The 123701-nt window shown below is 44.4% G+C and overlaps 4 protein-coding genes across 8 annotated transcripts; 1 reads left to right on the forward strand and 3 right to left on the reverse strand.

Moving 5' to 3' along the window:
* Positions 1–32941: 32941 nt before the first annotated feature.
* Positions 32942–56234, forward strand: DAPP1 (dual adaptor of phosphotyrosine and 3-phosphoinositides 1). 2 transcript variants are annotated; one of them, XM_065633303.1, is made up of 9 exons: positions 32942–33131; positions 40943–41065; positions 44210–44343; positions 48330–48460; positions 49953–50000; positions 50233–50295; positions 52124–52209; positions 52779–52866; positions 53299–56234. In XM_065633303.1, exons 1-9 carry the CDS (start codon positions 33076–33078, stop codon positions 53347–53349), a joined length of 780 nt encoding a protein of 259 aa, XP_065489375.1. In that variant the 5' UTR covers positions 32942–33075; the 3' UTR covers positions 53350–56234. The 2 variants fall into 2 exon arrangements, with proteins under 2 accessions (XP_065489375.1, XP_065489376.1); XM_065633304.1 differs by lacking the exon at positions 49953–50000.
* Positions 55829–60925, reverse strand: LAMTOR3 (late endosomal/lysosomal adaptor, MAPK and MTOR activator 3). Its single transcript, XM_065633305.1, has 7 exons — positions 60892–60925; positions 60693–60740; positions 60532–60566; positions 59959–60017; positions 58944–59077; positions 57820–57883; positions 55829–56684 (listed from the first exon to the last, which is right to left on the reverse strand). The coding sequence occupies exons 2-7, from the start codon at positions 60699–60701 to the stop codon at positions 56611–56613; spliced, it is 375 nt and encodes a 124-aa protein (XP_065489377.1). The 5' UTR covers positions 60702–60740; positions 60892–60925; the 3' UTR covers positions 55829–56610.
* Positions 60926–62898: 1973 nt separating this feature from the next.
* DNAJB14 (DnaJ heat shock protein family (Hsp40) member B14) lies at positions 62899–89868 on the reverse strand. Of its 4 annotated transcripts, XM_065634499.1 has the most exons (9): positions 89559–89648; positions 83549–83723; positions 76182–76260; positions 72431–72576; positions 69816–70001; positions 69328–69422; positions 68558–68667; positions 67109–67281; positions 62899–64892 (listed from the first exon to the last, which is right to left on the reverse strand). In XM_065634499.1, the coding sequence occupies exons 2-9, from the start codon at positions 83697–83699 to the stop codon at positions 64768–64770; spliced, it is 1065 nt and encodes a 354-aa protein (XP_065490571.1). In that variant the 5' UTR covers positions 83700–83723; positions 89559–89648; the 3' UTR covers positions 62899–64767. The 4 variants fall into 4 exon arrangements, with proteins under 4 accessions (XP_065490571.1, XP_065490572.1, XP_065490570.1 ...); XM_065634500.1 differs by lacking the exon at positions 83549–83723 and having other exon boundaries at positions 89559–89868; XM_065634498.1 differs by lacking the exon at positions 76182–76260 and having other exon boundaries at positions 89559–89868.
* A 1774-nt stretch (positions 89869–91642) lies between these two features.
* LOC135987970 (histone H2A.Z) lies at positions 91643–94326 on the reverse strand. Its single transcript, XM_065633408.1, has 5 exons — positions 94170–94326; positions 93700–93777; positions 92699–92812; positions 92129–92258; positions 91643–91982 (listed from the first exon to the last, which is right to left on the reverse strand). The coding sequence occupies exons 1-5, from the start codon at positions 94170–94172 to the stop codon at positions 91921–91923; spliced, it is 387 nt and encodes a 128-aa protein (XP_065489480.1). The 5' UTR covers positions 94173–94326; the 3' UTR covers positions 91643–91920.
* Between the last annotated feature and the right edge of the window lie 29375 nt (positions 94327–123701).

Genomic DNA, 123701 nt, shown 5'->3' on the forward strand with positions numbered 1-123701 from the left:
GCTCACGAAACCTGCACAATTAAATGTTGTGCTTTTTTTTTTTTTAAAGCTGTAACAGTTGTTCACATATTCCTGCCAAGATCTCCAGACAAGATCCCCACCAAAACGAACATTGAAACTTAACTCTTTACTTATTTCCACAATCTAATTTCCAGCTATACTCTGGAGATGTTTTTTCTCTTTTCCTTGGAAGCACTCGTACATGTATGTTTATATCATATCTGTATCCTCACCACAGGGAATTTATGCTCATGGTGAAAATAATACATACAGAAAATCACACCTCTTCTTCTCCACTTCCAGTTACAGCTGGCCCCAGAGGCCTGCCTGCCTTAGGCAGTCACATCAGCGTATTTCCCATGGCACTAAGATGTCACCACGGTGCACAGAGCCACCCAAATCCTAACGCCCATTGAAAACAGTGAACCTGGAATATCCAGCTTAAGTGCTCTAATAATCACCGCATGCATGTTGGAGGAGGGGGAAAAAAATGAGACGGATTTCCTCCTCTTTTTTTAATCAGAAATTTCTGCCCTGACGTGGTGCCAGCCTGTCAGAGATGCTTTGCTCTGAGTCTGGCCCAGAGCGAAGTGTAAAATTCCACCAGGGTTTAGCCTTAATTCCTTCTCCTCAGCCTTTCCTCTTAGCTACCTCAGTGTCAGCTTTTGTTGAGCCTGTTTCAGAGGTGCCTAATAACCCCCATATGTCGTATTCAAAGCTCGAGCTGCCCGCGATGGAGCAAAGTTCTCCAACAGCTTTGCAAAGGTGTGGATGTTTCTTTTTTTAAAAAAGTTTTTCTACATCTATTACTGTTGCCAGACAAACTCTACAGCAAGCAAAAGTAGTGACAGACCTGTTTGCTCCCAAGCAAAAGTACACAGGAAAACTGTGGCTTCATCACACATTCTTGAAAATAGCAATTTCTTGCTCTACTCTAGCAAAGCATCTCTGTTGATTAATAATCAGATCAATATCATTTTACTTAATAATGCTGGAAATCGGTAACAAATGCATGTCATCCTTATGCTCCTAGTAATATTCCACTGAGGCATTCATTAACAGCTGTTACTTTTTTGTGTTTTCCACTTTTAAATCTCTCTCACTCACTAAAGCTAATGATGTCTACAATTTCTGCATTCAAATCTGTCAGAAAGTGTTACTGAAGCTGTCCTGACAACCGTATAAAATCTGTATGTTGAATACCTTTCATAATATAACAGGGGCTCTACTTGTAAGCTCTTACTGTTAAAAATGACAACACACTGTTGAACCACGTTCTTGTCTTTTGCTAACATAAGGTTAGATCAGACAGGTAAAGGTGATGGGAAAAATTCAGACAGACTGCATTATCTGTGCACCTTAAAATACATCACTCAAAGGAAGCAGCAGGGAAGTGGGATATAAAAGGGATTTGAGAAGAAGGGCTTAAAAGCAGAATAAAGACCTTAAGGATGAGGTTAAGGAGACTGTAACTATAGTCTGCATAGGAAACCACGCAGAAGGTGGCATAGGAGTTTTTTCCTTTACCTAGGACATGGACAGAAAAGTCAGTAGCTGGTAGAGGAATATCAGGAGGGAAAGGATTCAGTCGAGCTTTCTCTGACTAGTGAAAGGGAAATTATTAATTTGTTAATTAACGTTAAGAAACATTAGCACCACGATACACATTGCAGTTCTTACGGTGTTAGGTCATAGTTTTTAAACACTGAAGTTGGAATAAAAATCACAAAGAAGTTAATAAAATCAGGCCAATACAGAAGGAAAATTGAAATATTATTTGCACAGAGAAGACAGACATAGTTCCAATAACTAAAATGGGCTGCTGGAGACATTAGGCTTCTTGCATGGAAAGAAATGATGACTTTTGCAGAAAATAAGGAAACAGCAGAAGGATTCTGCTGCATTCTGTGCACACAGCAAAAGACTTTATTTTGCTATAGGTTCAGAGAGAGATGAAGACTGATACAGTCATAGGAAGAAGCTTTAATTTTGGCCAGTTAGTCTCTTTTGAATAATATTTGAATACTGCTGGATTCAGTTTCTCTCTCAGTAGTTTTCTGATAATATGCATTGTCAAAGTGAGCTTTGTGGTAGACATTGTCTTTCTTGTCTTTGAAATCAAAGCAAATAAATACTTGGCAAGAGTTTAGATGTGTGTGTTAAGGAGAAATGAAAATCATAACCAGCACCCTGATTTGCTCTCAGGAATAGTGCTTGAGAAGGGGGAGCAAAAGCCACTTTGGTAAAGGACAATAGGACTCGTGGTTTAGCAATAAACAGCGAAGCCCAGCACACATTATAAATCTCTGAGTGCTACCAGACATATTGAAAGAGAATATAATACCCACGAATGCACTATGGTATGAAAACTTTCTAACGAACCCAAGTAGAAATAAAATGAGGCTTTCAGAGGTTGCACTAACCCAGTATCTCTTCTGGGATTTAGCAAGGGCCTGGCTGACAAAGTCCTAAGTGAAACCCAACACCTGGAGGGGTCAATCCCTCCCCGCACAGAGAAGACTACGCCAGCCAAGGGGATCTTTCCTTTTCCACCCTGAGCCTGCTGGGGAGGTTGAGGGGCTCTTCTAAACACTCAACCTGCAAATGTAAACCATATGTGGGCTCCTTCTTGGCAGACCTCTCCATTTTGGTGCAAGTCAGACCTTTCAAAGGAAAGAAACTCTGGAGTTGGGTGGATTTCAGGACCTTAACCTGAGTGTTTGAGCTTGCCGGAGTCAAAGGCCTTGGCGCAGCCCTCCAAATGGGAGGCCACTTTTCCTTACAGAATGAGATGGGATCATGTTCTGGCCATTGCCTTATGCTCCTGTGTAACTGAGCCCCTGTGAGAATCAGTGGCTCAAGCGCTTGTTAAATGACAAAAAAAAAAAAAAAAAAGCCCTGCAGCTCCCTCTGGCCCTGCTATAAGCAGCTCCCGCTGGATGCCTTACAAGGTCTGCAGAAGATGCATATATTTTTAAAACAGATCCTCCCCCTCGCTACCCATCCTTCTCTTGCAGACCCCAAAATTTCATGCCAAAACAAACAGGCGTGAATGTAATCCCAGAACGAGCTTAGATTTCTTTGGTACTTTTCAGTCGTGCTGTAAATACAGTCTAAATATGAGTTAGTGTATTTATATGGGGAGTCTGCTACTCAGACAAAATACATTAAATACTTGCTGAATTTTGCATATGTCAGGTTAAACAGTGCCTACAATGTCATTGATACAAGAGAATATTCTGGTGGCTATTACACGTAGACAGCAATAGCACATGCAAACTGCAGGAACATGCTGAATAAGACTTATTTATAAACACTTTATTGCCTTCATGAACATCCTGGCAGGTGCCTGTCCAGCCTGTCCCGACAAATGTCTGCTTGCAGAGACTTCACAGGTTCCCCAGGCCACCTCCCCGGTACCTAGTTATCCATATACCATTAGAAGAGTCTTTCTCAGGTCTTTTCGAGTCCTCCTTGCTGTAAAGCCATTATTTCTGCCACAGATGGAAGAAGAGATTATTCCCGCTCTCCGTGCTGCAAGTTCTTGCATATTTAAGGATGACTAATGTATTTCCCCTCACTCTCCATCTTTTCATTAGGTGTAATAGCCATAATTCACTTTACCTGTGGGACATACCTGCTAGATCTCCCATCACTGCTCCTCAGACTTTCTTTGGCAAATCTCTGTGTGTGGCACAAAGCAGTGACCACAAGACACAAGGTGGAACCTCACCCCTGGTGAGAAGAGGGGAGGGATGACTGTGTCCTGCTCATACACCCCTGAGTAACATCTGCTGTTGTTGGCATGACCATGTCCTTCGGCTCCGGCCCTACTGTAAGCACGTTTTCCATTCATCCTCCAGTTCCTAAAGAAAATACTGAACGAAAGCAGCTGTGTTGACCGCCATGAATTCACTACAAATACCGTTGCCTTCTTTTAGAAGAAAGTTAGAGGGACTTGTCAAGAACAAACTCCATCAAACTCACATTGCCTGTTATTTATATTTTATCTTTTAAGGGCCTACAGATTGCACGTTTACGCCAGTATTTCCCCAGGAACTGAAGTTAGGCCAACCGATCTCAACTTTGCTGCTGCTGCCCCAGGTCTCTTGAGGTCCCTCTTGGCCAGGACCACCTTCTCCCAGGTCACTGGGTCTGCTCAAGTCTCCCATGACGGGCCTGCCTTTGGAAATGAACTTTCTGCAGTGACCCCATTCTTTGTACAGTATTATCAGGTAACCTGAGAACTGCAGATGTATCTGATTATTGGAACCGTGGAGATGATTGCCACAAAACCCGAAACCATGACCTTTCCTTGAGGTGTTATCAGCCAAGCTGGTGGGGGGACAAGAGAGCTGATTTATGACCATTCATGAAAATTACATGAAACTGATTATTTATAGAGGTAGACTTGAGCTGAAAGGTTCAGGCTCAAAACCTGTCATCTTCATAGTTCAGGGTAGTTGGACATGAAAAAAAAAAGGAACCATCTCTTCAAGTAATGTGGATATGACTGGATTATATTTTGTTATATTTTTATTATGTTTTGTATTATACTTTAAAATAGATTTTATTATTTATATATAATAATTTCAATTATTTTTCCCATATTTTATTCTTTTATTACTGTATTATTTTTATTAATAGATTTCATGAAATTATTTTTATTATTTTAATCTTTTTTTTTTTTTTTAAAATCTATTTTTAACTGTGCAGGGGCCATCACATTAAAACATAAAGTGGTACCATTGTTTTTCACTTACTTTAGAATTAGAAACGCAAACAGCCAGGCTGGGTTTTATATTGGATAATGCCATCTCCTTATGCAATCACCTGCTTCGTAGAGGGGTTTTGAATTCTGGCAACAATTTATTGACGTAGAAATTCTCCTACAGGTGAACGCGCGCCCAAGCAGTAAATTGCAAATCTGGTACGGCGAGGCTGTCAGGTGAAATCGCCGTGCCCTGGAGAGCAGCCAGCGCTGGATTGGGATTAATTTGCTCGCGGCGTTCGATAAGTAACGCTGAGAGGGCCCCGTGAAAAGCGATCCCCGCTGGTTATGTGCATCCCCCCGCCACGGGGCCTATGTTTGGTCACCCAGAGGTTCCTGCAGCAGACGTCTTGGGGGTATTTCTCCCCGGGCTTACAGTAAAAGCCAGCTGAAGTGCCTCCCACCGCATGGCGATGAAAAGGAGGATCAAACAGCCCTCGGAGCAAAGCCTCTCTCAGCCTGGAGTTTCTATATATAGGGGAGCTCAATAAACACCATTATGAACCACAAGCGGTCCGCCTGCCCAGAATTAAGGTCACATACATACTTTCGTATATGTTTCTTGCTTAGCTTACAAATTAAACAATTCCAGGTGAGAAGCTGGCTACATTATGAGGAGTTATAAATCCAGGCAGCCCCCATCTGACAAACCCCTTTAGTCTGTACAAGAGGCAACTACAGGGGCAAGTAAGAATGAGATTTTTACACCAGGTGTAAAATCCATTGCAAAGGTCAGGTTTATAAGGAGACCATCCCAAAACGCTAATGACATGACAGTTTTATGAGGTTGGAAGATGATAGCTCAGCTGAAGCCGAGTAATACTAGAGCAAGGGATTTATTTAAATTGGCCTTTTTTTTTTTTTTTTAATTTTGTCCTTGATCCTGCCAAATCTCACTGAGATGAGAAATCCTTACTTGTGTAAGCAGCCTCCCACATTCAGCTGAACAACCGAGGTAAGAAAAGGTTATTTATGTGAGGCATTATTCTGTAATCTTATCTTCCAAAGTTTTTACATATTTTTCTGCAGTATACATAATTGAAAGATTATATGAATTTTCAGTGTCTATACTTTGCAAAAAATTAACAAATCATCAACTCTTAATAGATAGCCTCAGAAACAGAAATAGCAAGGGTGGTTACACAAATTTTAACTCAGTTTTAACTTATAGAAACTGCATTTCTCTGTTGCAGTACAAGAGGACAGCCTGTTCAAAAGGGTTTATAGTCAAATGTACGCTTTTAACAGAGATGCATACAAACATAGCCTGCACAACTTCAGCTGTGCACACTAAGGACAGGCGCTTGTGTATCTAACCAGAGCAAAAGTACTTTTTCATTTGCAACGGAAAAATCTTTCTCATCTTAATACTGTTTTTTCAAAAAACAGTGTCAACGTCCAGTCTGGGTTCTTTTTGACTTTGTCCTAATCTTTGTGCAATGTTAATTCAGCCTCTAGAGGATTGTAAGAAGCCCTTGGACACATCCTTCATCAGCCAGGCAGTTCTTGTCACGCCAAAGCATAATGCAATTTTCATTAAACTGCAGTTCCAAGCTTCAGCTTCAAAACATACAGTAGCTATGTTTTACACAGCTATAGATACGTTATAGCATAGTATCTATCTATAGCTGTGTAAAACATACATATGTTATAGCATAGTATCTATCTATAGCTGTGTAGAACATACATATATCGATAGCTATGCTAGGGTTTTGCTTATATAGTTCTATGTTTCCTACAGTTCCTTTAATCAGCAGTGATTTAGGAATAATAGGAATATTTTAAACGTAAAAATTGTCTGTTCTCTTTTCTCCAAGAAGTCACGGGTTCTCTGACTAGGTCTACTATTTCCCTTTGCCGCGGCACATGGAAAGCGCGGGTGGTGTTTCAGCTGGGTTTAGTAGGGCTCTCTGCACCGAGCCCGCGGGCCGGGTCCCGCGAGGTGTTGAGCGCTTCCCGGGAAGCGATGAGCTCTCTGAAATCCCTGCGATTCAGATCCCCAGCTCTCTGAATTCCCTGCGATTCAGATCCCCGCGCCAGGCAGACGCTCACCACATCTCCCCGTCTTCCTACCCCTCCACCCACACTAGCACACTCTGCCCAAGGAATCAAGCAACTGAGCGTGGATGGTCTTCTGCTTTGGGCAAGTCTCTACGTTGAGAGAAATCAGAGGGAAAGGCTTCCCCCTCCTGCCTGTGAATAGTTTCCAAGCCTCCCCGTGAACTGAGATTGAGAAAACAAATCCAAAAAACCATCAGTTTTAGAAGATTTAAACACTAACCACTTTTTATCCTCCTCTTTTTCCAACTTAAACTGTTTGCTGAACTTAACCCAAATGAATAAATAGGTCTGAAACCTTCAATAAACAAGCAACCAGCTGGAAATTTTATTTGGCCACACTGTAGTATAATTGTTTTCTTTCCTATACTATTAGTACAAGCCTAGATGACACCAAAGATTGCTAAGCAGTGACATGAGTAACAACTATACTAGCTTGAGGCTGGCTGCAGGGTACCACGTAGCACAGAGATACTTGAGCTAGCTTTAAATTAGCTAGCTGGGATACTGGCCATTCATTCACCTGCAAAAGCAGAGAGGTTAATTTGGGCTGGGACATCTCACCTTTAGGTACCTTTGTGTGTGCTCTTTTGTCTCATTACCACATTGCAGACCCTTCTGCAACAGCGAAGACCCTCAAGGGTCAAACCCAAGAACATCCTCCTTGTCAGAGTGCTTTTATTTGTTTGTTTTAGCATTTGTGATATGAAAAAGACCTGGGGGGGGGAAAAAAAAAGTGCCTAGATTTTTTTCACAGCACCTGTTTCTCCCCACTGCTCTATGTTTTAGAAGACTGGAAAGCTGAAACATTTTCTGAGTTTTATCCCTTTACAATTACTGTGCGTATTTTCATGGGAGATGAGAGAAAATGCTTCTAGCATAGAGCTCTTCCCCAAAACTCAAAGAACAGAAAACAAAGACAAAACCAACAACCACCTCTCCAACCCCTAAATCCAAAACCCACCTGATTCAGAACAAACAGGTATCATGCCCTAAGAGATCTCCCAGCCTAATTTTTAAGGCTGAAAAGACTCCAGGGAGACTCCTCTACTTTAGTGCCCCTCTGGCCAAAGGTTCAGGTTCACTGGTCTGTAATTCATCTCACTTCACACCAGGAACTCAGTCAGGCTGCTCAGACTGGGAGCACAGGCTCCTTGTAGAGCCAGCAAAGGGGGAATCCAACCCACCAAAAGTCCCAGTCGCTCTGTCATCAGCCTACAGTAATTAGCTTCTTACTTCAGACGAGTCACTTTGGTTCATAAAGGCTTGTATTATAGCTCAAACTTCCCCACCTGGCCATAACAGAGCTGCCTTGCTTCCCATTTACGAGGAAAAGCAAGCGGGGTTTCCAGAGGGACCGCTACCCCAAGTCTTTTTTAGGGACTCAGAGAGGTACGTGATGTACTAGAAACCCACTGCTGGGTTTCAGTAAAAAGATCTGGGAGGTGAGTAGCTCCACCTGAACTGGGATCAGTGGTCTTGCTGAGCCTACCTGGTTAAAGGGAAAGCAAATGAAAACCAGGTTGTGCTTTGGGCTGGTTTTGTGAAGGGTAGCAAACCATTCAAGTGAGTTTGTATGGAAAAATAATCTATATATAAGCTTAGTGCCTGACACCTTGAACAGCACTGCAATGATATATTTAGCTTGAATGAACTCCTGAGCCCTGGTTCGAATGTGTTCAACTAGTGCATGTTCATTTCCGTGCTGGAAAAAGAGGAGTCCATGAAGGTCTTATTTTGGTACACCAGCAGTCCAAGCCACTCGATTTTCCATGCAGTAAATCATATGGAGTGAATATAAAGCAGGCAGAGAACACAGAGCAATTATTTTCTATTGCTGGCTGACAAAGGGAAGCACACGCTGATCTTTTTGGACAAATGACTGCTCTCAGCTGAAACCTCCATACCTCCTGCTGTGAATATGTTGAAGAGGGTGGGCACTTAAAGCGACCCAGGCTAAAGTCAAGCACCACTTGACAATAAAGCCCTAGTTAACACATATCCCGTTTGGGCTACACAGTTGTTTTTAGTGGTCAGATATAGCAAAAAGCAGTTACAGGGATATGGTGGCAACCCGAGAAGATCTGTGCGGTGATGGAGAGAGTACAGCCCATAGATCGAGCTGAGCAGACCAAAGCCAATCCCTAATGTACGTGGCCAGGCTCTCAAGTTACACGATTTAGTCTGTTGCTTACCAGGAGCGATATAACTAATCACACATGTTTAGGGGAAAGGCACGATTTATCAGATCCTAACCCAGAGGTTCATGTTCTCTCTCTTTACCTAGAAAAGATGGTCATCCAAGGTTACGGGAGAAGTAGCTGAGAGATCAGCATGCAAAAACTTTCATGGCAGCTGCCTTCGTCTGTTAGGCAGGCTTTTCCATCCCAGAGCAGATGGCTTTGAAGTTGGCACAAAAGCCAAACAGACAAGACATAGATACACGTACAAAATCTTTCTCGCCCCCACATGCATTAATGTCCTCTGAAGACGAGTCACACCGGGTTTTTGCAGAGAGCTGGGTCTCCGAGTACAAGTGTGGAGGAAGTTCATACATTCTCATTTTTAACAAATTAATCTGGTTCCCAAGCTTTGTTACTCAGGAAATGGTTGGGTAGCTGAAAATTCAATAATGTCACAGTACCCTGCGGCAAGAGATGAAGACATATTTGTCCTCTACTACATTCTGCATATGTTTTATTTTCAGGTATCACATTTATAAATTTAAGTAGTAGAAGTAGTGAACAAACTCTTAGTAAGATCATATTAAAAATGCACCTGTGTTAAATGAGCATGTCAAAAAGGAAAACACTGAAATTTCAAGAAATAGCTTTTAGTTTTGTGCTTATCAGAGGATGATATAGGATATGACTCAAGTTGAATACTGTGGGTTTGTTTAAGGGGGAACACCCCACTGCCATTAGCAATAAGAAAGTCAGCAGAGCTATTAATATTCCTCATAATGCTTTACAATTTTTTCTGCAATTGTATAACCTTGCTGCTGTTCATGGGCAGCGTGTTTCCCTGGATATGAATACCAATAACGCCTGAGAGAATGAGGCTGTACTTTCCTGACCAATCAGCTGAGCCACCAGAATACAGATTATCTGATCTTCTTTAACACAAAGTGGTTGTCAGTACTTTATGGCTGTAACGGCTGGTCAGCGAGGCAGAACAAGATAGCAGACTTGTTAGTAAAAATTAACGTTTAAAATAACACGCAATTGGTTGAGCATTTAGAAGTAAAACACACAGAGAAGAGGCAATGTCCTTTTGACAAAAACTTTGCCCAATTTTTTTATTTGCAAAACTAGAGAAACAAAACCAGGTCCTGGGCTCATATCTGGTCACTTCCCATTGACTGGGCGCCCCTGACACATCCGTACAAGGTGAACCTTCTCCCATTTTGATCAGGGGAGCAGCTGGCCTGTTGACTTTACAGCATATCTCCGGATTTACACCCGCATGAAAGCAGAATCAAAGGCTCGCTCTACCTGCGGAACAACCTACAGCGCTGCTCCAGCACCTTCACCAGGCACAGGATGGAGATTTCGTCCCAGATGGACATTATCTGGCCCCCCAAGAGCAGAAGAGGATTTCAAGTTTCTAAACAAAAGAGCACGGCAACATGCCAGGCTGGGTTTGTATTGATCAAGCACATTAACACCTTTCCTCAGCCTAATTTTAAGTGCAGTGCACTGAAGCAATAATCCCCGTCATCCCTCGTCAACTGGACAGGACTACAATGCGTCTTGGCAGGAGACAGAAAGGTGAAGTCAGTCAGCTGAATTTTTCTGCCTTAGGAACCTGATATCATCCACAGACACTATTTTTTGTCACATTAATGCTGACATAAGCATTAAGATGAGGATGCAATAGCTGTGCCGGCCATTTATAGAGGCAGTATATAAAGATCAATGGATGTTTTCAAAACAGCCGTCTAGTTCAATGGTTACTTGCGAAAAATTCCGCTAGAGAAGTCAGAGCATTAGAAAAAACTATAATGCAGGAACTCAAAAATAAAAGCCCTGAATTGTTGAGGTTTTCTACAGGATCCACCAATCCTAAGGCTAGTTGCTGTTTAAGTCCAAATGCAGTGGGCAGCTTCTGTCTTGGGTCAGGATCAATCTAAAACATCCAAGTGTGGTAAAAGCAGCCAAAGGTCATAAAGCTGTCAGTAATTCGTAACAACACGGTACATGTTAAATTATCGGCACTAGATTGAACAGTAATCGTATTGCCAATCCCAAGCACTGAAAATTAAAAATTAATCAGATTTTTTAAAACAGTGTAGATAGATGTACTGATTTGGAGTCTCTGGGTTCACTCTCAGATTCTATTAAATCAGAGGTAATTTTTTGAATAAAAGCTGAAACTGAAAAATAACCCATAAACTGAAATACAACACTGATTCACTGCAAAGTTAAAATGCAGCTGTGGGGTTTTGCTAAAATACACACCAAGTACAAAATACAAAGTATCCCTTTGAAAATAAGGCACATTTCAGTGAGCATCTGACTGCAAAATACTCCCAAGGCAAGTTTCAGCTAAGTCAGTATAAAAGTGAGATTATTTGCTTTATCTTTGAGGTTGGATTTATTTTACCCAGACCTGTTTACAGGTGCTACAGACGCTTGCCTAATTTCCAGGGTGAACTGCATAAGCAGTAAGTTATTTCAGAGAGCTTTAATCCTCAGGATAAGTATATGCACCATGTTTGCACGCAGGTGTAAGTAGCGCAGGCTGAGCGGTCGTCAGGCATCTACAGGGTCGAGGGTTTCTCATAGTGACTGGGAGCAACGAGTGAAAATGAACATAATTATCACCGCTAACGAAGGATGAAGAGTTCAAGCTAGCCATGCGGCAGAGCCATCAGCAGGAAGGATGTCAAAAATTGGCTAATACAATCTAGTAAGTGTGAAGTTCAGGTGACCTTTCCACGTGGAAAGGGAGCTCTCCATAGAGAGCATGATCTCAGAGCTGCCAGATGGGAGGAAATATCTGCTACAATACCTTTGCCGCTCTCAGTTTAGCACATGGAGCAGAACAGAGCCTGTGCTTTCACTTATCTCTCATTACATCTGGCGAAGCAGCACAGATAACCACCAAGAAGAATATTCCGACTGTCGTTAGACAGGGTCCAAATAGCTCTGAGTTTTGTGATGCCTAAAATGCAGACTTGGCATTTTGCAAAACACCGTCTACGATTTTCTGTTCCTTTTTGTCCATGCCTGTTGCAAGTCATTAGCCTGAATGGCAGCGCACCAAATTCATGTAGTATCTCTGCACATTAGATGAGCAACTGGCAAGTTAGCAGACCTCTGAAATTAAGCATCTTAGCTGTTTCAAGCAGAACGGGTGCTCTGCTGTAAGTTGTCCTTGCCCATAGCGTGGTCCTTGCCAGAGGCTCTGTTCAGGACAGGGTCTCAGCCAGGCTCGGTGCTGTTAAACCGGAGTCCAAACCTCACAGAAGAGCTCCAGAAAATGCTCTGAGGGGCTGAAATGGAGGCGGTGAGGAGAGAAAGTGATCGGAATCAACCCGGCAAATGTCCTGCTAGACTGCAGGCATCAAACAGGCAGCTCTGAGGACATTTTGGTTTAAATTTGGCTTTAATCTGCCTGACCCAGTTCCTCCCTTTGTAATTTTCAATTAAGCCTATAAGAAAAAAAAAAAAGAAACATAATTTTGTTTAAACCACTCGAAGAAAATAAGCTTTTTCTGCTGGTTTGAGCAGCAGGCTGCAATAGCGTATGTTGCGTTCGGGCAAAATACAATTTTCTCAGATACTGAAGCTTCCTGCACATCAATAATTTCATCCAGAAAGACTCATCTGCATCTGTAAACAGTAGCAGCACCTGTTCTGGTGCTTAGCATAACTACTCCTGGTTTTGTGTTCCAAGGCTGTGAGCGCGGCTGGGCTTGCTCTCCCACCTGAACGTGGCCAGGCCACGCTTGGGTCCTTCGTGTGGTCACAGAAGATGAAATTCACAGGATGGTGGAGGTCACAGGAGATGAAATGTCTCCATCTAGGAGGTCCCAGTGAGGCTTCAGCAGCCTTCATCAGCCGGTCACAACCCTTCTGCAGTGCTGGCCCTAAATTAGAGTCCTTCGCTCAGTTACGTTAACACTTTCCATACAGTACAAAGAGACAGAAGGCACCGCATCTCACTGAGGGATTAGAAGTGACCTCTGCCCAAAAGCTTGGCTACCTTTGGCAAAGCCAGGCTCCTTTCGCTGGGTGAGGATGGCAACTTGCTGTATTTGAACTTTTTCAAACTGGTCTGATACCCTTATGGGGAACTCCTGGAGAAATTCAGGTTGTTGCAGATTTCTCCAACACCTTCTTGTCTCCCAGCTGTACCTTACGGCTGATGTTCGGTTTAGGTGTTCGCCTTTTACAGGCAAGCGCTTGCAATGCCACATGGTGCAACGACACTTTAAACAAGATAATGCCTAATTGTGTAGTTTTAGTACTTCTCTAAGACAGGGCCAATGTCTTGCAGGGACCTTGCAGAGTCCCTTGCTGCCATACAGAGATGCACTTAGGGGCACCTAAGGGGCAGATTGGCACCTGTGGGATAGAAGAGACATCTGCTGTGCCCATGTTTTAGCAGCACTAATCCACGTCAGGAAGAGCAGGTTCGAAGCCCTCAGGGTTTAAGTCAATCATATTGAAATGCCGCGCACAAGAGGATCGGGGGTGGTAGATGTCTAATCAAGGTCTAGATGGGTCACATTCATTCGAGGCAGAAGACATTTGGGAATTTTAAGGAGAGCTAAACCCTTGCCAGCCGTGCCTCGCTGCCGTAGGTGGCAAAGGGGAAGAGAGATGAGCTGCAGCTGTCTGTCTCGGTGCAGGAGCACAAGGTGTGTGCACGGCTCTTGGGGGGCTGTTTGAGAAGCTCCAGCGTTGGACACAAGAACAGCGTGCATAACGAGACATATGCGAGGACACCCAGAACATGCCCACACCGTGCAAGGCAGGGCAGGATGAGACCAACCCCTTGATCCTTACAGATACCTACACCTCCCACACGGACAGCATCACAGACCCCAGAAGCAAGGACCGTATCAGGCTGTAACCACCCGCATCTCGGCCAAGGCAGCCACCTCCAGCACAGGGCTTTGGTGTGGTGGCCATATCGCTTCTGACTCCAGAATTAGCTTATCTGGTGTTAACTTTAGTATCTCGACACCCTGCTCCCTTGCACGTGTGCTCTTCACTCACAGGACACCTGGAATTTAATGCCAGTGCAAACAGCCAAGGACAGGCACACAAGCATGTGGAATTTATGCAGCTTTTCTCCCCACAGCCTGGGAAACCATGCCACATCATGACTTGCCTTCCACTCCCTTTCCTAAGGAACTCATAGTGCCAGTATATTTCTTAACATGCCCCTTGTTCAGCAGGCTAGCCTAGCTGAATAAATGCTACTGCAATAACATTTAGCGCCTCCTGTACAGCATTGTTCACATCAAAGGGCATTTAGGCGTATTAAGTTTCTGTAGCCCTGAGTTAGAGACATTTATGATGCTTACAGCTCTATGTTGTAAACAGTTTTTAAAGACGGTGAAATGCATGCAGAAATAATTAAAGACCAGATTATGGCTGTAAAGCCACTGGCAGTTTGGAGAATAATGTAACACATACACGTCCTCTGAAGGTAACAAGACAGAAGAGCCTTTGCCACATTTTTTATAAGAAAAGCTTACATGTCTTTGTACAGAAATATCCTTTCACTGCTCTTTCAGATCATGGATGTGATCATGTTTCATTCATTTCCTCCACAGACCACAGGGTGGCAAAGATTGCTTGGCGAGATGACAAGCTGGGAAGCTGTGCCCTCAGCACCCAGACGGGTAGAGCCGTATGAAGCTCCCACTGCCCTTCAGCGAACAGAAACCACAACCACTGCAGCACGCGCTCCATCATTTGGATATACAGATTATATTCCCTTCCCATGGGAGGGACATAGGGCGAGGAACAGAACAAAGATTCAGATGCTACAGCAGAAGATGGGCTTCCAGGTGGAGTCCATAAAAGGCCAGCCCTTCGTGCATCCTGGGTCTCCAGAGCCTAACATGGACCGATGGCACTTCAAGGCCTCGCTGATGATTCACGCTGCAAATAAACTTCAGAAGGCAGCAGGTGCTGGCGCTCGTCAGAGGACGAAGCGCAATTGTTTTCTAGTGAACAGAGTAATTTGAAAAGTATTTGTGCCATCTTGCCAAAAACACAAACTGTGCCATGTTTAATTTTAGATCCAGATATCCCTCTGGGAAGAAACCACACCGGTTATGTCACACACAAATCAGAGCTACCTGCTGGTACCATCACAGAGCTCACTACAGTGCTTTCTCAAATGGCTAGCTACCCCAACCTGAGGCTATATTTTTCCTTGCCACGTGGTGAGCTAGGATGTGTTATTAGGTATCCAAAATTTAATTTACATCTCTAACTACCTGCTTTCTCAGGGAGCAAAATGCTCACTGGGCAGGGAAGAGAGAATATGGGAGAGCGGGGCTGCAGCCCTTTCCTCCTCAGGACATTTTCAGGCTGCACTTTCAGCTCCCCAGGAGTACTTTGTGCTCCCTGCTAGAGTACGATTTTTTTTTTTTTTTTTTTTTTAACATTTCTCCTGTTGGGTGAATAGTGCTGTGCAGAAGGGAAGGGGATTGATGTGCTGAACCTCAGGGCTATTAAAACACATAATGCAACAGAAGGCATTCAGGAGTACTGGGAATTTAGGTGGACGGATGCTCGATCCTGCCACGGCACTTCTGGGTAGTTGTGCAGCAGGCAGCTCTCATTAACCTCTGTAATGGATTAGCCACTGGAGGGGCACAAAGGTCTGCACTGGGTTGTCTGAATTACATCTGGTTGTGGCTCAGGTTATTTTTTTTTCCTAGGCTTTTTTTTTTTCCCCAATCTGCTCTCAGAACCACACCGTGCTGAGCTCCCTTCTGCTGCAGCTGCTGGGCTCTGGCTTGTCACTGCACTGACATCTGCATTAAACTGAGCGACATTATTCACCCCGGATCATTAAAAAACCCCCGACTTTTCCTATATCAGCAACAAAGCTTGTACTACTCAGCAAACACAGGAGTCTTAGCAAAGGATGTGTGAATGAATGTGTATAAAACCAGAGAAGGGTTATGCTGAAAGAAATAAGTTTCTGCAAGACTTCCTTAATAATGGTTTCTCCTTCTTCTTGTGTCATATGCGATGGACAGTACTGGTTATCCATTGTCTCACATTTCCTGTCTTAAAAGGCTGTTTGGTCCTCAGTTCTTTCCAAAAATAATCATGTTATTCATGGTGCAAGGTTGTGCAATTATGCTTTCACTATTCTCACACATCAAAAAAAAAAGTGCAGCATTTTTCCACATCCTCTTCACTATTTGGGAAAATAAGGTCTGCAAATCCAGTATGATCAAGCACTACTTAACTCATTAAGGTAATACGCTTTCTGAGTACATAGCTAGTTTTGAATATATAATGTATTTTGAATACTTAGTCAAAAGATTAGATGTAAACCCGCACATATCAGTGGCTGGCATTAAGCGTTCAAAGTCGTGGTTTAACTCAAGTGTTTCTGGGGATGAAGAGTTTAGAGCTCTAACGTAATTTTGTCTTCTCATTCCTCCCAATTTTTATCATCATCCTTGCTTTTTATACCTACATAATGAGATAATTACGATGCAATTACTGCGCTGACAAAAACTGTTTTGAAAAACTCATACAAGAGCCCTTGTTAGCTGCACAGATGTTTGGCAGCAGCCTTATGGATGAAATTTGGACTAGGTGATCTCCAGAGACCCCTTCGGACTTCAGCTTTCTTAGGATGTTTTAACACATACACACTTATCTGCCAGCACTTAATATTACCCTTCTGCACGTCAGTTCATGCAAACAGAAATACCCCCACGGGGCAGACAGGCCTTGGAGGCTGAAATTCCTCTGCTAGATCACCTCCTGCGCCTTGCCAGACCGAGCTCCGAGGAAAGGCGATACGCTGCTCTCTAAATATCACACGAGCCCCATCCTTGGGGACCTCAGCGGCGGGGGCATCTGGGAGGATGGACGCACAGACCCAGCAGCTGTTGGGTTGGAATGACCCTCAGAGAGAGGTGGTTCCTCCAAACACCGAGCCTCACTTTCTCCTTGCAGGGCAAGGACCTCTGCGGTTCTGCTGCTGTGCATCCTCACGCCCACCCGCGGGGGAATTCTCCAGCACGGGGGGATGCTCAGCGTACCGAGTGCTGAGGAGGGTCTCACCAGCTTCCTTCGCCCCCTCCTGTTGTTCACCTCTTGTGTCCGCCCTTTGGCTCCCCAACACCGTGGCTGTCAGTGGCCTCCACGCCACCCTTCTGATAGAGCCTGAGCATCTCCGGCCCCTTCACGTTTCTGAAATCCTTCACCCTTTTGCTCCAGCCCTTAAAACAACAGACAGAAGCCATTTGCACTTCGGCTCTTGAGAAAAACAAGAGGGTCACTTCTGTCTGCTAAAAGTGACCGTTCCTCCCAGATTGGCCCTTCTGCAGCGTGACACAGAGAATAGATGGGCACTGGTTTTGTGTTGCGTTAAGCTAATGCCATCCTTGTCCTGCTTCCCAACTGTGCAAGCAATAAAGCTTTGTGTGGTCCCTGTGTTTTCCAAGGCACGGTCTGTTTGGAGCACACAGACTCTAAAAGCAGCACGTTCCAAACATGCACCAGCTTACTACCTGCCCAGCAGCCAGGCAACACCTTGCAGCCAGGCAGATATGCCTGTAGGTACCTCAAACAGCTTCCCACCGCCCCTGCCTGCCGGTGTTTTCCTTCTCTTGGATGCAAGTACACACACACACCAACACGGGGACTTCTTTGCTGTCCAACATCATTCTGTCAGCTACGAATTTGCAGCGGAGGCCAAGTTTCTCTACTGCAGGTTGTATACTGCTCCAGAGATGCTTAGTGTTACGATTAAAGAGCTATATCATCTTAATTAAGCCTAAAATGAAGATTTTTATTCTCAATCTAATGAAAATATATAATCCCTACTGCCATTCTGGAAATGGTATTGACTAATCCCTACTCAAAACCAGAAGCAAATCCATCTGATTTTCTTAACATATAGGTTGCATTAGGAAACCCCAGATTGACACGTGTCTAGAAATTCCCATTTTATTTTTCTCTCAATGACATTAACCTTGAGGAGGAGCAGATGTTTATACCATGACCCACGGATACTGAAAGCTATTTAAATCTAGCAAGTACTTTGTCTGAACTATGACTACAACTAGGCTCTGGACTTTTGTTTTCGCTCTCTGCCTCTCGCCTCTCCACTCTAGGTTTTTAGTTTCTTCCATCATTCCTTCTTCAGCACTTTTACTTCCTGTCTACCCTGTAATTACTCTTTTACTAGCTCATCTGGCTCCTGCTCATTTGCTTGCGAGTTTGACAGTGCGTGTACTATGCTGGAAGAAAATACCCAAGCTTTCCCTTGCTCTGACGTGCACCCCCAGCTCACAACCCGCTTCCAGCACCGCAGCCCCTGGGCCAGCTGGTGCATTGCTGCAGTACCTGGGGCTGCTCTTGTTTGTCTTTGCTCTGTTGGCGTTACAGAAACACATCTCCAGAGCATCATTTCTCCCCCTCACCTCAGAAAGATTTTTTCCCAGTGGTATCTAAAAGCACAAATCAATCACACATAATTTTTCTACCCAACGGTTTCAGAATTAGATATATTTTATCTACTCTAATGTAGCAAGGAACAAAGTACTTTTCTGATGCCTAGTTAAAAAAAAAAAAAAAAAGTATGCCATTTGCATTTTTCTTTCAGCAACAATTTTTCTCCTTCACTACTACTTCAAGTGGAGGTGGTAAAAACATTTAAAATACAGAGAAAGGATCAATTAAGAAGCTAAAAAAGAAAAAGGAGTGTGTTTGGAAGAGTATTTTCTGCCCTCACCTCCTTCACTTCCTCTGACGTGACTACTATGTTCTTAGTGCCACGGAAATACTCAAAGGCTTTTATTTTGTTTTCTTATGCTGTGAATCCACACAAGCGGTGGAGAACACCTTACGCTTGGCTCCAAAAGACCTGGGCTCTGCTAGGAGTTCAAAACACGGCTGGTTTTTAAGTTAGTGGCCCCACCTGCAAGCCAGTGAGGCTGGAGATGTTTGCAGGGTCTTAGCGAGGTGTGAGCCTGCAGGGAAAGCAACAGAACCAGTAGGTAGACATTTGGAAGAAAATACTTCAACGTGAAAAAAAATGTCTCCATGTTTTTCAGTTAGGTGAAAAGACTGATTTTTGAAACTAAAATTAGAAGCTAGAAGAGGTAAAAAACATTACCAACTTAAAAAAAAACCCCAAAAACCAAAAGTATTCTACTGTAAAACTGTGACTGAGCTGAAAAGTCTTTTGATTCCAATTCCTCCTGCTCTTTCTCTCCAAACACGTCCTCCTTCAGCCAACTTGACCCTGCGGGGCTGCAGAGTGGAACCTCCTGTAGATGCCAACCTGTGCGACCTTTACCGGGGAGCAAGGCGAAGAGAGAGGCTCCTGCAAGCCCTGCTGACCAGCGGGGCGCAATGGGGAAAATCCCACCCTGGCGCCCATTCGCTGCTCTTGAAGCACCTGCCAGGTAGTTTCTTCTAAGAAAATTTATGTGCGAGAGCAAGAGAGTAACATATTTCCCCTTCCTCAGCAAAGCTGGTGCCTTATGGTGGCTTGACCCAAAAGGGACGCTTTATCCTGCCTTCAGGGAGAAGGCAGGGGCGCAGCCTGGTGCAAACAGGGCTGCTCACCCTTCGTTAGAAAGGCAAACCAGAAGTCCCTGGCTAATCCCCAAGACATGGATGCGACACCCTGAACGTCTCATTCTTTCCGCTCACCTCCCGCAGCCTGAAGAAAAGGCAGCTCGGAGGTCTGGATGCAAAGTCATGAACGGCATCAGCCACATTCCATATGCTCGGTCTGCGGTACACGTCCTTTATTTTCTCTTCCTGCTCATAAGGTGCTGGGATGAGGCGGAGATGCTGCAATATGACAGCTGCACAAAGAGCACAACTGCTAGCTGAAATCCCATCTGTGTTTCTCTCCTTATTAAGAAATAAAACAAACAAAAAAAAACCCCAACAGACTAGGTGATGAGAAAAACTGGGAAACTCCATAGCTGTCAGACAAAGCCCTGTCAAGAAGGATAATTCATTTTTCCACTCTTCTGGATCGAGATATCCTGCGTTAACCCCACCGGTAGAAATTTCAATCTGTTCCTTAAATCCAGGTGACAGGCCGCCTTCATGGCTCATCTGGGCAGCTGCAAGGTGACCCCAAGTGGAAAGGAGGGAGTTCAGAGCAATCGCTTAGTAGGTGAGACTTTAGGTATTGCCTGTAAGAGCTTCAGGTCTCTTTCATACCATCCACAGAAATTACAAACTGTCATTGCTACCTCTACCCTCTGTCTGCTCCCTTTAGACTTATTTTATTCCGTCTAACTATATTAAAATTATATTCAGGATTACTCACAAAATAGCGTCTTCATTTGTGCATGCAGTATTTACCTTTGTGATTAAAGCCCCCAAAAAGGAGCTCAGAGAGCAGAAATTAAAATACCATACTCCAACTTGCCACCACAGATGCCTCAGTGCAAAACCAAATGGATTATTTACCCCTGCGCTTTTGCATTTGGCTTAATAATTGAAGCACCAGAAGAAATTTTAGCTTCTTCAACAAATAATTATCCTCACTAAAAATAGCCTCCATTTCTTGCTTGTACTGTGTAATTGCCCAATTAAATTAACAGAACCAATCGAAGAAACTTAGTGATATTGGAGGGGAGAGTGTCAGACCTTTAGTTAATGAAGGAAGAACCAACACCCTGAATTCTTGTGTTTGACAGGTCTGATGTTGAAACTTTCCTCCAAAATAAAACCAGTGGTTTATATTCACTTCCCTTGGGGACACTTCTGGAGATTTAAAGCAGAACCCTGTATTACTACTTTTCCTCTAACTATGTTATAAGTTTTACATGTTTTCCTATGTAGAGACTCCTAAAGTAGCCCAAGCATTTTGAAAAAGCTATTCCAAGTCCTGCACATATATCATAATGGAAAAAGATGGTGGGTTTTTTTCCTGGAAAATGAAACCAAATAAGATGAGAAGCTCAGCACATGTGCAGTGTGCACCTTAGACTTATTTAAACTTTCCTGTGCTACCAATCCCTCCATACCCTGAAGCTGCCAAGTGTGAAAACCAGTGGCTCTGCAGCTAGAAGCAGGGTACCCTCTGCTGAACCCCCTCGTCCTGACCATGACCACCACCACCACCCCTCCAGCAGCCTGTTGTCAGTAAGAGAAGCGGTTTGCCACAAGTTTTTCCCAGCTCCTCTCAATGTACGTGCAGGCATGAAGTCCCAAAGAAGGAGCTCCGCGATGGAAGGAGTCACGGTGTCAGAAAGCAGCCCCAAACCTTCCCTTCCACCACAGAAACCCATTGCTAAATCGTATTCTTGCCGCAGTCAGACCTCTCAGTGACAAGAGTGATATATAGCTGTCTAGCAGTATTTATACCACGGCGACCACTGCAGTATCTGGGGAGCGCAGTATAAATACAGACCGAGCCATAGCCAGGGAAGCCCGAAGGGTGGGCGAGGAGGGCGAGTGGCCAAAGCAGCTGAGGGACGTGCTGATTCAGTGCATCTCCTTCAGCTGTCCTCAGCACCGGCTTGCTGCAGAACGGAGGTCGGGGAGGTTAAAAGAACCAATTTTTCTTCCCCTCCCGCCACCTTGCCCCTTTTACAGCCTGTTTCTCGTGCTTTCCTTGAGCCCACAAGGGTCTTCATTTGAGCATCCGATCACTGCATTTTGCGTTATTATATAAAGTATAATAAACGCGTGAGTATTTCTTCTGAAGTGCCTGTCAGTCTGCAGCACTCAGCAGATGAGGTTGGCGTTGTCGCCCCTGTCTTACGGATGGGGAAACGCTGCGCACAGGGAAACTGCCCTGCCCCGGCAGCCCTGGGGCTGGGACAGAAATAAGGGAGAGATCCATGTTCTCACCCCAAAATCCACCCACGGGGCTTTTAAGGTGGCATCTCGATACATATTCCTGTTTAAATGCGAGAGAAATGGAAATGGTTGTTTCAGAAAAACCCCTGGATGTGCATCTCTCAGCTGCATGTTTAGTACTTTCAGCTGACTGAACAGGGACTTTCAGCAGTGAAATCAGTGAGAATTTGAAATCTAAGCTTTGCATGTTGACTTCTTTCTTCTCTATAGATAAATTACAATTCTCTATTCCCAAATGAAACCTTTCAAATAAAATCCAAGCAGGGAAGAAACTCTCGTGCAAACAGGGGTTTTGCAAGCACGTAGCTGGTTTAGGAGAGCTTCCTACCATCTGGTCTGGCAACACTTGAGCACCTCTCCTTGCTAGAGAAGAAAGGCTACTTAGTTCTATTTCTTCCGCTCAGGATACTGTATTTTTTCAGAAGAAACGTGGGGACACAGCAGCCTACCTACTTGCTACAATTCCCACAAGCACAGTTTCGTTTCCTGACTCCACCACTCTGCAGGGAGCTGGACTTCTCAGCAGCACCCCAGCAGGCAGGTTAAATACTCGGCAACTGCTTTTTGTCACACGGTCCAGAGCCCCTCGCACAGCTGGAGAGGCTGGAGTGAGCTGTTTCTCAAGGGTGAGATGGGATTTGGAAAGGTAAGATCAGATTTGGGAGCCCCTTTGCGCCCGCGGCGGTGGAAACGGAGGAGCGCGTGGTACTGCGCTTACAGTGCAAAACTTACCTGTGGTTTACAGAATTATCATCATTTGACTAATTTGGGCTGTTTCTGCTCTTACAAAAGAAACATTCAGTCGGGGTGCTGCTGGAAAGCACCATAATTACTACCCATCTCTGCACAGCCGCTCATTCAGAAGGGCACATGGACACTGCTGGTGAGCAGCATTTTTCAAGCTGTGCCTCCTGGCTTGATTCACACAAGGGTCTGGCAAAGGACACCCTCTCCCTGCTAATTTGGTACTCCAAGCTCTTTAGAAGATCACCAAGGTAGGCAAAATCAAGTCCAGCTTTATATGAGGCCCTTGTTTCTCTGCGTACGAACGATTCCCTTATGGTCAGTAAGCTGCCACAGCACCAGCTTGCTTTGCCCTGGTTTCATCGCAATGCGTGCTCAGTAATACTCCGCAAGTACAGGTTATCTTTCAAAAATATCTCAGTTCTAGTCATCTTCTCCCCATTTTTGCAGCAGGCTTCAAAGGCAGTTTTCACAGCAACTTTGCTCTGGGCTATTTCTTCACAAGGAAAAAAAGTGCAATAAGAAAAAACTATCAGCCTGGCAATACAGGGCTTCCTGAACCCACGCATCCTGAACGATGTGATGCAGCCTTTACTTTCCTCGCAGTTTTCCCTGTCTACAGTCCTGTAGATAAGGCTCTGCTCTGTTTCAGTTTGAAGGACCTGACAGTACCCACTGTAACAGGAATGTGCCAGCTGCTGGATGAGATTTCCTCTTTCCTCCCCTACTGCTGTTGTTCACCAACAGTGTATGTGTTTGTGCTTGGACATCTCCGAGACAGCTCTGCTTCCACGTGTTGTACTTCTATACATTTCTAATGTTAAAGAAAAAATGGAATTTAAGAGCAGGACAGAAAAATGAAGTGTTTTCTGGTGTCGGGCTGTTTAATTTGCAAAGAGGACAGTTTGTACTCCCTGTACTTCAAACCCTAAAGGAAGCTGGTAGCACAGAGCAGCCAGTCGAGCCTGCTCCCCGCAGTGCAGAGCAGCACAAAAATGTGAGCAGAACCTATCACGTGTAACCCCAAAAAGCAGTTTTCACCTTGAATCCCAAACAAGCAAAAGCTTGTTTTTCAAAGTGCTAACCAGCTGCTGCTGCTGAGGTTATTTCTTGTAACCATGATAGCAGACAAAGAATCAAAGTGACATTTTCCTTCTTGGCATCAACAAAACTGCCCCCACCTCCGCCCCCACATCTGACTCCACAGGTTTTTTTCTGGAGATGCTGAGTGTGATCCCTATTTGTGCACTGCTGAGACATCTCCAAGGTATGCTGGATGTGCAGCTCTCCCTTGACAAACGTGATCATGAACATGCATCTGTTATTAAAATGGATTTTTATCACTTGCAAAATATGCCACAGATTAAATGCTGTCCAGCTTCTTGCGGCTACCCTTTTTGTTACACTCAGATTGACTTGCTATGATTTCTTTCTCTGCAGCTTTGCCAGGAACACTCTGACATGACTTGCAACCAATACAGAAGTCAAAATAATTCTCACTACCTGAAGCAGATAAATATCTCGCTCTATTCTGTAATGTCTACATTGATTCTGCGTTTTTTATTCAGAATTGTTTTGTTCAATGGACTTTTCATGTACAGAGCTTCAATTTATTTCTGTCAGCTTCAGGACTGCTATTAAACCTGCACTAAAACAACTATGAATTTCAGGAACATTTCCTAAACAACTGACCTTAACTTTTGCAGTTTAAAAATAGTTTCATTCTCATTAATACTTACCATTACCACACCATTTCCTTCCAAGAAGCCAGCAATTTGCTTGGCTTCGCCAAACCATGCAGCTCATCCAGATTTCTGACTGTGTGTCTTCAATATTTGGTGCGATTTTGTGTGCAGTTTTGAACCCCGCCACAAGCTGGCAGATCCCTGTGTAACCCTCGGGCTGGCACATTTCTGGGTCTGTCAAGTAAAACACACCATTTATGTGGCTATGGACCCCTGCAGCTCTGGAGTAAGACTATTTCTCTTCTGCCTAAATTTGTTGCTTATATTAGAGCGTGACTTGTATCCGGCTCTCAGGACTGCAAGGATGATTCCCATGGGCAGGATCCTATGGTCCCTACAAAAATATGGCAGGGAAGTCTTCTGCTTAGTACACGAAGCTCTCATGTTTTTGCTAGTAACTTATACATGTGCAATATATATTTTTTACACTATTTAGTAAAATGCTTTCTATGGGTATAGCATATTTACTATGGCCAGCACTGGCTGAAGTGACAATCTGTGGGTTTTTTAAGGCTGCAAAGATCTGGGTTATTATAGACAAGACATGTAGTTTCAATAAGGAAAAGTTCCTGGATATAGAGGTTTTTTGCCTTTATGCATGATTACACTTTTCAGTAGATTACAGACCATGGGTTTTTGTTTTTATTGCACCTCTGGCAAAGAGACTCCTGAACTGTCAAATGCTTTCAAAGCAAGGAAGTTAATTAAATTTTAACATTCATGAAAATAGTGATGCCGAGAGCTAGCACCTCAAGAACTTCTTATCTCAAACTTAGGATTTCCTGGGAGCACCCACATATTCCACTCCCCCTCTAATTTGTGCCATAGACTAAGTGCAAAAATTGGAGAAATGCCAGGAAAAAAAGGTGGCCAACAAGAGGTCCCAAATTCTGATTCCAGGTATGATGATCTTAGAGTCCGTCAGGACTGAGAAAGCTAGCAGACTTGTTGGTTGAATACATGTGCAAACTGAATTTCTGAGTTCAAAAGAGGAGATTTTTAACTTCCTGAAATCAAACTAGGCCCCAACAACACCACAATCCCCACGTTTCTAAGAGTCTCCTCCATTTTCTGTACAGTATCAGGTCCCTGTCTCAAATCTCAATTTTCTTGATGCTTTCTCTTCAACCAGAAAAATCCTCACTGGTTTATTCTCAGGCCACAGGCAAATTCTCTCTTTGTTCAATTACAGCTTATGTTTCAGTCATCTGTCTTGTGGCATACAACTGTCTTTTAATTGGTTTTGCCTGTCTGCAATGAAATTAGATCAGTGGCTACACTTGGAGCACATCCACAGCATTGACAAGGTCTGAGCTATACCAGCTTTGCAAGAGATAAACAGGAGTGAGACCTGTGCTGCTGTAATGTAACGTAATCAAATACGACAAGCACTACTCTGCAAATATGCCACATGATATTCCTTTATTGCACAGCTAATTGTCTTCAGTTTAACCAAGGGGGTAAGATTTTTTTGCTGCAAAGTGAAATCACTACACGAAAGTTGTATTTCCTTCAAAACAGGGCTGGACCACTACGCCAAAGTTGTGCTGGCAAGGACACATCAAGCCCAAACTCCTCAGCTCCTCACTACCTTACTTGTTTATGTCAATCACTTAGGGAGATTTTTAACATTTGAGTTATGTTTATCTGAACTGCTTTTCAAGGTCTAATTATAACATGTGAAGCAGGGTGAGATTGCTGCTATGAAAGTCGCAATATAAATAAGAGGACTTGACGAGCTGACTGATATGTTGGCACAGACCAGACATGTATGTCACGTGGGGGCCCAGCGCAGCTGTTGTAGTTCGTGGTACAATAAATAGCTATGGGGAAGCGGCGCGGTCATGCAGGATTTTTTAATACCACCTACTGTGCCACTTGGCCGAATGCACTTGCCTTGCAAAAAAAAAAAAAAAAAAAAAAAAAAAAAAAGCAACGGGCAGTATCTGCAGTTTAAACGCAGCAAAAACAACAGAACAAGGCTGGTGCATTTCGAGGGCTCTGCAGGAAGACACGGCGTGGTTGTCCGCCTCCCCTGCCTCGTCCTCCTTTCACACAGTCCTCCAATGATGACCCGAGCACGACCTCCCGCTCGGCAAAACCAACCGAGCACGTGCTCTCGCCTCTTTGAGCTGGGAGAGCGCGCCGTGCACGATAGCGTTGCAGAAGAGATCCACCGCGACCGCCCGGCCACGGGCACGCAAGGGTCGCGCCTGGCGGCGCGTGCAGATGGGTGTCCCAGGTAAGACCGGGCTTCTGCAGAGGATCCCTATTTATAACCCAGACCTCGGTAGGTGGCCGGTCCTGGGTGTTAATGTGACAAAGTGTTGGTTTTTAGAGTCGCTGAAATGCCTCAACACAAGTGGAAGATGAAACCGTAGCTGGCTTGCAGATGGTCATTCATACCATGTGCTGGTAAGAGAAGAAGCCATCAATACCAGGCATTTAAAGCGCAGTGGACACCGATTAAACCAATTAAGGCCCATTAAATATTAATTATAAAGCACCTGCGCCCTTTCTAAGGTTAGGTTCTTATCCTTTTTAGAAAAAATTGTCCTGCCATGGGGCATATATAGCTTTAAAGCAGCAACTGACAACGAACTGACAAGGCTCTGGAAAATGCTTGGCATCCATAATTCCAGCAAGATGCCTTCTGGGTCTCTGTTACACAGATGTGAGCAGCACATTAACCCATGTTTCCCCAGCGAGGAAAAGGCACTACGATTGCAATAATTGTCCTCAGAATGTAATTTACAACCCCTTTTTGACCTAGATCCTCAGTATCCTGCTTTTGCAGCAACAGTGCCATAAAACACAAAATGTTGCAACATTGAAAGGTTTTTGGAGCTACTGACATAACATTATTTTACTGGAGTAAAATAATTTTTTCTCCCTAGCTCCTTTCTGCTCGGTTCTCAGTGTTACTCGTAAAGTTTATCCCTGTATCCATAAATAGTTGCATAAAGTGACAGGGCTATCAAATTTGATGGTGCATGCATACATTTCAGATGCTATTTGAACCTAGACTTTGAAGCTACAGAAAGCCAAGGTGGCAAATTTCCAAATGAAAAGAAAAAAAAAAAAGGAAAATAAAAAACTTTAGTAAATGAGCTATATTAAGATCACAAGAGAAACCAAGTTTCACAAAACAGCAAGTAGAATTATTCTCAGCTGTTTTTCCTAACCTCCTTTCTAGGTTAAACAGTTTCATTCTGTATTTTAAGATGCTTTTATCTAAGCCTAAAAGCATACGCTGTATCTCTATCAATTCTATCACATATCGTTGGACACCGACACTGGTGTTCAATTATGCTCTGGATGCACTAGCAGTCTCTAGTGTGAGCATCTCACATAGGTACTGTAATCCCAAAGTGTGATCTGAACCCCAGTCTGTGGGCAACAAGACCCATTCTCCTCCATCTCCCCTCACGTGCTGCAGCTAACAGCCACTGAAACTCATGTATTTTAATTCAAAGATAATTCCTAGATGTTCGGATTTATTTCTTGAGGTTGGGCTGGATAGAAAAAGCATTTGCAACACACACCGTCTATTTAGAGACAACAACGTTGGTCTAAGGTGGGAAGTTTTAAAGAGACTTTGTCTGTGTCTGAGGAGACCTGAAAAACTTGAAGGCTTTGAGCACATCCATGCGTTAAACAGTGGATTGAGAAAGTTTTCCTCGTAGAACTAAACCAGGGAATGCGTAATCTTCATGTCGTTATCCACATTATTAAATCGGCGAAAACCAAACCAGGTGAAACAACGCAGGTGTCCTAACTAGAAGCATTTAATCTCCCACTATCATCTCAAAATATACATGCTCCAGCTCTTGGTTATGTACACAGCATGCAAGAACTAGAAAAAATGAACAAGGACCAAGGGAGACTTCCTGTACTGATTTCCTTTTCCCTGTTTAAGCTTACAAATCAGAAAAAAAATCCTCTTTTATTTACCCCTAAAGGGGTAGCTGAATTTCCTAGGGCTGAACAAACGAGGAGAAAGTGTTACGTGGCTAGAAATGTTAACTGTATTTGGTCCCAAATGTCACATCTTTAAGAGTCAGGGGAATATGAGGTTTTCTACTAAGAGCAGGGTTAAGAGACTTTAAAAGCTGAATTCTTAAATAAATATCTCTAGGATCCCACACGTAATTGTATTTGCACGTGGCATGGCTGTGCCCATCCTGCTTGGCAGGAAACCCTACAAAGGTTTGGGAGGACACGGCCGTTGCATCTCTTGCCGTACCTCGGTGAAGATGCGGTCCTCACCCAAGGCTGGGGAACAGGAGCAACACAACCACAGCAGCCTCCGGGTACGGAGGCACTGCCCAGCCCAAACCAGAGGAGAAAATGTGGGAGGAACAACCCTTCCTTTTGCCCAACTTGTCTCCAAGCTGCTTTTCCAACACCACCTGGGTAATTTCACATCCCTTTTCTCACCTCCGTTCTGTGTTTCCTGTCTGAATAGATTGCAGGCAACGCAGGGTTAGCTGGCGTGCTTTCAAAGTGCGTCGACCACAGAGATTTGGAGTACACCAAATAAACACGCCTCACGCACCTCAAAATCTGCAAAGAAAACTTATAGCTTTCAGCCTAGTGCTGATACCCAGCGTGTCAAGTGTTTTCCAACCAAAAAAAAATTGTTTTCAGTAAACACTCCAAGACAATCCGTGACACATTCAGAAGTGATGAATAAGGTTTTAATTGCAGAAGATAATATTAGTGTCTATACCGTGTGTGAACACAGTGGAAGGATTTCTGTAGTTGTTTTAGTGGGTTTCGTGGTATCCCCTTGGATCACACCTGAGTGTAACAGGGATTAGACCTGTTTCGTTTGGATGAAACCACTCCCTTTAGGTTTGGTTTGGGTGGTTCGCAGCTACCTATAATCTATTCAGACTATCAAAAGGTGAGGTGAAACTGGAAAAAGAAAGAAATGAAAGTTTCAGTTTTTTCCTGCCAAGTAACTGGAGTTATTTAATCACGTTTTTGAAGCAATTGTGCCTCTTTACCAGCTTTATTAGCCACACAGCTATCTAAGCCAAATTCTCCCTTATTACATTAGCATATCTTGAAACCCAAGTACAAAATTACACCTGCCTGAAAAAACTGAATCTTTCAAATAGTTTTAAGCGATTGCTCTGTAAAAACTTGAAAATCTGAAGGAACCATTGTGATCCTGGGACAGGACCACTTGCAGGACACATGTGATATGACCTCGCCTAGCGATCCCACAATTTCTACCCAAAGACAAGCACATCATCTCCAAATCACTGTCCTAAAAGAAAATACCTGCTAGTCTGAGGGACCTGGTGGCTGCAAGGTAAAGCATTTATCAGAGTTTAAAGTCTGCTGGTAATTACAGCATTCTGTAATAGCCTCGCATGACACAAAGGGATAATTACATATGTATTGATCATCATTTGCCTTCCCCTCCCCTTTTTGATGGTCCTTCTGTTTATTAATGATCCGTGATGTTAAAACAAAAGGGTTTGGTGTTTGATTTTGTTTTGTTTTTCATGAGATAGGGCAGTTATTCCAGCAAGACTTCAAGGCTTTCTTTTTTTTTTTTTTTTGTCAAATCACACTTTAGTTCATAATGACTGACAGATGTGAGGAGATGAGCAGAAACCCCAACTATCCACTGATTCTCAAAAAGGCACCTTATTCTGCTGTTTCCTTCTGTGCTGCTTTGTGCGCAGCAGCGCTGGGGGCCGAGCGGCAAGCGCAAGAGCACTGCTGCTATCTACAGGTCTGCTCCGCACAGCGCTCAACCCAGACGCGAAACCGGGTCCTGAGATGGGGATGCTCGCTCTTGGAAAAGCGAAACGGAGAAAGAAACTTAACAGCAGAGTCGATTATACTGCTAAGTGGTATTTTTTTATTGGCAGCGCTGGGGAACACTGGGGATCATCTTCCATCAGTGCTCCAAAGACTGGATGCTCTTGCATTGCTTATATTCACATAATTATTACACATGCATTAAAATGTTTGAAAATTTTGACATACAATACATCTATACTAAGAAATAATTGATGATGTTAGTTACAATTGTTTAGTTCCTTACAATACATCTATTAATTATTAGTTAAATATAAACTAAGCGCTCTGCTTCTAAACAATGTATGACAATCTTTTATCTCCCTCTTGCCATGCAGAAGGATCTAAAACTTGAAAAATATTCCCTCGTTTTGCAGGTGGTCAGAAAGCATTTTTCATGTCAACTGGTTAACGATGGGTACGTCTTTTGTAACTTAGTCACAGCGTCCATTAATTTAGCAGCTTCTCTTCAAAAGGAACCAAAACCCTGACACTAAAGTATGTTTGGTTTGGGGAAATGCAAGCTGGAAATCTGCAGCCTCTCTGTCCTGTGGTTAATGTAGGTAAAAAAAAACAAACAAAAAACCCCCCAAAAATGCACAAAATCAAGCAGACTGCGTCAGAAGGAAGGCTGATCTGTGCTGCACGAGAGTACCATTTCTGCTTTTTTTTTTTTTTCCTGCGAACGAAGAGGAAACGTCGTGCTCCCAGGTGCAGAGTAAGAGGAACTGGGAACCCTCCCACTGCAACACACTGGTGCACAAAACACGGTGCGGTACCCGAGGGCTGGAAACCCCCTTTGAGCCTGCAATGCCGAGCATTTAAAACAATTTGTGATGTCATTAAGATTCACTAAAATTTAGTTGTGGCTATTCAGTGTTTGGAATTTGCTTAGTTTTTCTTTCTCTGCTTTTTCCTCTGTAACCCAGAAATGTCGATAACCACTTTTCTGTGTCTTTCGATAAAACAGACAAACCTGGAATAGGTTCAGCACTGCTGAAAACAAACAAAGCAGCTTTCAGAAGAGGAGAACAATAATATATAAATCTATCCAGCAAATACAAGCAAACCGTGGAGATGTCAAAAGCACCTATTTAACCAAAGATTGTGGATTTGGGGATCAGGTTACCAAAGACAGTATGAGACCACACGCTTTCAGTAAGCAGCAGAGGAAGATACAAATTCAGAAAGAAGATTTTGTTTTTCCTAATAAAAAACAAATTTTTTTTTTGAGATGAACAGCCAAGTACAGGAGCAGAGCACCTGGCATTTGGGGAGAGCACAATTAGAAGCTAAACCAGTAGGACAGTCTGATGTGACATATGGAAACTCTGCGCAGCTTTTCCCATTTCGGAGGTTAGAAAAGCTCTTCCAAAATTGATTCCCTGAGAGCACCAGGAACAGCAGGCTTTTCATGAGACTCTTCCAAGTTACTCTTAGCTCCACATTGAGCCTGCTGTTCATATGATTGCTTATGAGAAAATAATAGCTGTTCTGGTCTCTTTAAATATCAATTATTCTGGAAACAACTTATTTCCAGTACTGGATACCTGGTGAAAACTTCAGTGTCACTGAAAACCACAATTCTGCCATTTATTTCTATTCTACATTGGAGTTTTGTCTTTTTGTCAAAGAAGTTTAGTAAAGAATTTGCCAGACCTATAATAATTACTGCCCATGAAGTACTGGGGAATACAAATAACCTCTAGTATGCTGCAGGTTGTTTAAGCATTTGGATAGACAGGCACCTGCCAATGCTCAGAAATTTCTCATCCACGGAGCTCACTCCTCTGATGCAACTTCATTCCCAGTTTGGTAGCACCTTTTCAGCAATCTTTTACATTATGTTCCTATTCCTGTTTCTGGAAGATGGTGTTTAAAGTCATGCACGGAGAGGGATGACGATCACCACAGAAATCGGTCAGCCGGGATGCCAGGTGCAAGGCAGGGCCAGTGGCTTCCATGGCGAAGCTGTGCCCAGCGACGGTGCCACACCTGGGAGACCCGCACTGCAAACCCCACGGGTTGCTCGGGGTTGGGCGCGTGCAGTATTTAACACCTGACACTCACACACTAAATACAGATTTCACATAGACGAGGTCCTTAGGGACATGGTTTAGTGCTAAAGTTAAGTTGTGGTTGGACTCAATGATCTTGAGGATCTCTCCCAAGCAAAATGATTCGGTGATTCACCTTAATCCAGAAACCTCCACAGATTTCCTCAGTGAGTACTCTGGCCGACACAGAAGGGTTGAGGCGCACCCATTGCAAGAGAAAAAGGAATGTATGTGAAATGCTGCAGAATATGAACTTCTGGGATGTACAGGTTAAAGTAATAGGAAATATTTGTGCCAGGAGAGGTTTAGATTGGATATTAGGAAAAGATTCTTCCCGGAAAGGGTTGTCGGGCATTGGAACAGGCTGCCCAGGGCAGTGGGGGAGTCACCATCCCTGGAGGGGTTTAAAAGGCGTTTAGACGAGGTTCTCAGGGACATGGTTTAGTGCTGGAGCTCGGTTGGGTTATGGTTGGACTCGATGACCCTGAGGGTCTCTTCCAACCAAAATGATTCTATGATTAATTGTTCAGGGAATAAAGCGTTTCCAGTATGGGAGACACACACGGCACACACCGGGCACCCCCAGCTTCCCCAGGGGGGCTCTGGCCGGCGCCGCTGAGGGGCCCCGACGAGCCCCCGGGACGGTTCCCTTCCTGCCCCCCCGGCGGCGACGCGGGGCGGCCCCTGCCCGGGGAGGTGCGGTCGGTGCCGCCGCCGCCGCCCCGTCCGCTCGCTCGCTCCCTCACTTCCCCAGCGGCCCGCGGGGGCGGCCGCCGGCGTTCCCTCGGCGGGGCGGGGGCCGGGAGGAGACCCGCGGGGGGACCATGAGCCGGGAGCCGCGTCCCGCCGCGCCGCCGGGAGAGGAGCTGGAGGCGCTCGGGTGAGCGGCGGTCGGGACAGCGGGGGTGCCAACCCCGGGTGGGGGGCTGAGGGGCGCGGGGAGGTCCCTGTGCGAAATAGCCGGGCTGCCCGACGGGAGCTGACAGGGCCGGAGCTGCTAGGTCTTGATGGTTCTTTGGTAATGAAACGAGGTGTAAGATTAACTGGGGTTTGTTCTAACGAGGCCACTGAAGGGGCTCTGTGAGCCCGGGAGGGGGTGCAGCCCAGCGACTCACCCCTGGGGTGTGTTTGAGAGGCCGGCAGGCTCCTGCGCACAGACGGTGCTGCAGATGAGTGGGAGAAATAAATTCTCGCCAGAAAGGGCTGTCGGGCATTGGAACAGGCTGCCCAGGGCACCGGTGGAGTCACCATCCCCGGAGGGGTTTAAAAGGCGTTTAGACGAGGTTCTCAGGGACATGGTTTAGTGCTGGAGCTCGGCTGGGTTGTGGTTGGACTCAATGATCTTGAGGGTCTCTTCCAACTAAACTGACTCTGTGACTATGAAATTAGAGCTTGGGCAGGCGTTTCAAATGTAGCGGACAGTTAGAGGCAGAGGGCTACAGCTTTCCCCCAGAGAAGCTCTGCCATGTTGAAACCTCCTCAGCTGCGTGGCCCGGGTTGTGCCACGTTGTTTACCTGCCTCTCAAGGGATCACCAAACCCAGAGCTTGTCCTCTGAGCCGCCCGGCTGCAGAGCTGCACTGTGCCCTTGGCCATCTCCCCACCGAGATCTCCCACATCCCAGCTGTGATGAGGGTATCGCCCTCACTCAAAAGCAAAACCCAAGGAGCGAAAGAAGGAAGGCCGACGGTTACAACAGACCTTGTTCCCCGTCCAGTGTGACTCGTGCATTGCCTGCCAGTTAGTTTTGGTTTTTACAGGAGGAAGGTTTGGGTTGCGTTCTCACCAGCAGCATTGCTGTGGGTGAGGAGAAACATGGGCTGGAGGAGCAGCAGAGGTGGCGCTGGGAGGCCAGGGAGGGAAGGGTTGGTGGCAGCCAAGTGAAGAGTAAGAAAGGACAAAGAAGATACTGAAAAAGCAAAACGTCTCTGATGTAATTTCTGCATTCAAAAAGAATAAATACAAAATTAAATGTTTATTGGTTCCTGAGTACTTACAGATAAGGACCAAACCATGGGGGGGGTGTCATTAGTTCACTTAGTGAAGAAATTGGAGTGTAACAAAGAGACTTGGAATTAGTATCTGCGCACCGCTGATATTTTCCCGTATTTAGAAGAACCTGTTATTTAAGTGTCTGTTTCTGAAGCATCTAACAAATATGAAATAGAAGTAATTTTGCAATGGTACCCAGTGGCCATTATATACTTTTCTTTTACATCTGTAAGATAACACTCATCCTAAAAAAGTATCTACAGGGGGGAAAAAAAAGGAAAAAAAAAAAAGAGTTGCAGCTTCTGTAAGAAGCATGATTCCCAATTGCCAGACTTTTATTCATTTAGACTATAGAGCCTGAGTTGATTTATGCCAGTAACCTGTGCTTATGAACAGCCTCCCTGGTTGGCAAGAAGTTCAACCTCAGAGATGATCTCGTAGGACTGCAGCTTGACGTGGTGCCTGGTGTGGTACCAATATGAATGAGAAGGCTACAAACATGCATTTTTAAAGCTGTAGCTTCTTTATTTTAATTACACTTGAATTGAAAACCCAGACTTTTCACCCTGCCACAAAATACTAAGCATCTCCATCAGTTGAGTTAAACGCACTAAAGAAGAATAAGCAATGCAAAGCACAGATTCCCTTCAGATCATTAAACAAACAAATTTTTTTGGCTAATACTAAAGCCACTTTTTTTTTTTCTAAATAGAAGAAGTCCTCACACACCAAACATTCTGGTAGCAGAGTCTAAGAGATCTCTTAATGCGAATACTTCCTTGGCTGTGACAAGTCAGCGTGTCACTCTCCTGACCATAACATTAAATTCTTAGCCACTGCAATGTGGTGTGGTTTTTGTTTTTTTTTTTATTTTTTTACCCTAAACTTAGTCCTTGGTGCTATCACAGTGCTGGGTTCCCCTTACACCTGACACAGTATCTAGCACAACTGAGACCAATTCTGGTGAGGAATTTATGTCACTGCCATACTAAAGACCAACAGACAAGGATCGTTCAAATGAGGAGCAGCTTTGACATTGACATTCCTTTGGAGAGGAATCTGAAACAGGTTTAGAGCTTCTGCTTTACTGTTCAAAAATTAAAATAGCTAAAGGTTTGAAGAAGTGTAAAATGGGAAGGGCTTCTTTACTTCTAAGAGAAAGGAGAGTGGGTACCAGGATATCCTTGTAGTTGACTCAGAAAACTGGCCATCAAAATGGAAAATTGACAGCAATGTAGATGGGTGTAGAGCGTAAAAAACTGTTTAACTCCCTGCTAGGTTTGGAGGACCTGGTATTTGCTGGGCTGTTCTAGATTAATACTTCTATAATTAGACTGAGACTATCAGAGCTGGAGGAAGGGAGAAGAGGGAAAAAAGTCAATAGATACAAACTGCACATTTATTTTACCCCTGCTCTAGAGATATCCCATGTGTCACAGGAAAAAAAAAAAAAAAAATCAAGAAATGAAATTTAAGAATCCCACTTGTCATTGGGATTACACAGTCACTGAAAGATCTAGACATATCTACAGCTGTTTCTCAGATTGGATTGTTTTTCTCCAGAGCCTCAGTATTTGTAAGGATGAACTTTTTGACCTTTCACATCACAACAAAAGAAATCAAGAGTGATGGGTTTGGCATTGCTTAAAAAAAAACTCCAACGAAACACAGAAAACAAACCAAAAACAAACCAAACAAAAACCAAACCAAACAAACAACAAAAACCTGACCCAAGCAAACCAAAAACCAAACTAAACCACACAACAACAAAAACTCCAAACTGTTTTGTTCAGTCTGAAGAGGCTTATATTTATTTGGAGAGTTTGGGTGGTCAATCAAGAGTTCAAAGTGGAAGTTCAGATTCTCTCAGCTTCCTTGTCAATGTGTTTATAGGTGGAACTAATGCCTAGCAAAAAGCTAGATCAGAATCAGAACACGTTGTTAAAAGCACGTTACCTCATTCATTAACTTCTTCCCTAAATCTACCAAAATACTTAAAAACGGAGCACTGAAGTTTCTCAAAAGAGACACAAGCATCTTAGCCTAAAGGAAAAGGACACTGTGAATCATCTTTGAGGGTCTCCCTGGCTATTTCTGAGGCCAATTATTTTTCCAGTCGCATTTATTGCTGTTGCTGCTCTAAGGACACCCTGCCCACCGCGGCGTGAACTCCTGTGGCCGATCACGTATAACCTGAGTTTGGGGAATTCCACACTGCAATTCACTCTGTTTGCACAAGAGACGAGAATGCGGAATATCCCGTCATACGAGTGGTTACGGGCTGGTCTGGTAACACGGCTTCTGTCCCAACACTGGTGATGCTGTTTGTCTTTTAGAGGTGAGAGCAATGGGGCAAAAGGAAACAAGTTTTTGTAACCTTCTCCCTTTTGCAGTCAGAGTGTTTTTTGTCATCCCTTGCAGCACAGCTTTTACCTTCCTCCAGCTCCAGGTTTGACAATACGGTGACAGATGGTATTTGGTAAGACTGAATGATAACACATTATGCTTAGTTTTAGTAAGAGAGGAGAAATTAGACCTTAGGCCTAGACCAGATGATGATAAAATTGGAGAACTGAGGAACTCATGTGACTGGGACAGGGCAAACTGTCGTAAGAATTTATTTCTTTCATCTATATTTCTCATGTAAACAAGGGCAAAATTACAACAGCTAGAAAGCAGGCAAAAGAAACGGGTAAAAATCAGAACAAAGACAGTTGAGAGAAGACAGCTGAGTGAGAAAATGGAAGCGAAAAGCAGAAGCTGAACTAGTGAAAGCCTACAGTTAGAAGACATGAACTTTAAGACTGGATATACCGATGTTACTTCCTCATAGTTCTATTTTTAAATTATTTTTCCTGTGAAATGACACCCTTGTATTCCAACAAAGTACTTTGCATAGGTGTGTGCTTAAGCGTTTCAGTGTGACACATTGAACGGATGTCTGATAAACACCAGTTTTGGTTGCATGCCACCTTTAGCTTCTATCTTGGCATTCTCACCCTTTTGTTGGTTCTCTCGACCTCTGTCAAGTTGTGTGCCATTAAAAATGTTGCCAAAACTTCATTTTTACTAATGAAAGAGAGCCCTTCGTGACTTTCAGATGATAGGTAACACTTCCAGGGTTTGATATTAGGAAAAATGTCAAAATAAAATTAAAAACAAACAAACCACCCACCCACCAGAAACCTTGAGAGATCTGATCCGAGATCCAGCATGCTGAGAATAGAGAACGAGTGAGGCTATTTTGTAGAGTCGGTTTTGAAATAAAGCACATGAAAATCATTGTGTCCAGCCAAACAAAATAAGTCAGTGCTTTGTTGGTCACTCCAAACAGTGCAGTGTACTTCTCCTTCAAATTAAGAAGGGGAATACATCTTTGAGGCTCAGTGTTATTCAGAGCAGTTATTTACCCTGGGTGGTTTTCTTATGGTGGTAGATGTTGGCAGGTTTTGCATCTTTTTTAATATTAAAGAAATACCTTCTACCACAATTAGTTTAATTTTCTTACACTTTGAAACTGTATAACACTCAACATTCATCCTTGGGTTAACCATAGATGAGTGTTTGTGTTCCTTGTGCATTCTGATACTTTTAAAAAGTTAATCCACCTGATGCCAGCTGCGGGTCTATTCACCAGCTCCTATTTACATAGGCAGAAACGTTTCGCAAAATATCCGTATGGTTTCTTTGTCAACAGCATTATCAGAAACAACAGTTGCCATACCTGTCTCATCTGCAGGGGACATGGAAATGAAGCTTCATTAACATTTTTCTTTGAAACATCTTGGGTTGTTAAAGAACAAATGAACACTCTAAAAAGCAGGAAAAATAGCATGGTCCTTCCACAACACGCACCGACAACACGAACACGCTTACGAGCATGGGACAGAGATCTAATGTAATTTAGGACAAAGTTAAAGTGACAAGAATGGATGACAATTATAAACTCTGAAACTGAGATTGCTAGCCAAATCAGCTATAAGGAACTCCCAAAAAGGGGAGCATGCAGGATTTTTTTATGGGAGAAATGAAATAATAAGAAAAACCTCCCAGAAGTGTGTATGTGTTCAAGACAGGAGGGTGTGCAAGGCCAAGGGCACCCAGCAGAAGCGGCTCTGAAGCAGGGAAGGACTCTCCTCTTTCTCCTTGTGTTTCTTCAGAGAAATCTGAATCAGGAGCCCCAGGCAATTTCTACACTACTGGTGATTTTCAGTCTGGCGACTGTCAAAGTACAGGGCATACTTCTGAATTTTTTTTTGTAATGAATACAAGACTCTGTGAGTTGGGTCAAAGAAAGTTGACTTTTGGAAGGACCTTCAGAAAGATATGCAAGATACGCACCGTGGTTCAAAATGAAAGAGTTAAGACAATTCAGCTTTTTGAAGGACTTGCTAGGGCCTTCAAACAGATGGGTGTTTGTAACGCCTTTTGATTTTATTAATTTCTTGTTTTAAGAAGGCAAGATACATACAGTATGATGTTTTCTATCAACAGTTTCCTCCACCTCCACGCAGAAGATAACCAAAGCTAAAGGTGCCGGCCCTTTACAGCATCGCGCTGAATGAGCCATGTCTCCCACCTTGATTTGCCTGCAAAATTCAAAGAACTGCCTAAAAGATTTTTTCTAAACAAGATAAATAGAGATAACCCCTCTGGCAAATACTTAAATTCAACTGAAGCGTATGGAATAGCGTTCTAGTCGGTTTCTTTTTAGTCCTGTTTACTTCTATTTGTGCCATCAGGCAGGCTTGATTGGGAGAGCAGACTGTTTGCGTATTTATTTACCTTCCTGGTAGTCTGTGTGCAAATGCTATATTTTCCAAGACATTTTAAAATTACCTGTGTTCATGCAATTGGAACAAAGTTTGAGGGACCATTTTCGCAGTGGAATACCCAAGTAACCTGTTACTGATTGAACCATCTGTGACAGTCAGGAGGAGAATTAAATAGCTATATATAACACAGTGACTTTGGCACCAAGATCTGTATTATTGTCTCACATCCACTTCTACTTTTAAGGCTGAGCAAGAGGAACACGGTAAAATTTGAGGCATTTTTGTCCAAGACAACATATTTAGGCAAGAAGAATGGTACAGCCTCGCCAGCAAAGATTTAAAACTGCACTTTAAAATGTTATTCTCCCAATTAAGTGGGTGTGATTTTTCTTTTTGTACAGTGGTAAAATTTTTTACACATAAAATGCCAGTGACTGATAAGAGTAGATTTAAACACAATGCTTTTTAATTGACTTCTATTTTAAAATCTCAATAAAAGGCTTTTTGGAAATAAGGTAACAGCACACTCAACTGCAACCTCAAACTACACACGCCTCCTTTATGAAAAGGACCACTTACAGATTTTCTCCATGTATTTTTCTTTTGCATGGAAGCGAGAGGTACAGTGTTATGAAATTCCACCCAAAACACGGCGTTGTCTTCTCTGGCCAAGCGCGTGTGCCGATACGATCCTCATCGCATCAGGACACATCTGACCTTTGGCTGTTACTTATTTGGGCAGTTAATCCCAAAGCGGATTTTGGCTGACAGGTGTTTCAGAGGATGACACTTTGATCTTTAAATATTCATTATTTTATTCTACTGTGTAGATGGTCCCTGGAGCACGTCCTAGAGCCAAAGCAGCAACACCCTGCCCGTATTGAGTTTCACGTGGGGCTTGTCTTCCATAGGGTTAACAGCCTGGAGTCTTATAAAGCAATTTATCAGCCAGCTGGCCTTTCAGATAGGCAGCCGTCTAAATCCAGAGTTAAAACTTTGTGGGAGATGCCAAGTTTAGTGGCAACTTGCAATGAACAGATAAGGAGAAAGAGTGTACAATTGCACCTCCTTGCAGTTTGGAGATTGTCACGATACAAAGGGCAGAAAGAGCTGCGGTCACACTTCTGCTTTCGGTCAAACAGCGTCTCCTCCTCCTTCTGCACCAGAGCTTCTGGTGCATGTATATAATTATCCTTAATATCTGCACTGTTTTCCATATTAAAAAAAATAAGCGAAGTTAGTTTTAACTGAAGTTAAATGAAGCAGGTGTATAGAAGTTCCCCTGCATTGTTCAGACCACGTATAGCCGACTGGGAACAATGGCAAGATTTCCTAAATTTTCACTTCAAATTCTGTCAGTTAAACTTCCTCTATTCCTTCTTGCAAAGAGATTATTCCGCAAATGAAATTTTTAAGCCTAGGCAAATGCGTTTAACTGCAGGTCTTAGCAGCGCACATGAACTGAGTTCAGGAAATACAGAGTTTGGGAGGAGTTTGCCCCAAAAGAGGAAACGTAGCAAAGCGTGCAGATGTGTCAGGAAGTACAGATTCTGAAAATAGGCAAAAGATCCTGCATACCCCCCCAAATTGCTTTCACCTTGTCAGCAGAGACCTGGGTAAATTGTTGCTTCTGCGAGGAGAATTTGCAGCGTTTTTTTTTTTTAGATTCAGCAAAATGTCAGCTGTTTGCACACAACTTTGTAGTTAAAAAAATAATAATAAATTTCTGAGCTTGTCGAAAGGAGGCTGCTGAAAGGGGTAGGGTTCTGCGCAACCTGCATCTGCCTGGGAGAAGGATAGCAACTCAAAATCGTAGCAGCGTTATCCGCAGTCCGCCCTCTTTCTCTAACTTGGCTGCATAAAGCAGCAGAAACCGCTGGTCAAGAGCTGAGCTAACGATGCTTTAACACCTTGTGTCTTCCCAGGTGGTATCATGATAACCTCACTCGACATGCAGCAGAAGCTCTGCTGCTTTCCAATGGGCAGGATGGAAGCTATCTCTTGAGGAAGAGTAATGAAAGAGAAGATTTGTACTCCCTCTCTGTCAGGTATGGTGCGGACAGAAGTGAGCTTAGCTAATGCCACGTAGCTAGCCGGTTTAAAATCTCAACTTACTCCCATGTTAGTTTGTATCGTGCATCGAGATGACCTGCAGATTTCTTCCTAGCGCTTGAACTATTTTAAGACATATTCCTAACAGTGTAACACAGCTGAATGATTTTTTTGTCAGAAGGAGGAAAAAAAAAAGGATTTGGAAATTGCTCCCATTTTTGCAAACTGAGTTAATCTTATTGGCAAAAACCATAATTCAGTGGGTCTCCTGTAGATGTTCAGTCTGCATGGTAAAAACCTGTACATCAGTTACAGGAGTTTAAGAAACAGCTGATGGGAATAGAGAAGTTTTATGATGAGTGTTGTAGTAAATATACCAGTTAATAGGCACAAACTTCACCAGTTTCTGGATCACTCTATAGGAACTGTCAGAGGGACAATACAATGTTTTCAGTGTTTTCCTGGATTATTTTACTCCTCAGTTCCGAGCTAAGACTCAGTTTTAACCAGTAACGCACAACTAGTTCAGACAACATTTCCTCAGATATCAGGCCCGTGAAGTCATCAGAATTACAGCAATTTGCATCTGATCAGGATGCAGATATTTCAGAGCACAGGTAGCCTATAGGCATGGGTATTCACCAGTCGATCACATTCAAGGAATCTCCCAAGCAGCCACAATATTTTAGAGAGGCCATACGAAAGGTGCTTGCATTAGACACACAAGGTAGTTGCTGCACGTCAGCTGAATTGAGGTAACCAGCCCTAAATAAATTTTTAGCCTTCGGTGACTGTATGAGATATTAAGCCCCTTCAATGAAAGTTAAAGCTAGTGCCTTTAAGCTCATTTCTGCCTCGGTGCCTCTGAACAATTAGTGATCACAGCTCAGCTGAATCCCGGTAACTTCTTAAGCTAAAGTCAATATAATGGTGGTAGTTACTCAATACCTTAATAGATGGTAACACAGCATATGCCCTTGAAATTGTGACTTTCTGCAAGTCTTGGGAAAGAGAGTAGTAGTGTTTATAAGTATTCTATTAAAAAAATAGTTATTCAAAATGAATCTTTGTTTTTCTAGTTAATATTTTTTGACTGTAAAACGTACCTGAACATTATTTGGCCTAATCTACCTCTGTCAATTAAAAAAAAAAACCTGTCTTGAAGCTAGTTGTGAAGGGCACTCGGGAAACAATCTACTGTAGTAAAATAAAATATAAAGAGCTGTTCTCTTAATAGGAAACAAAAGCTAAAGTGTTAGTTAATGAGAATAAATTTGCTGCTTTAACAAATTCTAGCCTTAGAAGACCTGGCAAAGTCTGCTACAGGCCAATTCCAATCTTTCATTTGGCTCCCCATGTAGGAACAAGAGTCACTTACTGCATTACCATGTGAACTGAATGTCCCAAACTGGAGTTTGATATTTTATTCTGTTACAGAACTTTTTGGTGGAACCGCTCCCTTGAAATACTGAATTAGGTTTTAAAATGTTCTAATAATTTGCCACTGTTCTCTTTTAACTCTTAAGTTTTCCTTTCCATTTTTTGACTAATACTGAAACTTCATTTTGGAATAAGTAATTCAGTTTTGTTCTGATACATTTTTGTATAAAGCCTAATTTTAGCAATTCTAGCTGTCATTTTCTTTCCTGAAATTCTATAGCTTTACTTTCTGCCTCACAAGGAACTTCAGTCATTACTGTAGGGGTTTTTTTTTAAGGAAACGATGCTCAGAGACATCCCTTGAGGTTTTTATTGACAGCTGTAAGAGGCAGCAGCAGAGAGATCACACATTGCCTGAAATCCCCTCCCCAGCTACATTAGCCAACTTTAAAAAGGAACTGGGAAATGGAGTAGAAGTTGCTGTCATTGCAACATGGTATTTCCTGTGAAATTAAATGAAGAGATGAAAACCCTGCAGCGGAGTCGCAGTGGCTATTTTACACCTGGCTTACACATGTGAGAGGTCGATGGAGGCATGTCCTACTATACAATATCATAAGTACTACATGACGTATACTTGAGTACTGTTCAAGTAGTTGTTCAAATACGTGTTTGAAGTTATAATCTCTTGTGGAAGTGACAGTAATCACAGAATCATTTTGGTTGGAAGAGACCCTCAGGATCGTCGAGTCCAACCACAACCCAACCGAGCTCCAGCACTAAACCATGTCCCTGAGAACCTCGTCTAAACGCCTTTTAAACCCCTCCAGGGATGGTGACGCCACCACTGCCCTGGGCAGCCTGTTCCAATGCCCGACAGCCCTTTCCGGGAAGAATTTTTCCCTAATATCCAATCTAAACCTCCCCTGGAATGAAAAAGACACTATAAATCCCTTTCTTCACTATATTTTCAGTATATTTGCTACATACATTTTCCCCGAGACAAGGTTTTCTCTGGACTGTTTTGGGTACTAGTAAGAAGTAACGTTTTAACAGGGGAGGTACTTGCACTTCACCGACTTCTGAAGCCCAAATAATTCCCCGTCCGGGAAGCAAGTCCTTGCACACTTCTCTAAATACCATCAGCTCTCACAAACGGGTGCTGTTACTTCCCTGACAGAAAAAGGACCCTGGGTCGTGTTTGACAGTGCCCACCACAGAGGAACCATTCGCCTGAGTACAGAGACAAGCAGACAATTTCTAAAGCCTTAGGTATCTAAACTTAGGTTATTAAATCTGTTTGCGTGCAAAAAGGAGGCAGCCTATTTTTGAAAGAGAAACAGAAGATGTTTTTAATGAGATCGGGATGTTACTTGAAAAGACACATACAGAGTAATACGGGTACACTATCAAGACTAAAGGCTAGTAAGCGAAGGGATATCGAAGGGATATCATCCAGCTTAGACAGAAGGCGGCAAGCCTCATTTGTAAGTCTTTCTACTGGTAGCCACAAGAGTTAATTTAAATTGACCTTTCTAGGCTTTCATGATCTCATATCCGTAAAGCAACAATTAGATTTTTCTTAATAAACCCAAGTCTCAGATGTGTTGAGTATTGGTGAGGGACAGTAATAGCAGCAGCATTTCTGCTAGGACAGTGATTTTCAGCCTGTGATCTGGGCCAGATCTGCCATAGTGGGAGCTGCTATTGAAGGACTGTAAATGCCAAATGCCTTGACAAATTTTCCTTTTTTGTTTTAGGGGGAAAGATTCTGTGAAACACTTCCACATTGAACACATAGGAACCTCATTCAAATTTGGATTTAATGAATTTTCTAGCTTGAAGGAATTAGTCATGCATTTTGCAAATCAGCCTTTAATTGGAAGTGAAACAGGTAAGGAGAGCCGTATGTTTGTATGAACACATTTGTAGTTGTGCTTCACACAGGTCTAAGTAAAAGGATCTTCCCACGTGTTATCACATAGATCCACCGCTGAAGCGTTCATCTTCAGAAATTCACGTTTGTGTTAACCTCAAGTATCTAAGATGTTCCTCTTCAAAAACGCTTTCAAGTATTCTGAAGACTAACTACATGTAAGCTTACTGGGTTTTTGCTAATCGGGGCATGAGCTCCTTTTGATTTCTCAGGGTGAGAGAAGGAAGCATTTCAAAATACACATGTACTGGGAGGAGCGGAACCTTCCCAACAAGGGCAAAACCAAAGCAGGGCGTTCAGTGAGGAAATACACATTCAGCTATGAAGCTGAAATCCCCCAATGAGAATAAATGGAAAAGAGGCTTGAAATTGTTTAGCTCCACTGTTCTTCATCCAAGGAAGAAGTTTACAGTGGTGGAGGATGTTCCCTGTATTACCTCTCCCTTTCTGTCTACAGTAGATCAACCTACTGGTACCATCTGCCATCACAGGGATTTGTCTTGTTTTTAGGAAAAAGAAAAGCACAGGCTTCTTCAGCAGTCAATGTGCTACCTGAAGTAAGAGTCAAAAGATTAAACTTGATTCGTACAAACGTGTTGAACACTACCAGACTGGAATCCACAGAGAAGCAGAAGTATATAATTATGACAACGCCGGTTTCAGGTTTAGCTTCAAATGTTAAGAGTTGAAGACGTGTCAACACAAGTTAGTGCCAAAAACTTCAGTATCCTGTGTAGAGAGTATATGCAAATAACTCATAGAGCAGTAGTAATTATATATGCAAATGACCAGTTAAATAATAGCTGGCACATGTGATAACTGTAATATGTCACACACTAAATACGCACCAGTGCTCTTGTAACACAAGCATTAAATTCAAGGTTTGCTTTGCAATTCTTTTCCCCCTCGAGAAAAATGCAGTGGCACACTCAGTATGGCACTTGTACCTTTCAAATAATTCTCTTTTTAAGCTGCTTCTAAGAGTGTTTCAAACACGGAGTTCCTACGTTCATCTTCTGTGCAGTAAGCTATTTTTCCTGTGAAATCAGACAAGCACCCACAGGCCTAACGCTGTGAAGATTACGGTTGACATATAGAACTCGTATTTCCCCATTCCTTCACTGCATGTGTTGCAGACATTAGTACTCAAGGCATTGGTGTTATGTGACCTCTGTGGACAGGATCAACACTGCTGAATGATGGGCTCACTTGTCGCCTTGAAGCTCCCTAATCAGATTCTGCTGGCTCTGTGAAACCTCTTTAAGTTGGATGCGGTACAGAATAAGAAAAGCCATTTGAACATCACATCAAGAAGCCTCCCACCCTCCCTTACCATGGATAGCAGTAGAGAGGAAGACACAGCGCTCAGGCAGCATTCCTTCAGACACAGGTGCCAAAGGTCTCCTGGGTAGTACTTGATTTATATAAAAAGGGGGTAGGGGGCTCGTCAGAGCCCACTCTAAGCCAAGCATTGGCGTGGCGGAACGACTGGCCCAACACAGGGTCACGCAGCAGGTTGGCAGAAGAGCCGGCAGGAGTCTGATTTCTTGGGCCACGTTTCCCCTCGGTGGAAAGCAGCGAGCGACCTTTGGCTCGGGCTTTAGTCAAGAGTAGCTGGACCAGTTTTCCTTGTAGCTTGTTGTAGTTACAAATAGTTTTTGATAGAAACACCGCAAGATCAGGAATGAGGGAGTAAAGCAAGATAGCATGACAGCGTTTTTCATCTCCTCCTTGCTTATGGACAGGATTTTATAAGACATAGACCCACAAGACAGAATATGTAACGCTTTCCACTATCTTCCATTTAAGTTCTGTCTCGCTGCAGCCAGTTTTGTGTCTGAAGAGACACACCAGACTTTGATCAGCACTTGAACACACAGCAAACTGGTCTATGGGGCACAGCAGCTCTTTCTTACTGGGACAGCTGCAGGTTTGTGCTTCAAGCCCAACAAACCTTGTCTCACTACAGCTTCATTTGACACTCCAAGTGGCTACATGAACTTGCATCTATTTTCCTGCAGAGTAATATGCACACTGCCTTCTGCACTACAGATAATTAAAAGGAAATTGTGGCTACTGTGTTCTGCGAGATATAACAGTTTATTGAACAGGCAAGCTGAAACCAGTCAGTAACAAGGTTAAAGCCATACACTATCGTATTTCTATATTTCTATCTTTTTTCAAAGTGACAAGGTCAACATGTCATTTTTACATGTTTGCTTTGTCCGTTTTTACCTAAATTATTTTTAAAATGTATAAAAACTTCAAGTCATTACCCAGACCAAAAAAGCCAAAGTCACTTGAGGCTGACATTTCCAGCAATGGGACTACTTTTCATTCTTCCTTAAAAATAGATAGCACACACAAATGTGCAAGAATAATATTGCTACAGCGCAGCTTTTACTAGTTCTTTTTTTACAGCTATTAAATGATTCTGTACAAGTATCTTTTGTGGAGAAAACACATTGAGATCTTTCTAGAAAACAAATATTGTACAAAATGTTGAACTAGTCCTCCTAGTTCTGCAACAGGACTTAATCCGTGGTGTACAGATGATGCTACTCTGATTCTATGCAACAGCTTAAGAGTAGTTTCTGTAGACTGGTAATGAGAGTGTTCTCAGTTTCATTTTACAGGATAAAGCATTTTTTTCTGCAAGGCCAGAGCAAATTAAACTAATTTTGACTTTTCGCCTACTGCCAGTTGAATATATCGCATTTGCATACACCCCCAGTGCCTGCAAACAGATTTCAGTTGGGTACTTCAAATACAATTTTTCCACTTCCCTTTGTTCCCCTCGCCATTACAAAATATACTTTAAAGTTTATTTCGCTTTTAAATTACTCAATCAGCCCTAGGTTTCACATCCAAGTTCTGACCAATTCTATCATCCCTTCTCTTTTAAGAGCTGACAATATCAGCATAAAATGCAAATGGAGCCGCATCGTGGTGTGACTTTATTTTTAAAGAGTGACATCAGATGCTGTAGCAATTACTGTTTTAAGAAGGTTCTTCGCAATTGTGAATAGTGTAATAGATTCACTATTGAGAATGCAGCTTTTTGCAGAGAACATGCAATAAATGACTTTTTTGGAGAAGAAGGAATGGCTATAATCAAAACGTTACTAACTGAAAAGAGCTACGGTAAAACAGTTAAAGGCGGTAGCAATGTGTGCTTACTGTTGGGAAGCCTGTATCCGAAGCTCTGACAGATTAAGTGATTTACACAGCAAACAGTGGGTTGTTGGTTTGCATTTCAGCTGTAACTGTGAAACCTGTGGTTAAATTTGTTCTGCATTACCCAGTTACTCCCGACTGGAAAGCAGGTTCGAGCAGGACAAGACACTTGCCTTCAAGTGTTGTCTGATGGTCCTGTTCTGTTGTTGTCTTGGTTTTTCACCACTTACCATGCATTGCAGAAGGGGTTTAATTAGGTACTGCTTAGAAATAGTGAAAAGGGTTTTCAGCCTTGTTTTCAGAGATGTAAGAACAAATTGACCCCCATTGTACAGGGATAAGGGAATTAGGCAAGGTACAAGTGCCCAAGCCATTGAGGACACCAAGCAACACAGAGCCAAGGAAGTGAGACTGGGCAAATTAATCCAACAATGTAGTTTGTGTGGTGGATTTTTGTAGAAAATACCCTTCACAGAGTGTAACCTATTAATATCATGTGTTAGAAATATTTGTCTAGTTTTATCAGGATGGCAGAGTCATTTATAGCATCTGATTGTTTTCTGGGATGGATGTAGCCCAAGTCCTGCACCCTTCCAAGGAAAACCCCTTACAGGGAATGTCATAGATCTTGAGGAGTTCATTACCTTTTCCTAGAATTGAAAAGGTACAAGAGCTAAAGTTAATCCTTCTACAAACAGGCAGACACTGCCAGTTATTTTCTAAGACTGTCTTGCCAGACGACTTAACTCTGCTCTTTTGCTCCCCAGGAACCTTAATTGTATTGAAGCATCCCTACCCACGGAAAGTGGAAGAACCTTCCATTTACGAGTCCGTCCGAGTTCACACGGCAATGCAGACGGGAAGGACAGAAAGCGATCTTGTTCCAAACGCTCCCTCCGTAAGTTGTGTTCTGGTGTGGGAGGTGCTTCTCCAGGCCCAAGTTTAGTGCGATTATTGGAGTGAGATATGGAATAACACCAGTAATGCATCCCTTTATGGGTTCGTAAACACACGAAGTGTTGCACAGTAAGCCCTTGTTTTGCCAAGCATCCTTTACAGCCAGTGGGAAATCTCTTTCTCCCCCCCCACAGATGAGGGATACACTAAATAGCAAAAAATCAAAGCTACGCAATTTACCACACTTTGTCTCACTCAGCGAACATGAGGATTAGTTGACAGGAAACGGATAGTAGTCTTGACAGACAAACTCATTACTTATTAGGGGTTTTTTGTAGTCTTTTTGGTTTGGTAAAGTTATTGTGCCCAGCTAGCAAAATACAGCCTCCTTCCTAACTGGAAGGAAAGAAGGAAAGTGCATCTGAATTTCTAAGTCAGTTAAAAAATGATCTTTTGGAGAAAAAAAAAAAAAAAATATATAAAATATATAAAGATGTGCAAGACAGGCAGAGACACATTTGGCAAATGAAACTCCAACTGAAGCGTGGTACAACCAAGTTAATGACAATACCTATATCCCAATAGGTACATTACTCAAAAGGGTTTTTTGGCATTTCCACATTTGGATTTTATTACTTTAGACTCACTTTAAAGCGGGGAGATGGCATTGCTGTATTCTGACACAGACTTACACCCACAACAGAGCAAAATGACAGAGAAGACCCTCCGGCCTTTCAGCCCTAGTAATTCTGAGCACAGCGAAAAGCTGTGTCATGTTAAAAGCTACACCGTGCTGGTGTGAGAAACAAGAGAACATCTTCATATTCATTTGAGCCACCTGCTCTGACATCTGTGACTCACTCGGACAGTAATCAGAGACTTTAAATCCCCAGTAATTCATATCTAAGCGAGGCAGGTGGTTTGTCAGAACAGAGAGGAAAGTTTTTAATGACATACTCTATTTTTAGAGAAAAAGAGGAAGAGTTACATTAATACGGGTTAATGAAGTTGATAGCAGAACTGCTGCTATGTCTCTCACAGCCAGCCCTTCATGGCCAAGTTCCACTTTAATTTCCAAAGGAACCCGACTTCCGCATGCAAACAATAAAAAGGCAATAGTTTATCAAGAGCAAGTAGCAATTAACTTGGCAAGAATTTGGTTTTCAGAGGTCAGCAGTCTCACAATGAAGTCTCTACCCAGAGCTTCAGCGAGTATCTGAGAAGTCATAAGGTCGCAGTATCACTTACGGGGCAGAGACACAGTTAAAAAGCAATTTCTCAAGATGCAGGCCAGAAGCTTGCTGAGGGAGGCATGGTCTAAGAGACTGCCTTCGGTGGTGGACCCATCCACGGAGTGACAACAAGGCACATGGCCATGGGAAGGTTCCCCCAGAACAGGCTGCTCTTCCATCGTAGGGGTGCGGGCAAAGAGGGGGATGTGGGAAACAGAAGCAGAACTCGGTCTCTAACCCGCATCCCTTGTTACTTCACAGCTTGGTACAAAAGAAGGATATTTGATAAAACAAGGCAAAATAGTCAAGGTAAGGAAACTCTTACTCCTGCCGCTTTTCCGTCACCCACAGAAGCCACAGACAATGCAGAGCTGAAATAGCTCCACCTGCATTCCCCTGCAGAGGGGAACAGCTTGTGTTTTGGGCAACAACACAGCACAACTGTAAACCAGAGCAAGTCAACAGCTTTAAAGGTTTTTCTTTCCTCAGAGACATTACACTAAATTCTCACAAGAATTACCATCTGTTCTTCCTCTTTCAGAATTGGAAGACGAGGTGGTTTACACTGCATAGGAATGAACTTAAGTATTTCAAAGACCAGACAGTAAGTAGCAAACACCAGTTCTACTCTGAAAACCTCTACAGAGGCAGCTGCAGCCTCCTCATCTCTCTGGCTTCTTGCACCCATGTCACAGCTTCCCAAGCTGAAGCTTCCCACTCTGTCAGAGGGGTTGTACCTTTCCAATAAAGTCAGAGTTTTGCTGATGACTTCAACAAGAGAAAGTTTTACAGTTGGAAAACTTTTACTGTACTCTGTCAGTCTCACCTGCTTGATAGAGTCGTTGTCTACAGTGTGTTTTGGGTTGCTTTGTTCCATGGATTTTTAAGCTACCAGCACAACACAGCTTTTAGCAGTACCTTTGACACGCAACCTAACAGACAGCAGTGCTACTAAAACATTTCTGCAAATACTAGTAGTATATTTTGCATTCTTTGATTTCATCCTTTTATTTCAAGCGATCACACAGCATACATAGAAAACCATTCATTTAAAAACAGCTGCCATCCTGGCACTCCATCATAGCTTAACCTTCTGCATTGGGGGAAAACATCGTGTCCTTGCAGTTGCTGTTCCATTTCTGTCTGAAACTGAGTAAAAATAAATACCTCTAGAGTTGCAGTACCTCCAGTTCAGGTTCCTTTATAAACACAGCCAAACTGTGCCAAGCCCTCTGCCAAGCCCTATTTCAAGTCTCTAACACATTTTAATACAACAACATACACAACTGCCCTCTCTCACCAAACATCATCATTTTTAAACAGTTATCTATTTACAGGATCTTCCATCAGTTTTCATTTCATTTCAAGCCAACTTGCATTAAGTTTCTGGGATAACATTTCAAAGGGCAGCCATCAAAACGTTTGAGCAGCATTTGTGACTTACCAGGCAAGAAGGTGTCTTCGTCGGGAACTCAGCCTCCTCCTCTGGTGTTTCCTGGCACTCCAGTTCTTGCTGTGGGGTTGCAGAAACCAGCAGATGAGCAACGTGCTGGCCCTGGGATGGCGTTTGTCAGTACACCCCAGCACAAGTGGCTTTCCTCTGGTGTCGTGTATAGCTCACAGCCACCACACCAGAGAAAAACATTGGAAGCATTTGGTGTTTTCTCACCTCTCCTAAACACCTGATGAAGGACCACGGGAACAGCTGAGGGTGTTTGGGCAGAGAACAAGCTGTTCTGCTTCAGCTGCCTCCTCTGAGGTGCTCAAGAGTGCAAGGCTGAGAGGAGCAAATCAAAGAAAGACTCTCACACGCCAGGGAAAAATAAAAATTTTAAGGGAGAGGTGTTGTAGTCAAATACAGTCTACATCCCTGCACCTGAGCACTCTTGGACCTTTCCCAAGAGTCAGATGAACACGCACCGCTCATACAGCCAGGCTCATCACTCCACAAGCACTGCTTCAGCTCCACTTCTGCATTCGCCCCTACCCAGCTTCATCCTTTTAAAGCACTTAGGAATTAATTAAATCTCCAACAGCTGGCTAGGCCTCATAAGACCTATAACCATCCCCTGGTCTCCTCAACATGATATCAGATTTGCTGCTGTGTCAGTTACATTTGAATGTATTGATCAAACCCTCAACAGTCTGCATCTAGCTCCAACTTTCCTGCAGTAAAGACCTCCTCTGTTGTTTGTCCAGATCTGAACCGACTGTCCTATTTTGTTGGGGTTTTTTTCTATTTAACTCAGTTCATCTCATGTCAGCACCAATGTTATGTTTGCTAGTGTGGATTTATGTCGTTAACAGCTATTGTGCCTATCTATGCCTGGGAAAACCTAGTGTGCCTCTAAATGTCTGGAAGCATTGAACTGAACCAGCCTTATCTTCTATTTTCATTTTTGTTCCCATTTTAAAACCATTTTATTTCCAAGGCCACAGAACCGATTCGAGCACTTGACTTAACTGAATGCTCAGCCGTGCAATTCGACTATTCCCAGGAAAGAGTCAATTGTTTCTGGTGAGTTGCTGAGCTTTTTCCACCTCGCTGGAAAGGTCAGAATAGCCAGGGAAGTTTGCAGTGTAATGACTGGACGCTTCTGAAAGCTGCCTTGCGACCCTGATCTTCCTCTAACTCACAAGTCTGTTTCTGTCAACCAACCTCTGTCATTTCTGCGTGGCTTTGCCAAATTACTGCTGGCAAAAGAGTTTTTTCTTGGCAGGGAAGGTGTAGTCCTATGTGTAGTGGGCATTTCTTTTCCTAATTCTGTAAGCATGTATAATCATCCCCTAGACCTGTGGAACTTAGGTACGGTCCAGTTCCCAGTTAAAACACGGCTACGGGTCACACAGTAACCGCTTCTGTGCCCAAACGTGGGTCTTTTGTCTGTATGGGCCTGGGGCAGCACATCCCTGAGCTGTGGGTGACTGTAAACCATTCTTGCCTGTAAACCTGGTGACTGAACAAGAGCGCAGCCTCCCTGCCCTGTCCAAACAACGGTTGGTGCAGGCCAGCTGGGTTCAGCTTTAGGAAGAGCTACTTTTTTTTTTCTAGCAATATAATAAATAGTTTTAATTGTTTACTTACAGTTTAGTGTTCCCGCTAAGGACATACTACCTGTGTGCGAAAACTGGAATAGAGGCTGATGAGTGGATTAAAATATTGCGATGGAAACTGGTAAGTGATGGGCACCCGCGGTGCTGCCATCATCAGCCCCCCAATACTGCAGCTCCCGAGCGCTACAGCCCTCCCTGTCTGCAAGAAGGGAAGACTTGTTCTGGCTTCCAGGCCATCTAGACTGGCACATGTAGGTTCTGCTTAATGTATATACCTGCAAACGCACTTCAGCATTTTTGGGATGCGCTTCTAGCATATATTCATCAGGAAGAAGAAATGGCTTCCATCTTTAAGGATGTCATTGTGTAGATGGTAAACAAGGTGGAGCATCAGCACAGACCACATGTGTCAGGTCACGGAGGAAACAATGAGAAGGCAATGTAAAGGCTTGAAAGCATTACTTCCTTAAAAATACCGGTATTTGGGTCGGTCGTACTTGCCCACATCCACATGCCTGCAGCCAAACAGTAACGGATTGTCTTTCTGTTCTAGGCACAAATACGGAAGCAAGTGGAGCAGCGTAACTCCGCCGTCAGTTCCTAGCTGTGCCTCCAGCGCCTCTGCTCCCTTGGCAGGCGTTGCCTCTTTGCCAAGGGGAGGGCATCGCTTACAAGAGGACGGTTTCAAATGTCCCCAGTATTCAGGGTGGGAACATGCGTGCACAGATACTGCACATGGACACTTGCTTCCAGCTCTGCACACGAAGGATTCGTACAGCTGAGCGCTCTCAGGCTCTTGAGTCACATGTGGAGACGGTTGCAAAATCAGCGTTGGTTTGATACGTGTGGTCTATGTCTGCAGTGCACTCGATTCAAACAGCTGCTAACTCATCACAGAAGTAGTCACTGTTTAAAACTTCTGTGGTTATTCAGAGCACTCTCAATAACTTACTGCAGGCTCCATCACAACTAACCATTAGCAGCATATTCTGTAACCTTCACCCTGTTGTTTAAAACCAGTCCTTTCTGGAAACATTAAATATTTCTTTTGTACTACCTGTTTAGGCTCCAAACCCGAAGAAAAAATGACAGCAGCAATTACATCTTTGTAAACAGTATCTATGTTACAATCCAGAGAGTATTTCAAGGCCCTTTTCAAGGTGATGGATAAGTAACATTCTGGTCAAATACGGTTTTTACAGTTCAGAATTATACTGCAGCGATGGCTACAAATGAACAGTTGTTTCAAACAGCATCTATAGGTAACGGCGAGAGGCATCACGTGAGCATGGCTGCTTCCCAGCACACATATGGCAGAGCTGCCACGGGACTCCAAGGGAGGGTGACAGGGCTCTGCAGAAGCCTTGGCCTGTGGTAGCCACCAGCGTTGTTCACAGCTTTACAAGTTGGGCCCCTTACAGTCCCCCTTGAAAATGGGCTGAATTTTGTACTTTTTTGTCATGCAGAGAACTCAAAATGAGGTTTTGTCCAGAACTATGTCCTAGAATTAAGCGCTGCTTGCTTTATATTAAACGAGTAACAGAAAAGCACCACGTAAAGATATGGATTTAAAAGAATACACCGTCTACGTAACCTGATGTAAATTTCCATCTATATTTTGGAAGACTCGTATGCACCTAACAGCACTGCGGCTGGCTACAGAACTGAGAATCAGAATCCCAGTACTTTGGTGCTGCAGTCAAGACAGATGTTACATTTTGGAAGCAAAGTTTGACACACCGGAGGGTGCCAAGACCAGCCCGGCCTGACCTCAAGGCTGACCCAGCTGCAAGAGCCCCTGTCTCCCTGCGTAATGGTCCAGTTTCTGCTGAAAGGTCATGTGCAAACCTCTCCCGCTGTGCAAATGCTGTGGCACAGGGCTTGGTACTGCTCACCCAGCAGGGCAGTGTCCAGTAGATGCCTTTTCAGAAGGCTGAAGAGGAGAAAGGGTAAAACATACTGGAAGAAAAAAAAAAAAAAAGAAAAAAAAAAAAAAAAAGGAAAAATCCAGACCTGAACATAAGAATAGCATTTTATTTCAACTTCAAAATATTTGTAAATATTTTTTATACAGACTGTTTTCTGAATAAAATGTCATTATAAAACTACCTAACATGTTCCATATTCCCGTTAAAGCTTCGTCTTCCTTTCTCCTTTAAAGAAGTGGTTTAACAAACTGGCATCTCATTTAATTAAAAAGCTTTAATGAGTTTGTGCGAGAGAGAGGCAGCATACAGGGAAGAGAGAGACTATATTCTCCAACGGCATCACTCTTCTATGAAACTGGCTTGGAAATGGAGCTTGAAGTGTAACCACAAAAGCAGCCTTCCCTTTTTCACAAGAACAGGCCATGCTACAAAATATTAGAAGAAAGTTCAGCACATGGTGTCAGGAACTGAAGCCAGCAAAAGAAAATGTGTTTGGCTGGTCTAGGAAGCAGAGTCAGACCGAGAAGTTGAACAGAGGCCGACAGCAAGAGCAGGCCTTAGCTGGAACATGAACACATTTTACCAGAAATACACACAGGGGCTCCTTGGGGCTCAGTTTCCAGCTGCTTCTGTAGTGACCAGCAACAAAATTCAAGCCAGGAGCTTATTTAAAGGAATACGGGTTGACTGACAAATTTTAATCTCTGAGAGAGCTTTTGAGCCAAGAATTCCCAGTCCTTATTTTCAGCACCACCTTTTCCCCTCATCCTGCCCGATGCTGAAGGTGAGTGAGGTGTAAGCAAGGTGGGGCGATGCCCCCTTTCCCAGCCTGAGGCAGAAACCTGCCAAGAGCTCTTCCTTCCACCAGCAGTGCTTGGTTTTAGCGCTGGATGTCTACACTGGAGTCATCACGAGGGGAATGTGGAAAGGAACTAGGAGGGGCAGGCAAGGAACAGCGGATCGCAGTCAGCACTAACTCTGCATCAACACGGGACTCCGTATCTGTATCACCCAACCGAGAGACACACTGGTTAGCTTTCAGCCTGTGAGCTCCTGGATTTTGTACATTTACAAACATTAAGAGGCCTGTTCTTGCCACAGAAAAGCTGAAGTGCTGTAGAGTATTATGGTGCAACAGAAGACTAGACCAGGCTCTGTCATTTAAAAATACTGTATTTATTTATATTTCTTTACTTATGAAAACCTAATGGTAAATGAGCTGAGAGTGTCACCAGTGATGAACCCACACAAAGACTATGAGACATGACATCTTCACAACCATATTACACAAAAACCCCATGAAGAAGTGAGACATTTATTGGGTGCTTTTATCTGGGCCTCAGGAAAACCCCTAAAGCAACAGCTTTCATAGAAATAGTTTTCTTCTTAATGGAAGCAGGATGCAGTGAGCATCCAGAGTAGTAGCGTTCCCTTGCCAAAGTATCACCCACGTAAGAAAGCCAAGATATTTATTGATTGTACCAACACATCACTGCTTGTAAACTTGCTCTCACAATACTCCTTCAACCACAACTTTCAGAATACCATACAACCTGCTTTCTGACATGTAGTGGTAGCTGGCCTGAGGATAAAGCCCACGCGTGCCTGGTTCCCTGTAAAGCAAGAGATCTATAGGTTGCTCGTTTGAGCCATCAGCATCACGCACATCTGGCTCAGCAGGCTGAGCTAAACTCCATGGGAGCTATTCCGGTGCTCTCTCCAGTACTGCACAATACAAGAAACATGGCATAAAGTAACATCCACCTACAACACACTAGTAGATCATTTCTGATTCAGTACTATGTACAATTTACTCTTACTTAGTATACTAAGGAGCTGTGGTATTTCTTATGAGATGTGTTATTCGACTGAGGATTATTGAATCTTTCTGTCCACTGGGCTGCAGAGGGATGCTGCACTCCGGCTAGACCATCGGGTTAAGAAACTTCAACAACCTGCCTCAGTTCTTCAAACAGGGGTGTGAGCTCCTTCTCCAAACTCACAATCAGCCCTGGAAAGAGAGAAGAGACAGAACATCCCAGCAAATGACATGACCGAGAAGCCTCTCTCCAAACCACACCGCTCCCTCCCCTTCAGAGTCACAGGCAGTGCTCTCCAAAACACATCATCTTCCACTGGAGCTTCTCACCCTCCATGGGAGGAGCGGCTGAGGGAGCTGGGGCTGTTCAGCCTGGAGAACAGGAGCTGAGGGGAGAGCTTGTCGCTGTCTGCAACTGCCTGAAAGGAGGTGGGAGAAGAGACCAACACCCTCCATGCTCCAAAGTAGCAAGTGATGGGACAAGAGGAAATGGCCTCAAGTTGTACCAGGGAAGGTTTAGATTTGATATTAGGAAAAAATTCTTCCTGGAAAGGGTTGTCAGGCATTGGAACAGGCTGCCCAGGGCAGTGGTGGAGCCACCATCCCTGGAGGGGTTTAAAAGGTGTTTAGATGAGGTTCTTAGGGACATGGTTTAGTGCTGGAGCTTGGTTAGGTTATGGTTGGACTCAATGATCCTGAGGGTCTCTTCCAACCAAAATGATTCTATGAATGGTGGGCAGCACCCTGACAGAGGGTGCCTGCAGCCCCCAGCACCAACACGGGCACAGCCCTGTAACGCAGCTCTCCTCCACGCTGCTGCTTGCTTCCACTATCGCTCCGCTGCTTCCTGCAGCTGCTGAGGCCCATACAGCTGTGCGAGAATCAAATCCCTTTTGCTCCAACTCTCATTAGCCAATGCCCTCAATGAGCAAGCCCAGGTGCCCTGGTGAAGGATTTCCCCACCCCACAGAACTGAGAAGAAGCTGCACATGTTACTGCAGAACATAACTTGGAACTGACAGAAAGAGACCAAACATCTGGTTTGTACAGTACAATAACTGCTGGTGCAGTGAACACTCTCACACAGCAAAGGGTAAGGTTAAACACAGGAGGAATATATTTCTAACAGAACAACTTCAGCGAGTCACCTAAAAATCTATGCATTTTCACTCACACTTTCCCTTCTCCCCTTCACAATACACTGACAAAATCCATAGCAGGAGCAAAGTTAATATTCCTTGACGTAAATTTCGGCAATTTATTTTCAATTATTTAAACACTCAGGCATTAAAATACGGCAATATTTAAAATACACATAAACACATACCGGTATTGGCGTTGCTGCTGGCAATGAAGCTTACTACCAAAGGTAAGCGATTGAACTGCACCACCTGCAAGGAGAGAGAACAGTGTTCGGCCAGCAGCTAACACACATTGGATGTCAGAGCTCCGGCACACAAATTCTTTCTGAAACAAGCAGCCTCCTCAGCTTAAAGAGCAAGCAGGAGGAAAAGCCACAGAGCTGACTTTCCTGTGTTATCTATTTCACAAAATTCACAGTTAAAAACACCAACAGAACTCACACCACAGCACAGGGAGCTGCATGTGGAAAGCCTGGCATTTCCCTCCATCCCATGTTCTGCAGCATCATTCATCTGAAATCTAACTCAGCTGCAAACACTCCAGAACACCCTGTGGAGACCACGCTCCCCACAGGTAATGAGAGGGCAGGCAGGTTTTGTTGTTTTAAAATGCTATTCTGTGTACAGCAGTACCTCTTCTTCCATTAACAGGAAACGGGAACCTAGAGCACAAGAGTAAGCTGCTAACACCAAGAGAAGCAAAGCAATGTACTCAATGTGTGTCAACTAACTCATTCGCCCATTTGTTTGCCAAACAAAGCTAGATACTGTGGACTAAACAGTTGGCCAGTTTACTGCAGTCATAATAAAAACATCAAGACCCCTAGAACTTGATAAGGAGAAGAAACTTAGTAGATGACGGATTTCAGGAGACAAATAACCAGTTTGTAAAAAATGTGAGTGGTATTTCAAAGCTTTCTTACCTCAAAGTCATACTAGCAGCAAGAGGAGCTATCAAGTAGGCTGCATATGCTTACTTAACTTTAGATGTCACTAATTATAAATGATATTGTTTGTAAGAGAACATAAACCCTTTGTAACAGATCCTGAAGGCCATATGAGCAGTACCTGCTACAAATTCCTGATTACTGCCCGTTCAGAAAAAAATTCACCCTTTTCGACCACTAAATCTTTGTTTCGAGAAATGTAAGAGAAGCTTAACAAATGGTGCAAAAGCTGAGCTTGGCCATGTAAGCAGTGTAAGAAATAAAACATAAATACTTCAATAGCAGCAAAGTGGAAATCCAGCAGAGTTTAAGCCACCTCTCCCTTGCTCAGGAACAGCTCAGGCCACATGGAAGTTACTCACCTGGTACGTATTGTAATAGCAGATGATACTTTTGTTTTTAGAAAGTCCTAGTTTACTGCCCTGATCTGTGGCAAGGGCAAAGGTGGACAGAAAGCCAGGTCGCAGTGCATGTTCTGGAGCATTATCATTGGCAACTAGAATAAAACAAGAAAGTATTTTTACATGATATGTCTGGCTGTATCACAGCTCCTTATCCGGCTCAGTGCTGGTGTTAGGGAACCGTAACACACCTTACACACTTCTGCAACAAGTACAGGACAATCTTCATGAACTATAAATCACTTAATATTCTGTACATGACTAGTGCTCATTATACCAGCGTTCTCCCTAGCACATGTAAGAAACAGGCTTTTCCTTTATGATATTCAGCCTGTGCTGAAGGCATTTTAGTTCTGTGTCCCTTGCTCTTCACAGCAACTCCAGCTTTTGAAGTCATTGCTGCCACCGAGTCCCCTGAATGAAAACAGGTGAGGATGTGCAAGTTCTGCTAGGTGTTTCAATACTTTGGGACATTAAAAAAAACCTCCAGGACTTGAACCAGTAGTCTTCAGTACTCTTAAACTGGTTTACCTACAACATTAAAATATCTTAAAGACCACAAAGATACAAATTACAGTACCAAAAAGGAAAAAAAAAAAAAGTGTAAAAATTGGATGCAATTGCTTCCGAGTACAGACAAGCCAAATCAACAAAACACCAATAAGCTGTCTCTAGGACTTTGTATCAGGCTGTGAGTGACTTGAAGATGCAAGTGCGTTACACCAGTCCAACACTATCCACCAAGGAAAACTTCTGCCACCTGCAAGTATTGAGGACACTGCATATACACAAACAAAAGGATAAATTCAAAGAGGTACACAGCCACCTATTGAACTTAAAATAGAAATCTAATTTAACCCCTCAACTTCTGACATTCAGGTGTCGGGCGTAACCAGGAAGATTCCGTTGCACTTTTCCACCCTCTGCTGTTCAATCAGGATTTCGGTCGCAGGGCACAGTGAGAAGTTGAAGTTACCTTTGATAACAGGGACGCCGTCTCTATCTGAGACCACAATAGCATGAAGACCTTCAACACTGCGAAAAAAATTGAGAGACCGTTTAAAAACCAGAATAACTTGTAGAAAAGGTTATTTTTATTTCCCCGAACAAAAAAAAAAAAAAAATAAGGTGGGGGGGGAATATGGAAAAATTCAATGCCTTCACTGAATTAATGTTTTACTGAAATGGACTTGCGCTGTGTGGTACGGGTGGTTTCTTGGAGCAGCAGAGAAAGAAATATAAAATAAGACTACAGCAAAACGCACGGAACTTTCCACTTTCCGACTGACGCAACTGATCAGTTTCTCAAGGAAGAGCCTTTGCGCGTTGTTCTCGCCCAACGAGCGCCGGGCGGTGGCTGCTGAGGGGGCGGCCAGGCCGGGGCGGCGTTCCCCTCACTCCTCACCGCGGCGCTTCAGCTCTTCCCAAAGGAGCCCCTGCCGGGCTGGGCTGCCTTCATCCCCAGCTTGTTTAGTCAGCAAAAAGAGCCGCCCCCGCCCGGTAACGAGCCCGCCGAGCCGGGCAGGCCCCGCCGCCCCGCGCCACTGACCTCGGCAGCTTCTTGTACAGAAACCTCTTCAGGTCCTGCGGGCAGAGACGGGCGGCTCGTTACGCGCTCCCACCAGCGCCCCTTCCCGCCCACCCCCCGCCGCCCCGGCCTCCCCACGGGCCCCCGCCCGCCGCCCCAGCGCCCCGCGGAGCCGCACTTACGTCGGCCATGGCTGCGGCCCTGCCGGCGCTGCCGCCGCCTCCGCGGGCCTGCGAGACGAGAGGGCGCCCGGTCAGCGGCCCCTCCACGGAGGGGAACGGCGTGGGGGGGGGCGCCTCCCCCCCGCCCAGCCGCAATGGTACAGGCCACCCCCACCCGCCCCGGGAACGGAGAACGGTTGGGGCGAGACCACCGTCGTACCTGAGGGGGGGTTCGGGGGGGAGTCGCTGCCCAGAGCCCGCAACCCCGAGCGCCCACCCGCACGGCTCCGCCGCTTCCCCTTTAAGCCTGCGTCACATGACAGCGCGCAGCGCGGCCGCACCCGGAAGCGCGTCCCCGCCCCGCCCGGTTGGTGCTGGGTCCGGGCCCGGTTTTAAAGCCGGTTTAAAACCCGGTTTAAAACCCGGTTAAAGCCCGACCCCGCTCAGCCCGTCACGGCGCTTTGTGTCTAAACGAGCACTCTTGGCACCTGAAGGTTTTGCTTAGGCAGCATGCCGAGGGACAACCTCGGTCGATTTGTTAAAATACTCCCTACCATGCACACAAAAAACGTTTAAAAATGCAACTTTATAAAAAAAAAAGTTGTGGGCGTGATGCTCAGTGATGGATTTTACTTGTTTCCCCGTGACACTGGCTAAAAGCCATGCAGAAGTATCTATGAGGTGGCTCCTGTATTGCTAATATTAATTGGAATTTTGTCTCCGGTTCCGTGATGGATAACAACATAACTAAACGTATTTTATTATTTCTAAAAATACAGAGAAATCTGACACTCGGACCTAGTTCCTGCCAGGCTGAGAAGTCTCGCAGTCATCCTGGAGAACTATGGGGCTCATACTGGCATGTTTCTTTCCTGTATTTATTCCATTTGTTCCCAAAAGTATCTTGATCATGTGCCAAATATGGCACAAAATTTTACGTTTGTTAATAGTACCTTTTTCCCAGGCTCTATGCAGTGGTTTGTATATTAACTGATTTTTTTAAAAAAACATTTGCTTTGACTATTGCATTTTCCTTCTGCTCTCTTTGACAGAAAAAACAACCACCACTGGTTAGGGGATCAATGACATTTCTGGAACAATCAACCTTAAAAACTGTATTCTTGCCCTCTCATTTTAAGCCTTTTACGGCATTCATTGCAAAATTATATTTAAAATGTATATAACTTAACCTGGTCACTGCTGCCTATTTAAATGCATCTGCGACATTTTAGTGATTATAATGTTCAGCCTTTTCTTGGAAACTTGTAAAAGAATCGACACCATTTAAAAAAAAATTACAAATTTAATCGTGTTTAACTTAAACTGGCAGAGAACTTGTACGGAAAGTGTTCATCAGATGTGAACACAGAACTCACTTGTGACTCAGCATGCTCTGTAAATAAGACACATATTGATGTTGTATTTCAGCAGATGCAAATTATCTCCCTTTTTCATTATGCTATGTCAGTGTCACGCCAAAATTTTTCACTTTTTGTGGGACTTTCCCGCTTGCTCTTTTAAAGGAGAAATCACAAACCCATGCTTGTGCTATCTTTTGTTGTGACTTGTATTTACTCTAGAATTGCAAGAGTAAGGAGTTAATTCTAGGTAGCTAGAAAAGCTGAGGGGTTTTTAGGCAGGCTCTTCAAAAATAGTTTCGTTTTCTTTTCTTTCCAGTATCTTATTTTAATGAGAATTTCACCTTCTGAAGAAAGGTCATCCGACAAGATTCAAGTACTCCAACCTCTTCGATTAGCATCTTCCTCACAAGAAAATTTGCACTGGACTTTCCAGCAGATTCTTTCAATGAAACCAGGGGAAACGACAACATTTCTGAAGGAAAAAACCTTCAGACTTGAGAAACAAGTAACAATCCGAAGGAGAGAAAAACCCACGTGGAACATTAAAAGAATGTTTTCAGGCCATATTTGGAGCAGGTTAATCTTTATACTACAGGAAATAACAGCATTCTGCATCTCACTTTTAAACTCCTGGGCTGTCTGTGTTGCCACAGGCTGCAGCTATAACTGCGTTATTCGTTTGTAGAGATCCTGACAGCAGTTGAACCAACCTAACACAGCTTCATTATACATCCTTTTTCTTCCTAACTAAAAGATTGCCTGCAGGCTCAGACTCATTTCTGAAGAAGAAGGTCTAAGTACTTGTGAAAGCCTTTGGAATAATTTTCTTCTATTAAGAAGACACAGGAGTACCAATACATACTTTGATAGTTTGTTTTCATTAGTATAATTACAATACATTCTGGACAGTTACAAAATCCAGGGAATCACGTTTTCTCCATAAATTTCTATTGCAAACTTCAAACGATTGGGTGCCTTTCCATCACTTCTTCACATTTTTTCCTGTAATCTTTGTAAGGACATCCAGTACAGCAACCTGTTTTGTTTTGTTTCAGCAGCTTTTAGTTCTGCATCATTCACCAGGCTTGGATGTCCACCTTGAACACTGGTTTAGCTGCAAGACTGTCTCATGTCAGGCCAGTTCAATCGAGGACATTTCCAGCGGGACAGTTCAGAAAAGGTATGAATGCAAAATGATTTCTGGGTCACTTAAAGCGTTTAGTGCGTTTCTAAAGTCAAACCCCGCTCTAGATCGGAAGCAGTTCCAATGAAGTCAGTCAAGTATTTAAAATTTCAATTTAGGGGGAGAATTTGGCTTTGCATAAACTGATAGCGTTGTTCAAAGAAAGCAGTTTTCTCAAGCAAAAAACACCACTCTTATTACGAGCCACCCGGCATTCTCAAACACAAGAAACATTCTCCTGTTAAAATGTAAAAACGTCAGCTACTGAACCCAAAAACATTTTTAACCCACTTTCGATTGAGTACATTGTACTCAGCCGCTTCAGAACACCTTTGCATCAGCAGGTGCGGTTACGTACAAGTTACGTGACCTTGTAGGTGCGTTTGCTCCTTCCTCAGAAATCAGCGCAGCAAAGTTCTGGTCCAGAGAAGCGCACATCCCACAGCCCCGGACAACAATACGGCTCTGACCATAGGAGCGCACTGCGAACTAGCAAAGCATTTAAATAATAGTTGGCAAAAGTGCTGAAAGGCACGTAGTCCTTAGCAGTATCTCCCTGTTCCGCTTATGGTGCCCATTGAAGAATCAGTGTTGGGACCTAGCTTGAAATAAAAAAATAGCAGGAAAACGGAAGCCTCTCAGGAAAAAAAAAGGCAACAAAACACTAGGTTGCCTTTTCTTTGTTGAGCTTTAAGATTTTACTAGTGCATGTTTTCCTCTACCCTTACAGTGAAAATTAAGGAAGCTATGGATGCATGTTGGCCATACGTATGAACTTACTACTACTGGAATACCAAACAGCAGAGCTGCTGTAAACTGTTGCAAGTACTAAAAGCAATGCATATAATGATCTGTACAGCATTTGCAAATATTTCCTTTGAAAAGAGATCAGTGTAGTTCTTAGTCTTCTCAGCATTGCTTAGAAACGCTAAAAACTACGACAGCGAACTGCTACTCTACACCAGATCAATATACCCCAACAGATATTTAGGAATATATGCCATTATATTTAAAAATACCAAATTCCTCTAAGCTGGTAAACCTAGAAGATTTTACATAGAGATAAAATATTAAAAATTCTTATTTCAACTCCACACACTTGACATCTGAATAGGAGTGATGCAATCATACTATTTATTCCATCAGTGAGACAAAATGTTGTATGGAACTAAATTTCTGAGATTTTAAATAGAAAGTAATTTAACTCATATATACACAGTGTTCTTTCCACAGATATTTACATGGCAAATATGTTAGAGGAGAACCACTATGACTAAGTCTCTACAAGTATAGCATCCTTTCTGAGCTATTCTCTCTGCTGAAAGAATTCACAGAAGCTTTGAAGTAAAATCTAGACAATTAAAGTTACCTATATTTCACAGTAGGTAAAGAAGCCATTAAATGATATTTCAGCATAAGGTTTCTGGAAACAGCTACACAGTAGAGTTTTACATCCACCCCTCTTCTCCAGCATTCATGGTGAAACTAAATCTCTTCTTAATTTACAAGAGAGATAAGGGCATATGTAAAGATGCATGTCTATAATTGTAGTTCATCCTCCTCGATAGAGGCTGGTCAGCCGTTCTAGTTCTTTGCAGTTGTCCATGGCCATGGAGTCTGCTTTCTTTCGGAGACGGTCATCTCGATATACTCTTGCTGCATAAATTAACTCTGTCTCTTTAATGAACAAAAGAGAAAAAAGATTTTTCAGGTTAGAAACGCGATACTCCGCACATGATACATTCCTGCTCAAAGCCGTCCAAAACACCTCAGGTTTAATCCTCACCCTTTTTTCCTTCTGCCTATTCTAACTACCCACAGACAGCACCTAAACAGCGCTGCTACAGCTTCCACGTGCTGGATCTTCACTCTTTTTGAGGAGCAAAAGTGGTTACAGCTTTCCAGCACCCTCATATTTCATACAGCAGTATCTGATTTAAAAAAACCCACCAACCAAACAAAAAAACTTCTGCCAGACCTCATTAAACAATACGAACATAGGCTGCGCTCAGTGATCGTGCATGTTATTGACAGCTCCAGCGTCTTGTTTGTGCCCAAAAATCCATTCTGAATGTTAAGCCCATTACCTCAACTCATGCTGCCTCAGCCTGCCGCTGCTCAGAAGCATTAATAAAAGAGCCCTCTGTATTATACTGGAGCTCAACAGCCTGACGTTGCTGAACATTTTAATTCTATAAAATATTTTTCAGCCCTTCAACTCAAAATGGATTAGCAAGGCATTCTTAAATGTCAATCAACGCTGGAAAGATTTTAACTGTCAAGGAGATCAAACGCACAACAGGTATTTTGAATCCTTAAACCCACAAAATCAGCTGTTTCTATAAATAGAGAAAATCTATTAGGGCCCACTTTCTCAAAATCAATTTGGGTAGTTTTCACAACCTGATAAATTGCAAATAGCAAACAACATGACAGTCACCACCTTCAGGTTATTTTTCTCCTTTATACCGGGGTCACATATTTCTCTAGTCATCACATTTTTCCCACTAAACATGTACATATGGAATCGTGGGCCTCTTTGCGTTGTCCACGACTCTGATCAGGCTTAAAAAAGTAGTCATGTCAAGAATAAATGCTGAAAAATGGGAAGGGTGTTCTTTCTCCTCTTTTCGTCCCCAGGTAGAAATTACATATCAACTAAAAATTTTCAAAGATATTTACACAGTAAATATATTACAGGAGACATAAACATAACATGCCAGTAAATCTAAGTGTAATGACTAGGTCAAATAAAGCAAAATATCCTTCCAGATCTACACTCTGCTGAAAAAATGTATAAAGAATATGTGCTTTTTTTATTGTGCTGGATTATACTTTGTCTTTCATTTTTTGTTAACAACCACAATCATTTTTGTAAACTCTTTTATTATAAGATTACTAATGATTCATCTAGTAACCACTTGTAGCTGAAAAATTAGGTATTGATTTCATTAACAGAAAAAATAAATATTCAAACATTTCAAGATGATCAAAGAACAACCTAGCTGGAAAAATACAAGTTTTTGTATATTTGCTTATGAATTATACCCAAAAATTCTTTGATGCTTTCCCCTATTTGAAAAATCTGTGAAAAATTGTCCTGATCAAATCTAGTACTCTTGGCAATAATCTCAAAGTTGTCCCCCAATGTACTGGTGTTTCTCTTGCGTACATGTGACCCATCAGCACAGGTTTCTGCCCACAGTTCTTTCCTGATGCTATTCAGCACTCTTACGCTTTCACACTGAATTTTAGGCTGCTGAAAGAAAATAGCTTCTTGTATAATATTAAATTAAACAGATGGTAAACTAAAAAAAAAACCAAACCACACAAACCAACCTGTTTCTGAGGTCTGATTTAGCCAAAGTACCAAGCCCAGGGAGAAAAACTATTCAGCATTGGCAAAAGATTAAGCACTGATTTACAGCTTATGAAGTTTTACAGGACATGCTGTGGAAAAGCAGTATTTGTATGTGGTCCAAGGCAGATTAGTTTTTTTCTTCTCCAGAAACACCTATGTAAGCTTTTTATTTATTTATCTACATAAAAGCACCTAGAGAAATGAGGTATTGCCATGATAAAATAATGTAGAAGAGATTAGAATTCCTAGCTTTCATCCTTAACATAGAGCAATTTCTTTCTCATTAGCGATTCACTGTAGTGTTTCATTTTCTGAGAAGCGGGTTAAAATTGCTGATGATTTGCAGATGGTTTTTAGGTCACTGAGTAAAACACAGAAATTAAGTGACACTGGGGACACTTTTAGAAGTGAGAAACAGTAGGGAACCTTACACTTGCTTTCTTATTCGGATATTTGAATAATACAAGCACTTCATTCTTTCCTGAATGAAGAACGCATGCTTTCATGAAATTACACATATTACCAAACTTACTTTGTTGCCTCTCCTTCCAACAATTATTACGAATGTTGGACACATAATCCTCTTCCACACTCTTTTCCACTTTCTGTAGTGAGGCTCCTTTGTATTCATTTCTAAAGTCCTTGTTGACATAATAAACGACATGCAAGTTTTCCGTCTGCATTTTTATGGTCTGCCCTGTACTTCTGCAAAAAAGGAGGGAGGGGGGAGAGAGCGACTAAATATATATATATCTATTTTTTTTACACCACAAATACACTTTTAAAAAATATTGCTATTCCAGAAGAACAGCACATCACTGAATTTGCCATTTTGAGACAAGTAATGAAATGAATTGCTGTATAATCTGACAGAGAATAGAATTACTGCATTTACCCAAACATTAAACTACTGCTGCTTAAACCTTCGATCTTGCAAAAAACCAAAACAAAACAAAACAAAACAACCACCAAAAAACCAAACCAACACTTTAGTAAGGCATTTGACTTGTTTCATACCTCTTCAGTTAAACATAAGCTTTGGTAATAGAAAATTACGTTCAAACTCAACAGAAAGAAAAAGAGGTCACTATTCTGTAGCAACCCAGTACTGGCATCTCCATTCTAAAGCATTTTCTGCCAGCCCTGACAAATCCGTTTCCCTGCTGGCATTCTGTGGATTGAATATCAAAGATTGTGCGCACACACTTTGGCAGAGAAGTGTTTATAAGCATCGTAATTGCTTAGTTGCAGAAGGGAAAAACATGACGCTCTGGAAATAAAGAGCTCTGAAAAATAAGAGAGGAGAAAATAAACCTTTCTGTTGTGGGCCTGAGAGCTCTGCAAGGAACTAAGGCCCTTTAAAGCAGTTGTGGCGAGTTGGTTAAGTCTACTTGCATGCTTGATTAAAGTTATTTATTTCTCTCAAGGAAAAAAGGTTTATATATCCTACTGTATAAACCAGGTAAGTTTCACTAGTAAAATTCTTTGCTGGAAAATGAAGATAAACTGTTTTACCATCACCTGGAAAGAAGCAAAGAACAGACAATTTCCCCAGCCCTCATCTAGTTCAAAACTTAAATAAGGATGAGAAAGTTGCTTTCAAATACTTCACTTGCTACAAGCACAGATGACTCCTAAAAGAATAACGAGCCTTAGCAGGTTTGAGGATTTTATTAAATATGCTGGAGGTGCAAACACCTTTACGTTGCACGGACCCACTGCCTTGTATTAGGAGACCTCCCAAACTCCAGGTATGGCTGACCTCTTTTCTCCACGATATTCTCACAGCACACTCTTAGTACATAGCTTTGAAGTTTTGTTATGCTTCATTTCTGCTTCATCTATACCTTTGCTCCCTTCCCTCACTGTGGGAAATCAAGCACCAACTAATGGAAGTCTCTCTAAAACGCTTCTAAGTGGGAGAGGGTGAATCCAATATCCTGCCTTCTGTTTGAAGCTGATATAATTGAGCATTACTTACGATCTTGGGTATAAGGCGTACGGGGGGTTAGATACCATCAATTGGCTCAACAAGGAGACGAGGATCAACACAATAATAGGCATCAGCTGAATGAACATAGAGAAGCCTCCCTAAGGAACAAAATAGATTCAGGTATTTCATAAAGAGCATCAGTAAACAGGTAAATTTGACAAGATTTAATGCTTAGCATGACTTTCTGCTTTAAGTGTCAAAGGCTGCTAGGAAAAGTAAACCCACGAAGCTGCAAACATTGTGATGTTAACTTTGCAATGCATACACAATATTCATAGAGCGCTCATACTGCAGGAGTTGACAGGTTGGGATGTACCACAATCAAACTAATAGCTGGATTCAGTTACATTGTACGCCATGATTTGGCCTCATCTATGCAGTGATATGTAGTTATGCACAACTAGATATAATTCATATATATGAATACTGAGCCTTAAGTACAATTCTTTCCTCAGCCCAAATAATTTTAAAATGCAGACAAGGATTAGTGACAAGAATTAGTTGTCTATTTAGGCTAATACTACCAGTCACTAGTAAGCTAGTGATATACAACAATAGATTTACAAAACCAGGCTATTACAGTTTCAAATTTGCATGTCTATTTACCATCAGTAAGACCTGCCAAAGTTTAAAAATATGTAAATGGCAAGTACAAATCCTCCTCTACAGCATAGAACTCCTGTACAATCACATCACTGAAAGCGACTACCAGCAAATTTCACAATCCACAGTTTAAAGTCAATGGTGCTTAAACATACATCACCCCTCTCTTCCTCCCGCTCATGCCCACTCTGATGGTGCTGATTAGGGTGACTGTAGCCAGCACGACTGTTAGAAAATGAATGTACACTACCTAAGGAAAGAAATATCCGCATTTAAGTAATGTAAAAAAATATATTTAGAGGCCACTACAGAAGCAACAACAAAGCATTTAATGTTACCGCACAATGACACATAAAGTAACTCAACTTTAAGATATCTTACAATTTCAAAGTTGTTTAAAAGAAATATTTAAGCTCCAAGACAACTGGTTTGTTATTTCATCTACCATACAATCACCACAGTAACCTCAAAGAACTGAGTTCACATTTTGGGGATTTAGCAACACTTGGGGCAAAATAAACTGTGATGCAGCCTGAAGAGTTGGGGTCCGAGGCAGGCTGGAGTAATTTTACTGTTTTATGATGTCACGAACTCTGATGTCGCTCTGTGCAGTCTCACTGTATCCCGATGATTATACCAATACCTGTTGGAAAGGCCCCTCCAAAAAACATGTTGAATAGATCCTCTGGAGTGATATCTGCCTCACAACCTCTGTGGAAGTTGAATCTACCGTTGCTTGGGTGACTGCAGGTCTGCTCTTCGCTGCCTGTCAGGTCATACTGCTTTCGTTTTTCTGGGTTACTCAACACAGCATACGCATGTCCGATCTCTGGAGCAAGGAATAAAAGACAACTCCCATAAATGAACGGTAAGAGCTATCCCAGTATGAAAACTGCAATTTCAAAGTCAAGAATAGGCAGCAAATTGTGTCCTTTACTTGCTCTAAGCCTAGCTTAAAAACATCGTAAGACTCGGTAGGTTTTCTCTGGTTTCATTAAGTGGTGACTTCAAATACATCAGCTTTATTGTCTACAAGAGCGTGAACAATCTTCACTCAGTCAGTTCTTCATTAAACCCGTCCTGCTTTCCTTTCTTCTCTCTCCTCCAGGCCTTTCCAACAAAAAGCTTCTGCAGCAGCCAACACAAGGCACAGGGATCGTGTTTTTCAGTGTCGAAAAGACATCAGTCATCAAAACTTTGTGAAAGGTGCAACACTATAAAGCTCAGCACGGGCAAATAAGATGTTTTCAACATTATTCAATCTAAGAAAAAACGTCAAGTCTTAGCTTTGTGCCTTTTAAGATGCCCTTAGAAATAATCACTAGCAATTCCTTTAAGTGGAGAAGAAAACCCAAAGAGAGAAAGCCTGGTAATTGGCACTGAGAACATGACGTACACTACTGACACCAAATATTGCTAAAAAAACCTCTGTTACTGAACAGAATTAAGGACAAAATAGGAAAGCACAAGGATAAAATTGGTAGTAAAAATTTAGATTTTTCCCAACAATTCAGAATTTAGAGAGACATAAATCAGGTGAATGCACATAAAGTGAAGACATCATACTGGTATGGTATGGTATGGTCAGCAATCTTCTTTAACTATTTGCTTTGGATTATTTGATGCCAATTCACAACAGATTTGATTCAAATATAATTTTCTTTAAATAAAGCACATAGAGAATGAAAAAATCCACAACTCCCCCAAAGTTTCAAATGAAAGATTTTTTATGAAGTTGGTCAAAGAGATTCCAAGTGATTAACAGCAATTATATTTGCACAAACTTTTAAATCTAAAATATAACCTCTGGGAGACTACTTAATACAACAGAAGAGTCCAAGGTAGCTTGAGATCTAAGTAAGTACCTTGCCCAACATCAAACTCAATTCTGTCTTCTAATGTGACCTTTCCTTAAAATAAAACACTGTTATGAAATACTACTATGAACCTCCTTTTCTCAGGTGGATGTTAGAAACTCATAAGACACCTTTAAAGGCAAACTAAATCATAAAATACAAAAAAAAAATAATTTCAAGGCAAGAAAAATGCTAGAGTTCATTAAATAATTTTTAGCCAACAAGATTCCCCTAAAATTTTTTCTGTTCATTTACTCATCTAGCTAAGAACCAGAAAGTGAAATTAAGCTGAAGAAATCAAACTTGTACAAAGTGCTAGTGCTAAATAAAACATTAAATAATAAGAAATTGATTTCTTACATTTTAAAGATGATTTAAAATGTTATTAACAAAGAAGAATTATTCAGAGTGCTGGAGATAATTTTGTAAGAATAATATCTTTTTTAGATAAACCCATCACATAGCTGTATTAAAACAATCATTAGCAATCAACTTTCCTGCTGTGTTCTATCTACTTTTCATCTGGAATTATTAATATATTATTACAATTACCCCTTAAAATCTGTATCAGAAGACTTGCTCAGGACTTTTTTTTTTCCACTCCCCCAATTTAAGAGTTTTATCTGATTGATTTTTTCAAATGTCTGCACGTAAACCTTGCACAGGGAAAAAAAAATGCACCATAATCAGATTGTTTATTTATGCATGAACATTTCTTTATTTATGCATGATCATTTCTTGCAGATTCACATCTTAATTCTGTATCTGAGATAAAGGGGCAGTTTTCTTTAAAAAGCTTTTCCTAAACAATTTTCCTTGTGCAGGGCTAAGCTGAGCAGCCTCAAATCAGGTCAAATCAGATTGTAAATTTTACCTAAGAAATGGTCAAAGGCAACTATTAATAAGGCCATATTTGAAACCAAGTGGTTTTGTATGGAAAAAGTATTAAAGCTACACACATACACGGAATTATAAGGAAAAGGTAACATAGCGTGGCACATGATTTAGTAAAAACTGCATTCTGCTATCAAGTATTACTCTGTTTTTTCCAAGCTCAAGTATAGTAAGGATTCGAGATAGTAAGTTTCAATTGGCTACATTAAGTCAACAACAGTAAAAAAGTGCAATTGGGTTTCACAGATCAAGCTCCCTGTACCTGAAAATTACAGTCAATCCTCTGAAACCGAACCCTACCGCAAAACTCCACATTATTTATCTATACTTCTAGGTATATGTTAAGATAATAAAGGTCAAATATTTTCTTGGATAAAAATGTCAGTTTAATATTAGTTACAAAGCACCACATTAACATTTTCGTAAAAAGACAAGTGATCAATGCAGATGAAATTCTTTTAATCTGACAAAGTTTAATCATAAATTTTAAGTAAAAATAGTACTTTACTTTTAAAAGCCTCTGTTGCTCCAGGTGCATGGTTTTTGTCTGGGTGGAATTTCAAAGCAAGTTTTCTATAGGCCTTCTTTAGGTCTTCTTCACCTGCATCCTTTGACACCCCAAGGACTTCGTAAAAATTTTTACATTTCTTTATACTGCAAAAGAAAATGAAGCAAAATATTGTAAACAAGAAGATGTAAAAGTAGCATGTTAGAACACAGCTGCAGATGAGGTAATACATTGCACTGATGCAATGCGTTACATCTCTTGCTTTCAATACAAAATATATTGAAATTGCACTCTAGAAACAAAGAATGCAATTTTTCATAATAAACTCGTTATTAAGCACAATAAACTACTGTAGTCAAAATTACTTACTATATACATTTATTTTATTTCTTCCACAGTGGAACTACTACAGTTGCAATAAAAGGTTTCAGTTTATGATTACTGTAGCGTTTCCTCATTCCCAATTATATGAATATTGCTGTTAATAATACATAAAATGAAGACTCCAAATTTACTTCACAGAGCAAATGCACCTTGGTATGCATGATACAAACCAAACAATACCTGCCTTTCTGGAAACAAAAGTCGTACCACCACTCAAACATTCACTTTTTAGGGAAATAAGGCAGGTGAGAACACCTCTGCTGCTCGGCGCACCCCTGGATCTTAACAAACCTTCTGTCAGCATTTCTATAAATTCAGAGAAACAATAACAGCTCCAGCAATTAGAGTCACCTCATCTCATATGATCAATGTAGCATTTTTTAAAACTCTGAAAAGTCAGAAATGTTCTTCCTCTAGTCAGTCTCAACCAGACAGGAAAAGCAAAATCTGGAAATGAGGTAAAAGTTGGGTAAGTTTTTCGATACTCAGAAGAGAGAAAGAGCAGTTACAGGGGCAGAAGGAACATTAATTTTATGTGTGCAGGAAGAGCTGACCAAACCAATAAATACACCTTAAAATCCCACCAAGTTACTTGGGTAAAAATTCAGAAACTTAGAAAAATAAGGCCGAATCACGAACTTGCATTGCAGAAATGAGGTGCACTGACATTGGGTGCATCCCAAAAGAAAAGGGCTGGTCTCAGCAAGAAACAGAATTATATCCATAAATACTTTAAAAGCTTCATGTGAATCTCTTCACATGGCTGTAACTGTGTCCACGTTCTCTGAAATGCACAGATTTCTACGTAAATATGGGTTTAATGTTACAAAGACTATATACGGGGCAGCCAAGTGGAAAAAATAAAAAGGGGTAAGCGAGCCTTTGGCATTTTCATGAAAGAAGAATGGGTACCCTATAATTAGGGGAATGCTAACATGAAAAATACAACCACACCATCGCCTGTGGTCCTTCGCAGTTCACAGACTGATCAAATCCACTTTCGTTTGAGGGATCCCTTTTCCTGTGCTCAAATAACACAAGCTTTTATGGAAGTCTCGGTGCAATGCCGAATTGAATGTATGCAGGCAGCTGCCAACGCAAACATCCTGTGAAATAAATATAGCTCATTATATTGAAGTAACATTTAATAAGCTCCAGTTAGGAAACTGATAGAGCGAATTAAAAAGAACACAGTGAATCCATCATCAAGACAGAACGGAAAGAAAATACATTAAATATACTCTGAATACTGGAAAATTTTGTTTGTTAATTTGTACAATAAGAAAAAAATTTTGATAGTGTACAAACTCCTTCATCCTTACCCTCAAAGACTGGATTAGTTATGAACTGTATCAAGAACAGATAGCTTTATTTAAAAGCGTAACAGTATCAAACTAAGCTTTTATTTCAAGAAATTGCTATCTCAGCAGCCAATCTAAGTTCATTGTCAATAATTCAGTATCTGAATTATCTGTTTGTGGACCAGACTCTTCAGAACTTTAGCTGATATAAAATTAGGTAGGGAGTCATCCATGTTTAGCAAAGTTGTTATTTTGTTAGCATTAAAATCGTAGTGTTAAACGTTTGTTCAAGTGTTTTTAAGCACTGTGCAGCCTCAACAAGTTTTTTCCCCAACAGCATATGGTCATTTTTCATGGAAGTAACAAACATGAAAAAAAAAGAAAGTTTACTTCTTTGCAGACCTGATATGCATTTATTCACGACTCTAGGATGCGGAATGGAAGAAAAAAAAATTTAAAAAGGGAAGAAAAAAGAACCACCCAAGAAATGCCAATCTGTTCTTCTAACTCTCAAAAACTCACCCCCGAATTTTTTCCCATTCACAGCCAGTGAAAATCCCCCGCTGGGAAACCCTCATGGGAAAAGCAGGAATGGTGGGTATCAGCCAGAAGACACCCAAGTCAGCACATGACCCACCAGCTGCCGACACCATGCTCTGCTCAGAGCCAGCGCATCAAACCAGAGCCGCGTCCTGATGAGGGCGTGCAGAGAGAAACCTGCCTGGTGGGCACACGGCACCTGCCCTCCCGAGGGATGAACGTCACCACCCGCCACACAACAGCTGTCCTGGACCTGGGCCACAAATGAGCTCTTGTTATTTCATAGAATCATTTCGGTTGGAAGAGACCCTCAGGATCATCGAGTCCAATCATAACCCAACCGAGCTCCAGCTCCAGCACTAAACCATGTCCCCCGTCTAAACGCCTTTTAAACCCCTCCGGGGATGGTGACTCCACCACTGCCCTGGGCAGCCTGTTCCAATGCCCGACAGCCCTTTCTGGGAAGAATTTTTACCTAATATCCAATCTAAACTTTCCCTGGTGCAACTTGGGGCTGTTTCCTCTTGTCCCATCACTTGTCACTCGGGAGAAGAGCCCAAGCCCCTCCGTGCTCCCACCTCCTTTCAGGCAGTTGCAGACAGCGACAAGCTCTCCCCTCAGCTCCTGTTCTCCAGGCTGAACAGCCCCAGCTCCCTCAGCTGCTCCTCATCAGACATATGTCAAGAAACAAGTGTTCAGCCAAGGCATAACACATTTCTACTTAAGTCTTTGCTAGCAATTGCTTTGTTAAACAAAATATTCTACAAATACACAAGCACCTCTATTCCAACATCGCTGATTTCGTACAAAGGTAGGATTCAATATTTCAAACCCCCCTCATACCCTGACCTGCTGCCCCAGGCTGAACGGCCGGTCTCAAACACAGCAGCCTCTGTGAATTTGTGACAGCCACCCCTGACTTCTACTCTCCCTCGCGTGTTCTTGTCAGGATGGGCACGCTCAGGGCTCGCTGCCTGCAGACCTGTAACCGATCCTCCAGATCATTTACGCTGCCCTCCTTTCTTCTGCACAGGATCGACGCTGAGACACACAACGCCTGCTCGGTGTTCAGCCTGTTGGCGTCTTCAGATCCCAACCCAAAGCTCAGCAGCAAACGTCAGCTGCAGGTTCTCTGCCCGATAGCCTGAGGAGCGCTGCTGCATGTGATTCATGGTGAACCACGCGGAATACACATATACATACAGCAATTCTGCAGAGGTTAGCAGGACTTTGGGTTAGGCAGATCAAACATCAAATATAAAATGTATTAAATGATTGTACAAATGCACAGGGGCCGTAAACCATACCCAAGCCTGGAATTCTCAGCAATGACCTTGCGCTGTGAAGCCCTTGCTACACCCTGCCATTAGACAACAGTTTTATACCATCGCTTTGTCCCTTGAAGGCAAAAAGCATCTGGACTGTAAGTAGCTAGCGTCTAGTTAATGTGAAGCTTCCTGCAGGGAGGGTGTTAGTGACTTCTGCCAGGAAGGCCCTTTCTGAGCACAGTTCGGGGCAATCATTACCAGGTAACGGCTCGGTTTGTCCCTCTCAGCAAAATCCACAGGAGTTTTCCATCAAAACTTGTACTGCAGCAGCTTTGCACTGGGGATGACAGGACAAGCAAAGATTATTAGAAGGTGCTTCCCAATTAATAAAATTATCAGAGTTTGTGGTGCGCTCCTGGGAGACAAAACTTTAAAACATCGCAAAGTCAACCTGATAAGTCTGTTTATAGTAGGACAAACTGTACGGGATCACCAGGGCAACCCACCAGATTCTCGGGTCATACATGTGCTGTGCAGTCACCAGGCTCCTCAAACACTGTTGGACCACACAGTCCACCCACCAGAGCCTGATGTGACCCATCCCCTCTCCCCCTTAAAGAGATGGGGATCACGGGCTTAAGTCCTCTTCCCCCAAAACTGCCACTGTCCCGATGAGAAATTTCTCTCCAGCTGCTGGAGCTGTTGGAAGCCGTGGCCAACCTCTGATCCTTGTCCCTCAGCAGAAGCAGGGCTTTTTGGACATAGACCTCACCCTTGTCTCTAGTAGACTAACATCTGACAATCCTCACTCTGCCAGAATCCCTATGGAGGTTTGTTACAGGAGGGCAGATGAACAGAACAAACCATCCCCTTCCCACGGGTCTTCTCTTCCAGGCCACACAGCACCAGCCTGCAGCGGCTGGGAAACATTAAGAGTAAAACCAGCGGAGGTTTTGGAAAAGACCGATCACCGATGTAACTTATGGCTTTTAACTGCGTCTGAAAACCTTGTCCTGTGCATCCTCAGTATGAAGAACTTTCTGAAAGCTGCATTTCATGTTGTTGTTTGGTTGGATTTGCTGCACTCAAGGCACTGCAGTCCCTTGTGCCCATTTTCGTGCATATATAAACTCCAAATAGCTGTTTCTTTTTAAAATTGCAATTTACATACCAGTTGCTTATGGACTGGATTGATTTTTTTTTTTCCAGGCTTATTCGAAGTTTCCTGTTTTCACTGTTAATTTGTTTGGGGTTTGTTTTGTTTGGTTTGGTTTGGGGTTTTTTTGTGAATTGCTTTTCTTGTGGTTTTAATTCCTGGTTGGATCACTTCTGTATCCGAAATACTATGAAATTATTTCTGTTTTCAGCTAATTTCTGTTCTTGCTGAATTATTAGTCCCTTGCCAGCACCTAGACACCGTCCTTCTGCTGAACAGATTTGCTGGCTGTTCTAGGAGGCCACACTGCTGGATGTTCCTGAAATAACATCTGGCTGGAGAACAGACTTCTCGAACAGCACGAGGGCCAGCGATGGCCTACATTCATCCACAGCCTGTTGACAGAGCTAACTCGTCATGACTCGCAAAGCTCCGCTCTCGCAGCTGACAAGCCACCCGCAGCAGAACTGGTCGGTCAGCTCCAAACTGCAGCAACAGCCGGTTCCCCCTGACCCTGGGTCCCCTCCGCGCCCCGCCAGCTGAAGGCAGGGGAAGCTCTTCACGTCCTGAAGCGTCTGCTCTCACCTGGCTGCCACCACTAGTTCTCCTGTGGCTACAAAATGACGTGACCCTGCTGCTGTGCTGCTCGTTTCACTTTTCAAATCATAGAATCATTTCGGTTGGAAGAGACCCTCAGGATCATCGAGTCCAATCATAACCTAACAGAACTCCAGCACTAAACCATGTCCCTGAGAACCTCGTCTAAACGCCTTTTAAACTCCTCCGGGGATGGTGACGCCACCACTGCCCTGGGCAGCCTGTTCCAATGCCCGACAACCCTTTACATGAAGAATTTTTTCCTCATATCCAATCTAAACCTCCCCTGGCGCAACTTGGGGCCGTTTCCTCTTGTCCCATCACTTGTCACTCGGGAGAAGAGCCCAAGCCCCTCCGTGCTCCCACCTCCTTCCAGGCAGTTGCAGACAGCGACAAGCTCTCCCCTCAGCTCCTGTTCTCCAGGCTGAACAGCCCCAGCTCCCTCAGCCGCTCCTCATCACACTTGTGCTCCAGCCCCTCACCAGCTCCGCTCCCTCCTCTGCCCTCTCTCCAGCACCTCAATGTCCTTCTCGTGATGAGGGGCCCAAAACTGACCCCGGGATTCAAGGTTTGGCCTCACCAGCGCTGAGTACAGTGGCACAATCGCTTCTCTAGCCCTGCTGGCCACACTATTCCTGATACAAGCCAGGAAATCTGCAATTCAGATTAGGTCAGCATCACCACCTTTCATCAGGCTAGCAAAACCTATCAGCGATGCTTGCATTTCTGGATCAGATACCTGCACCTACCCGTAATCATTAAGTTTTGAGTACAACTACGTATTCCAAAGGGCCTTCCAACAGCTCTGTCTACCTGCACAGGGATGGCCCAAAAGACAAATACTTTGACCGCAACCTCCAAAGGTTTGTGATGGGAGCCGCGAATATTTCTCCAAATTGTAATTTGAACTGAGCAGCAATGTGAACGTTAGCGACAAAGAGCTGAGCAGGAGGAACCTGCGCTGACTTCTGATTCCAGAGTTGAGCAGAAAAACACAGTAAAATGCGCACCAATTTCTACGTAGGCTCAAGTTTCCAATGATGCCAGAGGGCCCGATGCAAATGGCATCTTGCAGGTGAATTGGGAAATGTCACAGTTTGGATCACCTAAGTGTGGTCTGCAAAAAGTGCTCTACATTGGGAAGAGGTTACAGTATTGTTGAAGAACTCAAGCTGGTACCAGCACACCCACAGTTTCTGAAAGAAATGCACCAGAAATGTCAGGTCTCTGTTTTACTGAAAGATTCAATAACACAATAGGGTGCTTGGTGTGGTACCTTGCTCTAGGGTGTACCTGGTCAGTTTGTTTCTCCTGTGTGTATTACATGAAATATTCAAGGCTATGTTTACATCGGCACACTTAAGCTTTTGTTTTTGCTATAAGAAGTGTAGATTAAAGACAGGAGCTTTCTGACTAAGTCCACTGTATCTTCTGTGCCACTTTTCCATGACACGCTCTATGACTGCGATTTCCACCTTAACTTTCTCAAGCATTCAACTGAATATTTCAACAATTCACAGCAGTTCTATCAGCCTAATTAAAGGCATGTCCCGATTTCTTTGCCCTTTTTTTTCCCCTCTGTTTTAGCACATGTTGATTGCTCTTCTTATTCCACTTCCAGTTATTTATCTTCTTGACACAGAGTTAAAAAAGTAATGATATATCTTCTTTTGCTGAATTTGCAGAAGTCTCAGCAGAAGGCCTGGAAAAATTAAAGCAACTGACATTCCTTCTAGCGTGATACATGAAATGTGTAGAGGCAAATTTTTTGTTTACTCCATGAATTCAAATCAAGCTGCAGCTTATTCTTGACCACTACTGGATGACATTTAATCCTGCATTGCAAGGTTGCTACAGACCTCATGCCTCTATTGGTTTGGTTCTAGCTCAGAGGCCCAAACACAAAATTCCATTCTTGTGCTCTCTTCCTCGGGGCAGGCCCTGGCAGGGCAGGAAAAGCAGTATTTCACCACAGTGTTCACAAGACAGCAATCCAAATCCAGCCTGCTACTCATGATGGTGGTTATCTTTCAGATATCAAAAAGGTTATATAGAATTTATGCTATGCCTTAGTTACTAAAGAGAGACACCAGACACCACATGAATTTTAAAATCATTTAAAGGGAGTCTGTGTAAAGTGTACAACCTATATCCCCCAAACTATTTTGTTTAATCATGTAGTAAACAGCAGAGAATACAGCCTTGACAGCATAAAAAGAAATGGGAAAGTTTAATACAAAGCAGGTAACTGATCCTTTTTTTTAAAAAAAAATTTCATGCCAGTCCACGAAACCTTTCCAAAGGGTTTGCACACTTGGTAAGAGAAGGCAGATATGACAAACAGAATTTGTTTGAAATTAAGAACTCTTTGATAACTATAATACTGATCAGCACTTCTTCACTTGTTTTAAGTGAACTAGAAGAAAAAAAAAAGTTTAAATTTTCTTTCTTATACAAATGCTTCATTTATCTCAGCAAGAAAATGCCAATAACCTACATCAAACAGCGAAGGAATTGCTTTAAAGCAAAGATCACAGAATCCCCAAAGCGAATTCACCCTTTTTTGTCGTGCATATGATTCTCGTGCACTTATCTTAAGCTGACATTGCTCAAACAGCATTCGATTGCCTACAGACTTCTAGGGCACTTGCTCTGAAGAGACATAAGTCTACCGTGGGTCCCGACATATATTTCTGCTGGTCTCCTGTCAATATCTGTGATACACAGGTCACCTGAAGCGTTAAGGCAACTTGATCCAGCCCTTGGTGAAAAGATAAGCATCATTAAGAAAAGGATGTATGCACTACAGGTGGTATTTTCAAAGCATTTCAATTCAAAAGTAACAAAGTGTTTCTTGATATCTCAAGCTTCAAAGTGCCACACTGAAATAGCGCTGGTTCCCACAAAGAACAGAGCATCACCCAGCACTTACGCAATTGGTGGAAAGATACCGCATCTCGCACTTCTCCCTGTCGAGCAACTTGTTTGCAAGCTCATGTAATGCTCTACAGAAGTGCTATGGTAGCTTGCTAGTGATCGCTGTCCCCTGTGTACATGGAAAAAATAAAAACAGCACAGAGGTGTTGTTTGTACTCAGACCTACCCACATTACTAGAGTAACCTCGATGAAAATTAATGCGGTTAAATTAGTTGTTGCTCCAAGCGTGTCTTCACTATGCTTCTTAAATCTGTGGTCAGAAGCAAATTCAAGACAGCTGGACAACTCCAGGAACACCCCTGAGAGATCCAAGCCAGAGACCTCCGAGTCAGCCCTCCCGTCCGACCGCTCACTAGAGCTTATAAAAAAAGGGTCGGAAATGGCATGTGTAGTTAGATCAGGAATGTGTTCTCTCAGTCTATATTCAATTACTAATATAGAACCAAAAACTCCTAGAGGGAGGAATACTTGAGGATAACGACCGCCTTTCAAATCATAAGCATACAAAGCAACTTAGTCTGACAGAGCCAAATTCATTGTAAGACTCAGAAATTATTAAAAGCCGTCACTTTTGCTGCCTTGCTACCTAAAAATTTCTTCCCTTATAGGAAAAAACCCCATCTATTTAAAACCACCTCTTTTCACGCGGTATTTCTTTAACCAATTCAAAGGCCTCAAAACCATTCCGCTGTGGTATGGCAGAAGCATATGGTGGTGACAAGCTCTGCTCTCTGAAGAACTCCCTCCCCAGAGGGTGTGTTTCATTTAATTGGGAAAGCCTGGGGCCTGACTGAAGCAGTAACACATGCAGCCCATCATGTTTCCAACTACAAAGTTCATTCTCACTGTGGTTTAAACATGAACTTTCCCTCGGCTATCATCACTGAACATGTAATATTTTTCCATTAAGTTTTAGCTCACTGTTTGCATTGTATTTAATCCTATTCTCCTTGGCAAGGTGCACGTGCTTTTAATTCCTAACCACAAATTTTCTAAGTAGTGTGTTGATGTCACTAACTGACATCATGACAAACTTTCCAAAAGTTCCGACAAGAACTGGGCACTTGTTCTGTTGATTACTGCACATCTAACCCAAAATTCAGCCTCTCTCCAAAGGTTTATAAACTGCTGTACTAAAGGACTGCAGCATCACTCAAGCTAAGGTCAAGATATTAACAGCTGGTTTTCTAAATGGTACGTAAATTACAAACAAATAAGCAATTGTAATAGCTTGCAGAACAATCCATATTTGCAAAAACTTGGGTACTTTTTAAAAACTCAAATTTTATATTCACAAAGCGGATTGTTGAAATAGGCACTAAGAAGCAATGTTGCATCAAGATTATCCTTAATACGCAACTTTCATGAATACCCCTAATTCTGGTTCTGATCTCAACAAACTGGATTAATTTAGTGAATTCCTTCAAGGAAGCAACACCCCATACCAGGAAGCATACCATGGAGAAAAGTTGGCTCTGCAACGTCATTTTACTCATGAGAAAAGTAGGCAACATGACTTTCTGGTCGAAGAAAAACAACAACAAAAAAGAACCTGCAGGGAGCCTGAGGTGAAAGCAGCTCGGAATGGCAAGTCACAGGTGAGTGAACACTGGCAGTAACACAGCCTGCCTCGTAGCAGCTTTCTGGGAATGCTTTGCATGTCTTAATTCGATCTAAGCCTCATTTTACAGAGGACTTCTTTCTGGATATTTTGTCTCACACGACCATGCACACGCACACATTTTGTGTTCACTTTAACAGCTAATATTTCAAGGTGGCAAAAAAAAGTACACGCTTATTCAGGTTTTACTTCAGATGTATCACAAAGTGCAATACCATTAATTAAGCAGAGATGATGGTAAATGAAAAGCTCTATTAAACAGCAACACGGAAAGGATAACCATGTCAGAGATGCTGCTGTCTACCTGCCTGAATGCAGAGCTGCTGTATCAACAAAGAAAAGCTGCTTTTTCCTCACTGTTAGCACAGATCAACAGATTACTCAAGTTCAGGAAAGGATCCCAAGATAATATGAACAGTAACGAATATTTCACACAAAAGAACCCACACACAATTTTCTGTTTGGCACAACAGTTCACCCAACCTACACAACCGAGGCGATGAGGATCTCTTGATTTCACTTCTTTGAGCCTCCTTATTTGGGCTAGGTTTATCTGAAAATACAGGCAGGTTTTGAGGTGTGCAGTTTTAAAGCGGCTGTATTCATATTTCTTTAGCAGAAATCAGGGCACATACCAAACAATATTTTTCTCACTCCTACAGCCCAAAAGTCTGAAATGATAACATAAGAGTTACTTGCCTCAAAAGGACATTTTTTATCGATCTTTGTTTCTTTTCGCACATCCTCTTTTCCTAATATTGCCCCCATCTTAATACTATCATGCTGCACAAAGTCCAGACAGAGTTTATCACACAACTTAGACTATGTGCTTCAGTGCTTCTCAGATACCTGTATGTCTAGAATGAAATAATTTTAACATTGATCTAAGACCAGCCTGTACAGCAAGATTAGCTTGAAAATAACTTCAGGAGTAAGCATGTAAACTCAGATATCGCAAATACAAAAATATTTCAGAAAAGAAACACTGTCCCGCAGGTTGTACTACAGAATTTTCACCACTTCTTCTATTTAAAACGAGATCTACTTAATAACTATTTTGAGTACTTTATTTTTAAACCATTGAGGTTACTTTATATAAAGCTGAGTATCCTCGTTCTAGCAGAAGGCGACAGAGTCTCATACTGTGCTTAAACACAGCAAAACTCTCCTCTTCCTTGCAGTCACAGTTCAGTACAAGTAAGCCCTCTCAGCTAACCTTGAATTTTCCATTGCTTCTTTAGTTGCTAGAGCTGAAAGCATAAGCACACGATACACCGAATGAAAAGCAGTGACGTATTTAAGCAAGTCCATACCTGAATACTCCTTCCATTTGGTCTTTGGTGTAGCCTTTTCCACTTTCACCTGCAGCAGATGCATTGCTCTCCTTCGTGCTATTGGGCTTACTTTGATCATTGCTACTGGCTGGTTTTCGGCAGTAAGCGCCTCCCCCAGCAGTACTTCCATTCTTCATAATAGCTTCCAACAAAACTATAAAACAACAGTATATCATAGTATCATTATAGGCATTAGCGATTAAGTCGGGGCTCACAAGTATCTTAAATGGGAGCACCACACTGTAAAAGACTATCTGCTACATTCTCCTTCCCTGTCGATCACCACTTTGTAACGCAAATGTTTCTGAAGCCAGCCTAGCAACTCCTTTTCGTGGCAAAACTATGGAAAAATGTTTCAAAATTAGTGGCTGGACTCCCCTCCATCTCTGCCAACGTAATTTAATACTGGAGAGAATCTGTCCAGGTCCTTCATTTCTACATAATTTTTAGAGGCATTGAATCCATTCTTTGGGGTGAAAACATCAGAATACCCGAATAAGCAACTGTAAATAGAGAAGAGGAACTAAACTAACACTCTAAAGAACCTGCACATTATTCCATACGGAGACTAAGCACTTTTCGGTTGCTACAGTACATCGCTATTTGTAACCTGAGTCATTAGTGGACACAAACTGATGCTCTACACTCCTGCCAGGCAACACCAGTTGAAATTCAAACTACTGTTAAATGCCACGGGTAAGTCAGGACCAGCCAACTACACCCAACTCTTCAGACCTGGATATTGAAAACCAGCCCGCATTTGCTAGATCTTGAAAGCCTCTTTCCTTCCATGTTCCAACAAATCTCAAATTTAGCAGTTGTAATACATCATCGAACACTCATTTGTATTTTTCTTTGTGGGTATAGGCCTGTATTTTGGGGTATGTGTCTTACTGATAAGTAAGAAACAGTACCATTCTAACTTAAGAGACTGCACACGAAGCATAATGTGGATCAAAGATTATTAAATAGTCTATCCTTCCTGAAGGGAGAATCCTTTGGAGCAGGGTGGCAAACTACACAGGCCAAAATTGCTTCATAAACAACTGAGAGTTACTATCTGCATAAAAAATGCCTGAATAAGAATTCCCAAAGAAAAACGTCCCACTCGCTGTGAAAGCATGTTACGGTTTACTGTGAAAAAACCACATTTTATTCTAGAAGCTAGTGAGATGCAGCCTGAAAGTCTTTCTCCTAAATCTAATCTAAAAATTCCTCCTCTGACTAGCGTGGTCTCCCTCGGAGCAGCGGAAAACTGGGATCCTACACATGGTAGCTCGTATCTCACAGAAGCACAGGAAAGAAAAGAAAGCGGAGCTTTGTTTAAGAGGAGAAGATCCGCTTCCCTGAGATGCGCTTCTTAAAACCCTCCAGTATTTGCTTTTACTGATTAATTCACTTATTACCCGCTGGCCACAGCAGTCTGAAGTACTGCAGATGAAAAGCTACACTCGGCGTGAACAAGTCATGAGATTTCAGTGCCGGTCCTGTGCTCGCGCCTGCCTCAGCAAGATTCCCCAATTGATCAGATCAGGCTTTTTACTGCAGAAACAAACAAAAGGCTAACATTTATTCACTGGGATGTACACAGAGGGGATGTTTTCACCACAAATAAAGCTCTTGAAAACAGGAGAGCTTCTAGCTGCACTATGGATTACAGCTGAAGCACATCCAAATATTTGCAACAGTTTATTCTGATATTATCCGTCATGGCATTTAAAGTTCTGAGGTAAATGAAGTAATAACTCCAACAAGGTGACCGCGCTTGCAGGCTAAGAACCGATCAAGAACAGAGATATGAACAGACAGTGCCCTCAGAATGAAGCATTTTCAGTCTGAATGTGCTCCAGACAAGTGATAACAGAAACCAAAATTATTCTTTTTCTGTTCTGTGACATTAGATATTTAATAACAGTACCATGTGGGATCCTATCAAACGTGTGACTCCGACTTACCCTCTAGAAATAATGCTTACTTGATGGCTTTGCAAACCCTGCTCTAGAAATTCCACATCCCTGCACTAACGCTTCTGCAAAATCAGTAGTAGCAATAATGGCAGAAACACAGGTACAGGCAACAACTCACATTTTTAACACCCAGTGTCTCGTTCACAGCAAGCTTAGCTGGTAAGTCTTTTAATGAATTGGTTTGGCTGCACTATACTGTTAAATTACTACTTCCTAAGCACATTCTGAGACCTCCTGTCCCTGTAACGGAGCTGCACTGCTGAGAAGACAGGACAGGACACTTGCGAAAAAAAAAAAAAAATTAAAATCCATAAGTGTTAACTTCTTAAGATAGCAGGACACAGCACATACAAATGTGCTATCGTTCTACATTGAAAAATAAAACCATACAAAGGCCCAGGCGCCGCTGTTTTCTTCAAATAAAAGATATAGTTCAGATATTCAGAAAGAACTCTGACTCCTCCGTGAACTGCTGGTGCTAAAACCAGCTGTTAGAACTGCAGCACTAACAGTGTACTAACAAAAACTTTAACTGTATGTGCTATTTTAAAATACCTAGATATACAGGAACCAAAGACTTATTTTGTTAGCAGGTTAAGACAATTAATCTTATCTCCAAATGTGTCCAAAGGCTCTCTTGTGTTACCTGCTGATGAATGAAAGATCCTTGCAGTGCATTTGATTCCATTATGCATTGAACATGACCCCGCTTTCACTAATGGAAGAACTGCAGAATTCAGAATTCACACTGACACGACACCCTAAAAACTAAGCTCACGTACTCCTGAAAAGCTTGGTTTTTGCAGCCATAATCAGAAATAACGCAAGAAATTCTTAAGAAGCACTGAAAAATAAAGCTGTCCTTAACATCATTTCCTGCCTTCAACGCCAGAAAGAACAGCACCTAAGTTTGAAACTGAGATGTTGTCCTTTGTTATCTTTAAATCCACCCTTAAAAATCCTTTCCAGACAAGCGATTAGTTTCCATTCAGTTGCAAGATGAATCATTAGGAAAAATCATAATCAAACAATATTTTGAACAGCTGAATTGTAATTCTAGCAAAGAATGACGTCAGCATGAACGCTGCTGCTATGAAGTCATTAGCTAAGTATCATCAAATAAGCACCGACCTCACATTTCACACTAGTAAAGCCTTAAAATAGCACTGCTGCAGTCAGCGTATTTCAGGCAGAAGCTTTGTTTAGCAAAACTAAACTTCACCGATGACTGAACTAGCCCTGAATGCACTTTAAATGCGAATATCGCCAACACCAAACCACACAAAGTATTGTGTTCGAGACAATAGCTAAAACCTGCTCACAATCCGCTATAACATCAGGAGGAAGAAGCTCCCATCAGTAACAGACTGAGCACTACCGTTCTCATCGCTTTTATCACTGATAGAACATCATTTGTGAAACGGTGGGCAATTGTTCCCAAAATGATAACAAAGATACAACCTATGAAGCATCCCTGACTTCAGTGACAAATTGGTATGAACTACCTTCTAATCCGTACCCTGAAGAGACAAATAAGCGAGCACAGTGACAACCAGGGCTGCACCACATTGTCCTACCGCCATATAAACCAAACACATTATGGCTGTAAAATAAGAATTTGTGTCAGAACTAAGAGATCTCACAAAACCTTAACTGTTTCCTTCTCTTGGGTATGTGCTATGACACATTTTAAATTATCTAATGAATTACTGTTGTGGGGGTTTGTTTTGTTTTTTTTCAAGTTTACCCCCCACTTTTTATCTAAAAGACTACAATGACATGGTGAAGCAGTAATTTCATTTGTTCTTCAGTGTAAAATTCCAGTTCTAATTTATTGCACGCCTTACAGTTCCTGTCCTGGAAACAGGACATTCTGTGTCCTTGCAGCTTACTACACTTTTAATGGGGCTATTTAAGTGGCTCAAACTTAAAAAAAATTGGGGGAAAAAAAAAAAATCAATGAGTTGGTGTTGTGTTGGGAGGAAATGGATGAATTAAAAAAGAATTACCAGCCTCCACAGCTGGAAAACTGAAGTATGGAAACATTACAAGTTACCTGAGTCTCCTAATTTCTAAGTACCTAGTTCAAATCAGGCCTAGGGCCTGATTTTTTTTCAGTGGTATTAGGGCATCTGTAATTCTCATTAGCTTCAGATGGAGCTTTAACTGCCCACCAGTTCCACAAATCAGGCCCTTGTTTCAAGCTGAATACCTGAAAAATGAAGCACAAACAATTAGCCGTCACTGACAGAAACCAGGCAAAGTGACTTATTTAACATCACAGACAAATTCTGTGAAGCATTTAGTTTCAGTACACAATTCCCCAGATTACAGCCCACAACCACAAGACCACCGTTTTTTTTCACGGTATCTGTACCTCATTTGTGACATACTTTGCTAATTTCCACAGCGAATAAAACAAGTGTCCTACAGACAATAGCCTAATTAGCCATCTATTTCTTGCACTGAATTCTTTACAACGGTGGTTATGTAGTAGCAGTCCTACTTAAAAAGAAAAGAAAAAAACCAAAACAACACACAAAAACACACACTCAAAACATAAATCAGATGGAGACTTTTTTTCTGAGAGCTACTATACCTCTTATCCTCGAGGTGTAAGACTGTAATGAGTTATGTGAAGCAGACAAAACTATTCACTCTCTTTGGTGGAAGAAGCTGAATTTAAACCCTCAGCTTTCCTGCCTATTGACCAACACAGCTTCCAAAAAGCTGAAAGTATTTTCATTCGTGTCATCTTCTTAAGCCAGAGAAATTTAGAGGAATATGGCAAATTTCTGCTTGTTTTTATTTCAGAAAGGCATGCAGCGTGGCAAGAAAATAAACAGTGCCACATTCTTGATCCAAAGCAGTGGTTATCTTCTAGGTGATTTACCTGCAACATCCATCCTGTCTTGCAGGAGGAAAAACCAAAACCACCCAAAAAACTATAAAGAAAAGCACTGATGAGACCTTCGCTTATTGTTTGCGTACAAAAAGTAGTCGGGAAATAAGAGAGGGCAGAAAACGCTCACCGAATCGGCTCACCTGACTTAAAGGCTTCACTACAGAATAAAATAGAGCAGAGAGCACTTCCAGTCAGGATTTCACCCCAAAGTCATGTTCCAGAAATGGTAAACGCTGAGGCCTTTAAGTCAGCACAGAGCACTGAAGTCTCTCCTTTCTGTGGCACAGACAGCGTGAGCGAGAACCAGAGGAACACAAGTCACTGATGCGTCCAAAGGTATTTTGAGATGCCTTGTGACACAGACTCCACAACAGGTAACAGCTCCGCATACACTGAAACCTTACTATTGTTTCTTTAAAAGAAGTCACCTGTAAGCACCTTTTGTATAAAGATGCTAATTATTTTTCAAGTCTTAATACAGAAGTGTCCGCAGAGCCGATTAAGTCCTAAGGGAGCCACCAATCCCATTTTCTCCAGGCAACTTAAACCTGTGTGCGATTCTTACGCAGCTACTGTACAACGAAACGGGAAATGAAGCCGAGAAAACCCAAACCACAAGAAAGTTAGAGGATGAAGGTGCTGCCCAGTTTGAAGCAGCTCTTATCGCAAGCTGTGAGCGAGAGGTAGTTCAGAGGGACAGAAAAGGAGCCGACCCAGCATGGCGTGTCCTGCTGGTAATCGGGTCTAAGCCTAGTCTGTAAGGCTACGCTTATAGCGATGCTAAAGGGGAGGAATTGAGGCGAGGAGCTGGGCTGGCCCCTGTGGTAAGGCAGGACGCAACCCCAGCCCCACCCCTCCCCACAGTGACACCGAGCTCCCCCTGCCCTGCTCGCTCCTCCCGGGCCTCTTTTCCCCGCCGGGAACCGCGGCCCGGCCCAGGGGCAGCGCGGAGGACGCGCCGCCGGCTCCCCCGGGGCTCAGCGCCCCAGCCCGCGGGGCCGCGCCGGGGAACGGCCGCGCCGGGGACACCCCGCCCCGCCCGCGGCTGCCGGGGCGCAGCGGCCAAGCGGCAAGGGGAGGGGGCGGCCGCGGGGTGCGGGAGGGGGCCGGGCTTCACCTCGGGCCGTGTCGGTGGGGTAGAGCTTCTGGGCCTTGCCGAGGAAGCGCAGGGCACGGTCGCGGTTCCCGGCCTCCAGCGCCTCCCGCGCGATGCCGATGCACTTCTCGGCCTCGTCCCGGTTCCCCTCCATGGGCTTCTCCTTCCGCCGCCGCCGCCCGCCGCAGCGCAGGGAGAAGGGGCCTGACGCCAGAGCGGAGCCGGGCGGGGCGGGGAGCGGCGAGGAGCGGGCAGGAGGGCGGGCGGGGGCTCCGCTCACTCCGCAGGGCTCATCCCGCCCCGCGCCGCCGGTACCGCAGCCCCGGCAGCCAGCCCGGCCCGCCGCCTGCTTCCGGGGCACCGCCGCGCATGCGCCGCCGCCCGGGCCCGCGGGCGCCGCGCCCGCGCCGGGGCTCCGGCGGCTGCCCCGGAAAGGGGCCGTGCCGGGCTCGTCCCAGCCGGGAGCCGCCGCCCGGCAGCAGCCGCGGGGGGCCGGTGCGGTGGAAAGGTACCAGGCGAGCGGGCGCCGCCGTGTGCGAGCGCCGCCCGGCCTCCCTGCAGCCCGGGCGCAACGGGGAGAAGCCCACGCGGTGTCATTTACGACTGCGCTTCGAGGTGTTTGTTCGCGCCTTTTAACCGCTCACTGCAATTAGCGACATCAGTTGCATCGTGCGAAGAAGGCGTTGCTGGGAGGAAGGCACGCAGGTGCTGCCCCAGTGGAGTTAATAGGGGTCTAACCAACACCTCTGATCGAGGTTCCCTGTGTCCATCCCCCCTTTTCTAGGAGGTCAGTAAATTCTTTTCCTAATATGATGATTCTTTACCTAACGTCTTTGCAAAATACTTATTAGATTCTACCTTCTGTCTTAGCTGATGTTTCTTCCAGTTGCTATAAGTATCTCCAGTACTCTGGCAACACCACAAGAAATACCTCATCATTATACAGACCAGTATCCCAAAAACTAATATTCCCGCTAAAGCTGCAAATAAGGATCATAGCCAAGCTAGGATGGGAAGCCAGGAAGCGAGCTTTTCACATAAATTTGAGAATCCCCATGATGTATTATCTTGAGTAACTAGGTGGAGGATCTGAGATTGTTCCCACATCTTTTAAATGTGTTTTTCTACCTGTTTCTCTGATCTAGGTCAACACCTTCCAGCCGGAGCAGTGCAGCAGAGATTATCACCTGAAAGAGGCTGCAGAAACAGATCAGCCTATCCAATGCAGAAGCAGCTTTATTGGAAGCATTTCACTGCTGGAGGGGCAGTTCTGGATCTTGCTGCCCCCAGCCCCAAGAGCCAGGTGTGACAGCACTTTCTGCCTCCCCACAAGGATGAGGTTTCTCCTCACCACAGCAACAGGCAGGCCTTCTCTGTAAGGGATGAACTTGCAGGGAGTTGGAGAAGCATAACAGAAGATGTGACCAGAACCCCCTTTACCTGCTGCTATACAACAAAAGTTGAAACTGTAACACCCCATTCTTACATTGTGTAGTTGAACCCCTCATCACTAACAGAAAGCAAGTGGTTTTGAGTTCAGATCTCTGCAGCCAACAGAAGTAAAGCCCACCCATGAAAAGGCCACACCAAGACAGAGCCATTTGCCTACTACCTTGGAAGCTGCTTTAGACTCTTCTCTAAAGTTCATACCCTACAAGTCAGCAGAGGCTGCTGCAGTACAGACCATTTTTTTTGTGTCTCCGATATTTTCTAAGAAAAAACAGCAAGGAGTCAGGCTCTGCCACGATCAAAGTTGGCTCTTCAACATCCACTCAGTTTACCTTCTTCCTCTTTGGTAACCAATGCCTTCCTTCTGTGAAGGCTGACATCAAGTAAAACTGGCTTTAAATAGCCTATCTGCTACTAAAGCTGTCACATGTAACTGCAGGATAAAACCCCTGTGCCATTGCACTTGATGGCATTTAGCAAGTACAGTATTCTAGGACTTTATTTCCAGACAGGCCAAGGACAGCTGGTAGGATTGTCCAAGTTGCATGTTCCGGAACAACTGAGCTGCACAGTCAAGACATTTTTCAGTTAGTGGACAAGAGACCATCAGTCTTGATATAACATTTATTGAATATTTCCACTCTAGTGGATGAAAAGTCTGTACAAAACCAAACACTTCCTTTATTTAAGCCAATCCAAAAAGCAGTCAGCTCAACCAAAACCCACTACAAATACAATAGCTTCTCTGAAGCCATGGTAACACTTAAATACAGTTAAGACTTCAATGCAGAAATTTGGTTTGTTAGAAAGCTCAAAGCTTCTCCAAGTTACAAAAAGGCAAAATTGTGTTTCACAGATACAGTCCACTGGAATCACCAACACTGGACAATTAAGTACTTAAGAGTCCTGAGATAACAAGGAATCCTGGTATCCTTTAGACAGTTTTCTGTTGTCCTTTCTTTCCAATGAGAGACTTGTGGATATGCGGTATTACACCTAAGAAAGAACAATTAAAACCATGTTATTTCTCTTTAACAATTTTTCTAAACTTTGCACTTCAAACAAATGACAGCATTAAGCAACCTGTGCCCTGTCAGAGTTCTTGCCACTCAGCTCTAACAGTTAACAAGCAATTTACATACCACCACCAGCAATTGTTGCCTTAATGAGAGAGTCCAATTCTTCATCTCCTCTAATTGCAAGCTGCAGGTGACGGGGAGTGATGCGTTTCACCTTCAAGTCTTTGGATGCATTTCCTGCCAGCTCAAGAACCTGAGGACAAGAATTTTTAAATTGAGTTACAAAAGTCAAGTGAGACTAATTGCATGGCCTTAGCTATTTTATTCTCTGTGATAAATACGCTATTAGCGATACCAAGTCAGCAAATAATGCATCTTTTGAAAGGGTTCTTCCCTTTCATTTAGTCTTCCCAAAGAGTGCTTACAACAGATATGACATGCTGTAATACCACATTTCATAAAATACTTTACACCTCCCATCTCTCCTGCATGTCACAGCTACCTGATCTGCACAAAATGCAGAGCAAAAGGTCTCACGTGCTTCACAGTCTCCTGATGATGCAAAACTTAAAACTAGCTCAAAGGAAGTGAATGGTTCACAGCCTAGTCCATGTTGGCAAAATACAGCCGGCTCTGGTCATGATGCCATTTCAGAGTTGACCAACTTGCTTGCACCCCTTGCAGGAGCTTTACCTCAGCTGTCAAGTACTCCAGGATTGCAGCACTGTACACAGCGGCTGTGGCTCCTACACGCCCATGGCTGGTAGTCCTAGACTTCAGATGCCTATGGATGCGGCCAACAGGGAACTGGAAAAATAACAGAAGTATGAACAGGCTGTGACAGAGACAGAAAAAGGTACTACTCTAAACCTCACACTGGGCAAGAGAATCCCGGTGTCAGAAGTACAACTGGAACTAGGCTACATTTAAACACTCAAGAGTCCAGCTAAGAACACTGTATGCCAAGCTGTGTCCAGTTCTGGGCCTTTCAGTTCAAGGACAGGGAACTGCTGGAGAGAGTCCAGCACAGAGCCATGAAGATGCTGAAGAGAGTGGAGCTTCTCCCGTGTGAGGAAAGGCTGAGGGAGCTGGGGCTCTGGAGCTTGGAGAAGAGGAGGCTGAGGTGAGACCTCATTAATGTTTATAAATATGAAAAGGGTGAGTGTCACGAGGATGGAGCCAGGCTCTTCTTGGTGACAACCTATGATAGGACAAGGGGCAATGGATACAAAGTGAAGCACAGGAGGTTCCATTTAAATATGAGACTTCTCAGTGAGGGTGACAGAACACTGGAACAGGCTGCCCAGGGAGGTTGTGGAGTCTCCTTCTCTGCAGACATTCCAACCCGCCTGGACACCTTCTGTGTAACCTCATCTGGGTGTTCCTGCTCCGGCGGGGGGATTGCACTGGATGAGCTTTCGAGGTCCCTTCCAACCCCTGACATTCTGGGATTCACATCAGCAGCTCCACAGTTCTAACCACCAGCAATAGCAACAGCCAGAAGGGAATTCTCTTCCCTCTCACACAAAAGGTTGGAAAATACTCAAAGCAGACATTAACAGACTCGAGGGTCAAACAGATCCTTACCCCACTCCGGACAACAGACAAAAGGCAGACTGTGCAGGTTCCACAAGGTACAACCAACCATGAGATGGAAGGCCAACATGACTTCTCTTTACCCCTATCCCGCTCACCTGCAATCCAGCCCGCTGAGAACGGGACACCGCTTTGGTCTTGGTCTTGCCGGAGTCCTTCCCAGCTTTGCCGCCGGCCTGGCAGAGCGCAGTGTCAGAGCTGAGGCCCCGCGGGAGCAGCGCCGCTCCCGCGCATGCGCTCCCGCCGCCCCCGCCCTCCCCTCCCGCCGCCCAGGCGCATGCGCGCCGCCCGCTGCACCCAGCGCCACATGCGCATGCGCGCCCGCCACGCCCTCTCCCCGCTGCACTACTGCGCGTGCGACTCCCCCCCCCCCCCCCCCCCCCGCTTCTCCCTGCCCCCCCGCCCCGCGCGCCAGCCGGCAGGTAACGTGCCTACCGGCGCGCGCTGCCCTTCCCCGCGCGCCCGCTCCCGCCCCCCCGGCCGCCATCCCCCCAGCCCCCGGCACCTCCCCGCGGCGCGGCCGCCCGCCCCCACCCGAGCCGAACCCCGGGCCACAGAGGCTCCTCACCATCGCGAACAGCAGCGCCGCGCCGCGCAGGTGCAGACAAAGGAAGACGAGCGTCCCACGCGCACGGCGCCCCTGCGGCAACGCCGACCTGCCCCGACCCGCCGCGATTCAAACTGCGCCCGCTCCCGCCTTCCCCCGGCGCTTTATAACCGCCGAGCGCGCCTGCATCCGGGAACCCCGGCCTCGCCCCCAGCCAATGGCTGCGGGCGGGGGCGGGCCGCTCTCCCCCAGCGACAACCAATGGCAGGGCGGGGCGGTGCCGGCCGCACGATGCGCAGTGCGGGAGAGGCCGCGCCCACCTTTAAAGGGACCGGCGCCTGGGCGGGGGGGCCGCTGTGACGGCCCAGGAGAGCAGCGGGGGCGGGGGCCGCTGAGTCCCGGCCGGCTGCGGCCCCCAGCGCCGCTGCGTTGACCACGGGCTGCCCCAATGCCGCCGGCCAACGCCCGGGCTCCGCTTGGCGTTCCCTGGTCGAGCTGCCCGGCCCGGAGCCCCCCCGGGCCGCCCTCGGCCAATATTTCAGGTGTGAGAGGTGGTCGCCAGCAGCCACCAACGCCCCAACTCATTCCTGAAGGGTTATCAATCGCCAGGGCCCATTCCTGCACCGAGCCGAGCTCTGCCTCGCCTTTTACGCCAGTTGCTTTAGATCCACCATGCTGCCGGTTGAAGCTTTCTCCAATAAGGTTAATTAGTGTACAAAGCACCTCAGAAGCAGCCTGAAGGAGATTATGTCCCGGGCTTGGGATCAGAAACTATTAGGCTGGATTAGGACACATGCTCTGGTTTGTATTTTTACCTCCGTCTTACGCAAGAGATGCGTGATTACCAAGGGCAGCCCTGCCCCAAACCCATTTCTCTGGATGTATCACAAACTGTGGTTAAAAACTGTCCATCATGAATTCGACTCTGAGTGTAACGTTTGGTTAGTGCAGTGCAGATGTCCTCAGCTTGGGCACTTCGAATACCTGCCTATATTTCCCTGAAATGAAGCCTTAGCCCCGTTTTTTTTAGGTGCCTGCCATTTTCAGTACAGCATTGTTATTTCTACTTCAGAAGAAAAAAAAAAAAAAAAAGGCAGGCTACCCATTTAACCTCAGAGCTCAGTTAATCTCCCTCTTTCATCTCCAAAAAGTAACAATTCATTGTGCTATTCCAGAACTCCATAGATCCTGAGAGACACCCAAGCCATCTGTGAGTATGCAACAAGCTCAGCAGAAACCTTGGCCCTTCTAAGGCAGAATAGCTCATCAGAGGGAGGACTGGCTCAATCTGTCATGTGCTTTACCAATCTAATCATAAAACCACCACTTTAATAGGTGTTAATGTATGTATTTACCTTTCTGTTGAAGGGTACCGAGCATGATAACTACTTTTACAGATAGACGTTTAATGGGCGATAAAGTTGTTGTGAGGAGACTCTCCTTGCTGTAATGTTTTCACTTTATTCAGGTCTACAACAAGCAAAATACTCAGAGCTCTAAGATAGGAGGGTACATGCTGATCCTCAGAGCTCCTCTTCAAGGTTTTTTCAGCTGTTTACTGAAATAGTAAAAATGTAAAACTTCGTGGCTCTTCCACTCCCACGGCTGACCACAAATCCTTGGTCCCCCGGTTACAAAGGACCCTTTGCTTGAGCCCCCAAACAGCCCAAGGCCACGTCCTCCAAGCCTTCAACACCCAAGCTCCAGTTCAGGCGTTTGGTGTGAGACCCACTTCCAGGCACAGGCGCGGAATTGAGAGCACACACTCCTACATGCAGGAATCTAGCGGTTTGTTTTTATGTAACTGTCTGGTGCTTCTGTCTGTTTGAAGCATTAGCTGTTTATGCTCTCCTCAGCAAGAAAGAAGAGGCTTTATGGTTTTTTTACAGTTTAAAAACAAACCTCTCGATTGTACAGAACCCTGCAGAAGATAAGATTACGTTCAACCGGCTGTTTTAAAAATTATTTCCGGCTGAAGTGCCTGCAGCAAAGATACATTTGCCATTTTCCTTACAGGCAAGAGAAACCAAGTTGCAGGCCATGAAGCCCTTTGGGAACAGTATGCAAGATGTAGGAGGATAAAAAGTTATTTTTCCTCCTTTTTTTTTTTTTTTTTTTTTTTCTGTCCGCAGGAGTGCTAGGAAGTGGAACAGAAATGCCTCCTACCAGATGGTGTGAATCCCTGGCACACGTGTTCCCTGCTTCCCCTGTGAGCTTCCCTGGCGGCTCACTTCGGCTGCACACTTCAGCCGCTCGGGGCTCCTTAGGCCTGGGATTAGGCAGGCAAGGCAGCCTAACACCAAAGGTTGAGCTAATGCAAAGTTGTGTGTTTACCAAATAGACCAGGTTAGGGACGTGGCAGGTAGAGAACAAAGAAGTAGTTCCAGATCACCCTGTGCTGGTGAACAACCCTCTCTAACAGCTACGACCTGGGCTCCCCCCCTGCCCTGGTATTTAAAGAGAGACATTTCGGCTGGTTTAGGTACACCAGGAACAACCCCAAAGCAACTTCAGTCTCAGCTGTGAGCACAAATAACCTCAATCCCACATGCATTTTCACCTTTATCTTCCTAATGAAACCAGTACCGCCTACCACCCCAGTGTATTATCCAGTTTTTGTAACGTAACCACCTCATGGGGGAGATGGAAGATATGCTTCAAGGGGGACACAGCAGAGTAATTGGCTTTTATCGGTCCAATTAACATTGGTAGCTACCTTTAAGGAGGTGAAAAAAATCCCTCTAAAAGGAAAGGTTATGGAGAACTTAGTGAGGAAAGGTGCACCGTTCAGTGGGTGTAAAAAGGGAATTGCTGATAGCTGGGCTTGTGCAATGGTTTTCACACCCTGTGGTCTCAGTGGCAAGGTGTGCTGGGGTGCATTTTTGTTACCTCGAAGGCCACAGTGATGAAGGACTTTGCATCATTTACCCAGCCCTTGTGCCACTGCTTTATTAAGCTTTATTAAGCTTTTCTGATGCTTTTCTGATGCTTCTCATTGCAAGATGCTGTACTAAACCGTCATCTGCGTTAGGAGTCCCGTGACTGACCTCCTTTCGTTGTAGCACATTACAGGCAATCCTGATGTGCTGGAGAACTGGAGTGTAGTGCTGCTTTTCCTTTCTGCTCTATCTACTACTTAATATGATTTCCTTCAAGACTAACACTCATTTTTACTTGCCTCCAAAATATGGACACATTCTCTAAAGCAGAGACCACTCCTTACCCTTCACTAACTCACGAGCCTGATATTATTTGGACTCTCTCTTGAATCTGTTCCCCGCAGGGCTTTAGTTTCTGCAGAAATGGTGGAGATCATCTCCATTAATAGACCAGTGTATGAAGTGCTCCCAAAAAGCTTTTTCTATCACATTCCTCAGGGAATATTCTGGATCCTGAAGGAGGTTGTATGGGAGATACACACCTAGCTGCTCAGCCCTGCCATGGTATTCCTGGGATACAAATTTGAGTATCTGGGGAACTTCAAAGCCACACAGGGGAAGGCATTTGGGAAATTATTTTTTTTTAGGTGACAGCTAAGCAGAGACAGCTTGGTTTTTAGTATACAATTTTTAGGATGCCTAGCTTTGGCCTAACTCCCCCTTAGGTGAATTAGTTTGTGGGGTTTTTTAATTTTTTAATTTTCATTTTTTGTTTGTTTATGTTTATTTATTTATTTGCTTATTCATTTTTAAAAAATCTGTAACCACTGCTTGCATTCATTTAGACTCTATTTTTGTGGTGAGATCAATTACAGTATGGGCTTGTATTTGCCCCTGGGGTCCTGCCCCCCCTGCTGAGGGCTTCCCTGCTGCCCTTTTGCAGAACCTCTATCAAATAACAGGGTTCTGCTCGGTTGGGTTTCCCTACCGGCTGCTGTATTTGGGTTCAGGAAGATCACATCCTCTCCGGTTGCACTGTTGTGCTGTGCGTAGTGACGAATGGATGCAAGTGTTTGGTTTAACAGACACATTTGTTAATCTGGTATCTGGAAACAGCTTTGCTCTGCAATAGATCTGTGGTTAACACTTGCATACTGATCTCAGAGAGACTTGAACTGCCCGTATATCTACACTGGTGTCCATTGTACGCTCTTGTATCCACTATTAAGGGTGTCATAAGGACTAGTCTGAGTAGATTTTTATCTTGTTCTTGTTTAGCCAGCTGTGAAAGGAAGCTATAGACAGTTAGGCAAAATGAAATGAGGCCAGAAATCCTTACCCTCATCCTTCCTACTGTCTTGTGCAGAAACTTATCCTCCCCCTCTCTCTTGTTGCTGCTTCAGGCCTCAGTCCTCCCTGTTTGAGCTCTGTTCAGTATGGTAACTGAACTAATATTTATGTGATATTTTGTGTTGTGCTATAAAGCCATATGCAAGGACCTACTCCAACTGTCTTCAAGATGGGGAACTCTCAAGTTGGATCTAATTTGCCCCATGATACCTATGCCCAGAGGACATTGTCATTAAATAGGCTTGTACCAGTTGTAGCAATTTGGTTATATGAATTTCTTTTCCTCATAAAGCAACTTGGAAAAACCTTTTTGGGCCAATCGCTTCTTGTTGTTTAATCTACCATGACTCCCAGACTAAGCCTACATTGTAAACAGTGTGTGTCTGAGGTGGTGGAGTCACCGTGTTTGCTTGGAACGGGCAGTGTGCTATGAGCATGTCTTATTTTGGTTCATTCTTTCAATAATATATACTATATAATTATTTCAATAATTGTGTTTCTTCAATCAGTCTGCTCACTAGAAGTTTTCAGTTAATTTGGAACAAAGAGTAGCAAAAGTTCAGAATCAAATAGGACTAAGGCAGTGTTTCGCATCTGGTTTTCAGTGCAATCCTTAGAAAAGAAAATCCTTTCTTTTCTCTGTGGGACTGCAGTCTAATCACCACCTCTTCCAAACAGCAGCTTTGTCCTGTTAAGTCTCTACACTCTTCTTCCAGCACTTTTCATCCACCTATCCACTGAGGTGGAGTATCTGGGCACCTCTAGCCCTGACCACACCAACGCAGAAGGGAAATCGTGCGATTTGAGAAATCCTTTACGCAGAAAAGAAACAGGAAGAAAATTATGTTTTCCTGAAAGTGGCTTGTTCCGGGTTTCCAATCAAAATGCCCCTTTGCAGGAGCTGGAAAAGGTTCTTCACAACTTGTTCTGTGAAGATGAAAGGAAAACCAGAAATGCCACGTGCCCCTTAGAAGAGCAGAGAGAAAATTCACTGGGGAGCTTGTCCTTTTCTTGCCAAAGTCACTGCAGGTGGAAGGGATCGAATTCTTCTTTGTTGGTAGGAGACAGCTACTACAGCTGTCATTTGTCTCTAGATTGACAACCTGGTTTACCTTTTACTTGTGGTGTAAGTTGATTTTTGTGGAGAAGTAACTTAAGCTTACAGCTGGAAGGGGGCCCTGTGCTGCAACCCAGCTTATAACACAGACAGCATAGCCCTCACTGAATAATGCATAATTAATAATAACGTTCTCATTTTTAGTCACCTGCAACAAAGAACTGCAAGCCCCAGGGTCTGTTTTATACTGAGAAAAGTACCGATTTCACAGAGCTAGGAGAGGTGTCAGTATGAATATAACTATTACCAATATGCCTTTACAAACAATGATAAGAATAACTCAGGAGCTCACTTCTGCCCAAATTTGGGATTGCAGCTATAGGGTGGTTCATTCCCCAGAAGAAGGACTCACTGAGAGGTTGTTTGTTTTGTTTGTTTGTTTGTTCCCCTTTATCTTTAAATACTAATGATTGTAGCTAAAAAAAAGAAGAGTAAGTGGGTATTAGACTCCTCATCTTCATCTCTTCCTTGCTCTTTGCTGCAGTGAAGATCCTTCTGCTTTGGACTTGTTTTACAAATTTCTGAGTTATTTTAGTTTCCTTAATGCAGAGATTGGCACTTGGAAGCAATTGGTCCTGCAATCTAACGATTAATGAGCAATTAAATTTGATATACTGTGAAAATGGTTCACTCTTTGACCAGGGGCATGAAGATGGATCTCTTAAATGGTAATGGGGCTGTGACTGAGCAAATAAAATAGGTCCAATGGTGGCAGCACAACATAAGAAATAAAAACCTTATCTGAAAGATGAAAGGATGGAAGGTTTTCTCTTCAGTATGGTCTTTAGGCTGAGTCATCGCTGCTAAAGAGGCATCCCTGTTCTTGGGGAATGGAGGTATCTTGCCTTTAAAACCAAAGCACAGCACTTATCTTGCTGTAAAATTGGAAAAAAAAACCGCCAACATTTTATTTTTTACTGTCAGGCATCCAGGCAGGGTCAGACTTTTGCACAGGATGGACCTTGTGTGACGGCCATCTGGTTAAGATCCTTTGCTAGGGCTTCAGAGCAGGAAAGGTAACATATTTAGGGATCCTGTGCTAAAAACAGAAATTTTCTTAGATGTGAAGGCAAAATAGAATTTAGTGTGTGAAAGTCACTAGATGGAGTTACTGCAGATTAACAGAGGCATAATTATACAGCTATTAAATGACTGCCTTTAACAAGTAAACTCTCTTCTAGCTTAAAAACAAAATCCCATCCTGTAAAATTTTGTGAGAGTTTTATATGTTCTGATAATTTCCTGATTAAACATCATTGCATCTTTTCTAATTTTCTCACCTGGGGCTGGGCCTGCATCTTCTTGCATTTGTCCAAAATCCAACGCATTAGATCCTATGTGCCTGTGGAGGCCACGCAATTGAAATAATAAGATACCAAACACTTGCAGCGGTGAGTAGCATTATCATAGCTTGTGAAGCACTTGCCTTCTTATGCGAAAAGCAGAAAGAAAAAATCTTCATCAAATGTGTCAAATACGATGATTTACTGGTGGGGCCTTGCAACACCTGGGAGCAGCCTGAAGGAAAATAAATATTCAGCACAGAGAGAGTTAAACATCGGTGGTTTGAAAGGGTTCCAGCAGGAGCATCTCTTTTACTGTGACTGCCAGAGGACGAGTGTCCATCCCTTTTATCTTAGTGAAGCAGCTGGGCCGCTGCTACCATAAATCAGGAGCAAAACTACGGGACGGTGATGGGGGAGACTTACGGCAGGGTGGCGGCAGCGCATGGCAGGACAGAGAGCAGAGCGGGTTAAAACGAGGCGCTCAGACCTCCTGCGGGAGGGAGAGATGGGGGACATGAAGCTTGCAGCGCGGCGGCGACGGGAGGGAAGGGGCAGTGCAGATACCTGCCGGGCAAATCCTTCTCCAGGGGGTGGGAATCGCCCCCGCTTGGCATGGAGCAGGTGGGAGGTAAGCGTGGGGCTGGGCTTGGGGAGGGAGCTCTGCTGTTTGATGATGCCCTGGACCCCTCACAGCTGGCTGGGAAGCGATGCCAGCTCCTGAAAGCCACTGCTACCGGGTGGGGTGAAGCCACAGGGAGCTACTTGCCAACAACAGCCTCTCAAATGTGAGTCTTGTGGTGTCTTTCTCAGCCCCACGGCCTTGCCCAGACCTGATGGCAATGTCACCGAAGCCTCTGCAGCTTCCCTGGGGCTTTCTGTTCACCGGCACAGGGAACACAGAGCAGGACTTGCCAGTGTGGCATCTTCCAGCGCAGACGTTACAGGCAGGATTTTTAGGCATTCCTCTTGATCACTTTTAAACCTGTCTCCTGGCTTCGGCACACGGGCGATGGTGCAAGTAAGACGGCCAAAGCTGCAGTAGGAACCAGGTTGCTTAAATATACCTGCACAGCCTGGTTTGGCTCCCTCACTGCCCGGTTTGCCAGCATAACCCTGCTGATGCCTCTGGGCTTCCTCTTGCTTTAGAGCAGCCTCAACCATGCAAAGTCTGAAACATGCAAAGTAGTTTCCAAATGAGCCACCACGGAAGAAAAGGGTGGGGATGAGCAACTGAGAGCTCCCCTCCGAGACGATGAACGTGGTTTCAGGCCAGTGGTCCGCTTCACACGGCTGCTTGGGGTGATACAAGCTCCCCACATTCTTGTGTTTGAGCTAGACTAATGCTCATTGCCTGGCTGGGGTCTCTTCTTGAGAAACATCATCATCCTTCCCCTCTCTTCTGGTCTTGCAGACATCTAAACCAGCACAACATTTACCTGAACACAGGCATAGCCAGGGGAGAGGGCAAAGGAGTATTTTTGCTAACTAATGAGGAAAGCGTGTGCTAATGTCTCTGCTTGCTATGGAACTGGTTGCGTGCTTTAAGATGCCTGTTCCGATGCTGATGTGCAGCCGAGCAAGGACTGTTCATGGTGCCACCTCCCAGAGCTGCCATCAGTGCGCTCCAGCACACTGCGCACAAGTCTTGGTGTTCCTCGCCCTTTAGGAACGCTTAGGGAAAGAAAACAGAAAAAGCCCCCCAAAAATAAAAATCAGATTAGAGGTGCTCAGTGAGCCGTTTCTAAAGGAATTGCCTGTGAAATACTTTGCTTTTCACCTCTCACAGTGCCTACACAATTGCATAAAGCTGAAAACCTCCCCCCAGAAACCATCCTTGGACAAAAAGTGGACATCCAGCAGCTCCCAGGCCACCAGCCTCCAAGGACTCGGGCACAGTGTCACCACAGCAGCGAGGGCTGATGCTGCCAGCATGGATGGCTGATAGTCACAGACATTGCCATGGAGAGGGGTTGTCCTGCAGGGAGAATTTGTGCTGGAAAATACCCCCGTGGCAGTGGTGTATGGTCGCAGCCTGGCTATAGGGGTTTCCCCTGTTACCTGCAGCACCTTTCCCACCACATCCTCTCCCCTTTCATTTAGAAAGAGTCAGCCATTGGTTTGCTGTTATGTGTGATGGATGTACCAGACCCACAGCAGGAACAGCTCCTCCCAAACTCCACATCTCCCACTCCCCTCCTGAGACCTCGGGCAGCCCCGTGTGGAGCACAAAGGACATACCGCATCCCTGAGCATCTTGCAGCCCCCCGATCTGCACCCACAAAAGCACCGTCACCACCTCTTGCAGCGTCGTGCACCCTATTTCCTGCAACCCCCTGAAACGTTCCCTGACATATTCCAGCCTCAGCAAAAGTGACAGAATAGCACAGTGACAGCATTAGGCAGCACACGGTCACTGTGTAAAACCAGCCTCTTACTCAGCAGCCTTTGCTGTTCTTCAGAAACACTTCACCAGAGATCTGTGCTCAGCTTTGCCTAAGCTGGACCTTTAACATCAGCCATGTCTCCAGCAAGGAGCACTTCTTACTGTATTTCGAGCCATCATAGTTTTTTTCAGAAGTAGCATTTCCTCCTCTTGAAAAAAGCAAAAACGTTCAGCAGCAGCTGGATCGATCTATGACTTGCATTTCCCCTTAGACTTGCCACTGACTTATATATATATTTACGTACCCATCAGTGCTTTCAGGCCCCACGGGTCCTTATTGCGTTACAGGAGAGAGGGTTTTTTTGTCAGAAGGACTAGGAATCACCCCTGTCTGAATGGTGGCATTGCATGGACTGAATAGGAGGTCCTCAAACAGAACAGCAAAATTTCCTACGTCCCTAAGCTCATCAGCCAGGAAATCAAATGTTGGGGCATTTGCATGTCATTATTGGCTACCTATTAAGTTAGCCTAATTAGCTAACTAGGCTCATTGAATCCTCAGTGTTCACTAATCACAATTAGAGATGGGCCTGAACCAGGACCTGGGTCCCAATTAGGAGATAACAAGCTCTTGACAACCCGCCGTCTCCAGCGGTCACTGTAGCTGATCATGGGAGTGCGGGATCCCCAGGAAAACAGCAAGGAAATGTCAGACCCACACCATTTCTGCCCTCAAAGTCTCCAGGCAGCTGAGAATCAGATCAGGAGCTAAATGCACCAATTGCTTTGCTACGCTCTGCATATACCTCATGTGCCATACCCCCAAAAAGTGAGGGGGAGTTGTTTTTTGCACCCATCTGTATCAGTTGCATCAAACCATCTGCAGTGGCCAGAGGAGCCCCTGGGTGTTAAAGCTCTTACATCTCGTCATCCTTTCTTGTCCCCTTGGCACATTTTGAGCGTGACACGGTGACAAAGCCACGTACGTGCTGCAGTCACTATTCACAAGTATCTGTAGCAATAGCTTATGCACAGTTGAAAAAGTCCGCTTGTTCTGCCAGGAACCTCTGACCCCAGCGAGGTGTGGTCGCTCAAGTAGCCAGCTCCTCCTCACTGGAAACTGATAGGTACCTCACTGAACAAAGAAAATCCAATTTGGTGTCAAAAAGCAACAAACCAAATTCTGGTCTCTCATTTTTTCTTCCTGCTGGTGCAACACATCAAGCTTTTTGCTGATCTATACCTTGGATGCAAGAAGAGTTTCGGACCCGAGGTTATTCTCCTGTCAGATGTGGACGTTGGTGATGTGTCCTCACTGTAACACGGGATGAAAGGCTTTACGAACCAGGGACATTCACCTCCGTACCGCAGCGCTGAGGTCGGTGGTGGGCAGCAGTGGGCAGGACCTGGCTGCCCGCGGAACGAGGCTCCTTCTGGCAAACCCCCTTGATGAACTGGTCATAAAAGCCTGATGCTGCTCTATCATTTCTTTTTTTCTTCAAGAGGACGACTAGAAAATGAAATTACTGTAGTTTCCTTTGCTGTAGCAGAGCTTAAGGGGGATATTAACTCAGAAGCTGATCCACTGCTCACCAAAGTTGGCGGTGCCTTTTCTGCCAGCTTCAATGGGTGCTGGAACTGGCTCTCTATCAAAAGCGACTTTGGTGTTCTGTGCTTGTGTGAGCCTTTCCTCCCATTTCTCTTTGGGGAATAGCTTTGGGAAGCTTCAGAGCTCAGATGAAATATTTGCTGTAGCTTGTCCTCAGCTTTTTTTTCTCCTTGCATCACGGCTGCTCCTCTCTTTTACAGTTGGCAGCTGTAATCACCGCTGGCCTCCTCCTGCTGTACATCCCACTGTGCTACGAGGACTTCCATTTCCATGTGGCTCACGTGTACGCTCGCCTGGGCTACCCCAGTGCCCAGCACATCCTGGGACAGAGGTATTTGCAAGGTAACATGTCTTCCAAACTGACTGACTTGCTGCCACGAGTATATATGGGTATAAGCCAGAAACACAAAAGTGGCTGTGCGCTATATAGTACACCACTGCACTGCTAGATTTTGGACACCATATTTTATATCTTAATTATTACCTTTCTACTGCACTGCTAGATTTTGGACACCACATTTTATATCTTAATTATTACCTTGCTACCTTGTCTCACATCCAGGAGCCGGAGTGGAAAAAAATGAGGACATGGCCATGCACTGGTTCAGGTGAGGTGCAAAAAAACCCCCCAACTTCTGCTGTGGGAAATCACCCATTCCTGGGGAAAATCTACTGTGGTGTGCGAGGAGGAAAAAGGAAAAAGAGCCAGCAGTGCTTTTTAGGGGAGAGCCACTCTGAGCCGTCCTGCGCCGACGGGAGGGAGACGCGTGGGGTGGCAGCGGGGACCCCAGGAGCTCCCAACTTCTGGCTGTTGGTTGGATGCTTCGCTCCGCTTTACCCACCTGCTGTTGCTGTTATTTAAATCGCTGGGAGGGATGTAAGTATCTCGACAGTGAGAGCGCAGAGTGATGCCAGCGCTGATGTACAGGCTCTTGGGGAGGTTCGAGCCGCAGGTGGGCAGTGGGAAAAACGCACAGGAGGAGGGGAGAGGGCCAGGAACTGCCGAGGCAAGCGAAAATCAAGTTACGGCAGCGTATTAATTTCCTGCTCTCAGCACACGCTCCCGTGAGGTTTCTGCCACGTAAGCCGGGCAGCTGTGCCCGGTGTGTGCATTCGCTGTGGTACTACCCGCTGTGGTTACACCCACAGCTGTGTCCCCCGAAACCCTCCCACTCCTGCTGAGAAACGGGAAGGATGAGGGATGGGGAAAGTTACTGTGCTACCCAAAAAAAGTGGGGGGAGAGAGAGGGGGTAGGTTGGATGTTTCCTCTGTGTTTGCTCAAGGCATAGAGCAGCATCACGCTGCATGAGTTTTGGAGTTAAAATAACTTTGCATGTGACAGCAGGGGTTGTGAACCAAGAAGGCGTCTGTAAAGACATCTGTACTTGAACACTGAAGCCTTGGCACCTTTCTGGATAAGGATGTTTCCCAAATCAGAGCCTGAAAATTTTCAAGGGGTCACATTCCAGGACACTGGATTTATACGTACTTTTGTCCTCCTTTGCTCTTACCTCACTTTAAAGCGTTCAAACTCAGGTTTTTCTTCTTCTGTACTTTCTCTTACCACTTTCTTTGCTTCTCTCTCCCCTGTAGGCAGGCTGCAGGGCAGGGCCATCCCCACTCCTCCTTCAACCTGGCACTGGGGGCACTCAGAAACATGACGGTGGCACTTGAAGAAGGGTAACCTGAGCTATTCCTTTTCCTTTCCATCACAGCTGCATTCCCAGATCCTCCTGGGGAGGGTGGGGACCTGGTGCTGTAGATACTCCATGCATGAAGCTACTCCAACTTTTCTAATACCCTCTCCTTGCATGGTCAGTAATGCAGCCCAACCTGTGGCGAGAAAACTGGAAAACCCAGTTATCCCAACGAGATTACAAAAATCAGGTGGCACAGTACCTAAAATGCCTGTGGTCTGATTACATATGTATTTCCATCAGTGATTTCCCTGTCAAGGCAAGAGACCCACACTGGTACAGAAAAAGCTATTGAAGTGACATTAATTTTCTACTAGAAAGACCTGTCTTTCTCTTTTCGGGAGCCCCCTTTTCTCTTTCCTTCCCATCCAGTGAGGTCAATGAGAAGTTTCCCGTTGACCACCCGGAGGTTGGGTTGAAGCCGTTCGAAACGTGTTTCTCTCCCCGGCGTGCCCGCACACACTACACACCAGTGTTCCCAGCAAGGCCCACAGCCAAAGAAACCTTGCCTTGTTTACATTTACTCCAAGTCTGAAAAATAATTGAGGTTGGGGAGATCAGTCTTAAGCTACCTGAAACTAAAAAAACCCAACGTTTGGGCAAACCCTGTGAGATGAAGCCAGTGTGTTTCGTTTCGATCTCCACTGTATGATCAACTCAACTAAGACAAGAAAGTCACCGAACCCAAAACATAGGTGCTCAGACTACAGGGAAAAGCAGAAAGAAAAATCAGATCATTTTCTGAACAGAGGAGAGCTGACTTTACAGACACTTTCAGATCCAGTATTTGTGGTCCTCTTACAAAAGCCTGGGTAAATAAAGGTCAGCTAGGAACAAATCAAACCTCCTCCTAGATTTTCTTGATGAAGATTTCATGTCCCTTAGGGAAGTGGAAAAACTCCTTGGTGTGGCTGCAGCCCATGGGCTCCAAGAAGCTCAGCAACTTCTGGAAAACATCCTCAAGAGCAGAAACCTTCCCTGAATGACCACTGCAGCACTGACGCTTCTCCAGCTTTCCTTGCTGAGTGTCTAGTCTTCAAGCATTTGAAATATTAATCAGAAATTACGTTTGCTTCTCACTGGACCGCCACAGTCAGATCTATGGCAGCGACGTGTTGCTGCTCCTTCTCCTTTTGCTTCCCACCTCACGGCTTCTGAACAGCCCCGGAAAGGTGAGGTGGAGGAGACAAAGAGCCTTCAGGGTTACACTGACAATGAACATACGATCATTCTTAAAAAAGCCCTGGTAGTGTTATAACGAGGGAGCGAACCAACCCTCCTGCATCAAGAATGAATTGGTGGTCACACCTTGCACCAGCTGATCTGCGAATACTAAGTTAGATCCAGATACTGATCTGGGCTTGATGTGGTGTTGCTTTTGCATTTGTGCTGTGTGTATTTTATGCTCTGCTTAGGCATTGCAATACATGATCAAGACTGAGGCTTTGTCACTGTAAATCAGCACGACATGCATACATGATGTCATTTGTAGTAGAAATTACAGTGATTTCATAGAAAATATAAATAATGCCCTCACTTAATGGCTATTGTTCCTTATCAGCTTTACCATTGCCATGCCAGTTTCAGGAGAAAATAATTAAATTTAATGGAAACCGCCTTCATTTTCAGGGTGGTCTCGGTTTAAAACCGCAGTAGGAGCAATTGCATTTCACGGGAAGTGCACTCACTAAACAATGATCCACAGTGCTTTGCTACCAATAAAACTGTCTCCCAGGGCTGCCTTTGTTGGTGTGCAGTCTTTCCTTTTTTCCCTGCCGTAATTATCCGGCTCACTCGTTGCGTTACACAAGGTCCTGTGCCCCCCCGGGGGCCCGAGGCCGCATTTGCGCTGCCACCAAGGGAGCAAAGGGGGCGCTGAGCCTGTGGTGGAAGCCAGGCTTTGGTTTCTGAGAATTGCTTTTGCACTGTGACTTGTAGGCGAAGGCGTGAAGGATTTTGCCCAGGCTCTTTTTCCCCCGTCCCCTCTCGGGTGTGAGCCTCAGTATTTTTCTAGAGCGGTACCCGGGGGACACCCCGCGGACACAACGGGCTGGCACCCGGCGGGGGCTGGCGGCCACGTATTGGGTGAGGATGGCCAAGCATTGCCTCTTCTCCACCTGGCTGTCCCCAGGCTGGGCTCCTGGGGGCCAGCTCTGGCTGTCCCTTGGCCTCCCCGGCTTGTCCCCGCCGCAGCCCCAGGCCCTGTTCTCGGCGCGGCCGCCCGCTCCCCCCGCGCGCTCTTCTCCTTTCTCTTTCCCTTCTGCGCTCCCTCCCACGCATCCCTCTATTAAATCTGGTGCCACAACACCCGCGGCAGAGCAGCGCGGAGCACCAGGCGGGTTTCTCTTTTTCCCTCCCCCTCAAGTAGAAAAGCAAGACAGCGTTTGCCAGCTCAAAAAGGAGCTTGTTTCCATGGCCCCTGCAGCGGCTGTGGACTGGGGCCCCAAGCCAGAACAGAGGAATATTTCCCTTGGCATGAGGCTTGCACTGCACCATGTCCCATATCCACTTTTTTTTTTTTTTCCGTCATACAGTAAACATGCATGAGCTGTAGCTCCCGGTTTGGAACCTAGACCTGTGCTATATGTCTGAAATATAGAGAAGCGCGCTATTTAAGCACAGCAGGAATCCTTTTCAGGCCTGTGGTACCCTCCTTTTTGTGTCTGCGAGAAGGAAAACCTCCTATTTCACAGGACTGAAGAAATCACCTTTTTCTGCCCCCTGTCAAAGCAATTAGGTTTTTGTGTGCTGATCGATTTTCCCACCTGAACTGTGTCACTGTCCGGCACCAAAATGGGCATTAACACCAACCACGAGGCTCTGCAGCTACCGGGTGACAAGTCAGCCTTGAGGTTCCCGCTGCCTTCGCTTTGGTGGCAATGTGTAAAATCAGCACATTACTCATTTGCTGGTTATTTTGTTCGCTGTCTCAAAAAAAGCTGTTTTGGAATATGACATTTTTCCTTTATCTCAGCTGTAGTTTCCTTACTGGTACACGTGGCCTCATACAATGGGCGAGTGTCTTATCATCCAACGCTTTCCAGGTGGCCTCTTTTTTAACAAGGAGTAGTAAGAACTGAAAAATAAATCACGAGGAACCTTGCACATCAAACAGCAGTGGGAAAAAGCTACTGCAACTCAGTGCGACGCTGAGATTTCGCCAAGAAAAGGCGTCCACCGGTTTAAAGCAATTTGCAGAATTAGCGCTTGCATTTCTACCCTCGCACCGCCTCCCCTGAGACACGAGCGTCTCCCACCCTAACTGCTGCCAGCACGATCTCCCACAGATTTTCTTTCAGTCCAATCCCACGAAAGGCAGTTTAGCAGTTGATGGCCGAGAGTGTGCACAGTCACATTACTCCTACCTTTTTTTCCTCCACCAACCTGCCTCGCTGGGGCTGTGCTGGCTCCCAGTGGGTGCAGGCACCCTGATACCCCCCAGAGGAAAAATCCCTGGTCATGGGGTCCTTGTCCCGCGTGGTGCTCGCTGGACCTTCCCGGCAGCTGCCAGCCCTCTCCTCCTTGGCACTGCCTGTGCACAGGCAATTAGGAGGATTTTCTTTCCCAAAACACAGCTCTAATTATACTCTAATTCAACTTATTTGAAGTGCATTTTGGTAGCATTTCCATTATGCAAATATCAATTTATTATCCTCACATTATGTTTTGACTACAGTTGTGTTGCTAATTGGAGGCAATTTAACTGCTTTAAAAAACCCCATCCTTTCCTCTCCGTGCACCCTTACTTCCTCGCAAACCACACAGAACAGACATTTAGCACAGAGTCAGTGATGAAAACCTGCAGTTATCAGCTCCATTTTCATCACTTTAATTGACTTTCATCATATTAGAAGCCACTTAGAAAGTACAGATTTTCTGATTTACTTGGGTTTGGAGACAGAGGCATGAAAGAGAGGAGGGCAACTTACTCCAGATGTGTTTCTAACATTTTCCTGCCCAAACCTTTGGGTGAGTTTGGTGTGGCTGCCTGCTACCAGTAACTGGACATGCTGTTGCCTTTGGCTGTGTGTGGGGGGAAATGATAATGATAAAGATGCTCGTCTGGAAAAGATGATACATTTCAGGGATAAGAGGGAGGAAAGCTGACCCTGGAGCTCTGGGTTAAAAAGCCCCTAGAAAGGGCCGTGGCAAAGAGGCGAGGCACTGGGAAAAGGTGGCAAAACCCCAAGAAAGCAGCAATTCCGATCTACTCTGGCTGAGCACAACAAGGGGACGGTAGGTTTTGGTTGTGGGGGTTGCCCGGCTCGGTGTGGGCCTTATAAGATGGGCAATGGAGATTTTTTGTGGGGGAGAGAGCGAGGCAGCCACAGTGAGGTGCGTGGGAATAGGGACTAAGCGGTGGGAGTTTACAGAGGGCTGAGCATTCATCTGTCACCAATGCCCTTAAACCCACAGGGTTTTCCTCCCAACACCTTTTATAGTGACCATGACTTCTGATTGCTTTTCTAAGCAGACTTTTCTGTTGGGTACATTGGATGTCCTTTGGGCAGGAAGGGATCCTCTGTGTCACGGGGGCAGCAGGAAGGGTTCTGCCTCCCAAGCATCTCCAGGGATGCCCCTGTTTGATCTGGCTGGCGTGTTTTCCAACTGTAGAAATGCTGAGGAGCTCTCAGAGCTTTCCAGAAAGATGACTTCTGGTGGGGGGAGGAAGCGTTATTGCCCATAATAAAAGCCCATCAGAATAACCAAACCTATAGATGGTTGAAGAAGCTGTGCAGCCCTGGCTTTGAAGTGTGTGCTTCAGCAGCAGCTGAACATTAGGGGTCCCCAGTGGACTTTGAAAAGCTTTCTTAGGAAGGAAGAAAAAGAAAAAAGAAAAAAACCCAAAGCCTTCCTGAATTTCTCTACAATAGAAATCCCAATACCCCACCCACCTACCAGGCAAGCTCTGTTGATGCCAGGGACGAAACAACAGCATAAATGCTCTGATGTAAAGTAAAGACAGCAGCCACCGCACTGTGCCTACAGAAACCGGGGTCTCTCAGGGAGGGTCTTTTCTTCCTGCCCAAAGTCAAGCTTCAGAGCTTTCTGCCCCATTTTGTTCTTAATGGTACGTGCTACTGCAATGCAAAGGGTTCTTTTTGATTTGCTGCTTTCCACACACCCCTCGCTCCCCGCGCCTTTTAATTTCTTTTCCTCAGGAGACATTATCTTTCATTCGTGGAGCAAATTCAGTGTTCCCGTAATGGAGATGTAATGGCATGGGGGAAGCTGCACCAAACCTCCTCCGGCCGGTGAGCAGCTGGGCTTTTCCTGGTGGAGAGGAGCTGGCGGTGAGATCGGGCAGCGTGTTTGCACTGGTTGCATCCATCAGATGCCCTAATTGCACGGGACGCCCTGGCCATCCCCCTGTCCCGTTCTCCTGCCCTGTGAAACGCCGCAGGGACTTCACTAGCACTGCAATGGGAGCACGGTGCAAGGAGAGGCCAGACGTTGGTGTCCGTGTCTGGACGGGAGCGAGCTAGAGGTTTGGGGAGCTAGTGGAACTCTTCCCAGCCCAGCTCGGCACTGGTGGTACTGGGGACGGTGCCCGTTATCACACCAGTGAGTAGCTGGTGAGCACCCCAGGCCAACAAGTTGCCAGGCTCCGCAAGATCTGAGCGCTGCCTGGGGCTGTTTGGTGCTGGAACGGGCAGGGAAGCAGCGGGCTTTGGCTGACAGGAGGGACATGCAGACCCAGGCAGGCAGAATCTTAGAATAATGTAGGTTGGAAGAGATCTTTGAGATCATCGAGCCCAGCCATAAACGCAACGCTACCAAATCCACCACTAAACCATGTCCATAAGCAACACATCTACACATCTTTGAAACACCTTCAGGAGTGGTGACTCCACCACTTCCCTGGGCGGCTTGTTCCAATGCTTGATAACCCTTTCTGGTGAAGAAATTTTTCCTAATATCCAATCTAAACCTCCCCTGCCGCAACTTGAGGCCATTTCCTCTCATCCTGTCACCTGTAACTTGGGACAAGAGACCAACTCCCTCCATGCTCCAACCTCCTTTCAGGCAGTTTCGGTTTCAGGTCTCAAGCAAGCACCAGGCAATTGCAGAGCATCACACGCAGATTCCCCAAGATCAGCATTTTGTGGAGCGTGCAGGACCTGCAAAAGGCCTTTGTTTCTTGGGACCCCTGCGTAAAGCCCGTGGGTACGGGCTTGGTGCGACTCTGGCCACCGGGAGAGGAGGAAACCCTACCTGCAGCACAGTCAGCTTCAAGAAAGCCACTTCATTATGTATCCCACCACTGAACAGCAGTGCTTTAAATTAAGGAGCTCCCCAGAAAGGGAAGACACGGTGGATTTGTCTTCCTGAGGCTAAAATGAGTGTTTTGATACAAGTGTCCAACGAGAAGCTGACAGCACTTTAAAGGGCTGTCATTTCAGTGTCCCGCGGCTGACAGCTCTGTAATTCAGCTCTCAGAGATTATCACATATGATAACCCGCATTGCTTCCCCTCATAGATTATAAAGGGACAAATACTGCAGTGTTGTATCTTTAGCGCATTAAGAAACTCTTGAGACACATGAAAGACGAACTCTGCATTTCTGCTTGCTCCGCGTTCTGTGTGGGGCACTTCCCGGCAGCTGCTGCCAGCAGGATTTAGGACCTTTTGCAAACACCGTCTCTGCTAGAATGAGGCTTAACAACCCCCTGTTTCCATTCACAAATTCATTTTTTAACACTGGAAGTGGCAAAGTGGGCATCGCCTCACTACAGGCTCTGCAAGATGGGCTGCTGCTGAGACAATCTCAAACCCCTGCATTTTCCGTTCAGTTCAGACCTTGCTCAGCTCCCTCAGAAGAAACAGGCTGCAGCTGAAGTACCGAAGGTTACTCAAAGGCCAGATGGGACAGTATTAATTAAAGTTGGGTATCGACCCTCATGGCCTCCCTGGGAATAGCCCCTCGGCACGAGGCTGAGCAGCGCAGGGACGCTGCGGCTCACGAGGGCTGGTGACAGCCCTGGTGCAGCATTGCGACCCTGGTGAGAGCCCTGGTGCAGCATTGCGACCCTGGTGAGAGCCCTGGTGCAGCATTGCATCCCTGGTGAGAGCCCTGGTGCAGCATTGCGACCCTGGTGAGAGCCCTGGTGCAGCATTGCATCCCTGGTGAGAGCCCTGGTGCAGCACTGCATCCCTGGTGAGAGCCCTGGTGCAGCATTGCGACCCTGGTGAGAGCCCTGGTGCAGCACTGCGTCCCTGGTGAGAGCCCTGGTGCAGCATTGCATCCCTGGTGAGAGCCCTGGTGCAGCACTGTGTCCCTGGTGAGAGCCCTGGTGCAGCATTGCATCCCTGGTGAGAGCCCTGGTGCAGCACTGTGTCCCTGGTGAGAGCCCTGGTGCAGCATTGCATCCCTGGTGAGAGCCCTGGTGCAGCATTGCATCCCTGGTGAGAGCCCTGGTGCAGCACTGCGTCCCTGGTGAGAGCCCTGGTGCAGCACTGTGTCCCTGGTGAGAGCCCTGGTGCAGCACTGCGACCCTACAACACAAGCCCAGCCTTACAGGGAGACAGCAAGGTCTGCCCAGCCTTGTACCCTGCCCTGCACGTACACAGAAGAAAACCTGTGCGATGCAAAAGCCAAGCTGCATGCTCCATCATAAAATAAAATCCAAGTATTCTCAGGTCATTTCAGTTTCCCTAATGCTATCAAGATGCCTCTGAGGGAATTTTTCTTCTGCCTCCCTGTTGGAGCAGGTTCCAGCTGTTCCCCAGGACGTATAGCCTCATGTGCAGCACGGAGCCCACCAGCTCTGAAAGCTGAACTGTCTTTATGTTGCTATTGGGCTGCAGTTCTGCCTCGCCAGAAGAAAGATGTGGATCCACACCTGGGTGGGTGGAAGAATTTGCCACTGGACAGTAAAATAAATAATGGATATTGAAGTCAAATGCAATTACCCCTGAGGTACTCCCAAAGGCAGTAAAGCATCTGTGATTCCCCAGCTCTGTGAACTTTATCACTATCAGGTGCGTCAATACATACTCCTGAGCATTCAAAGACAAAACCTGTTTGGGAAATGGCTTAAGCTCAGACAGAAAAAGCATCTTCCAGTGCTACATAGCTTACCTGGGACTTACCGAAAACTTGAAAATATGACATCATCAAGCTTGAAGTTTTGAATCTGGCAACACCTTTTCAAACCCATTTCTGAGCAGCTGCTTCCCTCAGCCACAAGCCACAAGGGATTTTCAGAAGTTTTTGGGGAAATCTCTTGCACTTTTGGGAAGTCCAAACCCTCTCCAGGGGATTTCTGGGGCTCACTTTGGGCACGTGTTGCAACTGAGTGCCAGGGAAGATAGATGGCCATGGCCAGAAAATCTCAGGGCTTAGAAGAAACGTGGTGCTGAATGGCACAGCGGTTTGTACAGTCAGCAGCACCCCTTAAAAAATAGTCAGTGCTAGCACCTATTTTGCCATCAGCTGCCATCCAAATATCCATACACCCCTGCCCAGAGGTGGTTTGAGGCTGTGAAGAGGTCGGATGGTCAGGAGAGAATGGGAGGAGGCAGACGGAGCCCTGGCAAGAGCTGGGTGGTGGGAGCAGACCCACAGCCCAGCCTTGGCATGGGACCACAGCCCTTCGCCTGGCTGTCTTTGTGGAAGAGCTGAGGGCGACCCGATCACAAAAACCCAAGGAAAAACCTCAACAAGCCACAAAGATGGGACCCGTGCAAGCTATTAGGAGTGGGAGCAAGGCAAAAATCAGATGCAGAGGAGAGGGACAGATTGCAGATGTAGAAGTGACTTCCCAAGAGTGATACGCCATCAAGGCTTTCTGTAAAATGGTCTTTAGATTTATAAGATACAAAGTTCTGAGTGTTATAATGACCCAATCTGTATAAATGTGGTACCCTAAATTTTTGTCTGTTTTCAGCAGTGTTAATTTTCCATACTTCAGTCAATCAGAACTTAGTACGGAAAACAAGATCGTGTCCCTATAGAAGCCTCTAATTCCTGCAAAAATATCCCAAATCATCCAAAACCATAATCAGGAACACACTCCATGTACATACAAGTCATTACCCAAATGCACCTGATCCTGTCCCTGTTCCTCCACTGAAATGTAGTCAAAGCTCCACTGATTTCACTGTCCAGGGAAGAACCAACAACATACACCATCGTAAGAGGTGACCTGCAACTTGGGAAGTGTCTTGCAGATTGATCCAAACATGCCTCTATCCTGCTTTTCAGGAAACTATGACAGTATTTCATGGTATATAAATGTAAATCCTTACAGAAAGCCATGATGCTTCTTATCGTTTTGCTGCCTCAAGCCTAACAAAGAGAAGAGATGGGAGCAGCTATAAAAGTAAGAGAGCCTATGAGATCCATGCAGCAGCAAGGCATGACCATAAAGCTGCGTCCTGCAGCCAGAGCCTCCGTTTTATGGTATGAGCCACCACAGAACAAAGGCAGAACCTCAAACGTGGAAAATAAAAGGAATGTAAAACACGACGGGCAGCAGAAGCGAGCTGCTTCCTGCATCAGATCAATCATTGCTTTGGCAAGATGGCTCCAAGCAAGAGCGTGCGTTATCGGTAACGGAGCAGAAGATAAATGATGCTTCTGATACCTCACTGCACCGAGGGTTAACAGCGTAGTAAAACATGGACGCTATGTTATTACCTCCAAGACATAACTGCGTGTGGCATTGCGTGGCACCTGCTGAGGATTAAGCATCCTTGCTGCAAGAAGTTTTTGTTTTCCCTGAGTTGCCCCAACAGCTCAAGACCAGAGTCCGCAGCACTTTGTAAACCCCCAAGACAAAATAAAAGTCCATCCTTCGGAGATGGTGTTATAACCTCATATTAAGCCAGACGTATGGAGCGAGGGGCCGTCAGCACCGGTCTCAATCAGAGGGGAGGCAGCTTGTGGGGAAGGACACCGTGGTATTTGGGGTGCTTGAAGCCAGTTAGCCCGTTGCAGATCAGCCGTGGGTGCTGGCAGGACAGAAATCCCTCCAAACTCACCAAAAAAACAAGCCGGCTGCACAGGGTTCAATAGCAAAGAGAGCGCACTTTATGGTCTTTCTGGATGTGGTATCCACCACATAATATTATACATCAGGCGTTTTGGCCAAGAGTAATGTGGCAACATGGAGCCTTGGGCTGAGGAGAGCCTATTTTAAAGAAATTAATCTCCTCTGCTGAGCCTGGGTAACTCTGCCAAGGGCAGATGATGCTTTAGCTCACGGGGCCTAGAAATAACAGCTCCAGTTCTTCCAGGCTTGGGCAATTTTTCTTCCCCTGACTATGGATTATTGAATCAAACAAGCCATGTACAAGGCACACGGCTCATCCCAGGGAGCTGAGCCTTCCTTGGCCGGGTGCCTGTCGCAATGAAGAGATATTTAATTTGTTTTAAGACAGAAGCCAAACGTGGGATCCAGAATAGCTGTGAGTGCTGTCTGAGTGCTCACACGTCGCTGTCAACCCACCATCCCTGCAGGTGCCCCCTCAGCTCCAGCACCAGCCGGACCTGCCATGGACCTTCTTGCAAATCTGGTTTTCCTTCCCCAAAGCTGCTGTACGTCACCCAGATGTCAGTGAGAGGCACCGGTTATGCAAAGGCAGGAACAACTGTATTTATCGTAAATCCAAGGTTGGTATCAATCCATTTGGAAGAGCACCGTGAGACAGAGGGGCTGCTGGGTTGAGGTCTGGAGAAAGCCCCGGGCACAGGGAGGAGGAAACAAGACTTTCAGCAAGGAAAAAAAGTAAACTATAGCCCTTTTCCCACATCTTGACTATGCTTGCCTTTGATATGGAGTTAATAAGAGGCACTGAAATATGGCCACGTTATAGCCCAGAATAAATCCAGGAAAGGAATCGAGTTGTCTCTTAGGAAAATTCAAAGGCCTGGGTGCTCTTTGAAAACCAGAGGCAAAATTATCCTCTGTGGCTGGGGTACGACATCGCTCTCGGGGGACCCTCATCTTCCTGCCATGGCCACCTGGGGAAGAATGGGTGGATTTTGGGAGCGGAGCCTCTCAGAGGTGGAAAATGTTTTCTCAGCATTCAGAAAAAATAGGTGAATAGGGATGGCATCCTCCACCTTTTGCTACCGCACAGCTGATGCTTCTCCTGCTCCCCGTAAAGCGACTGTTTAATTAAGGAGTCAGCTCAACAAAATTAGAATAAACGCTGCCAGAGCTTAATGTTGACCAGATCCCTTTTACTGCCAATTTTCCATCGAAATGAATAGCCAGCCATCACGGCCTCTGCCGTGGCTGGCTCTCGCCCGGCTCTCCTCTTTTTGCCACTAGCATCAGCATGGCTGACTGCCTTAAAAAACAGCAAAATCAGCTAATTTCCCTCCTTTCCCATATGGTTTATCCAGCACAGTGCTGGATGATCCTAATTTGTTTCCCAAATGCCTGTGCACTGGTGTCCGAGTTATCACCAACCGTATCTCTGTTAAATGTTTTAAGTAAAATGTTAGTGGCTCTGCCCAAGCTCTGATAAATATCTGCTTAAGATGAACTGAATCTAGCAGGTTCTGCTCCAAAGTCCCAATTCAGCAACGTTGTTAAGTCCATGCTTAAATTATTTTATATTATATTATTTTATAAAGCAGGATGAACAACTGAGCTGGGGTCTTGAGTCTGTCTCTGTGGCACGCTCAGCAATTACTAAGCTGTTTGCCCAAAACTTGTTCACAAAACAGCAATAACAGCTGCACTATCACTCACTTTTTCAGGAGTGGGGAGAAAACCCCAGGCATATACATTTTCCTTCTTATACGAGGTAGGAGCCAGACCAGTAAGTGGTTTCCCAAAACCATTTGTAAGATATGATTTAGGATTTATACATATGTATATATATGTATATGATGATTGAAAAACTGTAGAAGGAAAAGCCCCTTGCTCCAGCATGTAGAAAAAGCTAACTAAATTATATTCCCATCACCCAAAGGACGCGTGCTCAGGAAACTGCAAAAGGGTGTAGGATGGGCTCAGACATGGGTATGAAGATCCTGCAAGATCCCTGGGTTTCTTGCCCATAGATAACGATAGTGTCTGCCTTTGCTATCCTCATATTCACTTATAAAGATGGCTTGCCTGGAAGTTGGCAAGAACTCAGCTACCCAGCAACATCAGCCCATTGCTACCGTATCAGTGGGTAGCTCAGATTGTGCAAAATTTCTTTTCGGGTATTTCTTCCACCTTCATCTTGGCACCTAAGCATGGAAATTTTGTCTATCCCTCTATATAACACCTCACCACCGCAGCTCTAGCACTTTGGTCAGCTGGCCAAATAGTAGTAGAATGCTGCAGCAGACGAGCAGAGCTAAATCTATCCACCACGGCATTTGGCGTAACGCCTGATGGAAACTCCTCTCAAATCTTTCTCGGCCCAGCTTGCTGAGTCAAAACAACCATGGCAAAAAAACCCAGAGAGACACCCCACGCCGGTGCTAATGCTAAAAGGGTCCAATCCTGACCAGCAGCGAGGTTGAGCGGTGACTCGCTCCAGGAAGGGCTGGGGACTTTGGGAGCTGCCCTGGTTCTGTCAGATGAAATAATGTAGCCCTGGTGAGCTTTAAACATCTTAAAACCAGCACAGAAACATAAACGTCAGAGGTCGCCAATATGTCCATCGGAATCCTCATGTCTCCTCTTAGATAAGAAGAAGGACAGTTTTCAACATAACAGGAGCGGAGCGCACAGCTGGGGTGGCAGCAGCATCCGCGGACCAGACACACTTCCCATTCCAGAACATAGGAACTATTAATAACTACTATTATATTTCTAATTCCCAGCTGTGCGTGTCCCCCTGCATCCCTGTGGCTTTCCCAGACGAGAGAGCTCGATCAGCTAAAGAAGTACAATGAGGTCACCAGTGACCCACCCAGGATCTCTGGTGCAAACCCTTCCCTTGAAAAAGGGTTAGTGGCTTACGGTCACGTTAATGCCCGTGGCCACAAAGGCAGCACCCGGCTGCCGGCAGCCCAGGCTTTCTACAGCAACTGCTGAAACTGCAAACGGGCTTTCGGTGCAGGCAGAGGAGAGGGTACCAAAACACATCCTGCCACTGCTGCTGCTCCAACCCTGAACACGCCAGCCCCTGCCCGCTAGTTGCATCCTTACATCATCCCGATGGGTTTTGCTTGGTGTTGCAGAAGTTACTTAGGAATGTTTGGCACCCCTCCCTGCTGAAAGCCAGCCCTCCGCTTTGCCCCCCTGCCTGGGGAAGCACAAGCTGGGGTGCAGCTGTGGTCTGGCTCTGCCAATAACCCTGCCCTGCTTTGGGGTGGTTGCTTTGTTTTGTTTTGGACATAGGCAGGAAAGGAAACATTTAGCCTACAGTAGATATCAAGAGAAAAGTTTCTTTAAGACTGTAAGTCTAAAGAAGAAGTGATGAGGAGGAAGGGGAAGAGAAGAGCACATTGGGATTTTCTTGCACGCACACATATCCCGTTGAAGTCACGTTATTTAGACAGTACCTAAAACCCCCTGAAGTCATGTCAAGCTTTCTGTTGTCTCACATTAGGCTCCTGACCCACGGGGTGGGGCTAAGACCTGCTTTGGGACTGCGAGAGTACGATGGCACTGAAATACCTCTGGGAGCAATATTTAGAGATTAGAGAACGAGAAAACCCTTCGGTGCCTGCTCCTGGCTGAGGCTCAGCAGAGACACAGGGAGGCGGCCCCGTGTCGGGGGGCAGAGCGCTTGCTTTGCTTCATGGGGAGAAATGTCCCCCGTGGCGTGGCTGCCTCTTTCCTACTCATCCCTCTCGCTCTCCCCTGCACAAATCAGGATGCCAAGCAGTGCATGCCAATCCCTCCTTACACTCCTTCGTCTTCCTCAAAAATAGGTTTTGGGGAGTTTCTTTTCATCCTTGTTCCACTTTCAAGCCTAGATGATCACCGCCCAGTTTGCACTGCAGGGGAAATGCCAAATTACTGCTGCTCCCCAGTGGAGCTGAGGGGTGGACGCCAAGGACAAAGCCGCAGTGCCTCAGGGCCAGAGGGTTTATTTCCCCTGCTTCGGGACCTGCCTTGCGCTTGGTCCTGCACTTAGAGCATCCTTCTGACACTGTCCCACCAACACCAGGTCCCTCCGCTCCTGGGGATAGCCTGTATAGATACTGTTGAGATGGATGTGCGGCTGGAATGATTCCAAAAGGATAAAAAAATATTAGTCTGTGGCTCATTAACTTGACTGATTACTGCTCATCTGGAGCACAGGAGTCTGCTCCCCCAGGCCAGGAAGAAAAAAAAAAAAAAAAAGAAATCATCATTTTAGGCACCAAAAAGGCTTTCCACAGTGTCCTGCTGGAATAACTGTGGCCACTGAGCAGAAAACCCACTTCCAGGAGAAAACGCTCAGGATTCCACAGGGATTCACAGCTGTATTACAGAGAAATGAGCCTAAAACCCCCACCAACGATGTTGAAAGCTGGAGGGTTTTAGGAAAACAAACATTTGTTCTGCCTGCCTTTTGGAAAACATGGAAAAAAGAAATGTTTAGGCAAACAATTCTCTTATGTTTTTAAAGGCGGCCATGGTGATTTACCTAAAAACATCCAGCATGTCCCAGCGGTCTGCCGAAGTTTCCATGTGTGACTCTGGTCCTGGGAACAGAAGTGATGGGCAAAAATAAATGCCCAAGGAAGACAAGCTGAGAGGTTTAGATGTCTAGGTGTGTGTGTGTTGTGGTGGTGGGGTTTTTTTGTTCGTTTCGTTTATCTTACCCTTTCCCTTCTGTAAGAACAAAAAGCATTCCTGGTGTTTCACTGGAGTCTGTTGAAGTGTTTAAGAGGTTGAAGTGATCGACCAAAATTTCTGACAGTACATTCAAGGCAGGTTATAGTCACTCGCTATGAAGCATTGGTTTAGTGAATTATAACAAATGCTGATGCCTCTGGGAACAATAAAAATAACTCCAGTATGCGAGAGAAAATGAATTATAATTCAGAATAATTCTTGGTAAAAAGCATACACTTTTTTAATTAGAATCATAACTGCTTTTTGATTCTGAGATAAGAAGTGGTTACCATAGTGACCCAATCCTTAAAGAAAATTTTTGCCCAACACTGTATAAAATACTATATGATACTTGCCTTCACAGAAAGCTATTTGGGAAGACGAGTTTTCCAAATATTAGGCCATGAGTATGAAAAAGCAACATATGCTATATGGAAAAATAATACCCTTTTGGTTACCATCTGAAGAGCCTTATGCACACATTTCCCTGCAAGTACACTTATAGATGTTGTCTCAGATTTGGTGCAAGCTACAGATCTTGCTTAGCTTTTAAGCCCATGTAGATTCTGTAGAACAATTTCAAACCCCTGTGGAAATTCAGAAAAAAAAACGAAGAGGAGAAATCAGGGACGTGTTTGTCACGCAGAACAAACCACCCACTATTGCCTACCATCAGAGAAGTTAAAAAGATGTTTTTTCTTACTTTGAACAGTCTTAACCTGTATTTCTCTAACAGCACATCTAACAGCACTTGCCTATGAAGATTTCGGGAAACACATCCTGAAGCCACAGCCACTGCTATAGTCAGACAAAGGCATGTTTTGATGTATGAAGTGACACGCAATTCTCGGCAAGACTAGCACAAATTATTATTAGGCTTCTTTTGGCAACCCTTGCCTACCTGCTCCATGCATCCTTCAGGTCGTTGCAGAGTTTCTCATCACCAGTGGTAGCCCTGCAGCAGGCTACTTTGGTATACAACATCCTATGTTAAATTTACCTGGCTTAAATTAGTTTATGACACTCGCTCTGATCCTCAGGGTACCCCTGATTTGGGACAGTACAGAGGTGACAACCCCTGGCTGATGAACCATGGGTTTCTCACTTTGAGGTGTCTTCTGCCAAACCTCAGTCATCGTGTGAAAATCCTGATGCTGTAGCTCCAGTTGATTATTACACCAAGCCAGCTCAACTGGGGCTTAGTTTAGGCTGTTGGCTTTAATTAACCTTTTATTTTTGGAAGTTAATAGATGCAGACTTCTTCTTTCCTGAAATGGCAAGAGTGGGATGATGTTTCAGAGGTGCTACCACCACCTTGCTTCAAAGCTGGCCCACGTGGGAGGAGAGAAAACAGGTATGTGGCCTTTTCAGCTTCCCTGCGATATGCAGAGAAGGTGCAGGAAGGTTTCTCTCCCTCCCACCGCTGGGGTGATGAATGTTTTCAATAGTAGCTTTAATTAAAAAGTGTGGAGCCTTAGAATGAATGTCTCCCCGTCCCCTGCTGCGATCATCTAGCAGCAACGAGGACGGTCAAGCCCGATTGCCTTGAAATGCCCGACTTCTTAAAAGCTGCCCCTCATTAAAAGCTGCTCCCTCCTCTCTCACCTCCCGTAAACCCTCCTGCTAAAAGCCATCCAGCCCAGCCCCAAAACACAAGGCGGACCGAGTCCACCCGGCCAACCTCAGCTGTCCCTGGAGTGTATGTGGACAGGGTCCCTGCCAGGCTTTTAACCCATGGGACATTCCAAACTCCAGTCAACTCTCTCGTGCTTCCTCTCAGCTTAAATACTTTCGCTTTCCAAAAACGGGTGCAAAGGGCAGAGGTTTAGGTAAGAAAAAGCCTAAAAGGGATTTAACTTGTGACATGAAAACGCTAAGGTGCCAGAGCAATTCCAAATACACACTGATAATAACTTATGAATAATTAAGTACTTCATACCCAACAGCTTCCAGGCAATGAATATGAGAAATGAAGGATGGAGATACAACAGCCGAAACGAGCCTTTGCTTGAATTCCCAGACACAGGGCTGAGGAAAACACGAGAGTCCTCCCCACCCATCCTTAAACACCCAATACTTTGCCAATTACCTAAAAGCAATGGTAGTAATAGGGGAGAAATTTGCAAGAAACCATCCTCCTCACGTAGAGCATGAACTAAAAATATGCTTATGTAAACTGAATTTTAGTTTCACTTTTTTTTTTTTTTTTTTTTTCTGTATCACCTCTTGATTCACACCCGATTTCGTAGCAGAGCAGGGGCTGCGGAGGAAGGAAAGGTGTCAGCAAACCTCCTCCCAACCCTGCCCTGGAACACCAGCAGAACCACAGCCAAACAGCTGGAAACCTCAAGACTCCAGAGGCTCAAAATAAGCATGTAAATTGTTACTTTTTCACCAGCTAGGAAAAAAAAAATCACATCCTTTTATTTCAGTTTAATTGCTATTTACTAGGGTTAAAGTTAAAACAGTCTCATGAAAGTTTTCAGCAACAGACTCTAATAAAT

Source organism: Caloenas nicobarica, chromosome 4, assembly GCF_036013445.1.
Source record: "Caloenas nicobarica isolate bCalNic1 chromosome 4, bCalNic1.hap1, whole genome shotgun sequence".
In the NCBI taxonomy this organism is placed as follows: Eukaryota; Metazoa; Chordata; class Aves; order Columbiformes; family Columbidae; genus Caloenas; species Caloenas nicobarica.

Bases quoted from the DNA above. Each gene is read 5' to 3' on its own strand.
- DAPP1 (XM_065633303.1), top strand. From the start codon at position 33,076: ATGAGCCGGGAGCCGCGTCCCGCCGCGCCGCCGGGAGAGGAGCTGGAG. The intron at 33,132-40,942 runs GTGAGCGGCGGT...GTGTCTTCCCAG, and splicing joins GAGGAGCTGGAGGCGCTCGG to GTGGTATCATGATAACCTCA. The intron at 52,867-53,298 runs GTAAGTGATGGG...TTTCTGTTCTAG, and splicing joins AAATATTGCGATGGAAACTG to GCACAAATACGGAAGCAAGT.
- LAMTOR3 (XM_065633305.1), bottom strand. The intron at 59,078-59,958 runs GTAACTTCAACT...GTTTTATTCTAG, and splicing joins CGGCGTCCCTGTTATCAAAG to TTGCCAATGATAATGCTCCA. The intron at 56,685-57,819 runs GTATGTGTTTAT...CTCTCTTTCCAG, and splicing joins CAGCAGCAACGCCAATACCG to GGCTGATTGTGAGTTTGGAG.
- DNAJB14 (XM_065634498.1), bottom strand. From the start codon at position 89,691: ATGGAGGGGAACCGGGACGAGGCCGAGAAGTGCATCGGCATCGCGCGG. The intron at 72,577-83,548 runs GTATGGACTTGC...TTTCTTTTGCAG, and splicing joins CAAATGGAAGGAGTATTCAG to TATAAAGAAATGTAAAAATT. The intron at 64,893-67,108 runs GTAAGTTTGGTA...TGTTCATTAAAG, and splicing joins TTGGAAGGAGAGGCAACAAA to AGACAGAGTTAATTTATGCA.
- LOC135987970 (XM_065633408.1), bottom strand. The intron at 92,259-92,698 runs GTAAAGCTCCTG...TCTTGTCCTCAG, and splicing joins TGGAGTACTTGACAGCTGAG to GTTCTTGAGCTGGCAGGAAA. The intron at 91,983-92,128 runs GTATGTAAATTG...GTTCTTTCTTAG, and splicing joins GGCAACAATTGCTGGTGGTG to GTGTAATACCGCATATCCAC.